The sequence below is a fragment of the Elgaria multicarinata genome, chromosome 3, assembly GCF_023053635.1.
Source record: "Elgaria multicarinata webbii isolate HBS135686 ecotype San Diego chromosome 3, rElgMul1.1.pri, whole genome shotgun sequence".
NCBI lineage: Eukaryota > Metazoa > Chordata > Lepidosauria > Squamata > Anguidae > Elgaria > Elgaria multicarinata.
In genome coordinates, this window is record NC_086173.1 from 103,138,789 (window position 1) to 103,282,224 (window position 143,436).

Genomic DNA, 143,436 nt, shown 5'->3' on the forward strand with positions numbered 1-143,436 from the left:
AAAGAAATGGCAAGGAACAAAATCATGTGTTAATGGTTGTGAAAACAAGGACTATTAAAAACAAAAAGCACCACAAGAGTCCTCCAACTTTTGTTATTCTGAAATAATTATGTTTGAAACAAAGAATTCATTAACTGAGTAGAATGCATAAGAGCTCACAGTAATTTACTTGGCATTGTCATTTGAATCTGCAGTCTGCCCAGAAATTGCATTCTTTGAGGGCTGTTTCACACAATGTATTCTTAATAATACAACTAAAGAATGTAATGTGTGAATACAGAAAACAGTGCTTGAAAACATGTGTTGCAGGCACATTTATCAAAGAACCAAAATTGGCTGTAGTTCCCTGTTGATGTACATTTGTTGCAAATTTTGATGTATTGCTGTGTAATGTGTGAAATGACCGTGAGATCTACTTTCTCTATGGGCGTATCTAAACTACAGACATAATCTGCCACTACTGAGGCTTCTGTTTCTGGATTCTTTGCAGGATTAAGATTGACCTTTACACATTTGTGTGTGGCAGGGGGGTGGGCAGTGTACTTTCCTTATGTTTCATTACTAGGGTGGTGATATGAAAAGGAGGACAGGGCTCCTGTATCTTTAACTGTTGAATTGAAAGAGGAATTTCAGCAGGTGTCATTTGTACGCATCAGCACCTGGTGAAATTCCCTCTTCATCACAACAGTTAAAGCTGCAGGAGCCCTGTCTTCTTGAGGGCAGGGCTCCTGCAGCTTAAACTGTTGTGATGAAGAGGGAATTTCACCAGGTGCTACATGCGTACAAATGACACCTGCTGAAATTCCCTTCTCCATACAACTGTTAAAGATACAGGAGCCCCATCCTCCTTTCCATATGGTCATCCTAAGAAACCGCTCTTGGGTTGTGGCAGTAGAGCAATCTCTTTATAGAAACTTCCAGTCATTCAACAGCTCCTTTTCAATAAAGAAAGCACAAGAGGCATTTTTACTCCAGTTGTTGTTCTTGGTGTCAACACCATCAAAATGATACATTACTGAGAAGAGAAATAGATGTGCAAATTTATTTGATCATGTCTAACCCATCCTAATTTCTTACTACTAAGCATAAAACATAGGCTGGTGTGGTGAATACATGCTGATGTAGTTCATGGCCTCCTATAAGATGTTTTATACAGAAGAAGTTGCTTGCTCCAGTGTGTGTGTGTGTGTGTGTGTGTGTGTGTGAGAGAGAGAGAGAGAGAGAGAGATTAATTTCTTTGAGAGCTGTACAGTAAATGGAAGTCACAAGTTCTGGCCTTCAGTGATCTGATTTTATAGATCTGTAGCTGAAGCTGGTGTAATGAGTGGGTTGTGGGGTTTTTTGCTGCTGATGGTGAAGCTTCAAAAGCATCCTGTGGGAGAGGTGTGGGGATTCATCCTTTCTGCACAGCTGCCTTTCAATTGAAATTCAGTTTAGAGCCACCTACTAACATATTTCACACGTGTAGGCTTGCACACTACAGTTGGCCTGGGGTGGGGAAAGACAGTTGAGGGTGTCGTGTGTGATCCATTCTGAGTTCTGCCCCCTCCTGTTTTCTGCACACCCTATCTCCACTTGCATTTCAGCCCCCATAAAATCCTGATATATGACCAGCAACACTAACACTTATTTGTGCGATCCAGCATCATACAATGTCAAATAAGGAAATTTCGGACTAGAGTTCACATGGAAACGGTCCTTGGTTCAGTCCCTGATATGTTCAGTTAAAAGGATCTCAACAGCAGGGCTGGAGATCCTAGAAAATGGCTACCTGTGCAGGTAGACACAGCAGCACTTGGCTGAAATGTGCCTTGCTGCCTGGCCCACATCTGCTTCTTTTCTCTCTAGGAGAGCCTAAGAGGTTGGGCCTTTTGTTCTCACCTGGCAAGCTGTCTGTACAGCCCTAAAATTGGTTATTAATTAGATGGAGGCTTCTGTAGCACTGCCAGGTTTGAGGGGCTCCTGGGCAAACTAACTTCAGGGTGGGGTAGGTGAGCCCACACTCTACTGGGCTGCTTTCTCTCTCCCCCCCCCCGCCCCACTACCTTACTTGCTTGGATGTTCTATAGCTCCCCCTACTTAACAGGTGGTGGAAACCAAAAGAATGGCTTTGGGGGGGGGGGAACAAGGAGAAAGAAATGAGGACTCATCCTTTCCCCTTCCTGCTGCCTGGTAAGTGGGGAGGGGGACAAATATCTGGAACTTTGCTCCACAGTGCACCAGGTCTGTAAAAGGTAACGGAGAAGGAAATTGTAATAATGGCTTTGTGGAAAGTGTGGCATTTGGGGGGGGGGGGCAGGGGGCAGCCGGCTCCCAGAGCCTTTGGACCACTGGGAGGCTTTAACCTTTCTTTGCCAGTCATCCTTGTTCGCCTGCTGCACACGTTCAGTTTTCAGCTCTGCTCCAAGCAGAAGCCACTGGGCCTGGATTTCATTTCATTTCATTTTACAAGTTGGAGTTATACTTTATTCATTGACTGCATCAGCTAAGCCATACTACATGATGCCTCAGTGTGAAATTGACTAGAAGAAGCAGTGAGAATGGAAGTTGTCCCTGCAGCTCTGGAGATGTTTCTGTTCTTAAACACACATCATAATAACAGAGATCAAGCCAGCCTTTTGCTCTACTAAGAGCAATGGCTTCTTAGCCCTGAAGATGGATTCACTTGGGTGAAGTATGGAAGGGGCCGTGTTGCAGTCTTCTAGAAGTACAGGAAAGCTTCCTTATACTGATTCAAAGTTTCAAACCATTAGTCATGTAGTTCAGTATTGTTGACACTGACTGGCAGCTGCTCTCCAGCCTTTCAGACAGGGGTCTTTTCTAACCTGACTTGGCGAAGCCAGGGACTGTACCTGAAACCTTCTGCATGCTAACCATGTGTTCTACCTCTGACTTATGGCTTTTCTCCCAAAAGCCCCATAGTCCTTTCCCCTTCCTGTGCATATACACTAGGCTGACCATATGAAAAGGAGGACAGGGCTTCTATACAGTTGTATAGAAAAAGAAATTTCAGCAGGTGTAATTTGTATATATGGGGAACCTGGTGAAACTCCCTCTTCATCACAACAGTTAAAGCTGCAGGTGCCCTGCCCTCTTTTAAATCTGGTAACTCTAGTATAGCTCCTGCAGCTTCAACTGTTGTGATAGAGAGGAAATTTCACCAGGTTCTCCATATATAAAAATGACACCTGCTGAAATTTCCTTTTCAATGCAACTGTTAAAGATACAGGAGCCCTGTCCTCCTTTCCATATGGTCACCCTAGAAGACACAGCTGCCCCACCATTCAAATATTTAATGTCTAGTAAACATGCAAAGAGAATGGGAACCTGATGAACCTTAGCACATGTGTGTATGCTAACGCATTTTAAAAAAAATATTTTCTCAATACTTCCCAAAACAGCAACTGTTAGCTTCTCCCTACCCGGTGCCTGTTTACACTTCCCTGTGCCTGTTTGCATTCTCCTTCCCTCTTTATTGTTTACTACAACTTATTAGATTGTAAGCCTATGCGGCAGGGTCTTGCTATTTACTGTGTTATCTGTACAGCACCATGTACATTGATGGTGCTATATAAATAAATAAATAAATAAATAAATAATAATAATAATAATAAATAATGTTCTTGTGTTTTCCAGCTGGTTCCTGGTAAAACGGAGCAGTTGGGAATGCACAAGAACACTAGTGATTAGTTTCACACAATCACTATGGCTTGCCGTGGCTTATCAAACAGCCCGTTTAGGACTCTTGCTAATTCTTCCTCTTATAGCTGTGGGGGGGAAAAATTGTTAGAACATTTGTATCCCGCCCTATTATCACTGGGATCTCAGGGCGGCGTACAGATAAAATCAGAGCAATATAAACATAATTTACACAGATAAAAATGTATTAAATCATTAACAAATTAAAATCAGTAGAAATTTTTTAAAAGCAATAAAATAATTAAAAACAATTAAAACTATGTGTAACCATGGGGAATTTAGCCTTCGTAGGCTTTGATAAAAAGCCATGTTTTAACTTGGTGCTGAAATGAAGCCAGTGTTGGTGCCTGTTGGGCCTCCAAGGGGAGGGCTTTCACAACAGAGAAAGCCTTCTCCCACGTCCCACCATAGCATATGTCTCACATTGGTGGGACACGGAGGAGGGCTCCTTTATCAGATCTCAAGTCTTGGTCAGTCATATATAGGGAGAGGCACTCCCTCAAGTATCGAGATCCCAAGCTGTTTAGGACATTGAATATCTTTGCCAACACCTTGAATTCTGACTGGAAGCATATAGGCAGCCAATGCAATTCTTTTAAGACCGGTGTTATATGATCTTTATAAAAATGTTCTGGTGAGCAGACTAGCCGCTGCATTTTTCACCAGCTACAACTTCTGAGTCATCTTCAAGGGCAGCCCCATGCAGAGTGCATCACAGTAGTCTAATTGGGAAGTTACCAGCGCATGGACTACTGTGGCTAGGTTGTTCCCATCCAGGAAAGGCCGTAGCTGGTGGATCAGCTGAAGCCGACCCCAAGTACTCCGGGCCACAGAGTCCACCTGGGTTTCCCAAGCTACGCACCTGCTCCTTCAGAAAGGAGTGCAACCCCATCCAGAACAGGTTGTTTACCCACCAATCCACAGAGCTTCTATCTTATCAGGATTCAGCTTCAGTTTTTAGCTCTCATCCAACCCATTATAACCTCTAGGCACTAGTCCAGCACCTTCACTACCCCGCTGACTCCAACAAGGAGAAATAGAGCTGAGTATCATCAGCATACTGATGGCACCCAAACCTCTAATGACCTCTCCCAGCGGCTTCATATAGATGTTGAACAGCATGGGGGAAAGAATAGAGCCCTGTGGCACCCCACAGCTTAATAGGCATGGGGTAGAACAGGAATTCCCCAATACCACTCTCTGGAATCGGTCCTGCAAGTAGGAGCGGAACCACTGTAACACAATGCGTCCTACTCCCATCTCGCAGAGCCAATCCAGTAAGATACCATGATCAATGGCGTTAAAAGCAGCTGAGAGATCCAGGAAAATCAACAGGGTAGCACTCCCCCGTCTTTCACCTGGGGTAGGTCATCAGTTGGAGCAATCAAGGCTGTTTCAGTGCCGTGCCCCGGCCTGAAACCAGACTGAAATGGGTCCAAATAATTAGTTTCCTCCAAGAATGTCTGAAGCTGCCCAACCACCACACGCTCAAGCACCTTGCCCAAAAGGGGGATATTAGCGATGGGGCAGTCGTCCTCACATACCTCTGGGTCCAGGGAGGTCCTCTTCAGGAGAGGCTGCACTACAGCCTCTTTTAAGGCAGCAGGCAGCACCCCCTGACAGAGTGAGGCATTTACCACCTCCTGGACCCACCCAATCAATCCACCTCTGCTAGATCATATTAGCCAAAATGGGCAAAAATGTACATGTACAGTAAACTATAAGGGGGCCAAAGACTCCACCAAGAAAAATTGTTTTTGGGTTGGCAAGAACTGCAGTGGTCTCACATACAGACGCCAAGTAATATGAGATACCTCAGGATACTGCCCAAACCTGGTTTTAACATGGCAGCGACCCATATTGTTACTCGTACTGTATGTATTGTGTACAGTGTGTTTTTAGAGACGTGAGTGTTTATTTTACCGCTGAAGAAGACAACATATCGAAACGCATTTGGTATTTGGAATGATCAAACAGCCCGCCACATGCCAGTGGCCATTTTGAATAATCAGGCTGAGACTGCTGCTTGTTGTGTCACCTGAACCTGGCAGGGGTGGGCTGTGGGAGGGTTAAACAACCTTCGCATAACATAACATAGGCCATGGGAAATGTGAGAGTTGTTTATGAGGAGGAGGAAGAAAAGGAAGAAGTTCCCTGCCTCTTGTCTGCCCTTTTTGTTGCCTTGTGGATGTTTTGTTCTTCCCTGCTCTGCATTATGAACCACGGATGACAGGGCTATCAGCACTTGTCACTTGGCCTCCTTCGCATCCCAAATGCATATCCAAGGCATCCTGGACAGATCAGCTCCCGCCCACCACCTGCCAGTTTGTGTTCCACAGCTTGGACTGATCTTGCCACTGCGGGAGCGAAACAAAAAGCATCTGTTGAAAGCATCTTTCCATGGAGCTTCTCAGCTTTCAGCCTACGTGAGGGACCAGGCAGTGGTTTAAAACGGACTACCCAGGAGACCATGCCAGTTCCAGCTTGAAACGGCAACTTTTCAATGAGCCTGCAAACGCAAAGTCGATGCTCTTTCATCTTCCTTTCATTTGTCTCCTTCCCTGCTTCTCTAAGCGTGTGTGCTGAGTTGGGTCTTGGCAATCAAACCTTTTTGTGTGTGCAAAACTTCAGAATGAGCTTGCTCTCTGGTAAAGTGTCGTAATGTCTGTGTTCTGGCAGCTTTCAAATGGAGCCAGAAAAACAATGCTACACAGCACACAACTGCACAAAAATCTGGATGATTATCAAGGCGTTCCTGTCAATGGTGCAGTTAGGTTATTTTAGCCTGAGAACGTAATAGTCATGAGGGGGGGGAGGGGGCTTTTTAGATGATCACATGCAGTACTTCAAAATACTGTGCTGTGTGCTTGGAGACTTCGTGCTCATTCTCCTCATCGGCACCACCAATTCCTTCCCTCATTTAGTTCTAGCTCTCATGGATTTAGGAGGAAAACGTATAGGTTGATGAGTGTTTAATGGACTGAATCATCCGCACCATATTCAGGGAGGTTGATGTGGTTGGAGGTGCCTCTGAGACAGCCAAGAGCTAAAAAGCATTTAGAACCTTTTAGGTCAAAGCCAAAACCTTAAACTGGGCTCAGAAACATCATGTAGTTGTTGTTGTTTCATTCATGGTTGATGAGGACACATAGGCACATAAGAACCTAAGAAGAGCCATGCTGGATCAGGCCAAGGTTTTATCTAGTCCAGCATTCTGTTCACACAGGGGCCAGCCAGTTGTCAACCAGGAACCCACAAGCCGGACATGAGTGCAACAGCACCCTCCAGCCAAGTTCCTCAGCAACTGGTGTACATAGGTATACTGCCTCTGATACTGGGGGTAGCATATAGCCATCGTAACTAGTAGTAGCCATTGATAGCCTTCTCCTTCAGAGGTATTCTGTATCTGGTCACTCTAGCTAAAGTGGGCAGGGCTCCTGCAACTTTAACTGTTGTGATAAAGAGGGAATTTCACCAGGTGCTGCATGTATACAAATGACACCAGCTGAATTTCCCTTTTCTATACAACTGTTAAAGATACAGGAGCCCTGTCCTCCTTTTCATATGGTCACCCTAGCAAGGCCATTGCCTGTTCCAGCTGGACTGCCCCCACCCAGGGCCAGCTATCACCATCTGCCCTGTGGGAAGGATCATGATCACTGCTTAATTTATATGTGACTGTGTGTTTATTGTGATTTTAATAATGATTAGGGATATTACCTGTAAGCTCCCTTGGAAGGTTTCCCCCCCCCCTGAACTGCAGATTATAAATAACTGTTATAACTAAATAATAAATAATATTTTAAATAAATATTAAATAAACAAACAAACCTATGAAGTGTCACTCCACATTTGGGGAACCCCTTCTCTTTGGTTGAGGGTATCAAAAACTGCTAAGAGAGGTCAAAGGGGGCCAGCAGGGTTGCACTTCCCTTGTCTCTCTTCCAAGAGAGGTCATCCATCAGGTTGACCAAGGCTGTTCTGGTGCCAAACTCGAGCCTGAACTTGGATTGAAATGGCTCCAGGTTATTCATTTCATCCCAAAGTACCTGGAGTTAGACTGCCACCACCAGCTTCATTACCTTGCCCAAGAAGGGGATGTTTGTGATTGGTAAGGTGACTATATGAAAAGTAGGACAGGGCTCCTATGTCTTTAGCAGGTGCATAGAAAAAGGAATTTTAGCAAATGTCATTTGAATATGTGCCGCACGAGGTGAAATCCCCTCTTCATCACAACAGTTAAAGCTGCAGGAGCTATACTAGAATGATCCGATACAAAAAAGGGCCTGGCTCCTGCAGCTTTAACCGTTGTGATGAAGAGGGAATTTCACCAATGACACCTGCTGAAATGGCCATTTCAATACAACTGTTAAAGATACAGGAGCCCTGTCCTCCTTTTCATATGGTCACCCAAGAGGAAATCTACACAGCGTATTGAAGGCGCACGGAAGTGCCTTCAGGGAGCCCCCCAAACGATTGTGTAGATCCTGCCTGAAGAGATGCAGGAAGAGGCGGCAGCGGCGGCGGCTGCCCACCTCCCGGCCGCCCACCTCCCCGCTGGCCTCCTGCTGGTAAGTAAGGTAAGCAGAGCGGCGGCGGAGAAGGGGCTGCTTGGCGCGGCCCAGCCCGGTGGAGCTGCTGCTGCTGCTGCTAGGTGAAGGGAGGGAGGGAGGCGGCCCAGCCCGGGTCTCCTTGCTGTGCTTCGGGGGGGCTTTGGCCGGGGGCAGCAGGAGGCCGGCGGGGAGGTGGGTGGCGGCGGCAGCAAGGACGCGGCCGGATTCCCCAGCCACCGCCTCCTCCTCCTCCTCTTCCTGCGTCTCTTCAGGCAGGATCTACGCAATGGTTTGGGAGGCGCACTGAACGCGCTTGCGTGCGCCTTCAGTACGCTGTGTAGATTCCCTTCTTGACTGGGCAATGATTGACACTATCTTCGAGATCCAAAAAGCATTTAAGGCACGGTTACACAGCCACCTACTTCCAGGTGGCTCATACCTCTCCCTATTGCAAGGAGCTGGTTCCCCCCACCCCATTATCATCATGGGGGAGACTCGTCAGCTTGACAATCTTTTAGCGTTCAAGAAAGCTATCAAGACTGATCTCGTCCAGCAGGCCTATCCAGCAGAATTTTAGGATGCTTTTAGGATGTTTTTTAACAGTGTTTACTATGTTTTTAATTAGTATTTTATGTATTTTATGCTTGCTGTTGTTCCCCACCTCGATCCAATCAGAGAGGCGGGTAAGAAATATATTATTATTATTGTTGTTGTTGTTGTTGTTGTTGTCATTATCATCGTCATCTGCCAAGACTCATGGAAACTATGTAAGGTTTTCTTTTGTGATACTACTATTGTGTCCAAGGTGAAGGTGGTACTGGAGGTTTTCATTCAAATTCCAAAATATTGTATGTAGTACCATGTAATGTAGTTATTTATACAATATACACACAATGTATGCACACAGATATATGTGACCCTCTCTGAGCTCTTGTGCAAAAGAATAAATAAATAAACAAAATTCATCCATGAAATAATGGAGTTTGGCATGTGTATTCCTCATGTTTGTACAGATTTAATTCAAAGTGGATCCAGGCCTACTAAGGACACTTCCAGATGGAGGGCTCCTAGCGCTACCAATTAAAACGCATTCTGCGGCTATGCTCTCTTTTCCTCCTTAACAGATTTTCTGTGAAAACAAAAGGCGACAGAAGAAGTGAGAGAATACAGGAGGGTTACAGCTGATGGTGTCTGGACTCCTTCCATTAAATTCCGTGACTGAGTCATGGGGCCCTATCAGACAAGCATTTTATAGCACGCTCACTACTGACCACTCATGTTTTTTTGCGGGTCCTTTTCTCAACACCGTCCACCTCCCATCTCCCCCTCCATCTGCTCATTTTTCCATCACAGAGACCCTGAAAATCCAATATTTTTTTTGGCTGCAATGGAACTTGCCACCATTTCCTGCTGTGTGCAGGAGAAGCAGCATGATAAAAATGCTCAGTGGGTGGGCCACGTGGTCGTTGCTTGCTCTTTCTTCCCTGTGTGAAGGAAGAGGAAGCTGCTCGTCCCTGGTCTGATGACGCTCATGGTGATTGCATAATAAAAGCTTCGTCTCGAAGCACCCAGAAAGTGTACACATGAGTTCATTCAGCATATGGATTTTGAGTTATTCTTATGCATGGGTTTGTGGGTGTATGGGGTCACACACCTATGCTTCCATAGGAAGGATTGTGTGTTCAGACAGCTGTGCCCTCGTTGGCAAGGCGGTGGCCATATTCTCCCGGCTTTGCCTGAACAAGGTGCATAGCTTGGCATACTTCTTCTTACTGCCTGTGAGATTGAAGTGTTTTGTCTCCTTGCTGCTAATAGAATCAGTAGAAGGAAATGATATAATAATTGTTTAATTCTATAATTAAATCCCCATTAAGAGGAAAGCACTTCTGTTTATAGCAGTGGAACGATTGCAGTAATGATCAGCATCAATTTGCCCGACCGTTTGGCAGGAGTAAGAACAAAGAAGCCGCCGGGCCTGTAGGGAGGAATGTAAAGCAGGCTAAAAGGGAAGAGGCACTTAAAGCGGTGACAACCTGGCTTGCTGCTGCAGTTGCTGATTCTCCTAGCTCTCCGTTTTAATCACTAGGACAAGTGAAATTCACAATTTGACGTGGAATACAGGCAAAACTGACATTTCTTTTCCTGTGAAAATAATGATGGACAAGCATTAGCCTGGCCTCAGGTCATCTGCTGAGAAAGGAATTTAGCCCTCCGGTCCATCTCAGCTGGGCGTTGGGATGTTCCTCCCCAGGCACATCCAGTCTTTCCTTTGGTGTAGGCATGCATCAGGCACGCACCAGGCAAGGAGATGGTTACTTACACATGGTAGGTTGGACTGTGTTATTTTTACACAGTGCAATTTTACTTTCCAGTAGCTGGAAACTGCAATTGTGGAAACATTAACACTGATTTGGTTCAAGCTGGGAATTGTTCTACGATGCTTGTAACATATAAATTGACATTTTTAATTGCAGGCTATCAGCTGGTGCTCTGAGAAACCAGTGACAGCAGTTATTTAAACTTCACAGCACACACCTGGCGTGCTGTACTTAAACAGGTGCTTTGGTGCCTTTCAGCTTAAGCCTGAGGGTAAATGTTTTATGTGTGCGCTTGTGTATAAAAATATATATACATTTTTTAAAAAAAACAAAACCAAGTATGCTCATTGCATTTCAAGTTTGGTAAAGGGATATATGAACACTGGGTTTGGATTTGTTTACTTTTTAACTGCTACATATCTGAAATAACTCTAAAGGTGCCTAAATTATGATATTTTTCTTATTTGGGGGTGGGGGGCAGGGAGAGAAACTATCCCATGATATCATTTGGGCTCTTAGCTTTTGCTGGCATACTCCAAAAGCAGATTGTAGCTCACTTGCCCACGACCTGGACTGTGCGCTGCCCTTCCTGCCGCCACCAGCTGCTGTGCGCGAGTCTCTTCTTCTCCCTTCCGGGGGTTTCACACAGCCACCGCCACAGCTGGGTGTCTGCGACGTCCCGCAGGGAGCCCATGTCTCAGCTTGCAAAGGCAAGCCAAGCTGGACGCTCTGGAGAAATCCATGAAGCCCCAAGAGGGATTTCCCTGCACCAGACATCCCTATTATTTATTTATTTATTTGTTTATTTATTTATATAGCACCAACAATGTACTTGGTGCTGTACAAAATATACAAATAAAACAGCGATACCCTGCCTAGAGGCTTACAATCTAAAATCACATTAAAACATATGAAGGGAGGGGAGGGGGTTCACAAAGCAGAAATAAGAGAATAATCATAGTAATAAGAACAGTAGATCAAGCTAAAATACCAAAAGCTATTGAAAACAAATGAGTTTTCAAACACGTTTTAAAATCTACAATGGAACTCGTGGTACATAGTTGCTCTGGAAGAGCATTCCAAGCAAATGGGGCAGCCAGAGAGAATGGGCGAAGCCGGGCAAGAGAGATAGAAACTCTTGGGCAGGAGAGCAACATAACATTGGAAGAACGGAGGGTACAAGGGGGATGGTAGAGTGAAATGAGAGAGGAAAGATAAGAAGGTGCAAGACCATGACACGCTTTGAATGTCAGCAAAAGAAGCTTATATTGAATTCTATATGGAATCGGAAGCCAATGAAGAGATTTCAATAAAGGAGAAACATGGTCAAAATGACGAGCCAAGAAAATAATCTTGGCTGCAGAATGGTGAAGAGAGACCAAAGGGGAGAGATGAGCATAAGGAAGACCAGTCAAAAGAAGATTACAAATGTCCAAATGGGAGATAACCAATGCATGGACAAGGGTCTTAGTAGAAGATTCAGATTAGTCATGGGCCTAATTTCCAGTATTATGGTTCAGCTCTGGAATATGGAAAGCAATCACCAAGAAGAGCATGTGCAAATCTAAGAATGTGCAGAGTGCATTTCCCTCCTCAAGCATGAATAAGCAGTGCCTGCCCTCACACATTAGATGTGAGACTATTATTTATTATTATATTTATACCTCGACTTCCCCCTCCCCTCTTGCAAGGAACCCAAGGCAGCTTACATGGCCCTCCTCCTCTCCATTTTATCCTCACAACAGCCCTGTGAGGTAGGTGAGGCTGAGTGTCAGCAACTGGCCCAAAGTCACCCAGTGTGCTTCATGACTGAGTAGGAACTAGAACCCGGCTCTCCCAAGTCCAACACTCTAACCACTACACCAGACTGGCTCTCATTACTAACAGGCATTCGCTCAGGTGGCTATAAAAAAGATCTCATGGAGGACTGATCCAGCAAAGGCTACTAGGTACAATAACCAAATGGAATCTCCACATACGGTGATGTTCTCATAGGCATGCGCAGCACATTTCATTAGGGTGTGCACCCAGGGATTTTTGTTTAAAGATGAGCATTTATTGACATAAAGGACAGTAATTTTTTATTCATTTATTTATTAAACACTGTAGATGCTGATGCCTTGCTCCACGCTTGGCTTGGCTGACTGTAGGAGGGCTGTTGCAGGTGAGGAGAGGAACAAGGAGACGCTCCTCAAGCCCCAGCATTAGTGGGGCTTTCTGGTGACACTGGCCTTTTCATTCCTGCTGCTGGGAGCAATGATGCTCTCTTGGAGGCAGCGGTTCTTTGGTGTGCTGGTGGAGCAGCCAGAGGGCCATTCCCACTGCATCTGGATCCCTATGCAGTGCCCCCCCCCTCAATTCGGCACTTGTTGCTTGAGACATTAGAGTATGCCTGGGCACACCCGGCACACCCCTATGGATGTTCCATCAGCCTTCTCCCACCAAGGTGCACTCCAGATGTGTTAGATGGCAACTCTCATAATTCTTAGCCAGCGTGGAGGACAACAGATTGGTAATGGCTTCACTACATCATATATTGGGGATAAATTCAAGGTGAAGGCAAGCTGTCATCCTCCTTCCTTCCTTCCTTGTGAACTTCCACAACATCTGGTTGGGAAGAGAATGGAGGAGCAATAGCAGCTGGTGGCAATGTTGGTAAGAAGGTAGACTCATGGAAGGAAGGGTCCCACTGAGGGCATCTTGCCCAAGGGCCCTCCAAAACATGGAGCTGACTCTGGCTTAAAGTATGCCACGCTAGCAAAAATGATTAAAGCTGTTTAGAGTTTGTTCAGTCCATTTCTTTGTGTTCACTCAGGAGAGCAAGAGAACAAGCTAGGTGCTTCCAGCAAAGGTGGAAAGTACAGGGGCTGACTGTACATGGGGAAAGCTGTGTCAGTTATACTGCGGATCTGTGCTGCGTCAGTTATACGATGCAGCTGCAGCTTCGCAGCCACCACAGGACTTTCCCACAAAGCTGCACATTGAAAAAGTTGGGGACTTACCCCGACTTTTTCAATGGGAGTGATGACAGTATGGTTCTTCCACCGTCTGACATTGCTCCAGGGCCAGGGCAGTCCTTGGTGGAAGGTGATCGGTAATTCGTCGCCTTCCGCCAGGAGAAGGACAGGGGGTGGTGGATCTGGTACCCAGATGGCCACAGCATTGTGGCCATCCCTCCTCAGCATTGTGATTATCCAATGCCACCCTGGGAGAGGGAAACCACGGGGTTTTGGAAGGAGGCAGCGCCAACATGGCACCATGAAGATAGCCCCAGTGGGGGAGACCCTATGGCTAGCAATGCCCCAACTTTACGGGCATTAACTAACTAATTGCAACGCTGCACCCTTCCTTGAAGACAAGGTTGCAGTATTCCTAACAGCCAGAACATGTGAAGTAATAATGAGGAAAGTGCCTCTGAACATAAACAAAGTGTATTTCAGTAACCACTAACTAACCAGAGTCTGCATCCCATATATCTGAGATCAGATTTCAGGCTGCGGCCCTTAGGCAAGTTCCTTGATCTCTGACATCTTATTTGTTGAGATTAATTACTGGGAAAACTCTGAGTACATTTGACACAAGAGATCTCCCAGTTTGATGGGGGTTCACTCAAGGCTTTATTTTGTTAAAATGTTTTTCTTATTTGAACTACTGTGACTGTTCTGCTACTATTATTAATAATAATACAAACATCAAAATCCACTGAACATGAGACTAATATATATATATAATCTCCACTGAGGCCCGTTTTACATGCACTATCATGAGTCTTTGATGGTTATAAACAGCAATAATGGTCATAGGCAATCTCAGATCAGTCTTCCTAAATAGGGTCATAATAGCTCTTTGGGGCTGTACAATCTATCACAATCCTTGTAAAGGGACTGTGGAGAGCATTTCAGGTAATTGTTAATCCAGTCAAGTTCAGGAGGCCTTGACCACAATTTAAAGATCATTTTGCTATGCAATGCCTATTTTTCGTGAAAGCTTTCTATCCACAAATTTTGAACATGTTATTATCTCTTTAAACATAATTGTTGGGGTGGTAGCACTGCAAAACTAATTGTAGCTGGTTGCGCTTTTGAACATCTGCGACTTTGATTGACTAATGATTAAAACTAGAATGAAAACATATAGAAACATTCCATGCCATTCACAATTCATGAAGCTGCACTCTGATAGTTGAAACATTTGGAATCCTTCTTCGGTCATAGAATGTCTTAGGTTTGAACTATATTGTTCAATTCTTCCACGCAGATGCCAGGGACAAGTTCTCATTCCCCTGTGAGCTTATGCTATAAATGTTTAATCAACTGCAATTATGATAAACACGTTTGTGCTGCAAGAGAAGAAGGGATAATAATTTTGAAGGCCAATTGTGCTATAAATGGCTAACAACACTGACTGTGATCTTGTGCTGACTGTCGTACACTTAACTAATCCCTGTTGAAGACTATGGGACTTTCCAAGCATGTAACTTTATGCTGGATGGCGGATAATAGCATGAGTTCATTACAGCTATTACATACGTTGCAACGATTAAAGGTGAAGCTTCTGTAAAATCTGCACATTTGGGTTGTCCACAGAGATGAAGCTTCAGGTTTCAGGAGGGGACAGGTTGGGACAAAGATATTTCAGTTTGCAGGGGGTTTCGTGGCAAGCTCCAAAAGTCTGCTCTTGGATATATTAAAGATTGAGGGTGCAATCTGAAGATACTGAAGATACGCTGGCTGGGCGGGGGGTGCTGTAGGAACCTTCTCCAACAAATGTTTTTGGCTGCAGCTTCCACCATCCCAAGCCAGCATGGCCTGTGAAGATCAAATTAAATTTGCTTGTGTTGTTTGTTTGTTGCCAGGCTTTGATACAGAAGAATCCCTTTCCCTTACCTGGGTATGCTCTGGGCTTCAGCAAGCCTCAGGGTGGAATTCTGCAGGGTGGGAACAGAGAGCTTGCTGCGTTCAGGGCTAATAAAAAAGAGAGGCCCTTCTCACCTGCCCACCAGTGAGAGAAATTAGGTGAGTCTCCACACAGGAGAGGGCCTTCTCAGCAGTGGCCTCACACCTGTGGAATGAACTCCCCGTGGCAGTCCATCATGCACCACCCTTAAAAACATCCTATTTTACTATGGCCTTCACATAAATGAATACTGGTTTGCTGCTACTGCCCCTTGTTGTTTTTATTGTTAAATTTTACCGTTAGCTTTTATTGTTTTTAACTGATATTTTACTGGTTTTGCTTTGATTGCTTTTAACATTTATACTGTTTTATGGTTGTAAGCTGCCTTGGGAGGGCTTCTGCCCTGAAAGGCAGCTAAGAAATGTTTTAAATGAATGAATGAATGAATGAATGAATGAATGAATGAATGAATGAATGAAATAAAGGCTCCTCCACTCTCTCTGTTCACTCAGGTCCTCTGTACCATAAGAGAACTGCTCTGTGGAGCTTGCAGATTGGGTTCAAGTCCTGGGAGCTCCTACTCTTTGGGTTCTGACACAACTTTTTTTTTTTTTTTTAAGCAAGCATGCAAAAGTTGAGTGGGGCCACATTTGCTCCTTTCCCCTTCTGGGTCTTGAACTCTCAACTCCTACTTCCCAACTCCAAGCAGGAGACGTACAAGGAAGAACACGGCATGTCAAATGACCCATGAAGATCTGGGAGTGGTTAGTTGCGAGCGTGCAATAAAATGCTTGTCTGAAGAAGCTCGACATCTGGACACTCCGTAAAATTCCGTGAATGAGGCAGGGTGATGGCGCAATAAAAGCCTCATCTGGAAGCAGTCCAAGACACTGTAGGAGAAAAAAAGGGGCGGATCTTGCTCCTTTATGTTGTGATGTTGTAGGGTGAGTTTTGTCCCATCAGAACTTGGAATGGCAGCTGGAATTGAGACTGTTTTCTGGGTACCTTATTGTTATAGCTTCAGTTCATTGCCTTATTACTTGTGTTTTGGAGTTTGTCCCTTTAAAGTTTCAGTAGTCTGATCGTCAAATCTAGATTTCCTACTACACTTGGGAAGAAAAGGAATGAGAAAAGCAAGGAGGAAGATAGAGGAAAGAGAAGGTTAAGGGCTGTAGGAAAGGAGCTAATAATCAAATAAGGGTTTGGGGATTTTCAAATCCTGGTTAGTGTGCCTTTCTTGCCAGTCTGCCTTCATCCATGGATGCTTGATCACAAAGACGGCCTGAAGACTGGGAGAGTAGGATGTGGTGTGGATTTAATTTTTTAAAAATAAAAATCCCCGTGTTTCTCCCAGAAGATGAATCATGCAAAGCAGTAGGCTGGCATATTGGCATTTGCAAACAAGAGAATTTCTGTCCAGAATGGCATGGAATCCAAAACCCAAGAGATATCATGAGGCACTTCAAGTTCAATCACCTTGGCAACTTGGATACAATTCGCAGCACAAGGAAAAGAGATGGACAAACTAAAGGGCAGGCAAACTTTCTCCAGTAAGGATTTTAGGCCTTGCATACATGCTCTCTCTCTCCCTCTCCCTCTCTGCTGGCCTTAAACATTTTGGCACTATAGGTGGAAAGTTAAAATGGCGGCCTCACAGCCCCTCTTCCTGCAGTCATTTCAAGCATCCGCTTATGAATAATATGGAATAGTTTAAAAGTGGTGGGGAAATCCTTTGTTACTCACTGTAGCTCCCCCACCCCGTCTGCCTGCAGATTTTGCAGAGGAAAACCCACCGAACAGTGTTGCCCTAGGAAGCCACCTCTAGTAACTTAATGGTAAAGTCCGGCACGCATGGATGCGGTCTCTCTGTTTGTCAGTGTATCTATCTCCTGGTTACCATGGTGACAAGAAATCCTGGAACATTTCAAGCCAGGAGTCCCTTTATTTTATATTGGCAGGAGTGGGGGTGGAGGGTGGGGAGTTCAATAGTCTTAAAATATGGAACAATATGATGTCGTGATTGCTGATCTATGGATTTAAGTTATTCCTAAATAAAGGTGATCCATTATATTCTGTGTTGTCTTAACGAAAGAGCAATTCTATAAAATAAGTGATGCTATTTATAATAAGGGGCTCGGATGTTAACCTGGGCAGTTTCATTTCTGCCTCCTTGCTAGCGTCTTCAATATCATCAGCAAAGGTAGCAAATGAGCAATTTTAGAGTTGCCTGCAAATGAGGGTTGGCTATATATCCTTTCTAGGAAAGATGCCAGGCTCAAGGGACAGTTAGCAGCAGGTCTATGTTGAGTCCTCTTTACAAAATAAAATGGCCTCCCTTAATAAAAGTGCATGCATTGTGCATTATACCAACTTAGTGCTATTTAATCCTTTAAAAAATGAATTCTTACAAGGTCTCATGAAAGACTAAAGAATACCATAGAAATTGGTAATGAAATTGGTAGCAATCAGAAAAACAGCTGTAAAATTGGAGACCAAAACCAAACTGTTCTGGTTGTTCTCAACATGATTCAATATGAGCCTTTATCAAGCCTTTTAAGATGCCTTTTTAATAATGTGCTGCTTTTAATAATGTATTAATTTTAAATGTTTTAATCAGTTATATGTATTTTATGGTGTTTGCATTTGTGTTGTACCCTGCCTCGATCCAGAGGAAGAGGCAGGTAGCTATTATTATTATTATTATTATTATTATTATTATTATTATTATTATTATTGGGGAAAACTCCTAAAAGCTTTTCAGGAGGGTTCCCTCTCCCTTTCTTCTTCCAAATGATGAACCCGGATGATTCATAGGCCCTTGGCCTGCAAATCTTGTTTTCCGGAGCACAATCTATTGCAAAGGTGGGCAACCTCAAGCTCGCTGGGCCAAATCTGGCCCTTCTAGGGTCTCAATCTGGCCCTCTGGGGTTCCACTTTCCTGGACCCCCCCTTTCCCCTGAACAGCAATCATTTGGTTTTCCAACTTTCTCGCTGTTCATTTCCATTCTAAAAGGCTGAAATGCCTCTCCTAAGGTTTAGTTACTGTCAGCAAGAGCATTAAACTGAACTATGCTGGTATTCTTAGTATTCTGCTCCACCCCATTTGCCTTTGGCCTCACTCCGCACTGGAATGCGGGGGCCCCCAGAGCTTCTCTGGAATTTAATTCAGCCCTCAGGCTGAAAGAGGTTCTTCATCTGTTCTCTATGGGGTGTAGAGTAAAAGTTTTCCTCAGAGGATGGAAAAAAAGCAGAATGCATTTTTTTTAAAGGTTATTCAGTCAGCAACAGAGAGAAAGACCAAGCAAAGATGAAAATACTTTGAAAGTATGGTTGTTATCTCACAATCTGAATAGCAGACATGTATTTTTGAATCGCTTGATGTAGCAACAAATGAGTCAAACGGTGGTTATGTAGCCACCATGGTTAGGAATGGTTCACACGACACGCTAAGCCGTAATGTTTAGCTCAAAATGCTTAACCACCGTGGCTTAGCGTGTCGTCTGAACAGGGTCACTTTCTAGTATTCCCAATTCCATCCTGATGTTATGTTCTGGAGCAAGGGCTCATATTAGAATAAGTGTTTTCTATAAGAAATTATATTAAAGTAAGAGTACACATAGTTTATACTAGTATACAGGTGGATGCTTTGGGGGAGTGTAATTGAGAACAGGCTTTGAAAATGCTACTGTAGATGGTGGTGGTGGGGTATTGGGGCTGATATTCTTGTAAAGTGTGTCTCCCCACCCCCCCTCATCTTGTGACGTTGTAAATAATGGCAAAAAAGAGAGAAAGAAAATAAGGCACATCTGCTGTCTATTTTCTGCATGTAGCCAGCCTGTGGGCACAACAAACAAGAGTTAAATATTATGCCCTAGTATTAGCTTTGCTCTTGCCTGAGCAATATGTTCCCTATGGCCATTCTATGCACTCTGGGAAAGCCAATAAAAGCTTACCTAAGCAAATACCATTTTCTTTGTGCAGATGAGTAAATGCTCCTATAGATTGAGTGGTTTAGGGATTCCCGGGCTGAAGTGATAATATCTGCAGTACCATGGCTCAACATAAAGTCACAGATCCAGGAAAGAAAGGATTTCTCCTCCAGGGTTTTCATACTGTACTGAATTATCTCTTCTCTTCTCTTCTCTTCTCTTCTCTTCTCTTCTCTCTCGCCTCCCTCCCACTCCTGCAGGTGTTTTCCATCTCCAAAGTCGCTGGTCAAAGTGCAGCTCCCACCAATGAGTGCATCCTTTGGGGCTCACCTGAGGTTGGAGCTTCTTCAAGGGGGCATTGAACCCTGCAGTTGAATCCAAGGCCATCTGCCCTGTTGGCGGTGGTTGGGACTGCCTGCCTCTGGCTCAGCTTCCCACAGCAAATGGTAGGCCACCGGAGATCTTTGCTCTGACTAGGGTGCCCTGGTGGCTGGGAGAGGCTTTTGCTGCCTTCTCAAGGTGCCATGGCATCCTTTGCTGCCCTACTATGGATCCTGCTGGCCTGCCCTGTCACATGCCATGCCAACAGCCAGAATCCCAGCTACAACGTGGCAACCAAGAAAGAGATCAGCTTGGAAGGCGACCTGGTTATTGGAGGCCTGTTCCCGGTTCATGAGAAAGGCAGCCCTGCAGAGGAGTGCGGCAAGATCAATGAACACCGTGGCATCCAGCGCCTCGAGGCAATGCTCTTTGCCCTGGATGAGATCAACAAGAACCAACGGATTCTGCCAGGCATCACGCTGGGGGCACACATCCTAGACACTTGTTCCAAGGACACCTATGCCTTGGAACAGTCCCTGGATTTCGTCCGGGCCTCCCTCACTAGAGTGGATGGCTCTGAGCACATCTGCCCCGATGGGTCCTATGCCATCCATGACGATGTACCTACAGCCATCACAGGAGTTATTGGGGGCTCCTACAGTGATGTCTCAATCCAGGTACCATGGACAAAAAGGAGAGAGAAAGAGAGTTGGGTGGGTGGGATGCAGAGTGTGGTACTTTGCAATCCCTTGCTTTGATTGCAAAGTAAAGAAGCCAGGGATCAGGTTTTGCCTATTGGTTAAAGGGCCCGGAAAATTGATAGTCAGTTGTGAAGTCTATGAAAAGGTAATATGGGAATACAACTGTGAAACCAGGAAAGAACACATTTAGTGATTTCTTTTCTATAGCATAGTGGCTCTGCACCACGATCAGGAAATCCATAGTTCGAATCTTGGCTTGGCACACCATGAGCTTAATAGGTGGTCTAAGCCAAGCAGTTATCTCCCTGCAGTGACAGCTCTAGGCCTGGTATCAGCCCCCAATGCTCTTGGGTAGTTGCTGGGGACCCAGCAATCTGGCAGGGCTCACCAATGTTCATGCCTCCCTGGACCTAACATGCCAAGTCTCAGGGTCTGCAAAGCCACCATTTTAATTTTCCCACAATGCCTTTGGGTAGGCCACTCCCTGGAGCCAGCCCAGGATAGCCCCTACCCCAGTCTTTATGATAGGGATAAAAATCCTCTCTTAGCTTACAGGGTTGTTGTAAGGATTACTGGGGGAAAGTATGTGTTTTGAGTTTTGTTGCTGTTTTTGATTTACATGTCTCTAGCTGTTTTTAATCCAGAAACAGTAGTCAGGAAATAAACATCAATACCATCCTAGCAACCTTCTGATTCTCCTGTTCATAGTATATCAAATGGAGTAGTTTTCAATAAGTGAATATGCCATTTACAAAAACACCATAAATGCCTTCCTTAGCTCTGAGTGAGTCAAGGAATTAAGATAATTAGAGAAAGATCACTCACCCTTGTAAAGATTGTACTCTCAACCCACTTTAAACCTTGATTGCCTGAATAGAACTAAGGTTTCCTCCTTATCCACTTTCTCCACACCATGAATAATTTTATACACCTCTATCATGTCCCCCTTTATGTGCTTGTTTTCTAAGCTAAAAGCCCTAAATGTTGTAACCTTTTCTCACAGGAGAGTTGCTCCAGTCCTTTGATCATTTTGGTTGCCCTTTTTCACTCCCTTTTCAGCTCTACGGTATTCTTTTTGAAGTGCGTGACCAGAACTGAGCACAATATTTCAGGTTTTGTTGCACCATAAATTTGTTTAAAAGCATTACAATACTTTTAGTTCCTTTCCTAATGATCTCCATCATGGAAGTTGCTTCTTTCACAGCAGCTCCACACTGGGGGCCTTGCTAGACCTACCAGATAATCCGTGTGGGAGGAGGGGCCAGGCTGTGCTAGAAGTAGCACAGCCTGTAGGCCCCGTCCACATGTAAGACCCCGGAAAAGGTAGGGTTTTTTAAAAAATAAAGGGTTCCCCGTTCCCCCTGCCCCTGATTTCCCCCCCACAATGCCTGATGCCCCCCTGCCCGCTCGCTCATCCTCCGCCCGCTTGCCATGCCCGTCCCCACTTGCCATGCCCGTCCCACCATGCCCGTCCCCCATCTCTGCTCGCCATGCCCATCCCCGTCCGCCATGCCCTGTGCCCGTCCGCCATGCCTGTCCCGGTTCTTCTCCCCCCCCCGTCCGCCATGCCCTGTCCCTGTCCGCCATGCCCTGTGCCCGTCCGCCATGCCTGTCCCCGTTCTTCTCCCCCCGCCCGCCATGCCCTGTCCCCGTTCTTCTGCCCCCCCGTCCGCCATGCCCTATCCCTGTTGTTCTTCCCTCCACTCTCCTGCCGGGTCCGTTCTTTCCCCCAGCCCCCATCTCCCCCCCGTGATTCCCCCCCCAGCCCGATGGGCACAGCGCTCCTATGGAATGCTGTGCCCAGTGCGTGGCTTCTTCCGGCTACTCACGAGTAAGCGAGCAGCCAGGAAAAGCCACGGACCCTGCTAGACCTTCCTCAGCCCTGGGCTGCGGAAAAGCCGGGCCATAAGCGGATCCGCTTATCCCGGGTCAAGGGAGGACTTAGCCCGGCCTGACCCCGGGATCCCCTGTGCGTTGTCTGGATGCACAGCAGGGAGACCGGGCCTCACACCGCGCTAACTCCTCGTCTAGCAATGGCCTGAGTCAACATTTTGATCAAGTGATCCACCACAACCTCGAGATCTCTTTTTTGGTCAGTCACCACCAGCCCAGATCCCATTAGCATATACATGAAGTTGGGACTTTTTGTTCCAATGTGCATCACTTCATGCTTGCGTACAATGAACTGCATTTGACCTTTTAATATTCATTCCCCTATTTTGGGGAGATGCTTTTGGAACTCTTTGCTCTCCATTTTCCCTTCAACCATTTTAAATAATGTGGTGTCATCAGCAAATTTGGCCACCTCACTGTTAATTTCAGATTGTCCATAAATGAATTAATAACCAGCAGTCCTAATACCCCACTGATTATGTCTTCCCATTGGTAAAACCATTTATTCCTACCCTCTACTTTCTGATTTTTAGCCAGTTACTGGTCCATAAGAGGAGCTTTTATCTTATGACTGCTAAGTTAGCTCTGGAGTCTTTGATGAAGGACTTTGTAAAAAAAAAAAGACTTCTAGAAGTACAAGTAAACTGTATCTACCAGATCACCCCTATCCATATCCTTGTTGACAATCTCAAAGAACTCTAAAAGATTAGTTGGACAGGACTTTGCAGAAGCCATGCTGATTCTTCTTCAGTGGGACTTCTCCTTCTACATACTTGATGATTTTATTGCATATTGTACACAGGGGGAACCTCCAGCCTGTGGGCTAAATATGACCTGAAAGGGTTCCTTATTCAGCTCACCAAGCTTCTTCCCCAGGCTCTTCCTTCTCTGCCAGGCCTGGCTCTTTCATCTGCCTCAGCACCCAGAGAGGGGAAAGGGTTCATTTCCAATCTGCAACAGATCCAAGATAATCCCACTACCCTCAGCCCTGGGCCAGGGAAGATGCTCCTCTAAGTACTGGAAGGGGTTTATCTCCAATTAGCCCAATATCTGAGGTAAATCCTTTCTCCTGCTCAGTGCTAAGAAAGGGAGCCTCTTTTAGTGCTGGCCAGGAAAAATTATCTCATCAGCTGATTTTGTGTGTGTGTTTGATTGATTGCATTTATATCCTGCCTTTTTTCCTACAAGGAGTTACATAATCCTCATCCTCCTCTCCATTTCTATCCCCCACAAAAACAATCCTGTGAGGTAGGCTGGGCTGAGAGTCTGTGACAGGCCCAGAGTCACCCAGTGAGCTTCCACGGCTGAATGGGGACTAGAACCCAGATCTCCTGACTCCCAGTTGAACACTCTAAGCACTATGTCACACTGGCTCTCTTATTATGGTGTGTGTGTGTGTGTGTGTGTGTGAGAGAGAGAGAGAGAGAGAGAGAGAGAGAGAGAGAGAGAGAGAGAGAGAGAGAGAGAGAGAGAGTTGGAAAGAGAGTGGGAGGGAGGGAGGTTGAGTGTATGTGTGTGAATGGGATGTGGAAAGTGTGGGTGTGAGTGGGGTATGTCTCTGTGTGTGAAAATGGTGTGTGGGGTACATGTTAGCAGTGGCTCCACTGATATTGGGTAGAGGTCCTTGATGTCTCTAGGGTCAATTTGGCCCTCAGGGTGAAAATGGTTCCCTGCCCCTGGCATATTGTAGAGGATTGCGCATAAATGTGCAATAGATGTTCCTCTGCTTTATAGAGAGATGGTGCGAGAGGAACTTGTTCCTACTCTTCCTGTTCTATGGGTAAACAAAGGACAGAACAGAAGCCTCTCATGATTACATATTGAGGCTATATTAAGTAAACTAATAGCCATGATGTTAAGACCTGTATCTTATGTTGAAAGATATCGCCCCAAAATGTCTTAGTTTCGAATGTTGATCTACAAATCTAAACTGCCCACGCAGGGGTCCACATCCCTCAGCTATGCATTCTAATTTCTTGCCATGGGAAATCGATCCCTATAAATTCCAAAGCCTCTCCATATGAGGAACCAGAAGATCATGGCAAGATAACAGAGAAGGGAGAATTGGTGTCAGGCTAAAGCTGGGATGGGTGGGTATATTTGAGGCAGGGTGTATTTGAGGCAGAACAGCAGGTGGCTATTGGGAGTGGTAGTACAGGGCGTTAGCTATGTTTGGAACAGAGATATTCTCATCTCAGTGTGGGCGAGCTTTTGCATGCCCAAGATTTGTGGGTGTTTCTGAATGTCCTGCCATTGTTCCCTGGATGTTTCTTGGGCTGTAGTGAAAAAGATAATCACAGGTTGCCTCACATACCTGCTCAAGAAGTAGAAAGACCTTTTTAAAGCCCACTCGGACCACCACTTCTGCCTTTGAGTTCATCCCTCTCAACAAAAGCTCTTCTGAGAGCGCAGGGACCATGTCCCAGAGCCTTCCTATGACAGAGTAATTAGCTGCTGCTACTGAGAAGCCCTAAGGATATATTAATGCTATCATTAATGCAAATTAATATATCATTATCACGTACAGAGCCCTTTGCAGAGAGAGAGAGAGAGAGAACTGAGTGTCGCTAACTATCTCATTTGCAAAGAGAGAAAGAGCCTGTTGCCAGGGCTTTGCTATTTAATCTCTGGCCCAGTTCTTCAAAAGCAAAGCATGATGGAAAGGAAGAATCATGGTTTCTTCGGAGTAGGCCTATAGCCCTCCATGGTGGACTCTACTATCCGGCAGGGTTGCTCTCTGAGGAAGGCCTGGCCAGCAACGCCAGTGCAAAACAATTCCGTCCCCTCCCCATTCCACCGCCCGCCTCCTGCAGCTCCTGCTGTTGAGCTCTCCTGCCTCACGCGGCGTTTGCCTCAGTCTCATATTCGACCCCAATTCCTGTGGGCAGGAAGACCACAGGATCCCTCCGATGACACCTGAGACCATGGCCATCTGTCACTTAATTTCAGGAGATTTCCTACAGACATGCCAGGGCAAACTCCTCCTCCCTCCTTCCCTAGTCTGACGCAGTGACAACGCGCAAGACACAGCCAGCCTTTGGTGATTGGAATGTAGCGAACAAGAAGCACTTGCAGGAAGTGGGGCTTTGTCTTCCGAGAAGACACATGAAGCAAGTCCTTGCGTGGGCGGAGGGGTGTGTGTCTTACCCTAGCTTCCCACCATATATAATAATCCCCTGTTGCCGCAGCAGGGGTTTCAGGGGACAGAACCATGCGTTGGACTTTGCAATGGCTGACCAAGGGGCTGTGCACCGCATCTGTACAGTCTCCTTCCCAAACCTGTTTTTAAGTACTTAGAATCATTGAGACATTAGGCGCCATGTGAGGGAGGGCATATGTGTGTGTGAGGAGATTTTGAGGGGTCACAGTGTGCAGAGAGAGGGGGGATAACCCTTCCCACCCAAACTGCAATCCCCCAGAATCCCCACCCCTGGCACTTTTTTCTAAGCTTAATTCCCATGCAGGGGCATTGTTAACCCTTCTCTTTTCAGCTGCAATTCCCCTTGACGTTTACCTCCTGCATGGCACTTAAGCTAGGGGGGACACCTTTCATTGGCACGAATGGACATTCAGGGCTCTGGAAATAGATTGGGGCACAGGAAAATTGGTTCCGGGTGTGTGTGTGAGGGGCCCTGGCCTAGCAATGCCCTGGCTTGGGATCACATGAATCCTCTCACTACCTGCTACATAGAAGTGCAAATGGGGGAGTTGTAGAAAAGCCTTCATTATTCCCTTCATGGAACTCCAGTCTCCACCCAGTATAGTTTTCCCTTCCACCTTTCCACCCTATTAAACCTCTGCATTCCACTCCGAAATGCAGGTTGCAGGAGAAGGTCTGGGTCATTTCACTCTTCCTTTTCCTTTCAAAAGTATATGCAATGTCCTTTGGAACGAGGCACTTGTCCTGTAGTGAAAATAATTGCCCCCTTTTAGGGGGTTTCAGGGCAGGGAGGAGAAGGTTTGTGGTGAGTGAAAAAAGGAAGTTACTTGGGTGGGAAACAAAAGGGTCTTCTTTTCACATGCGGCTTTGATTGTGCCATCACCATCCTACTTCATGGAATTCTATTGGGGTGTGCGTGGAGTGGGGGAGTTCAGATGACATCATCCCCCACTTGTGCCCCCCCCCGTGTTTTCTCACCACTTCTATCTTTTTACCAAAGAAAATCCAGTAAATAATAGCTGTTCAATCAATGCCTTTTGATCCATAATGCTAGGAGTTGCCTATCTGGAAGAAGGATGCGTGCAGAAAAGGTAACGTAGGGGTGAAAAGGTAGTGAAAGGTATGGGAGCATAATAATGATGATGATGATGATGATGTAACATGAAAAGATAGCAGGAAATGAAAGAGAAGATGGGAAGTAGAGGAGATGCAGAGAGAGAGAATGGAGCAGATGGTCACCAGTTAGATCTGTATAAAGAGGCAATGAAGGAAATAAAAGAGGGTCATCTTTCCACACACACTCTCTCACACACACACCTTTTCTTTTATAAGGTAGACAAAGAACGCAGCACTTAATATACAGATGAATAAAATAGCTAAGCAGTGCAGACAGTCATTGAGATAAAGGAGCTATTAGCTAAAATGACAGCCTGAAAGTTGAGTAAACACAAAGCAGGGCAAAGAGTTATACAAAGTGAGAGAGGAGGATAGATGGGCAAGATAATTAGGCAGCTTATTAAAAAGATAAGCAGATAAATTGGCTACCGTGGCGGTCCCTCTCCTTCGAGCTCTGCAGTGGTGATGAGAGCACAAAGGCATTTTATTAATATTTCTGGGCTCTTCTCACTCTCTGCTGTCCCTTGTGCTTTGTGTCCCCTCCAGGCTGAAGGAAACCAGAGTACTCGTTGCCTCTGATTCTCTCCTGCAAGTCCTCTGGGGTTGGCACAGAACGCTGCAGATTTGATCCAGCTGAGACACTGTGTCTAAAGCAGGCAATGGATTAACACCTTCCCTGCTTCCTTCACAGCTCCCCCAAGGATGGTTTGGTAAAGGCTGTTTGGAAAAGGAAAGCCTCTTCTGCAGCAGTGGCGGATGTACATGTAGATACATATATACCCACTTGTGGGAGCTCCTCTTCTTTGGCCTGCTTTGGATCATGATGGAGCTAATTGAACTCACAAATCGACCCGCAAATCCCCCTTCTAGCAGGCAGGAGTTCTCCCCTTCACATCATCTTCCCTTAGCTCACTATGACAAGTCACCACATTATAACAGAGCACAGGTCAGGGACCAGCACAGTGGGAGCTGGTGTCTCCAATTTTGGTGGGGCTGCGAATCCGTTCTGGGTTTCAATCAGAACCAGCCAGAACACTAAAGAAGCTATCCAAAGTGCTGAACCCTGCCTCTAAAAGGGGTTCAGGACCTTGGATAGCACCTTCAAAGTTATCTTCTAACAATTAGCTCCCATAAAGAGACATCCTCCAGCCATCCTGGACCATTACAGAACATTAACATTCTTTTGTTAAGTCCTAGCTGGGCTCAGTCTATTGTTTAAGGCAACACCCTAATGATAATTTACCCACAGTAACCAGGCAGTAATCTCACCAGAGTATTAAAAGCCATGTGTTTATTTCCATCCACTGATGTCTGGCTGTGTGAGCAGCCTTTTCTACCTACTCCATGGGGTCTTTTTACCCAATAACAATCTCAATGTTCAAGTCTACGCCATCATGAGTCAGGCTTTTGAGAGCATAGAGACTGGACTCTCTCCTGAAGCTGTAGAGCCGCCAGTTACTTTGAATGACCTGGGCTGCACGTTGATACTTCTTGTACCGGGTTTTCATAAGCCACATCCTCAACATCGACTGCAAGAGGACAGTGGTCTTCTCAGACCAAATGTATATCACCAGTGCTATTATCCTTCTCCTTTCCTGTGCCCGAGTGAAAGCATAGCGCCACCATTTCTGAATCACCAAGGCATATATGGTGGCTTGTTGCAGAGTGCGCCTGACCAGTGTGCCACGCCACCATTTTTGGATGATGATAGCACACTAAAAATGAGAAACAATGAACTGGGTGTCACAATCATATAAGCAGAAGTTCAACAACAAAAAGTTTCTCTGTTAGATTTTTAAAAAACGAACAAAGTGAGCAACTTGTAGATGAATAGTCGAACATTCCCTTTACATCAGCCAGACAAGACACAAGAATGAAAAAACACAATTTGGACAGTAAAATATACTAAGCTTTTGCTACCTGAGATAAAAATGCCAAACCACAACCTTATATCTCTCACTAAAAACCTGGTGACAGGAATGGTGAAGGAAAAGTGCTTCCAGAATGGCTCTTGCCTGGAGGGACTCATTCTTCCTGGATTCCTTACAGAACCACAACCCATTCCAGTGAACACAATCTCTGCCCCCAAATACCATCCTGGAATTTCACCTCTTTGGTGCCATTATGAAGAGATAAGGGGTGGAATATCTTGGATAAAAATATGATCAAAATGGAAAAAAGTAACACAATGTCCAGTAGTTTCCACTTCTGAAATTTGCAACCTGAATTAGTGTCTTCACTTTGGGGAAGTCAGTTTTCAGCCAAATGAGATGTTAAGTTAATGACAGGTGTGTTGTTGTTGTTTTTAAAAAACTGTGCTTAAAGCTGCTGCTTTCCTTTTGAAGGAAAAGCAGCCATGGGGTGCCAATTTGGTGCAGTGCACCCAATTTGGTTTCCCACTTCCTGAACTGGAGAGGTTTTGTCATTATTGCCTCAAGCAGTTTGTGGGGATGTTCCTAGAGGTGAAGGATGACTGGAAAGTGACCTACAACTTAAGGCAGACCCAGCTGTAGAACAAGTATGCCTTCTACAACAAAACTGCCTGCCGCAATCTACCATCCAGTTTGAGAGCAACTTGAAAAAGTTGCAAAGTAGAGAGATCGTAGCTTGTAACCACCTTGCTAATTGTAAAAACACCTTCAGGCAGACTTCATATCTTTATTGACCCAAAGCCACTGAAGAGATGGCACTACCTACAATAGCTGTCATGTTGCCAGAAGTTTTAAAACCTAGAATTTTATAGTTTGATGTAAAGAATGGGGTTTGGGACATAAGCCTGCATGAGGACTCCAGTATGCTTACTACTTATCCAACACCTTGTGGTCAATTCAGATGATTTTATATGCCAATGAGGATCAGCTCAGCTCCAGAAGTGTTTCAGACTGAGGAGATTATTCCAGGCAGGATGTTGTGTGGAAATGGGGAGCTCTGTAATGGCAAGATTTGCATCTGGTGTATTTCCAGACAAGAAATTACAGGCCTTTCTACAGCAATGCAGAGGTAAAAAGATTAAACAGAACACAGAAAAAAGTAGTATCAAAATAGAAAAAGTAACATATCCTGGGCAGGCACTAACAGCAGAGACTGAAAGCAGACCACTTCTGTGCCCCCAACAGCAAGCTAATGAATATGCCTTTATATTTTATGGTTTTAGCTCTGTTTTGTGAACCGCCCAAAGAGCTTCAGCTATTGGGCACTATTGATATGTAACATAAATCCAAGACATGGATCACTAGATGTAAAGGGAGTACATCATTTTATTGGAATAATTCATTCATCATTCATCCATTTCTCATATTTTTACCCCACTCCTCAGTCAAAAAAGACTCTCGGGGAGGCTTACAATCAATTAGCAAAGAAGACAGTCCCTGCCCTGAGGCGTACAATCTAAAAAAGACATGACACACAAGGGCAGGATCTACACTGTTGCTTTAAAATGGTTTATAACAGTAGTGACAACCATTGGGGCCCAGGACATACTCCATATACAGTTTTCAAACCGTTTTCAAAGTGTCATATCTTGCTTGGTGTAGATCTGGCCCAAGAAAAGGAGTTTGGGAGGGAAAGGGGGAAAGTGTGTGTGTGTGTGTGTGTGTGTGTGTGTGTGTGTGAGAGAGAGAGAGAGAGAGAGAGAGAGAGAGAGAGAGAGAGAGAGAGAGAGAGAGAGAGATTAAGTAGACCCGACCAGCAACAGGGCTGATGGGATTGTCCTGCTCATGAAAGAGGGCAGTCCAATTGGAGCAGGCCCTGATTTTCTAGTCATGTTTTACCCTCATTTGGCTTCAGTCGCTCATGCAGCCAATGCACCAACTTACCAGGCAGGATGTTAAAAATAAATAATAATAATAATAATAATAATAATAATAATAATAATAATAATACAACTCCCATTGGCTATGCTGACTAGGTCTGAAGCGGGTTGTAGGCCAAAACATCTGGAGGGCCACATGTTGCTCATCCTTGCCTTCAGTCTTTACATTCAGCCACAAGCCACAGGTCTTTACCCTTATTTGTTGTGTACATGGAGCATACTTCCCTAGATCAGGGGTGAACTATGGCCAGGCATCGGGGGTGGGGGACACCACTACCCTGCTGCAGCGGCGGCATTTGCCACCAAAATATGGTAGTGGCGGGGGGGGGAAGCTTCAAAATAGCCCACTTTTTTAAAAGGGAAAAAATTGCTGTGAAATTGAACACCAAAAGGGACTATTTTGCTTTAAAAATCCCCTTTCCCCAACACTGCAGTTTGTCCTCGCCTGAAGGAAACCTGCTGGTATGCCTAGGCATGGCCCCTGCCATGGTCCACCCTACTAGTCCCTGGAGGGAGGGGTCTGTCTACTCATAAGAACATAAGAAGAGCCCTGCTGGATCAGACCAAGGGTCCATCTAGCCCAGCACAGTGGCCAACCAGCTAACAGCCAGGGATGAACAAGCAGGACATGGTGCAACAGCACCCTCCCACCCATGTTCCCCAGCAACTGGTGCACACAGGCTTACTGCCTCGACTACTGGAGATAGCAAACAACCATCAGGGCTAGTAGCCATTGATAGCCTTCGCCTCCAGGAATTTATCCGACCCCCTTTTAAACCCATCCAAATGGGTGGCCATCACTACATCTTGTGGTAGTGAGTTCCATAATTTAAATATGAGCTGTGTAAAGAAGTATTTCCTTTCATTTGTCCTGGATCTAGTATTCTGAGAGAGGGAGAAAAATGTCTCCCTATCCACATTCTCCATACCATACGTAATTTTGTATGCATGGTATGGAGAATGTGGATAGGGAGACATTTTTCTTCCTCTTTAGATGGAGCTGCTTCACAGCAGAGGTGAGGGGGCAGGCCTACAACTCAGCCTACACATCTTCTCTGGCTTCAAACTGTGCTTGTTCTTTTTTTCATACCTTAACATGGGTTTTTGTTTTGTTTTTAATATTTGGGGCTTGAGTTTGTTTGTTTTTAAATTGTCTAAAAACCATGAAAAACATTAATGTTGCATGGTTAAAATCTGCTCGCTGTAGTGCTGAATCATGATGGGGAATTTGGTTGAAATTTATCAGCTGGTATTGAAGCAATATATCTTTAAACATCTTGATGTGCCGCCTTTTTGGTTCAAGATGGTAGTCAAAAATGTCAGTATGCCTAAAAACATCTCAGATAGACATGGAACAAATCATGGAATCATAGAATCATAGAATAGCAGAGTTGGAAGGGGCCTACAAGGCCATCGAGTCCAACCCCCTGCTCAATGCAGGAATCCACCCTAAAGCATCCCTGACATATGGTTGTCCAGCTGCCTCTTGAAGGCCTCTAGTGTGGGAGAGGCCACAACCTCACCAGGCAACTGATTCCATTGTCGCACTGCTCTAACAGTCAGGAAGTTTTTCCTGATGTCCAGCTGGAATCTGGCATCCTTTAACTTGAGCCCATTATTCCGTGTCCTGCACTCTAGGAGGATCAAGAAGAGATCCTGGCCCTCCTCTGTGTGACAACCTTTTAAGTATTTGAAGAGTGCTATCATGTCTCCCCTCAATCTTCTCTTCTCCAGGCTAAACATGCCCAGTTCTTTCAGTCTCTCTTCATAGGGCTTTGTTTCCAGACCCCTGATCATCCTAGTTGCCCTCCTCTGAACATGCTCCAGCTTGTCTGCGTCCTTCTTGAATTGTGGAGCCCAGAACTGGATGCAATATTCTAGATGAGGCCTAACCAGGGCCGAATAGAAAGGAACCAGTACCTCACGTGATTTGGAAGCTATACTTCTATTAATGCAGCCCAAAATAGCATTGGCCTTTCTTGCAGCCGTATCGCACTGTTGGCTCATATTCAGCTTGCGATCTACAAATCCTAAAAGTTTCATAGCAATGAGATGTATAGTTTTAGAGTCTACTGAGAACATAAAAACAAACATTTATTCATATAGATATTTTTTTTAAAGAAAAGGACAGTCAGACAGTAGAATAGAACTTACTTAGATCAGTTTAAAATTGGCTACATGGGAAGCCCAGTATGTACCTTAGTTCTTTGGGCAGGACTTGGAGACTTATCAGCTTCTTGTGGAGGACGTGGTGGTGGTGGTCTGAACTCATCCTGAAAAGAGATGGGGCTGGTTGTAAGTATCGGGCAAGTAGAGAAAATCTCAGAGTAGACAGAAGGACCCTAATGAGAAACGTGGAGCGGTACAGTCTAGCCTCAAGGTTGGGGGACGCTGCTGCCAATAGATAAAGAGCTTCCTACCTACATCTGGGCAGATCTACAGGCTATTTTATTCATTATTTTATTTATTTATTGCATTTTTATATCACCCATAGCTGAAGCTCTCTGGGCAGTTTACAAAAATTAAAACCACATAAACCATTCAAAATATAAAACAACGAGTATAAAACCATAACATAAAATACAATATAATATAAAATACATCTGATGCTACTGGCAGTGCCCAAAAACTCAATTGAGCCTTTCAGTACCTATGTATGAATGTCAGCTATTAACCTTTTTTGCATATATATCCAGAAATAGAATTATACATTTTTAAAGGAATAACTTGTTCCTGGAATGTTCCCAATATTCCCAAACGTTAGATGATTCAGAAATATTTAATGTGCTAATTGCACATGTTCAGAACCTACTAGCTCCGGGTTTCTTACAGTGCCTAATGCTGCACTTGGAAATTCTGAAGCAAACATATTGCCAGCTTCCTTGACAATATATGAAATTCACCAGGTAGTGATTTGCATTTCTCTCTAGCTCTGATGCAATATATTCAGACAGACTTCATTGGCAAGATGCACTGTACAATAATCATGATTAACATGAGAGATGTGCTGCTTACTTGCCTGAAAAAAACCATACAGAAAACTTGAGGTCAGGGGAAAGAGTTGTACACAACAGAGATAATGGCATTGCTATCTTTGGACGTCTTGTAGGTAACTCTATAAGGAATTTCCCCTTACAGAAGCATAGCTTCAAGGCCAAACCTGCCAGAAATTTAATTCAATCATAGACTTCTTCCCAAGCCACGCTTAGGCCATCTTTATTCCCATTCTGGCCAGAAACAGCTATATCTGGTCCATGTGTCATGGATCTAGGTTTCTCTGTCTGTCTCATCCACTATTCTTTGTTACGTGGTACCAACTGCTAGGACCAAACTACAATGTGTCGTTACTTGATGCTACATTATTTTTCTTGGGTCGGACCCAAACCCTTCATTCTGCCCATGGAAGGACACCACTTGTGGAACAGAACTTCTACATCCTGTCCTCCCCGCTGCAGCTCCCCTGTGTGCCCCCAAATCTGCTCTGGAGGGTTGGGGACCTACAAGGCAAGTTTAGAGGGTGTGTACATATGAGGGGTGGAGGAAAGCTGCAGAGGAGAGGAGAGAATTGAGAATTTTTTCTTCTTCAAGTGGCATCCTTGCATGGGTGAAACAAAGGATCTGGATCCAATTCCTAAAATGGAAACAGCTGGGGGTGGAACTGATCAGAATGGTGGTGTGAGAGGAGAGAGGGTTAACCCTTTCCTCCTGCACCGCAGTCCTGACAAAAATAGACTACTCCAGCTGCTGTTTGGCTTGGGAGGGAAGCCCCCGTTGAGTCCACTGATGATGTGGAGTCAAGCAAAGGAGTCCATTTCTAAACAATGAGCGTTATCACGCAGGGGGAAATCACGTTTCCTTACCGTCACTTTTCTACCCCCGCTCTTGTCCCTCATTACTTCCTCTTTCTTCCCGGAGAGGAAAGAGAAAATAAACAAAGACCACATGGCCCGTTCAGAGGCCATTTGTATCATACTGCTTTCCCTGCAAACAGCAGGAGATTGTGGCACATTCTGTTAAAAAAAAGTCGGATTAAAACGGGTCTATTTTGCAATGAAAAAATGAGCAGAAGGAGTGGGAGGCATGTGGGAGGCAGACATCGTTGTCTAAAGGACGCATGCATATCCGTAAGTGGGCAGTAGTGAGCGTGCAATAAAACACTCGTCCAATGAACTTCAATGGGTTGGATCCAGCATAAGCCACAATGTTCAGAAGGGCTCCTTCTGTCAGCTGGGGCATTTGATCCAGCAGAGCTTTTTCGCTGGTAGAAGAGAGGGGGTGGGGGAGAGAGGTCATCTTTGCTCATTCCCCAGCCTCTGATGTTCCCTGAAAATCTGCCAGGGGTGGGTGGGGAACCCTCAGCAACAGTGGGAGAGGTGGTGCTGGGTACTGCCAAGGGAGGGGGAAGTTGAAGATTACCTCCCCCAACCCCATGTTTTCACAACAAGTATTTTCAGTGGAGGTTTTGCCTGTTGATACTGATGTCAGCAGAACAAAACTCTCAGTCCACTACAGTGTTTCCACAATGTCTAGCTATAGCACAGAACACCACTCTACAGGTCCGATCAGTGTTGTTCTACGAAATGTGCAAATTCAACTTACACGGACTCTTTCCCACAATTTGAGCATTTCTTTCAGAAGAGGCCCTTTGAGGGAGATGGTTCTTTCTGCAGCCAAAGGTCTCTTAGGGTAGGAGCCCTGACTTGCCTTGTGAATTCTGACATCACAATGTCCATGCTGACACCTCTGCTCACTTTTAGTGATGCTGGATTAGTTAAGAAAGAGTCTGCCTTAACTATGATTTGTTATCTCTCACTGGCTGGGCTACGGAAGAGTCACTTCTGTGTGTGCCCATGCTATGGAAACAGGTGGAATTTCTCATTCTGGAGCCAGTTTCTAAGTTGGCCCCAAAACAGTGAAGGCAGAGCGTTGCAGGGCATTCATCTGAGCCATTGAATACACCTTCACTGCACATTAACCATCCACTTCTTTTACATGTCTAATTGTGACTATGGCCACACATGTCTCAAACAAGCATCATTTCCTCTTCCACACCCATAGAAAACTCCTTTTCTGACTCACATCATTCCCTCTTTGTCTAATGCTCAGGCATGAGAGTGGATGCTGCCCTTGTCCAAATGGCACCATAGGCAAGATGGTGGTGGTATCACAGAATCACAGAATAGTAGAGTTGGAAGGGGCCTATAAGGCCATCAAGTCCAATCCCCTGCTCAATGCACGAATCCACCTTAAAGCATCCCTGACAGGTGGATGTCCAGCTGGCTCTTGAAGGCTTCTAGGGTGGGAGATTCCATTACCTCCCTAGGTAACTGATTCCATTGTACTGCTCTAACAGCCAGGAAGTTTTTTCTGATGTCCAGACGGAACCTGGCTTCCTATAACTTGAGCTCATTATTCTGTGTCCTTCACTCTGGGATGATTGAAAAGAGATCCTGGCCCTCCTCTGTGTGACAACCTTTCAAGTACTTGAAGAGTGCTATCTGGTGGGCAGGGAGGAGAGGAACCTATTGAAGCCAGGATATGGATTATCTTGAGCTTCCATCAGCCCTCTTCCCTTCCCCTCCAAAGTGACTGAAAGATCGGAGGACAGGGAGGCAAATTTCACCCCAGTTTCAGTCTAGCAGGGCGTAAGAATCTTGGAAGCCTCTGAATCCTTGGGGTTCTGAGCAGGAGGACTCCATAGAATTGGACCCTTAGACACCTTTAATTTCTAGGAAGAAACCACTCGCTTATTTTGGGGTAATGTTTTCCAGAGGGTTATCCATTTTACTCTGTTGCACTAAAAACAACAGAATTTTGCAGCACTTCAAAGAAAACAAATTTTATATGGCATAGGTTTTCATAGACTCGAGTCCACTTTGTCAGATGCATGGAATACTATCCTAAAATAGGTGGAGAAAGAGAGAGAGGGAGGGAGAGATGTCAGCACTGAGATGTGAGGGCAATGAATAGATGAAAAACAGACTGTAATAATTGCATTCTTAAATGTAAAAATAATGATAGCTACCATTCACAAAGTAGTGTTGCTGATAACACAACATCTTGGCTAATTAACCCCTGTGGTGGGATAAAAACCTGTTGTCTTGATTCAGGCCAGAGCTGTTAGAATTGAACTTCTTGATAAGATGTAATTCAGCACTTTCATGCAGGAGGCTCCCTTTCTTTGTTCAAGAATGACAACATTAGGGTCATGGAATTGTCCTAGGTCATTGAAATGTTCTCCTACTGGTTTCTGAATGTTTGTCTCTCTGATGTCACATTTCTCTCTCTCTACACCCATGTTTACATATTCCTGCCAACATAGGATAATATTCTGTGCTTCTGATGAGGTGTGCTGTGGTCCACAAAACTGTATGCCATAATAAATTTATTTCCATTAAGGAACCACAAGACTTTTATTTTTGGGAAGCCTCATTTTGCATCCCAACCATTAGCATGAACGGTGATAGCCTAATGCAATATATGGAGGTGGAATTTGCCTCCGCCAAAGGAATCTACCTGATCTATGCTTTTCCCTGGATAAAAGCTGCTAATGACTAATTGATGGCAAGAGATAAATAGACCTTTCTAAACAAGTCTAACTGACAAATAGCATTACTTTAACTTTTCATTTTGCATTTGAACAAAAGCATTCATTTCATTCCCCCAGCTGTTACACAGACAATCTACCTCAATTACGATCAAGGCTGTTAAAGAAACAATGATCCATTAACATGAGAGAAATGCTGCATTATTGCAGTAGCATTAAGTGGCCTGGAGTTTTACATGGAGTTTTGCGAAGTTCCAGTTTGCAGGCATTATAAATTACGACATCACACTCATAATTCAGAAATCAGGCCTGACAGGTGTAAAAGACTGCTCCTATTTTCCACAGCATAGATGGTTTAACTTGAGGCTTAAGGTCATATGCCCTTGACACTGCCTGTGGGGAGGCATTGAAGGGCGATTTACAATCTCGAGAGCATTCTTGCTGTTATAGAATGCAATTCTCTGCTTAAAATTTATTTGTGCATGTTAATTATGCAGCAAGGTTTTGACACATCCAGAGCTGTGAAGTGTGTTCTGGCTCTCAACTCGGAAGAGCCTATCAGATGGAAAGGTTTTTCTCTAGCCTGCCTCTTTTGTAGTTTGTATTTTTAACAACCTCATTAGTGAGGATTTTCCCCCTTTGAAGATAATGAGCATTACTGCAGAGCATCTGGAACAAGTGGAGAGTTTGAGCTGTGGATTGCAGCAACACTGTCCACAGCTCTGGTGCACATTTTAACTGCTAGTAGATTATTTGACAGTCCTGCCATTTTTCCTGTTCTGGCAGACTCTTAGAGCCAGGTGGGAAGTCAACAAACTTCTCCCATCACTGCGTCTGCATATGGGGGCAAACTTCACCTGTAGAATTGTGGCCTGTAATGCAGCTGTTATTATAGGCACAGAGCCATCAGAAGAAGAAGGAAGGCAGCAACCTTATTAACAATGCCTCAGTTTGATTGCATCTATAATAATTGTACCACTTCTTCAATTGCAAAATGGAACAAATGGCTGCCATTTTTCTAATAATAAAGTAGCAGATTTTACCCTACCCATCCACCTCTCTTTTATGCACAACAACTTTATATGTCTTAGATTCCTTCTGTCTCAAACAGCACTATTTCTCCTTATTTTTCAACATGCTATGTTTTGATTTTGCCATTTCAGTTTCAAAAGCATCCCACAAATCCCCTACTAATCCTCTGAGTTTATTTCTATATACCTTTTATCTAATATGGATTATATCAAGTCTGGTCTCAATGAGCTGGTAACCTCCAGGTTAGATCACTATATTGTGTAAAATGTGGAGATGCCTCTGAAGGCAGTTCAGAAATGGCTGTTAGTTCAGAATATGGCTGCTAGCTGGCTAATACCCTCATGTCATGATGGGACCTGCCATCATGAAGGTATCAGGCCGTTGCTGAGGAGGGCGTTTTTCACTGTGGCACCTCAGCTGTAGAATGAGCTCCCCAAAGAGGTTTGCCTGGCACCTACATTTTACTCTATCTGATGCCAGGTGAAGACCCTTTTATTTTCCCAGTAATTTAACATTTTACCATCCTACCTTTTTAATTTGCCGTTTTTAATCCGTATTTTAAATCTCTGCATTGCTGCTCGGTTTTATTCTGGTTGGACTTTTCTATTGTGGTTTAAATTTTATACTTAAGTTGTATTTTCTGGATTAAATTTTTCTGAACTACCCAGAGAGCTTTGGCGATTGGACAGTATAGAATGTAGCAAATAAATGTTAGCAATGAACAAGTCCCCAGTTAGCAGCCACTGGTGCCCGGAACGGTGTGGTTTTAGGGGCCATGGGATAGAACAGACCCCACCGTCCCAATGAGGACAGAGAGAGAAGTTTGTCCTCAGAGGGGGAGATCTGAACTCGGATCACCCTCCCACCCCACATCTTACCTCTCCAGTGTTGGAGCCCCAACATTAGAGAGGAGGGAAAGAAGGCATGACAGGTTAGGGACGTCAGAAAAATCTGCAATGGATTCAAATTTCTATGAATCTGGCCTGCGAATTCCACAGCGGAACAGCTTTTTCCGAATCACATCGATTCCATGGACTTGCGGGCTGGTTTTTCACTTGGGGTTGGGGGTTGTGCTAATGTACACATGCAGTAATCTGCACTAGTTCATGTGCTAATGTGAATTAGCAAGTAAAACAAAATTGGAGGGTGGGGGAAGAATCTGATTCCATTGATGAGCGGATGGCGGAACAAAGACACCTGACAACCTGCAAAACACAGACTGAATGGATTTAACAGAATTCCAGTTGTGTGTCAGGGGTGGTCTGGGAGAGGTACTGGATCTGAAAGCTCTACTGCTATTCTGTCCCCAAGCCAGCCTTCACTAGCCCTGGAGCCAAATTAATTCCCTCCTATTGGTTTCAATGAGAAGAAATTGGTTAATTAAAACAAAAACAAAAACCAAGGCCTAGGATAGGAGTGGGGAAGGAGCAGAACCCTCACCCCACCCTCATTTCCGCCCTGCCAGCATGAGCCTGGCAGGACTTTAGATCTCTTGAAAAGTCTGACATTGGAGCTCTCCAAGATAAAGAACAGGATTGTTCTGTTATTTGGGAGTCAAATTGAATTCACTGAGATTTACTTCTGAATATACATGTACAGAATCAACTATTAAGTGGAATATTATAGGAAGGTGCTGTATACACAATCAGACACTTGGTCCATCTAGCTCAGGTTTTGTACACTGACTGGCTGTACACTGCGGGGTTTCAGGCATGAAATTAGGGTGACCATATGAAAAAGAGGACAGGGCTCCTGTATCTTTAACAGTTATATAGAAAAGGGAATTTCAGCAGGTGTCATTTGTAGGCATGCAGCACCTGGTGAAATTCCCTCTTCATCACAACAGTTAAAGCTATAGGAGCCCTGCCCTAGTGAACAGATACAAAAGAGGGCAGGGGTCCTGCAGCTTTGACTGTTGTGATGAAGAGGGAATTTCACCAGGTGCTGCATGCCTACAAATGACACCTGCTGAACTTCCCTTTTCTATGCAACTATTAAAGATACAGAAGCCCTGTCCTCCTTTCCATGTGGTCACCCTAGAATTGTTCCCAGTAGTACCTGGAAAAGCTGGGGATTGAACCTGGGAACTGTTGCATGCCAAATAGGAGCTCTGCCCCCTCCCCATCAAAATGCTTTAATATATTGTAGCTGGCTGTGTTCTATGAAGAATATATACAAGTTCACTTGCCCTTGGGGGAGTTTTTTCATCTAACATATGACCTCTTCAATCAACATTGCCTGCTTAGGTTGCATTATGTTCCCATTCATACTTTGACCCAATAAGAGCCTTCTGTAAACCGCACATGGCCAGATCTACACCAAGCAGGATATGACACTTTGAAAACGGTTTGAAAACTGTGTATGACGTGTGTCCTGGGCCCCAACAGTTGTCAATACCATTATAAACCGTTTTAAAGCAGTATTGTAGATCCTGCCCATGGTCAACTTTTCAGTTAGGATTATTGGAAAGATCTCAGACCTAACAAAGCAGGTACACAGAGGCTTGATCCTACAAATCCACTTGGCAAGAGACCCTTTGTCATCTTAAAAGCTTCTCCCTAATGCAGAGAGGTATTGCAGGATCTGGCTTCTAACTTTGCAACTCTGCTGAGCACAGTGCAGAGGCGGCTCTATATTTGGGCTGAATGGGGCGGAGACCCTCTGCCTCTCTCCCCCACCCACTTGAGGCAGAGAAATCGAGGTCCATTTGCTCCTATGCAAGGCACGCAGCTGCCGGATGCCACGCCTGATCGTCTTCTGCCCTCCTCCAACTATCTCAGTAGAGTACTGAGTATCTGCCCTGCACTCCCTCCTGCCAGCCCCAATGAGCCACCACTGGCACAGTGAATGCCTGTGCCAGGCGTTAAAGGAACCAGCAGCTGCTCCCCACTCACAGCATTGAATTGCAGCCGAAGGACTAGCACTGCACAGTCTTCCTGGGAGGCAGGACATAGTTTATTTTGGGATGGTTTCTGAAGAATCAAAGCACACCATTAATCTGTAAAATATAGCTTCATAACAACTTGCAAGGATGACTTCAGACCACCAGGGAAATAATGACAATGAAAATCATGACCGGGAGCAAACTATTTCAGCCGTTGGTCATTAGTGCTCTGGAGAGGCTCAGATCTCGGTCACAGCTTGTTTTTAGTAACCTTCACCGCTTTAGAGCCAACAGCTTCAAGTTTCTTTGCACCAAGTTGTTGGAGAAACATGATGGGGAAAACTTCCCAAGGCTTTGAGAGTTGGTGTTGCCTGTGTAAAGCTGCCATTGTGAGGTTCCCTCCTTCCTCCAGCAGGATTCCTATACTTTCAACAGTTGCATGATAGGAAGAAATTCAACAGGTGAAGATGGTCCACACCATTGCATCTCCATGCATCACTTCTTGGATTTCTTCCTTCCACAACTCTGAGAGACATGGGAGTCCTGTGAGAAAAGATGGCAATTGTGTGTCGCCCTGGGCGTTTAAAATTGAAAAGTCGGATAAAATATTTTAAACAAACAAAAAATGTGTTAAGCAATTTAGAGTTGATAAAATTTCTTGTTTTGGAATATAGAGATTATGTTTCATATGCATAATTCCCAGAATATTAGCATTTTTTAAGAAATAGACTGCATTTACAGGAGGATAATTCCTAGGGTAGCCAACTTTTTTACAGGCTTCTGCTCCTGTGCATTTAATAGCAACTTGATCTGCAGATATTCCTTTAGCTGCTGTGGGTCACAACCTATTTCCGATGGTCTTAGGAACCGAGCTACATAATTTTGCTACATAACAGTAGCAAAATTACAGTTATGAAGTAGCAACAAAAATAATTTTATGGTTGGGGGTCACCACAACATGAGGAACTGTATTAAAGGGTCGCGGCATTAAGAAGGTTGAGAACCACTAGCAGGTGATATTGTTTGTCTCCATGTCTTGAAAAACTTATCATTCGAATGTCTTCAGCTCAAAATGCTGTTACATGCAGAGGGGCAGATCAGATCAATTTTTTGGCAAGTCAATTGGCAATTCTAGACATTACTATCTCTAGTCACTCCTATCTGTTCAGTCTCCTTAGATATGTTCATGGCTTTGCATTTGAACAACACTTTGCAAGGGCTGCCTTAAAGGGGAAGTTTCCCTTTTTTTGTCCATATCCCCTGAGTACCCTAATTCTCAACACCTTTCTTCCTGAGCTCTATCTGTGCTGTAATGTAACTTTTTATAGCTACAGACTCATCTTATTTTAACCTCTGGAGTTCAACCATTTCTCCTAACGCAGATTACTAGGAAGGTACACTGCTCAAGTAGCTGCCAGTTGCCTGAATCCTTTATAGACTGGAACCAGGATACAGGGGCTATCTTGATGTCTGTACCATGGTACGGGGGCTATCCTCTCTTGGAAAAAGGGTTAGATCCAGATTGAGTCATTCTTAGAGTATACCTATTGCAATAAATGGGACTTCAGATCAAAATGCTGTTAAATGCAGAAGGCCAGATCATGACTAACTTACATCCCATTGAGTTCAATAGGACTACTCTATGTATGAGTAAACCTAGATCCAACTCACTGAGGACATTTCTACTTGAGGCTTTTATCCTGCACTTTTACCAAGGTTTCTGCTTCCAGATTCTTTGCAGGATTAAGATCAGCTCCTTTACATGTGCTTTTTTCTGGGGGCTTTGTTTCTCTGCTTTTCTCATTCTTCCATTCTGCCATTTCTAAATAATACCAGACTTTCATTAGGGGGAGAAAAAAACCACAACAATGATTGCAAAGCATGGGAGAGGCCCTGGAGGATAACATCATATAAGGACCCAAAACGCCATGGGTGAGCAACCATGAATACACAATAAATGCTTCATGTACCCAGTTTCATATCCCCTTCATCTATAAAACTCACCCACTGACCTTCAGCCAGTCACTCTACCTTGCAGGCTCAATGTGAAGGAGAAATACACACACACACACACACCATTAATATTGGCTTATGATTATATGTAATGCCTGTCATTTTGATTTTCTGTTTATTTTCTGATAGCCACTGGCTATGTTTTATTATATTGTATATTTATATTTTTATAGTATGGTTTTAATCCTGGACACTGCCTGGATACATGAATGTCCGGGATCTGGATTGTGGTTATGATGATGTACTCAGTACTGATAATGATTCTTAACTATTGTAGTCAATCAAAACACTCCTATCTTTTCCCATGTCTGACCAGTTCTATTGTACAGGCCTGCCTGTTAGACTGGTAGAAGCCTTCTGTCTGGAAACATCCCAGCCACAGTGGGTTGGGATGTGCAAAGAATTTTTGGTGGGAGGACAAGGTTCTTACAAAGGTCCCAAGGCCTCTTTGAAACATAGAAGCATGGAATAGTAGAGTTGGAAGGGGCTTATAAAACTATTGAGACCAACCCCCTGCTCAATGCAGGAATCCACCTTAAAGCATCCCTGACAGATGGCTGTCCAGCTGCATCTTGAAGGCCTCCATTGTGGAAGAGCCCACAACCTCCCTAGGTAATTGGTTCCATTGTCGTACTGCTCTAACAGTCAGGATGTTTTTCCTGATGTCCAAATTACAGGAAACCAGAATCTGGCTTCCTGTAATTTGAGCCCATTATTCCATGTCCTGCACTCTGGGATGATAGATGTTTTCAAGATTAAATGGCAAAGTAGTATATTTTGAGAGCATGTAGTGATTATTTCATAAACATCAGAGATATATTTACTCCTGAAGTATAATTGCATGTGGTCTGAAACATGAGGCAGATGGGCTGGCCCCTGCCGTCCCGAAATTATACCTTTGCTATTAGTTAAAAACCAGAATTAACTGTACATAAAGAGGCACATTTCTATAAATATTTATTTTGTTGCAAAGTCTTTCAGTAATTTCCTGCACATGTGATGGACGTTTGTACCAATTATGTGTGCAGATAGCCAGGGAGACAGCCAATGGGATGCTTTATGCATACATTTATTATGACTGCATTTGCAGTCATGGTTAGAAGTGTGCCTGTATGTGACAATCAGGGCTCTTTTATTTGCCTGGCAAAAGCTTTTTCTTTTCTTTTTTTATAATGACTAGAAGCTGACAATCTAGATAGGGATCATTATTTTGCTGTCTCCAATTATGAAGAGTCTGTAACTTGAAACTAATGAGTACCATGGCTCACGAGTACAACACGTAAGAGACCCTGGTTTATTTTTCCATTGCAGTAGCTTGGTGTGATTTAGCCTAGTTCCCAATAAAGGACTAGCTATGCAGCTGAAGAGTCAGATGTAGGTCAGAACATATGGTGGAACCATGTATCAGAAACCCCATGATTTTAGCTGCAGAGGAAAACTTCCAAAGTGCCATTCAAGTATATGAGTTCGCATCTGTCTCTACGAAAGAGCAAGGAGGTGCTAATAACAGTCTCCATTAAATTACCTGTTCATCTCAGTGAGGAGTTAATTCTGACCGTCTGGGAAGATCATTTAAGTCATTTCTACACCACGCGATAATCTGGTTGTATTTTGTATGGTTCAGAATTATGGTGTCCACAGAACATGGGTCTGTGTTACCTGACCTTTGTGTGTTCTTACATTAGCATAGTAACATCTGACCAACATTTTTATAGAACATTTCAGTGCATATGATACAATTCAAGTGCATGTTACAGAAATTCAATGTAGCACCGACATGCTGCAAACAATTACTTCAGACAAGACTAATTGTTGTCAGCATTGCTAACCTCTGTTAGCTTAATGCCTTATATAATAAAGTAAAATGAGCTAAACATCTAATTAAGGATATGTTTTCCATAGCAAAGAATGTAAAACATATGTTTCAAATATTGGATTGTCAGTATGTTTCTGTACTTGTGCAAATACAACATACAGGGAGGAAGCAGGCAAAGAACTTTGTTTCCTCGGAATTTGAGCTAATTTTTTAAAGAGCAATTTTCCTCATGGTCACACAGGGAAGTTTGAAAGTGCATATGCATAGATCTGGTTCAGTCAACATGACAGCCCACCATGGGTTTACTTAACTGCAGGGGCTGTCACATTGTGCCAGGCACCTATGGGCACCCACCTTGTGTGGCTTGTCGTGTCATGTGAACCCATGCAATAGGGGTTGTTTGAGAGTTACACAACCCTCAAATAACCCTAAAACATGCCATGGCTTGAGAGTGGTGTAACCCCTGCCATTTGGGTTCACAGAACATGACAAGCGACGGCAAGCTGGGCACCATGCAAAAATGGCACCCCAAGGCGCCTGGCTGGCATGTCATGCAAACCAAGTCAGTGTCTACTGAAGGCTCCTCCGATGCCAACTCAGGCACCACCGTCAGGATCCCTGCCCCTTGCAGAGCTTGCCTTCTATTAAACCAGGTCTACTTAAAGATTACGATCAAGAGGACTTTTGTTCAGCTATGATTTAAACATCAAGCCAAACCATGGATTGTGCTGACTATCATTTGAGAATGGCACAGTAAGGCTTACTGTAAAACATGGTTTACAGATCTTCTCTCCCTTGATGAATGATGGGCAGAGCTCCAGTATGTCAATTCAGACGTCATGGCTAACCAGAAAGAGCAGAAACCACTGTTTGCAAACCCACTTCAAACCACAGTTTCCAATTCTAGTTTGCTGCTTGATTGCAAACCATTGTGTTGACAATTCATGCATCACAACTAAACCATACCTCCATTTCATCAACCTGGGCTTGGGGTCTGAATTTAACCTTAAGAGCTGAATTGCTCAGATGAGAATCTAGAGAGGGCAAGGTTTCAGAACAGGACTGGACACCATCTTCTCCTCTTGCAAAGGCATTATATTTTGATTTGGATGTTTTCTTCTGTGGAGTAGGCCGACCAGTGTCCATCCCCAGTGCCCCTGTATGCCCCTTCTCCGATTGCCATTTTCCTGTGGCTCACCCTGTCCCCTTCCCCTCCTCTCTCTTTCCTCCCTTCAGGTGGCCAACCTCCTGCGACTGTTCCAAATCCCTCAAATCAGCTATGCCTCCACCAGTGCCAAACTCAGCGACAAGTCTCGCTACGATTACTTTGCTCGCACCGTCCCCCCAGACTTCTACCAGGCCAAGGCTATGTCTGAGATTCTGCGTTTCTTCAACTGGACCTACGTCTCCACAGTGGCTTCAGAAGGGGACTACGGAGAGACGGGCATCGAAGCGTTTGAGCAGCAAGCCCGGGCCCGCAACATTTGCATCGCCACCTCTGAGAAAGTGGGACGCTCCATGAACAAGAAGACGTTTGATGGGGTGATCAAGGCACTGCTGCAGAAGCCCAGCGCGAGGGTGGTCGTGCTGTTCACCCGAAGTGAGGATGCTCGGGAGTTGTTGGCAGCTGCTCAGAGGATCAACGTGTCCTTCACCTGGGTGGCCAGTGATGGCTGGGGTGCCCTTGAAAGCGTGGTGGCTGGGAGTGAGCCAGTGGCTGATGGAGCTATCACGATTGAATTGTCATCCTACCCGGTGCAGGAATTTGCTGTGTACTTCCGGAACCTTGACCCCTACAACAACAGCAGAAACCCATGGTTCCGAGAGTTCTGGGAACACAAGTTCCAGTGCAGCTTCCACAACCAGAACTGTAGCCGCTTCTCTCTGAAAACGGGCAAGTTTGAGCAGGAATCCAAGATCATGTTTGTAGTCAACGCGGTCTATGCGATGGCCCACGCCCTTCATAACATGTACCAGGCAGTGTGCCCCAATGCCACCAAGCTCTGCGATACTATGAAGCCAGTAAATGGCAAGAAGTTCTACAAGGAGTTCATGCTCAATGTGACCTTTGACGGTAAGCCACGCCAAACAGACCCATATGTAGGCAATACATGCACTACACATACACACAAAAATCCAGGCAAATGCACACACCCTGGCAAAATGTACACCATACCAACAAACGAACACTTAAAGCTCCTGCAGGAGCCCTGCCTAGCATGACCAGATACAATAGAGGGCAGGGCTCCTGCAGCGTTAACTACTGTGATGAGGAGGGAATTTCATCAGGTGCTACATGCATACAAATGACACCTGCTGAAATTCCCTTTTAATACAACTGAAGCCTTGTCGTCCTTTCCATATGGCCACCCTAACACAGGGCGTTCCCTTCCCCATTTCCACCATTCTGACTAACAAATGTTCACTGTGGTGAGAATATAGCGCAAGCTGTTATGTGCGTGTTGGTGGGGTGGGAAAATGTTCTCACTTCATTGCCATTTTGCTTAAGGGCCAAATTAGATGTAAGTTTGTTTAATCGGGTGGCTGGCACTATTGTGCTTTTTTTTTTTTTTTACTAAATAATAGCCACAAGGAACCATAAACTAGATTGCGAACTCTAGATAGATGAAGTTCAGCTTTAACCCTTTCCCCCCACTGTAGTCCCAATCTGGATCGAGAGCTGAATGTGTTCACATTTTCTTTTCCGTGTTTAGCAAACTCATTTGCTGAGGATATACGCAGCCACAAAACATGTACAGTTTATGTACAGTGGGGAAGACAGATACACGTCCTTGAACACCCATACGCAAATACCCAGAAGAATTCTGTATTGAAATTACAAAAGTGAAAACAAAAATAACAGGACAGAAAGTGTGCGCATGTATACTGAAATACCCAATCATGACGAATGAATGAATGAATGAATGAATGAATGAATGAATAAGTTTATTACGGTATGACAACCAGCACTCCAATCAAACACCATACAATTTAACACATTTAACTCATTACATTACATTACAGATGTGGGACGTGAATATTATTATTGTCTCGCCACCTTACGGCGTGAGATGGCTGCAGCACCCAATCATGACATTTGCAACTGAAATTATGTGGTCAAAAAAGACAAAATATCCTGCTTAGCTTTGGTTCATTTTTAAAATGTGGACCTAAATATGAGGTTTATTTAATTAATTAATCAAATATTTCTTTTACAAAATACATTTTTAGGAAATGGCATTTTCTGTCCACGTTTTCTTCTTAGTGAATTTGTTTGGGTCAATACCAGTAGACAAAAGCGAATGACTTTCAAAATGTGATAACTTCTTGTAGTGAATCTTCTGTAGACAATACCTTGGGAATGAGAATGGCAGGGATGTGGGATTCAATTAAAAGTGGACATCAGATGTTGTAAGCATTTAATTCCCCCCCTATACTTTGAATTAGATTTTCCTATTGCATTTCACAGCGCCATTTCGACCATCCTTAGACACCAAAAGTACCGTTCGATTTGACCGCTGCGGTGATGGAATTGGCCGTTACAATATCTTCAACTACCACAGAGCCAATGGGAGGTATCGCTATCAGAAAGTGGGCTACTGGGCAGAAGGGCTCATTCTAAACACAAGCCTCATTCCCTGGGTGAAGACGACCTCCATTCCTGTTTCACAGTGCAGTGACCCCTGCAAGAAGAACGAAATGAAGAGCATGCAACCAGGAGACATGTGCTGCTGGATATGCATCCCGTGTCAGCCTTACGAATATCTGCTGGATGAATTCAGTTGCAGGGATTGTGGACTTGGCTACTGGCCCAATGAGACGTTGAATGGATGCTATGAGCTACCCCAAGAGTACATCCGCTGGAAGGATGTCTGGGCTATCGGGCCAGTCACTATTTCTTGCCTCGGTTTTATCTCCACTCTGTTTGTTTTTGGGGTCTTTGTTAAGAATAACAACACCCCCATTGTGAAGGCCTCCGGTCGGGAACTGTGCTACATCCTGCTCACTGGGGTGTTGATGTGCTACAGCATGACATTCATCTTCATTGCCAAGCCCTCCACTGCGGTCTGCACTTTGCGGCGGCTGGGGCTGGGGACGTCCTTTGCTGTCTGCTACTCTGCCCTCTTGACCAAGACAAACCGCATTGCTCGGATCTTCAGTGGGGTCAAAGAGGGTGTGCAGCGCCCGCGATTCATAAGCCCCACCTCACAAGTGGTCATCTGCATGGCTCTAATCTCTTGCCAGCTGATTATTGTCATCATCTGGCTCGTGGTGGAGACGCCTGGAACACGAAAGGAGACGGAGTCTGACAAAAGGTACATTGTCACCCTCAAGTGCAACAACCGAGACTCGAGTATGCTGATTTCGCTCACCTACAATGTCCTCTTGATCGTCTTGTGTACAGTCTATGCCTTCAAGACCAGGAAATGTCCTGAAAACTTCAATGAGGCCAAATTCATTGGGTTTACCATGTATACTACATGCATCATCTGGCTGGCCTTCCTGCCCATCTTCTATGTCACCTCCAGCGATTTTCGGGTAAGTAATCTATTACTGTGAGTGAAATGGAAATGTAGCCAATGGCAGACTTTGAATAAACTATCCTGGTCTTTTTAGATGAGAAGAATCATGAAAATAAGGATGGGTCAAATTCACTAGAAGACCAGCATCTCTGTGCTTCATATTGCTATGTTCCTTATAGCAATCGCAGCACCAGCCTGATCAGCGTGGACGGGTGAAGTGTTCTTGAGGCTTTTCAGGGCTCTTGTGCCTTTAATTAAACATTTCTTGGTTGCAAGTTTAGCTTAGCCCTATTCAAGTGTTATGCCTGATTAACAGAAAGCAATAAAACAGGGAGAAGTTGGCAACATACACTGCCAAAACTATGCTGGAGAGACTTGAGTAAACATTATAGGAAGATCTTGGCCATATGGAGGGGCATTGCTATATGTCATAGCACTATGCTAAAGTGATTCCTTTTCTGCAGGCCAACTACTGGCATTAGGGTTACACAACAAGGCACAGGCATGAAGTTGTGTCACCCTACATCAGTGACATTACAAGTACTATCCAATAGGTGCCTCCAATAATTTGTGCCACTGCATCCTAGAAAACACACCAAATTACAATGATACTGCTGTTAGACAGGACTACTAATAAGTCAATGGTGTTGAGATTCAGGGAGTGAGGACACAGGTCATCAGCAAACCGAGCCACAGCGTGGCTCAGGCCAAAGAGCAACAGTAGCACAACAGCTTTTATAGCAGAGATGGGGAATGTGTAGCCTCGAGATGTCATTGGATTACAGTTCCCATCATCCAGCTGCATTGGCCTCATCACATGACCTGCCCTTGCTTCATGATGTCAAAATAGTTGCGTGAATCAGCTCTGGTTATCATGAATATTTCTACCCATTCTAAAAAGGGAATCCGCTTAAGGCTGCTATCCTATGCATAGCGCTTACCTGGAAGTAAGCCCCATTCAACCCAGTGGGGCTTACTTCTATGTAAACACGCAGACGTTCTGTTGCACTTCTGTGTAGATGTACATGTAGAAGAGTCACTCATTTTTGTAAGTACATTACCTTTGTAATGAAGATACAACAATTCAGCTATTTTGGGGGCCGTGGGACCCACACTATTTTTTTCCTGGCTGTGCAGCTGTTTAAGCCAAACCTCACAGATTTGGTCAAAAATAGCAAAGTCTCATCATTTTCAAGCATTGTGGGAGAATGTACTTTGCTGGCAATAACACAAATAATTATCTGCAACTGAGTAATTAGGAGCCAAGAAATAATTACTTTCTGGACCTTAAGGCAATCTCAAAATAAGCATTTTTACTAGACCTCACCTCCTACTGCCCCGGCCTCTCCGGGCCTTATCACTGCCATACCATGAAAGGAAGTTCCTCTTTCACTAGAGAAACAGCAGCCCCCGGTGGCCATCAGAGAGCTGTACAGACTGGACAGGTGTTTCTTTTCAATATCAAATAGTCCTGAAGCAGAAAACAGCTTTCATTGTTACTATTGCAAGAATGTTTAATAATGATAATGTGCTTCTAGTATTTATTTTCTGAAGGTGAAAGCAAAGGAACCTCAGTAAACGACTTTTGGGTGTGGGTGTGGGGAGATACTTCTGCATGAAATAGCAATCATGATGTTTGATCTACTTGTTGGGCAGGGAGTCAGTTCTGGGGTCCCAAAACTTTTGGGATCAATGGGCACATTTGGAATGTTGAGAGATGTTGTGAGCATTCTCGCAAATGGCTGCTATTGGGGTGGTGGTGGCTTGCCCATCCACAAAATGGCTGCCATGGTGGGCATCGATGCTCACAAGGACCCTGAGGTTAGGGTGACCATATTTTGTAAACCAAAAAGGAGGACAATATGGCTGCCCTCATGACGAGTGCCCACCCCAACATGTCTGGCCTCCAAAGGGCATGGCCTTGGTCAGCATCACCATTATCAGCATCGCCATCATTAGCAGCAGCAGCATTATCAATATCAGCAGCAGCAGCATCTATTACCATTATCAGCACCTTTATCATCATCACCATCATTACCACACCGCTGCCACTGTCCTCTTTTGCTACATGGCTGGGTGGTCTGGTCCGCCACCCCTGTCCCGGTACCTCCACACTGGTGTCTGCCAGCGGCGGGACAGGGAGCGAACTGACCCCCAACCCTTGGGTCTCATCACATGCGATGCGACCCAAGGGGTGGGGCTCTGTGTTCACTCCCGTTGCGGGTGGATGGGCCTGGCCCAGCCGGCTGAGGCAGGGAGTGAACTTCTGAGCTGACGTGATCGCGTCAGTGCAGCAGAAGGGCTAGATTGGCCCTGCGGGGAGGCACGGGCTGGAAGATGTCATCCTGGAAGTCCCGGGACGCATCCTCCAGCTTCTCCCCCCCGGGCTGATTTCAGCCTTCTGCTGCGCTGACGTGATCGCGTCAGCGCAGCAGAAGGGCTAGATCATTGCTGGGGCGTGGGGGCTGGGAGACACGTTCCCGGAAGTCCGAGAACCCATCTTTCAGCTCCTCCGCCACCCCCCTGGGCGATGCAAGCTTTCTCCTTTGTACTGGTGTGATTGCACCAGCACAAAGGAGAAGGCTAGATCATCACTGGGGGGCTGGGGCTGGGAGACATGTTCTCGGAAGTCCAAGAATGCGTCTTCCAGGCTTTTTCCCAGTGAATTGGGGCCCAGTCCCAGTTCCCCCAGTGATCTCCGTTTTTCTGGAGGTCTCCGGGGTTTCCCGGTGCATCTAGTCACCCTACCCTGAGGTGACACACTAAGCCATGGTGGTTAAGCAATTTGAGCTAAACATTATGGCTTAGTGTGTTGTGTGAACCATTCCTAGCCATGGTGGCTACATAACCATGGTTTAAAGGCCTAATCATTGCTTAATATGTTGTCTGAACAGGCCCAAAATATCCACCTCTCAAAAGGCAAACGGGTGGGTCTAGAAGAAAACTAACTGGTCCAAAAACTTATGTAAAAGGTGGACATGGAGTCTGACCTCCACAACACAAAACTGCTCTTTTGTTTCCATATTTTTCTGCTCCAACACTCATTTCATAGAAGACAAAGGGTTGAGACCCAGAGATGTGGGGCCCAGAGGCATTCTTGGAAATAAAGATCATGCTGGAGGCTGATAGTTCTCTTTGCAGCATGCTAACTCCCCAATTAATGCTTTTAATTTAAAAATAAAAATTGGGAGGAGCAGGGGACCTGGTGAACACCAAGAGAGTGGTCCACAGATACATTGGTTGACCCCAAAATTAGGTTGTACTTGTAATATTTTCTTCCAGCTCCCTGCCCCTAATCCCTCTTTTGTAGTAAAAACAAAAGAAGAGCCATGCTGGATCAAACCAAGGGTCCATCTAGTCCAGCACTCTGTTCACACAGTAGCCAACCAGCTGTCAACTAGGGAACCACAAGCAGGACATGGTATAACAGCACCCTCCTATGATGTTCCCCAGCAACTGGTGTATACAGGCTTACTGGAGATAGCACATAGCCATCAGGACTAGTAGCCATTGATAGCCTTCTCCTCTCTAGGAATCTTCTTCTTCGTGGTCTCTATGCATCACACATATGGGCTTTGCGCCTGCGCAGAGACCAGACCGGAACCTACTATAGCTGAGTGGAACGTTTTTGGCGGGAACCCCTCCCCCACGCTACCGCGCATGTCCATGGGGTTCCCGCCCTTACCTCAGTTCTTCGTCGTCCGCCATTGTGCATAGACCATAGAACCAACCTCTTAGCGTTTGTGTCTTAAAATATCTTCTTTACTCTAATTCTTTCTCTTCTTTCTCGTCTTTCTCGCTTCGGCGTTCTTTTCTCCTTTGTCTATCCTATATATATATAAAAAATAAATAAATAAATAGTTTTGTTAGTTTAGATTTTTCCTCAGCGACTTTGTCGCTTGGGGCCTGTATGGCACTAAAAGCACCGTTTAGAAAGTGCGTAAAGTGCGGGGCTAAGCTCCCTCCATCGGACGGACACTCCCTTTGCATATTGTGCTTAGGTGAAGGACACGTTGTCGAGACTTGCCACCATTGTATGGCCTTTACAAAACAGACGAGAAAACATCGAGCAGACCGACTCCGTTCGGTTCTTTGGGAAAAGGCTCTTAAGGCCGCTGAGGCCCCCGGCAATGGAGAAGACTGCGGCTCATAAGTCCGTAACTCACAAAACGGCACTTACTAAGACCGCACTGGTCAAATCATCAGACCAAAGCACTGAAGTGCAGACCAGAGCTCATAGGGCTGAGATACCCCTCACGCCTGGTCGGTCTTTCTTGAGTTCAAAGGCTAAAAAGGACTCTAAAAAAGCCAGAACTCCGATTCCTTCTTCTGAGACTGAGAAGAAGAAGAAAAAGAAGAGAAAGAGGGACGCGGAGAGAACCTCTTTAGCGTCGCCTCGCCCAGTAGAGCCGGTCAGGAGTAAATCCACTCCACCCGCTGCTCCCACTGCCTCGGTATCGAAACCGCCCTCGGTATCTGCCGCTTCGATGTCGAGACCACCCTCGGTATCGAGGCCACATTCGTTACCAGCGGTACCGACTCGTCCGCCTAGCCTTTCAGAGGGCGAACTGAGGGATTCGATGTCAGCAGCGTCTTCTCACCAGCCCCCTCGACTGCGAGAACTTCCATTGTTGCCATCGCCAAGGCTAACACCACGCCGTGATTGGGAGGCAGCCTCTCGCTACTCTGAACCTCAGGCGAGGGATGACGAATACCAATGGGAGGGATACCGCCCCCAAAGGTACTTTCAGGAACAGCAGTATCCGCGGGAGGATTACTATGCTCTTCCCCCGTCTACAACTAGGGTGTGCCGCTTCCCTTTGCCTCCATCGCCGGCGCCTCAAAGATCAACGGTATCGACGCCTCGTCGACAACCGTCGGCGTCGACCGTGGCGATTCCTGCGGTATCGACGGATGATTTACATTTAGTCACCGTATCGTCACCCGAGGAACATTATCCTTCGGACTCGGAATCGGGTGTGTCGGCCGCTCCTTCATTTCCGTCACCGGAGGATGAAGTCCAAGATAAAGACCCTTCCTCCCCCTCAGACGACATGGTTAGGTTCTCAGACCATATCCTGCGAATGTCCAGAGCATTGGGGATAGAGACCCAGGAAGCTAATGAGGCTGTAGTAGATCGTATCTACGATGTGTTCCAGACTACCACGAACCAGAGGATAGCGATCCCTCTCCCGCACGCGCTAAAGCAAGCAGCGCAGTTGACTTGGAAGACACCGACGTCGACGCAGGCAACATCAAAACGCCTAGAGACTCTGTATAAAGTGCAGGAAGAGGGTGCACAATTTTTAGTTCAGCACCCTAAGCCGAACTCAATAGTGGTTGAGTCAGCACAGGGCCAGTCTCAGAAAGCACATTCTGCTCCAGTGGACAGAGAGGGAAGAAAGCTAGACATTACTGGCAGAAGAGTCTACTCGTCATCCTCCTTGGGCATCAGGGCATCAGCCTATGAAGCAACTATGGCCCGTTATCAACTTTTTCTTTGGGAGAAGATTGGTAATCTGTGTGATCACCTCCCAGAGGATAAAAGAGAGGTGGCAAGAGTTCTTCAAAATGAAGCAACGGGTATAGCACGGCAGCAGTTGTCCACCGCTCGACACCAGGTGGACTGCCATTCAAAATCGATGATGGGGGCCATATCGTTAAGAAGGCATGCCTGGCTTAGATCCTCAAATCTAACCAACGAGACTAAGGCCAGGATAGAAAATATGCCGTTTGATGGAGAAGGTCTATTTAACAGCAAGACCGATGACACGCTGGACTCCATCTATAAAGCTCGGACGACTGCTAAAAAGATGGGGTTTACTTTTCCCTCGCAACCTCAATACCGTTCGAGGAAATGGAGACCTCCGATGCAACAGCAACAGCATCGGCCCCAATACCAGCCTCAACCTCGGCAGCAACAACAACAGCTGCAGAGGAAGAGGCCTTACCAAAGCCGATTCCAGCTGGACAAGAGGCAACCTGACTTCAGCAAGAAGCAGCATGTTTGACTCTTCGGCTCCAGATCCACTCCCTTTTGCGAACCGCCTGGCACCCCATTACCACCTATGGGAGTCAATAACAACAGACTCCTGGGTGCTCACTATCATCAACTCGGGCTATGCCATCGAGCTCGATGCCCTTCCTCCTTTTTCCGGCGTGAAAGTAACGGCTCCATCCCCTCCTCTGCTGCTCGAGGTACAGACCTTACTATCGAAGGGAGCCATCTCTCCCATACCAGCAGAGGAACTCAATCAGGGATTTTTCTCCCGTTACTTCACGGTCCCGAAGAAAGACGGAGGTCTTCGACCGATCATAGACTTAAGACAACTGAACAAGTTCATCACCCCGAGGAAGTTCCGTATGACAACGGTTACTTCTATTCTGCAGCTTCTACAAAAAGGAGTTTGGTTCGCAGTGGTGGATCTGAAGGATGCGTACTTCCATATCTCCATCAGGAAGTCGCATCAAGCTTACCTTCGGTTTTCGATCGGTGCATCTCAGTACCAATTCACCGTTCTTCCGTTTGGGTTGGCCACGGCGCCGAGGGTTTTCATGAAGGTCATGGCGGTGGTATGCGCCCACCTAAGGCAGAAAGGCATTTACATTTATCCATACCTGGACGATTGGCTCCTCGTAGCGGACAGCAGCGAGGCGCTCCAGTCAGACATACTAACCACCCTCAACCTGTTGGACTCATTGGGGCTGTGGGTCAACCACGAAAAGTCCATTTTGACTCCACAGCAGAAATTGGATTTCATAGGGGTAACCCTATCCTCTCGAGACGGGAGGGCATACTTACCATCAACCAGGGCGAATACCTTACAGCAGTTAGCCATCGATACCGAGAGCCGCCGAAAGGTTTCGGCATGGACAGTTCAGAGACTATTAGGTTTGATGGCAGCTACTACGGCAGTCATAAAATTTGCAAGACTCAGAATGAGGATATTGCAGGCCTGGTTTTTGAGGACTTTCGATCTCAGGCACAATGCTCGACGGTCTTACCTTTCGATACCGAAGCAAGTGAGGGCATCCCTGAGATGGTGGTTCTCGATGTCGACTCTTCTCGAAGGCGTTCCATTCCAACAAGACGCGCCTTCGGTAACGATCATGACGGATGCATCCTTAGAAGGATGGGGAGCCCATTGCAGCTCCTTAACCTCTCAGGGTCGTTGGCCTCGATCACAGAGGGAGCATCACATCAACCATCTCGAACTCCTGGCAGTAGAAAATGCAGTAAAAGCATTTGCACAGATGATCGAGGGCCGAAATGTCTTGATAGCAACGGACAATACTACCGTGGTGGCATACATCAACAGACAGGGTGGAACAAGATCACACCCCCTGAACCATTCTGCACTCAGAATATGGAACTGGTGCATAAAGAGAAGGACTTACCTGACTGCGATCCATGTAGCCGGCAAGGAAAACGTCGTTGCGGACTCTCTCAGCAGGTCCTTCCATGTCGACCACGAGTGGGAGCTCGATGTCAAAGTGCGGAAAAGCCTTTTTCGGTACTGGGGCCGTCCTGTTGTCGATGTCTTCGCTACCGAAGACAACGCAATTTGTGCCAAGTATTGCAGCAGGGCAGGAAGAGGAGAGCAATCTTTAGGAGACGCCTTCACCAGGACTTGGAGAGGAAACCTCCTGTACATGTTTCCTCCCTTCCCACTATTGACAAGGGTGGTAGCCAAGATCCAGTTAGACAACTCCAATTGCATCCTCATCACTCCGTGGTGGCCTCGACAGACGTGGTTCTCTCACGCCCTTCGGCTATCGAGAGGGGATTACATCAGGCTTCCGTCGACACCGAAGCTACTGTCTCGACACCAGGGCAGGGTTCAACACGCAGATCTGTCGACCCTCAAGATGACTGCATGGAGGATAACAACCGCTCCTCCTCTGGAACTAGAACTTTGACTGTGGACCACATTATATTGGCAGCACTAAAGCCTTCCACAAGGAAAACTTATGCAGCAAAGTGGCAAAGATTTCAGAACTTTGCATCAAAAGATGGTCAAATACCAGAATCTTGCCACTTAGCCTTTATCCTCAATTATTTATTGATGCTTTTTCAGCAGGGACTTAAGCTTACATCCATCAGAGTGCACCTAGCTGCAATTACATCTTTTCACCGAGGCATAGATGGGTTTACACCCTTTACCCACCCAACAACTAAGAAATTTTTGAGAGGGCTTAAGAACACAATACCAACTGTGAAAAGTATTGTACCTCCATGGAGCCTGTCAGTTGTGCTGCAAGCACTGACACGCAAACCCTTCGAGCCTATGGCTTCGACAGACCTTAGGCTACTTACTTTAAAGACTGTCTTTTTAGTAGCCATTACATCGGCAAGACGGGCAAGTGAGCTTAGAGCTCTTAGGATAGATGTTCCATACACTATCTTTCATAAGGATAAGGTTGTGCTACGCACAGATCCAGCCTTCCTACCTAAGGTAGTGTCTACTTTTCATCTGTCCCAACATATTACTTTACCTGCTTTCTTCCCTAATCCAACTACACCTCTTGAGTCTTCCTTGCACACTCTCGATGTAAGAAGGGCTCTCGCTTTTTACAAAGACAGAACAGAGACTTTAAGGAAAACAAAGCAATTGTTTATTTGTTATGGTGAGCCTTCTAAGGGACTCCCTGTCTCTTGCCAGCGGTTGTCACGCTGGATAGTGGAGACAATAGAATTGGCCTACTCTATTTCTAAATTAGAGTTAGTGAAACCTGTGACGGCTCATTCCACCAGAGCTGTTTCAACATCGGTGGCCTTCACCAGAGGTGTTCCCTTGGCAGAAGTCTGTAGAGCCGCAACGTGGTCCACTCCATCCACGTTTGTCAAGCACTACAGTGTGGACACCCGTGCAAGGCAGGACTGCTCATTTGGAAGGACAGTGCTTTCAGAGATCTTCAGATGATGCACCAACCCACCTCCAAAGGTATGTCAGCTTGCTACTCGCCCATATGTGTGATGCATAGAGACCACGAAGAAGAAATGCAGGTTGCTTACCTGTAACTGTAGTTCTTCGAGTGGTCATCTATGCATTCACACAACCCACCCACCATCCCCACTTGGTGGTGTGAGACTTATAAATGACACTGTTTTATTGTGGAATGTACTTTATTTTATTTACACTCATGTTTATGGGGGCACAATGTCGGACTCCTGTAAACTGAGGTAAGGGCGGGAACCCCATGGACATGCGCGGTAGCGTGGGGGAGGGGTTCCCGCCAAAAACGTTCCACTCAGCTATAGTAGGTTCCGGTCTGGTCTCTGCGCAGGCGCAAAGCCCATATGTGTGAATGCATAGATGACCATTCGAAGAACTACAGTTACAGGTAAGCAACCTGCATTTTCTGTCCCCTTTTAAAGCCATCCAAATTGGTGGCCATCACCACATCTTGTGGTAGTGAATTCCATAGTTTAACTATGCACTGTTTGAAGATGTACTTCCTTTTATCTGTCCTTTATCTCCCACCAATCAACTTCATGGGATGACCCCGGGTTCTAGAATTATGAGAGAGGGAGAAAAATGTTTCCCTATCTACATGCTCCACACCATGCATGATTTTATACACCTTGATCAGGTATCCCCTTACTCTCCTTTTTTCGAATCTAAACAATCCCAGCTGTTGTAAACATCCCTCATAGGGAAGATGCTCCAGTCCTTTGATCATTTAATTGGAAAGAATAAGGTCACTGAAAAAGAGGTACCATATAGCGCAGGGGATTGCTGTGTCAGTCACTCTGGTTTTGACTGTGCCACCGGTTTGTATCCTGGGCCCCATCTTGACAGTGAAATGTCAGTGCTGCCAGGCCTCAGGCTCCCACTTTGGCACTCCTTCCCTTCACCTGCACAATAAGGAGTACCAATGTGGAGTTGTCGCCGCCACTGCCAGGCTGAGCTCCATTGAGGGGGGAGGAATGGGGCAGACAGCTCTCCTCCCTCTGGCTTTCATCTGGCTGCCCCATTCCTTCCCTCCCTTTTTTTAAAAAAATCTGTAGATGTGAACCTATATCTACAGATGTGAACCTTCACATCTACAGATTAAAAAAACCCACTGGAGGCGGGGAGAGAAACAGGGCAGCCAGAGGGAGGTCAGAGGAAGGAGAGCAGGTTCAGGTGCTGTGTGTCCCTCTCTTCTTCCCCCTCTGGCTGCCCTGCTCCTTCCCCGACCCAGTTTTTTTTAATCTGTAGATGCGAAGGGTCACATCTACAGATTAAAATTTTTAAAAAAATCTGGAGTGGGGGGAAAGCAACAGGGCAGCTGGAGGGACAGGAAGAGAGGGACACGCAGTGCCCAAACCAGCCCTCCTCCAGCTGATGGCAACCAATCAAGGGTTGCCATTGGCTCTGGCACGCCTCCACTTAAAAAAAGCCCGGGTAAGTGCCTGTCCTTTTTTAAGCAACGCTTAGGGGGTTTGCCCCTGGACTGCTTTGGGATGGCGGCTGCGTCATATACTGTAGATGACCTGCTGCCACGCCGAATCCATTCTGGGGCAAACCCCTCATCAAGACAGGGTTCTGGTATTAGCTGCCCTGAATTAACATGCCCAGTATCCAAACAAACTTCCATCTGGAAGCTCCCAAGGCAAGGTGTTTGTAGTTTAACTCACCTTGTAGCATTAGCCCCAATTTTGGAGCACAACGTCTGCTGTAGACGGGCCCCTGGTATATGGAAAGTGACTTGGATCAGGAGTGGGTGGCAGCCGTGCCCCTTCAGGCCTTCTGCTGCAAAATGCACTGGGCCTTTGAGGGAGAACTGGAGAGCCTCTGGGGAGCTTGTTAAGAAGGTGCTATGAGAAACTCTGGAAAGATGGCTGTGAGAAACTTTGCACGGGGAGAGCTTTCATAATACTTTCTGGTTTTGTAAAGACGAAGGGAATGCTATTTAGGGTTCCTGAAAGGCAAAGCTCCTATTGAAGTCACCCGGAAGCAAGGGCTTTGCCTGCATGAGATGTGGGCGCTTGAGCCTGTAATTTAATTTGGCTAATGGGGAAATCCTGCTATGCAGTTACCTTCTAAAGTGCTGAGTGACAGGATCCTCTGTGCCCTCAGTTCCCAGGACTACTTTAGAAGCCGGTACAAAATAAACTACAAAGCTGCTAAAACATGGCTAAGTCTTCCTCTTCCTCTTCCTCTTCTCCTCCTCCCTCTCTCTCTCTCTCTTTCTTCCTGACTGCTTGTTAGAGCCAGTCCAGGACACAAGTGGTGCCTGCGCACCACAGGGCTGCCACAGGCTGTCCCACGTTGAACACCTCTGTCCGTACTGCTGCACAGTTGCGGGATGATGAGAGTATTTTGACCATCTCTGATGACATAGGCTAGGACTCTTATGATACGGTACATAGGTTGGCCACTTGCACACTGCATCACACAAGGGAGGACAAAAGAGAGCAATGAACGCCATAAAATGAGCACATGTTTGCACATAGATGAAGATTTAGAAATGATTACTATAATTTAAATAGAAATACAATACAAGCCACCATGACCATGCAATTGCTCAATGTGCCACTGTCCAGGTGCTGAGTGTTGATAGGCAATGTCCAGGACCTTGCTGCTGTCCTTTCTTATGGTTCTTTATCTTTAAACCAGGCTTGGGCTGGACAGTCCTTCAAACAGAGGACTGTCCTCTTTAAAATAGGACAGGTGGCCACCCTAAAACCAGATATGTTGTGCCAATACCCATCCAGAATGCTGAAATGAGAATAACACAAGGGGAAAGTTTTGATCCAAAGGTATTTGATTATAATAAGGTGGCAAAAGTCGTGGCCTCTAACAACAGGAAGGAGGAGGAAAGAAAGAGGGGTAACAGGATGGGAAATCACTGTATCGATGTGCCCTGAGACCTTCTCTCCCCGTCTCTGGAGGTTTGGGGGAACTACAGCCTTCTTCTCTGCTGCAGCACTTTTCTTGCTGGGTTAACTGAGGCAGTAACTGTGAATTGCTCACAAGACGTAAGTCACTTTGGCTGACCAGACTGGACCTTCCCTTGGCACTGCTACTAGGGGTCTGGCTCTGACTAGATGTTTCAGGGGTGTCGCCTTCCATTGAAAGTGTACAGGGGAAGGAGAAAAATCTTGATGTGAAGGGCCAGAATCAAGTGGGCAGCTATTTCCTGCTTGGCTTGAGAGCTGTTGCCATTTGTTCTGCCACCCCAGTTCCATCAGGCTCCATCCCAAATCACTAGGCACAAGCAGCCTCATCCTCGACCAGCCAGGTGCCATCCTCTGCCCCTTTGGGGCACTATCGGTCTCAGTCCCTATCCTACCACTTAGCTCTTAGGCTCCTTTACCCCTCTGACGACCCCAAACTCCAGCTGTTACTCTTGAATTCACCTCAAAATGGCTGGTTCCCCACATTAAAGCCTCTCTTTAGATCAGCCTTCCCAAATCCGGTGCCCTCCAGGTGTTTTGGACTACAACTGCCTTTATCCCCACCTAGCATGGCCAATGGTCAGGGATGATGGGAGTTGAAGTCCAAAACAACTGTAAGGCACCAGGCTGTGGACAGCTGCTCGAGACTCCAGAGGATCTCAGTTTACATCTCAGTCCTTAATATGGGAATGTTTTAGTCTCCTCTGCAGGAATTCAGATCTTGCGCTTTGCCTCTGTTTTACATTCCCTGGCTAGAATGTCCCCTCCCACCTTTGCTGATCATGATTCCTAATAATGGGTTGCCTAAATGATGACTAGTCACCATGTGGTGGCCATTTGAGAACTTTGCAATGTATATTCTTCACTGGCTTAGTGGATGACTGCTTGGTGAGGGAGCAAACTTATTGCCTTGATTGCAAATGGCTTTTTGGCACAGTTTCATCTTCAGCTGTGTTTGTGGGTGTTGCTGTTGTTTGTGTGGTTTCAGACTTATCCTATCATCCACGTAGAGTGGGCAAAAGGGTTTTGAGTTGTCAATTAAGCCAAATGTCTCTCTGTTGGCTAAGCTGCTAGATCATCCGAATGCATACAATCAATGGCATGGAGCTAAGAAGGTTTACCTGGCCTCTAACACCTATGTGCTGCATATAGTCAGTGGCCTAATTAATGGAGTCGTACTGATCTAAAACTGGCTGCAAGTCTTCTTTTCAGAAAGTAGACATGTAAAACCAGACTTTTCTATTCTCATAACAAGGCAAAGTCCCTCTAGAGTCCATTTACCTTTTCCTCTTCCTCCCAGTTTAATGCATTCCAGTCATTTGCAAACACATAAGGGAGTGCTGTCATTCAGCTTTTCACATGGGAGGAGATGAAACATAAGAGTTTTTAAAAAATCTACTGGTATAAGTGCTTGAGAATCTTCAGTGTGATAAGTGAAGGTTACGCAGATAAGAGGTGTAACAGAGCACGGGCTAATATCCTAGCCAACAGCACACCCTTTGATTCTTCTCATATTCATAGCGACAATAGACTTGTGAGGAATCATGATTCTAATTGAGCAATCGGGTTTTGCTCTTTCGTCTTGAACATTTGGAGAATTCCTGTTTTCTCCCTCTTCCTCTTTACTGTCACCAGAGCTTTGACATATTGGGCCAGTTCACATGACATGAGGGTGATTAATAAGCTACATTAGCTTGTGAACCACCATGCATGTGCTGGTCATGTACCAGCCCAATTTGCATAATTACCCTGGCCGGGTGTAGTTTCTTGTGTTGTCCGAAGCCAGCAAAGGTGGCTTGTTGGAGTGGTTAACAAACCACCCAGAACCCATGGCTTGTTGTAGGTTTGTGGGGTGGTTTGTTAACCATCCAAGAAGCTAACCTTGCCAGGTTCAGACAACACAAGAAGGTGCAATGGGGCTTGGATCGGCCACCTGGCACCCATGGGCGCAACACCCCACCATGTGTTAAATAATCATGGGATGCAGGTCATTGTTTGGTAGAAAATGCAGTGAGAAGACTATGCAACCTTTTGCTTTACACTAAAAGAAATGTATTCAATGTAGGTGCTTCAAACTCCCATCAACGAGCTGTTTTTCTGTATTACATGAATGTAGTTGTCGTTCCTTATTCCTGTGTAGCACATATTGATTCAGAGAAACTGAGTTCAGGAGAAATTGCGCCAGGCACATCCATTAGCAAAGTTTGAGCTGGAACTTCAGTCTTGAACTTTTGTAGCCCAGGAAACTTCTTGTAAAGTTTTGGCCTACTCTGCTGAGTCCAAGTGGCAAGAGGTTATAGTTCCTGCCATTTGCACTGCAGAGTCTCAACTTGCTGAGTTTGTCATGGGAAGAGTGGAATCCAAGCAATGTTCCTTCCTTCTATTCCTGCCCACCCCCCCACCTCTTTGATGTCAGACTAATGGACATGCAGGAAATTGGAACGAAAGTTTCCTTGTGCCTGCCTGCTACTTGGGGCCTTGCTAGATGTGAGGCCCGGTTTCCCTGCTGTGCGTCCAGATGACGCACAGGGGAATCCGGGGTCAAGCTGCGCTGAGACCTCCCTTAACGCGCCATAAGCTTATGGCGCACCTTTTCCTGAGGCCGGGGCTGCGGAACGTCTAGCAGGGTCCGTGGCTTTTTGCAGCTACTCGCTTACTCGCGAGTAGCCAGGAAAAGCCACGGACTGGGCACAGCGCTCATACGAGTGCTGTGCCCATCGGCCCGGGGGGGGGGATCCCGGGGGGGGGAAGAGAGGGGGAGGGGGAAGGCCGGACCCGCCAGGAGAGAGGGGGGAAAGCCGGACATCAGGGACGGCACAGGGTGGGGGGAAAGCCGGAGAGCCAGGGATAGCACGGGGTGCGGGGAAAGCCGGAGAGCTGGGGATGGCGCACGGGGGGTGAGGGATGGACAGCCAGGGACAGGATGGGGGCGAGGGAAGGACAGCCGGGGACGGGATGGGGGCGAGGGAAGGACAGCCGGGGACGGGATGGGGGCGAGGGAAGGACAGCCGGGGACAGGATGGGGGCAAGGGAAGGATAATTTTTTTTAAAAAACCACTTACCTTGTCCGGAGTCTTCAGGGCGCACGTGGCCCCTTTAACAAAAAACAAAAAACAAAAAAAATGGCCGACACTGCAGGGCTTCCGGAGTCCGTGTAGGAGGCAGGGCGGCGCGCGCTAAAGTTAGCGCGCCATTGCCCCGCTTCCCTGCCGGCTTATCTGGCATGGTCTAGCAAGGCCCTTGGTCTCAGAAGACTCTTAAGTCAGAAAGAGTTTTCATCAGTGTTTTGCTAGAGGGCCAAATCAATGACCTCTTTCCCAGAAGCCTTAAATTTTTAAGAGCAGTTTCATAGCACCTGTACAATTAAAACTATCCCTGGATACGTGGAGTGCCTACAGACAGCTTCTTACTTTACAGTTTGTGCTAAGTCACAGACAATCAAATACAAAAAATCGCCTTTCATCAATTGAGAACAACTGATATACATTTAAATTGTGATTTTTCTCAGAAAAAAACAAACAGAAGCAAGGACTTGATGGTCGCTGCTATTGTTTATTTTACTGGGAATATGGGCTTTTTATGCGTTTCATTCTCAACTGACACAAAGAACTTCTCCACACTAGGCCTTTTATCCCGCAACTTTACCAGGGCTTCTGCTTCCATATTTTTGAGGGATTCAGATTGCCCCTTTTTCACGTACATCTGCTTTTTCCTCCCCAGGGAGTTTCTTTATCTGCATGCTGTATATGTTATATGATGACTAGATGGTGCTGTGTTATACAGTAGCACCATTTCCTGTTTTCATGGAGAAAATCAACTTGCGATATTTAAATACCTCAATATCTGTGATCTTTAAAAAAAATAAGATAAAGGTCAGAAAGCACAGGAGAGGCCCTAGAGCTTGATGATGTCATGTAAAGAACCCTCAAACTTCCATGAGTAATCAATCTCAATTGCAGGATAAAAGCCTAATGTGGAGAAGCCCAAAGGGCATGTAAATAAACTGGAAAAGGTGTTCTGCTGCTGCAGTTTCCTTGCTGGATTAACAGAGTCAAAAATTGTGAATTCAGGCTGTGGAGGCATGACATTGGACTTGGTACTTTTACTGCAGGTAAAGGTTGCATCTTCCTAAGTTTCCCAGTCATCAAGTGGTGAAAACGGAGCAAGGGTGATTATATCTTTTGTTGCATCACCTAATGGTTGAAATACTATATGTGAGCATTTGAGTTACACAGAACAATTATTTGGAGGTATGTGTTAAAAAAAATAGTAAAATAAAGATGCCATACACTCATAAGCTAAATGTGAACTTAGCAGCTGTCTTCATCAGCGGATCTACAGGTGAAAACACAGACTCTATTGATTAGATTATTTACTTTGCTGGAGAAATCATATTGCTCAAGCCTAGTAGAAATAATGTAGCAAGGGGTTTTCAGAAAGGGATAAAAAAAAAATCTTTAGGTCCCTGATATTGGTAACTTATTTGTATGAGAACTCTATATTATGAATGCTCTACAACAGGGCTAGGTAACTTTTGGGGCTGTGGGCACATTTGGCAATTTGAATAACTGTTGTGGGCACCAACACAAAATGGCCACCAAGCAAGGTGCGGCAAGGGAGAAGTAACCTGTCCAAAAGACTGAGTATGAGACAGGGGTGGGGTCTGAGCCCCAACACAGTAAGGAACTCCCTTGAACCCACAGGGTTCAGCACCATCAGGAAGCTATTTCACAGTAAAATGTGTTAATCTTTCTTTTTAAAAAAAAAGTGGGAGGGGAAGGGCACCTTGGCAGATGCCAAGAAATGTAACTAGGGCGCATTGGTGCCTTTGGGCATCCCATTGCCTATTCCTAATCTACAACAATGCCAGGAATAGCAATGATATTGAAGAGTTGACATTGCTGGAATCTTTGGGGAGTAACAGTGGATGTCACTGTGTGATTGTAAAACCACGTGCTCATGTGATCCTGGGAAGTATCTTGGCGTGTCTCAGGAGAGGAGCCAACGGGTAGTTGACATTTGTTACTGTGTGCCCTAGGGTACACAATGTATGCAAGCTTGTATCTATACACATATGACTGACTGAGCTAAAAAATATTAGGATCTTTTGCTGTGGTGTGGTGTGCTCTAGGCAGATTATGTCCCGTATTTAGACAAAGTGGGGAAATTATCTCAGAGACATTGACAGTGGTTATGCTTGAAATATTCAGGTTTTACTGTACCACAGGTATTTATAGAAAAGAAAACACCGGCTATTATGCTACCCTCTGGCATTGGATTAGCAGGCTACTCCTAATAGCAGTGAAAGAGTGAAAAGACAAAGGTTTAGAGTTAGGTTTGCCAAACAAGGAGCAGGGAGGACAGTAGGGAAAAGGCAAGGCAATACTTGGAGACGCAAGTACAATGGGGCACTATGAGTTTCAGTGGTGCAAAAGGGCCGTGCCAGGGAAAGCAATATCAGGAGAACTATCTGGAGAAAGACAGACAGACAGAATTTAGCTATTTCAGAGGAAGGAGAACCAAAAGGGCTTCACCATGGTTGGTCACAGTCACTTGGAAACCCACAGCAAGCTATAGCTGTTCAGGTTTCTCAGGGTTTCTAAATACATGCTTAATGGCCAATTAAGATCTCCACCTGCATGAGAATGAAGGCCGCTGTGTTCATAGCAATATTCAGTCCCACAGAGACCAAAGATGTTATAGGCAATCATGGGGAACCAACGACTAGCTAAACCGTTATTAGGAACCTGTCAGCCCCACAAAGTGTGGAATGCAGTCATAAAAACAGAATCTGGAATGGAGAGCAATAACGCAATGCCTCTCCCTTGGTCCCCAACTAATCCAAGGAAAATAACAAACAAAGGCAAACGGGCAAGGAAGGGAAGCTAGCTAAAAGTTGGACTTGCTTGTGTTAAGATCCTGATTTAAAGCAAAAACAAAGACCTATCACAATGTCCATGTCTCTTGCCTTGGCTACGGGAAGGAATTTCCCTTAACAGTCCCACTGTTTACTTCCACTGTGAGGCACAGAGCCTTTCTACACTAGACTTTTATTGTGCAGTCATGGTTTTTCATTCATGGTTGTCTGGGTCCTTTACATGATATCCTCATCTTTCAGGGTTTTGCAACTATTAGTGTGTGTGTGTGTTGTAATGAGGACAATCTGATATTATTTAGAAATGGTGAAATAGAAGTCTTGTATAATTGTGCAATTCCGCTATACCATAATACCATCTAGTGGTTGTAAAATGAAATATATATAAAGGCAAAGAAAAAAAAACCATGGAAAAAAGCTCATATAAAGGAACCAATCTTAATTCCACAAAGAATCTGGAAGCAGAAGCCTCAGTAAAGGTGCAGGATAAAAGCCTCAAATAGAAATGCCCACAGACTCTCTGAATTCCAAGTGATACACACAAAGCCCACAGCCCTAATATTACAGCTACTCACCCAGTGTGGAATTCCCTTGGGCGTCCAAGAAGTTATTCTAGCTTCCAGTGCAGTTGGGCAATACCATTGAAATGGACACTGTCCAAATGCAGTGGTGGATGCTTCACAGGGGTGAAGCTCTAAGTATGTTAGGTAGCAAGGTAGTGCAAGTAAGGAGGCAAAGTGGTCCTGGAAATGTAAGATCATCCCCATAGCAAGAGGGAGGGTGCTGGGGTGGGTCATGGGGAAGAGGGAGCTTTCCAGAAGAACCACAACAGAGCATTTGAACATGTTGGGCTCCAAAGTAAACCGCAAAGAGGAACTAGGCAGTTATAGAGTTCCACAAAGGAGAGAATTGCTTTGGGTGTTCTCATGTAACAAAAGATTTAACTCTGGAGAATGAATGAAGCCTTCCTTAGACAGGGAGCGTCCTCAACCAGGGGGAAATCGCATTTGCTTACCATCGCTTCTCCGTCCACACGTTTGTCTCTCATTACTTCCTCTTTTGAAACGTGGCCCATTCAGTGTGGGCCATTTTGATCCCGCTGCTTCTCCTACACTCAGCAGGAGATAGCAGCGACTTCCATCTTTAAAAATAAGTCGGTCTTACTGGGGTGGGGTTTTGGTCGCGTGAACAAGGCTAGAAGCAGCAGGAGGCAGACAACGTGAGAGGGAGCCCCAAAAATCCATGAATGCCCAGTAACGAGCATGCAATAAAATGCTCATCTCATGGAGCTCAGAATTTGCATGAGACGAACAGGTAGTTTTCCTGAACTCTACACCATAAGGGGTATTAGGGCAGGTGGTACCATAACCTGCTGATCCATTTAGAGGTGAGAATACCTCAAGAATGGGCCATATTTACCACCAAGCATTAGATTTACCACCAAGCCAATTTCATAGGTTGCTTCATGAGCTGTTTGACTATGGAGGTGTCCTGGAAGTGAAGAAGGTATTTGCATTTATCCAGGATTCTCAGTGTATTTACTCAAGTGAAGGCAACTCCTGTGGATTAAGTTAGTAGAGGACCTATAGGTCATTAATCTTAATTTCAATAAAGGCAGATAGCTGCCATGCTATCATCAGGATTCTTCTGCTGCTGGCTGCCACGTCTCTTGCCCATGCAGTCTTTCCCAGAACAAAAGACATCTTAAACAAGGTGGTTGGGTGATGCCAACAAAATACATGCTTAAAAGGCATCATAGCTAAGCTTCTTAATAGCATATGATTCGCTTCTTGTCGTTGAGACGGGCATTCTCTTTCCACCCACATATCCTTTGTAAAGTTATTGTGAAAATATATTAATTCCTTGGTGTGTTGAAGGATTTTTTTTTTAATCTATGTATTCATGAAGTCAGTTGAATCTCTTGAGAGTCACAGAGTCTTAGTTATAATAATTTTCATTTCATATTTCTCACCTATTGCATTCAATCCATCCTCATGTTGTGGGAGTTGACTTCTGTCAGGATGGAGAATGCACTGACTGCAAACCATATTAATTTTCTAATGTTGTTTGTCTCCTTAGTAACTCAAGGGCAAGAAGAATCAGCACCTTAGATTCCTTCTCCACATTAAGGAAATCAATACGTTAGTCTCCCTTTCGCTCTAACCACCCACTTCCTTATATGCATCTTTATATATTTGTTTTGACTACACAACTGTTATCTTTAAAATTTGCACCAAGCAGCTAGGGTCCAATACTGTCCAGTTGCCAATACTGTTTTGTGTTGAACCTTGGCTATTGAATTCAGGCTCCACACAGATGTTGGTAACTTACAAAGAAATCCTATAGTGGTGGCAGTGGAGAGATTCCATGCTGGAACAATCACGACGTCCAAACTCCTGCCAGGTCACTGAAGCAGGGAGTGGGTGCGCGTGTGCTTTTTCTCCCCCTCCATGTTCTTCTCTCCCTCCCAAGTTGACTGCAAGGGGCGGGAATTAACTCCAGGGATACTGTAGTTTCAGGGCCAGTTGGGAGAATGAGATGACTTCCACTGTCATCATGCCCCATTTTTGGCCTTCACCACCAGCAGACCTCCAGCAATGGGGAACCTCTGGCAGCAAATGTGCCATACCACCAGCGGGCCACTCTCCTTGCCAGCAAACCTCTACCACATCCAATGGCTACTCCAAGGGTGTATAGTTTAACCCCTTAATCCAGTCTTGCAAAGATGCCCACGAAAGTGACACAGCTGCCATTTCTTTTTACTAGCCCGCCCCTGCAGATTCTCCAAATGCTCATTTGGATGATGCTCATCCTGCCTCATTTCCTGCATTTGGTTTTGCACTTTTCTTGTTTTGGTCAAATGGGGGGAAAGCACATATTCAGAAGAATGTACCTAAAATGCAACCCAATAGAGTAAAGCATAAAAATGCATGTTTTACTGAGTGCAAATGCAGGCAATTGCAAACATTTTCGGAAAACATGCTTTCCCATTCATGATCACCATTACACGTATGGTGTATTCACACAATTTGCAAACATCAACGGAATTCATTAACATCCCTAGTGTGGAGCCCTTTTGTGACATTTGTGTATGAATTGACCTAGAATGATCTCAGTATTTAGGGTTGGATTAGTAATGCATAACTCATGCCCACGGATCAAAGAAGCCTAGAAGTGGGTTCAAGGAATTCATCAGGGACGTACAAACCCATACAAAAAACAAACAGAAGGAAGCAGAAGAATTTTGAAGCAATTGTGGAAGGTACTAGGGACTCCTTAAATTCATGGGTCATGTTGTTTTTCATTCTGGTTGGCCTATACCATTTTGGTAAGTTTATTGGAAGCCTGACCTGCACTTGGATAGTCTGTTTGTGACTACACACATTAGACTCCCCAATCCCCACTCTTGCTTCTCAGATTGCTACACTGGTGTTCCTTCCCCCCCCCCCCCCCCTATACAGGTCCAGACCACCACGATGTGTATCTCAGTTAGCCTCAGTGGCACAGTGGTCCTTGGTTGCCTCTTTACACCCAAGCTGCATATCATCGTCTTCCAGCCCCAGAAGAATGTATCCAGCCATCGCGTTTCCACCAATCGTTTCAGTGTGACGGCTGCAAGCTCCAGCCATTCCCACGGTGAGTGGCAGGGAATCCTCCTAAGCAATACTGACTGCGCTATCTCATTCTCAGTGTGATTGACAGCACATTCCAGTCATCAAATGAGTCTCTTTACAATAGGAGCTTGATCTGGGCCATGCTTAGTTGAAGTTTCTTTAACTAGCTAGTTTCACCCAAAGTGTCTGCATTAAACATCGTGGAATTGCTGTGCAAGTACAAGTTGCCTATGTGGGTCAATGTGTACTGTTTTGAAGAAGAGCAAATGTTCCCAGTGAAGTACAACAATCAGAAATTATAGCCATCAGACACAATTTTCTTAGCCAATGACGGCACGGTTTAGCATTAGGGGGACAATCCACAGCTAGCCATAGGTTTGTGCGCTACCCCAGCCCCTGCCTCCTCTAATGGGGATGCAAGGAGTTTGGAAGCTTAGATTTCCATTTTAGACTAACTGCAGTTTGTTGTGACGTTCAAACCTGGATAAACTGTGGTTAATGGAAATAAGCCAACTTCAAACTATAGTTTACAAAGTTGGCTTGTTTTCAATTACCATGGTTTGGATTAACCAGTTTAGGGTTCAGATATGAGGCTAACTGTTGCAAATCTAAAATGGCAGTGGAAGCTTCTAGTTTCCTCCTCCTGGCTGGGCCAGAGGAGGAAAGGGGAGAAGGGCACAGGTCCAAGGCTCGCTGCGGCTGGTCCTCATAACACTAAACTATGGTTTCACATGAAACAGGAACTGGGCCATTGTGGTTGCCATATGTTAGCAAGGCTTACCTCTAATTGTGCTTTCCCTTGCTTTTTCCTCTTCTACCTATTTACATTTTCAAAGCTACAAAAAGTAGTCAAGGTCATTAACATCTACTTAACAAACTTGTCCATCAGGGCTAGAATTCTTTCCAACAGGGCCAACCAGATCCTGCCGAGAAACATGCAGGCAGTGCGTGATGTCACCATATAAAATTATTAAGGGTAAAGCCAAAGCTGTGTGTATATTATAACAACAACAACATTCTAGATCAGCTTTCCCCAACTTGGTGCCCTCTCGATATTTTGGACCACACCTTCCAGAATTCCTGAGCACTAGCCGTTCTGGCTGGGGTTGATGGGAATTGAAGTTCAATACATCTGGAGGGCACCAGGTTGGGCAAGGCTGCATTAGATCTTGAGGCAATTCTGAAAATACAAGATGGTTGGCAGCCCAGGTAATGAATAGGAAATCAGTCCACCAAATGGAATGGATGTTGGCAGTTTTCAGATAGTATCATTTGGGACATGGCAATGTGGGGTTCTTAATAGTTACAGTTCTTTGAAAGCTTCTCCAATTTTCTATCCCACAGGGTCATCTTCTCAATATGTCCCAACAGTGTGCAATGGCCGCGAAGTGGTGGACTCCACAACGTCATCCTTGTGAATGCCCCCGTGTTCTCTGTCAGTGAGTGTGTTTTGCCTCTGTGCTCACTCCCTATGAACACATGCCTTTTTCTTTCCCACAGGGCCTTTTGTTTGTTTCTTTTTAAAAACAACAACAATACACTGTTTCCCAGGCCCACTCGTTGGCTAAACTTTTCCCAAGGAAACGAAATAGGCACATAAGAATTGAGACCAAACTTCAACCCCCGAAGTCCAGAACCGGTTCAGAGACGCCGGAAAACTTCAGCAATTGAGAGTGTATCTGTAAAGTGGCCCATTATAGTATGAAAATAGGATTGAACAAAATGGATTCTCTATCTGATGGCCTGGGCCAAAAGACAGTATTCTCTAAAGAATCTATATATGTATTCACCTTCCTCGTTCTCTGCCAGACTTGAAAAGGAATGACAACGCTTTTTGTGCCATTTCATATCCCCTCAAACGTTTCCTCAACAAACAATACAATCCTTCTGTTATTAAAGGAAGGGGGAGGATCAATAGGCACAAACTCTGAAAGAATAACCAGGAACTCACGGTGCTATGGCCTGAAGAGACAGGATGGAATCTCCTCAGCTTTAAAAACCTGCTGGCACACAGAGATACTTGCAACAACTTGAAACTTATATAGCTGTATTCTTATGTCTGCCTGTTGTTTTGCAAGCTTAGTCCCTGAGAGAAACTTCCTGAAATGAACAAATGAACTACCAGTTTGGAACCAGTTGCCTGGTGAGGTTGTGGGCTCTCCCACACTAGAGGCCTTCAAGAGGCAGCTGGACAACCATCTGTCGGGGATGCTGTAGGGTGGATTCCTGCATTGAGCAGGGGGTTGGACTCGATGGCCTTGTAGGCCCCTTCCAACTCTGCTATTCTATGATTCTATACCCTATGGCAGTATCCTAGAAGGAAAGCAGAGCCACATCCGGTATTTAACCTCACCGAATGATGAGTTGCATGCTGCTCTGTTTAACAGAGCAGATGAGGCTATGGGTGGGGGTGGAAGCACCACCATAAAATTCCAACATTAGCCCTAATAACAACAGAAGAAGACGAACATTGAAAAAATTCCCATTTTTTGCTGTAGCAGGGGATTGTTGGCAATAACAGCAGAACATGCAAAGAGCCAACTGTTTGCCCAGAGAGGAGATGCCTCCATGCCTCCAGGGTGATGCAAGAATGGAACCAAATTCTCTGAAGGGTTTTGATGTCTCCAGACGGTTGTGAATATAGAAAGATGACGATCTCGGGTAACCAGAAGGTAATTTGGAGGGAGAGCTCATGACAGAACAGGCAACAAAATGTAGCGTAGTGACGTGATTTCTTTACACGATGAAACTAAATAGAGGGAGACAACATATGTTGACGACATACACTCACAAGGACAGGTTTCTCCATTTCCCAATAGTTTAGTGGGATTAATCTGTGGAAAAGATTACGGCCTTGCTCCAGAACCAGGAAAAGAAGCTTATCTATAGATACGTACTTCATGCTTGGGCTGTCTGAGTAGCCAAGCAGAGGACAGAGCGCCACACCACCACTTCACCTCAATTAAAGGAACGGGAGGCGAATACCATTCTATCAAAGAGGGTGTATCTGCTGCTTGGCTTTTACGCTGATGTTTCACAGCTGTTACTGACTACCATCATTCTCACCTCTGCATTTTACTACAGCTACCTGTCATTTCTAAACCTGCTTCTTTGCCTCCTGTCACAGAGGAGAAATTCTTGTGTGTACCAGCTCCCTAATAAAGGAGATGCATGGTAGACACCCAAAGGCTCCTGGTGTCCAAAGGAAGAGGCAGAAAGCTATGGAGTAATTAGTATCAGCCAGGAAAGGATCTAGCAGAGAGATGCACTCACATCCATAAGACAATTGAGCTCTTATCCATGTGTATAGTTCTGTTCCGGGATCTCCCCTATAGCTGCAGTTTATCCTTCCAAGCTTTCTGCATAGGCAGAAGGCTCAAGTGGTCAACCTCATGCTTCACTTCATAGAAAAACTTGCCCCTGCCTCTATTGGCTTTCCTGTACTTCCTGAACTCCACCCACCAGAGCTGTCATGTCAAACCTGCCATAGACACGTGAATGTCTAGAGGGGCTAAATTGACTACGCATCTAACTCCAAATGGAGTCCTGTTACAACCTCACTCCTACAAGTATCTACAAGGGCCTTCCTGTACCTCCATACAGGGCTTTAAAGGTTTAGTGATGACACACCGAAGTTAAAGAGCAGCACCACAAGCCCCTTCCTTACTGCAAGAGGGAAGGTTTGTTCCGGAAGATTCTATTTGTCAATACCAGTCACCGAGCAGTTAAAAGCGACTCATCAGCCAGACCCCTTGCTTGACAAATTGTGCTGGAGGACTTCACTGGAAATCCTTCAGGCCCAAGGATGTAGTGCTGAACATTTTGGTGTGAACCTGCTTAATCAGTTACAGCTACACGAACCATCCTGTTACTGTCAGATAGAAGCAGCTACAATTAAGTGTACAGACTACCAGCAGATTACATTGTATTGCCAATTTGAGGCACTAAACTGTAGACCATGGCTCTTGAAATCTTTCTAAACCTCATTGCTAACAACGGGGAGTGCTTTGGGATATTCCAAATTATGCAAGGCTGGGACAAAATCTATTTTCTGTCTCCAGCAGAAACGTGCATTGGCAACTGGGGCGTTTTGAGTTAAAAAAGAAAACGAAAGGCCTCCCTCAGATGGTTACTCATAAGAGGCAAATCCGAAGTGTGAAGAAAGTCTTGTGTATTCCTAGTGAAATTGCAGTGCAAACTATTCTTTCCTCTACGTCAGTGGCTCCCAAACTTTTTCAGGTCACCGCCCCCTTGGTTCCACAAACTCATGCCCAGCACCCCCCTACCCTAATCTATAAAAATCATTATTCAGAATAGTGGTTTTCAACGACCCACCAAGGAAGATAATAACAATAAAATTCAAAACAGTACCAATTAATTGAATACTTTATTCAAAATCCAATTGGTGTGCCCTGCCATGCTGGCTGCAAACAGAGGCATTCGCGCTCTTTTCCCTCCCCCTCTCGGCAAGCCTGGGGCAGGTGCTTCCCATTTAGAGGGGATTCTAGAAGGCCTTTTTTCTGACTAAACATGCATAAAATTGTGCCTTTAACTTATCATGTCACACTAGCATGAATACAGGAATCAAATAGGATTTCCTTCTTCAGTGGAACACACTTACTTAGGAATAAGCACCATTTTGTTATAGGAAAGGATAATGTATTTTAATTAAAATTTTAAAATAATTATCTGCCACCTGGTACAGAGTTTTCCTATGGAAAATCTGGCTGGGACTGAAGTAGAGGGGCACTAATTTTACTGTACTTATTGTCTTTAAATATGGTTAAATGTCCCACAGTTACCTTGCTATTCTATTTCTACAATTCATTTTCTCCTATCTTTTCTTCACCCTCTCTTTGTTTTCAGGCTGAATCTTATGCACATTACCTCAGAGTAAGTTCTATTGATCTCAGTGGGGCTTACTTCTGAGTAGACATACTTAGGATTGTGCTGCAGCTCTGTTTTTATGGTGACACAAGATACACACATACCATGTTTACCAAAAGAATGCTTGAAAAAAGGGGGTTGGACACCCTGAAATAAGCAAGGGCATATAGGAATTGTTTCAGCAAGTATTCTGGAAAAAGGTGCTGCTGAATGTTCTTTAGCCAGGAAGGACCTGGGGAATTGCAATTCTCTCTCCCTCCCCCTTTTCTTTTCTCTCCCAATCCTGTTGTAGTTCAGATTTTTTGGGGGGGTGGGAGCACACACACAGACACAGCATCGCTCGCTCGCTCTCCAACCCCCCTCCCTCCAAGCCTCACAATAGCTGCCGGGCTGATTACAACAGGAGGGCAGCAGCTCAGAGGGCAGATGGCCCCAATCTGCAACTCCCGGCCGGCTGACTGCCCTTCTTGGTAGGTGCTCTGCCACCCGCCGTCCTCCACATGCTCCTTCCTCTCCACCACATGGCTGCTGCTCCCGCCTTGTGCAGCAACTATTGCGAGAGGTCTGCCGGGGCAGCTTGTAGGAGGGAGCAGCTCTGGCCGAGGGAGCGAGCGAGTGGCAGTGGCTCCAGCAGGAAAGAAGCCCCGGGCCCTCCTAGGCAGGAGAAGAGTGGGCAGAGCAGCTGAATTCACCGCTGTTTCCTGCTCTGCTGCCTCCTGTGGGTGCTTCTCCCACCCCCTACTTCTGGTGGGGCCGCTGTGGGCTTGAGATCGGAGGAGGAAGCGGCTGCGTGAGTGAGAAGGTCCTTCCTGAGCAGGAGCAGGGTGGGGAGAGCAGTTGAATTTGCCGCTCTTTCCTGCTCGGTCCCTGGGTTTTAGGACCTTCTGGAGAGACCACCTCGAGCGCCCCCCTGCTACCCCTTTGCCTGTTAGCGCCCCCTGTCATCCCTTTGCCTCTTAACGCCCCCCTATGCAATCCCACCTCCCCACGTTATCAGTATGAAAAAATGCTACGTGTTTGATTTCAAGACGAGATGAAACGAAGAGGAATGATGCGGAGGGAGTTCACTTCAGGATCACCTTGACCTGGAAGGGCTCTCTAAGCCTGTCAGGTTGGAAAGTGGAGGTGTGGCTCATGACTTAAGAACTCCCATCACCATCGCAGGTAAGCCTAGCTAACTTTGCAAAAGGCTGGGCAAGAATGAAGACACCTCTTGGCAGCTCTGAGCTGGCTAGGGCTTATGTGGAATGAAGACTCCTGGAGAAGAAAGCTATCAATGGCTACTAGTCATGATGGCTATGTGCTACCTCCAGTATCAGAGGCAGTAAGCCTGTATACACCAGTTGTTGGGGAACATAGGTGGGAGGATGCTGTTGCACCCATGTCCTGCTTGTTGGTCCCTGGCTGATGGCTGGTTGGCTACAATGTGAACAGAGTGCTGGACTAGATGGACCCAGTCTTTAACGAGCAAGGCTCTTCTTGTGTTCTGAAGATGGAAACCAAGATAGCAGCACTGGCTCCAGGGAGGCCAGGGGAAAGGCAATTGCTTGCCCCTATCAGTCTGGGGCACTAGCTATGGTTCCAAACTTCTGCTCCTTTACAATAAAGATGGCCAATGTTGAATACCACAGTGCTTGCTCTGTTAAGTTAGAATAATCGAGACTTGATGCCCATCTTCTTTCATTGGGAAGGTGAGATAATACACCAGGGAGTATTAGAAAATAATGCAAAAGAAGATATTATTCCATCAAGCAGTTTTAAACTTTGTGCCGTTTTTGTTATACGCCTGTTTAACTCCGATGCTCGACAATCACTTGGGAGGAAGCTTCTGTGAATGGTTTGAACACCAGTTTGCTGGCAGCTGAAGAAAGTGAAATCTCCCATGTAATTCTCACTCAAAAAACGGGCGCAGCAGAATTGATGTTACAGTAGCACGCAGTCATCGAATTTGTTCAGGGAGAGGGAAAGCAGAGGGTGTGGATGGAATAAGGAAATACTTCAAGGCTTTAGTTATTCTTCATAAGGGAAGCTAAAAGAAAAATGTCATAAGCACAATCTTACTTCTCGAAAGCAATTCAGTACAAGGAATGAAAGTGAGAGGACAATCCCACTCCAGTATACAGGCAGTAGCCCTCACTCTTGTCTCTGGACAATTTCCCTTGCAGCTTTTTTTTGGGGGGGGGGGGAGAGAAGGTGGAGTTATCTCACAATCCCAAGAAAACCAACATTTCCAAAGCTTTTTTTTTAAAAAAAAAATAATTTTTTTTGAGTCCCAGTTCAAAATCCCTCAAAGGCTGAGCTATTACCTGTGCCATTTTCTTGCTGGGACCTGTTGGTAGAATGGCAACTGCAATATATTCGACTCATGACAATATTGAAAACAGGGAGCCAGATATCTAAATGATATTACAAACTGAAGTATTTCCTGTGAATTTATGTAAGTATTTAAACCAGACAATGTATTATGACGAGTTGCAGTAGAAGTCTGTTTGTTTTAGGCAAGACTTAATGAATACCGTTTAAAATGTTGTGTGAGTGCCACTTTTTAATTTTTAAAGCAGTAGAGCTGTGGCATGTGTGTATTAGAGTTCTTCCACAAGTTAGTGGACAATTCAAGGCACCTACAGTATAATATGCATCTGCCTTGCTTGTCATCTATGTTGACAACAAATGTGACCGATTGTAGGCGCCACATGTCACGGCTCTGTACGTTGTAGCGGGATGGAGACAGGCAAATCTCCCACCCAACCTGGCCAAAAAAAGAAAAAAAAAGGAATTTGCATGGCTTTCTCATTAATGCAACATCAGGGTTGCCACCCATGTGTTCCTCTTTCTAACTTGGTGAGAAAGAGTAGCAGGATATTCTTCCTTCACACACAAATTCAGCATTAGAGAGTTATGAAGGGCAGCAGAGCTCAACTCTGCAAATGCAGCCACAACACTCGGGGGAGATTAGGGAAGGCAAGAAAAACACACAACTGCAAAATTGTTAGGATTTTTTTTAAGAACAGTTAATGGAGGACGATGGAAGCCAGGGGGTACAACCTAGTACAGCTTTTCCTAACCTAGTGCCTTCCAGATATTTTGGACTTGCGCTCCCATCAGCACCAGCCAGCATGGCCAACAATCAGCAATTTGGGGAGCTGTAGTCCAAAAAAAATCTGGAAGTTACTAATTTGGGGAAAGCTGCCCCAGCTGCAACGCGCAATTTAGTTCCATTGCAGAAGCAAAGATCTTGACGCAGTTACATCAAACCAATTGCAGTAAAGTACCCATCAGAAGCTAGTTAACAGGCAGTGTAGATCTTTTCTGATGGTATCAGCTCTAGAATAAGAGTTTCTGCATCCATTTCCCAGTCAAAGATGGTACCTGGTATGAATGTCCTCCTCTTCTGCTAGCAGTTCCCTGCTTGCCAAGTCCAGATCTTTATTTTTTGCTTAAACAATCCCTCCCACCACCTCATTAACACCCACACTAGAACTACATCAAGGGGCATCAAAAGACAGAAGCTGAGGCCTCTACCACTATTTTAAAAATTACTGCCATTAGAGGAAGCAATTTGTTCAGTGACCATTTAAGCAGGGGAAGGAGGACGCCAGAAGTCCAACGGAGTCATTTAGCTTGAGAGTAACATTCAATGTAGCTGTTTAATGCCGTTTGAGCTGCCACGAAACGTAGGACTACCACCTTTCTCCTGGCCTTGCACCAGTGCCTTTAATTGTACAGAAGAAAGGCCTTGAAATGATCTAAACAAATTTAGCAGGTGAAGCATTTTCCATTCTATCTGTGCAAGAAAAAAATGCTTCCTAAATTTTTTTGACGTTGGACTCTTGCTAAAGTTACGTAGGAGGGGCCAGTAAAAAACCAAACACACCCCAAAATGTGAAAAGCTTAATGAAATGCTCTAAGCTCAGTGCTCAACATACTATCATGAAACATTTGCTTCCAGAACAGACAGTACAAATGTGCAACACCAAGTGGAAGAATTGTTCCTTAATGTAATTATAGGATCCATGATTACAGTAGCATAGAATGAGAGCCAATTTAGCCTGTGGCTTTAACAAATAGTACCTGGATATAGAATTGTTTTTAATTGTGTACAGAAAGTCTATGTTCAGTTTGAAGGCTCTAGAAAATATTCACAAGACTCTTCTTTCTACCTCGGGGTGGGCAACTTGTAGCCCTCCAAATGTTTTGGCCAACAACTTGCATGATCCCTCACCATTGGCTACGCTGGCTAGGGCTGTTGGGAGTTGTAGCCCTGCAGATGTTTTGGCTTACAAGTTGCCCTCCCTTGTTTTACCTTTTCCTTACTTCCAGTCCTCTGTGCCAATGATATTCCACTGGTGGATCTGAACAAGTTGAAGACCACTCGCTCTAAGCAACTCGGGAGAAAAGGAGAAGTGCCAAAATGGCTCCAGCCTATCTAGGATCAGATGGAAAACTGGGATGTCCAGAGCATCCTGGGATATAATCCTTATACATATTAATGCATAGGTAAGAATCCATTTTAAGCCAGCGATGCGTAGAATTAAAGAGCATTCATGTATTGTGAGAGTATCACAAACTACTCCGTAAGTCTGCTCTATACACAAACGCACACAGTCCTACAACTTATTACATTTTAATCCCACCCCTTGTTCAAGGAGCATCAGGTGGCACACAAGTTCCCCTCCCCTCCATTTTTATCTTCTCAATCATCCAGCAAAGTAGGTTAAGCTCAGAGAGAGAGTGACTGGCCCAAAGTCAATCAGTGATCAGCTGGACTGAGTGGTGATTTTAACCTGGGTCTCCGTGCTCCTCGTCCAAGATTGTACCAAAAGGAGGGGTAACATAATCCCAAACTCTTTTGGCAAACACAGCTGTGCTCAACTGAGCTCTTTACCCATGCATTGTTCTTCATAAAAGAACTACTGTTACTGCTCAGGATTTCTTTTCCCCCGTTGTGCACAATTTTGGCTACCTCAGGAGCCAAACATCAGATGAAAAGGAAGCATTTTGACTAAATGACAGAACCTTTTTGTATTTCTTTTGGTTTTAACTTTATGAAGTATTCGCAGAAAATGGGAAGGTGGAGGGAATGGGTGGGAGAAGAAGAGAGTGCTGCTACACAAAATAATGTCCGAAAAAGAGAATGTGAGTTTTACCTGAACTACAGACAAGTGTTATTGTGATACATATCGTTTAAAATACAACAAAAAAAGTTTAAAGTAGATTCTTTTGTGAACAAGTTTGTGATTTTTTGTAATTTATGTAAATAAAGTGCTTTTTTTATTACCGAAGTCTTCAGTGGCAAGAATCTTTATCTAGATTTTGGGTTCTTAAATAAGGGGCCCACATTTGGCTAAACCACTTGCTAGGCCGGGCAAGGCTCTGCTCACTCACTCTGCTAGATTTTGAATGCCTGGCCAGACAGGACTATCACAACTCTGCTCATTTATAATAAAAGAAAGCAAATTCACTCAGTCAGGCTCCCAGCTGAAGTGACAGGACAAGAACAGAGCGAACACCATTTGCAAAGGCAGCAAGTGTTACCTTTCGAGCAGTAGAACCTCCTTGTAGGAGGTTGTAGTCTATCCACTTTCAAGGAATTCATACCGCAGCTTTAGGGAAATTTGTAGAAGCATCTCTCCCAGAGAGAAGACCTGGTTAAGTGCTGTTATTCATAAAAGCTTAACTAATTAGCGCTTAAAAACTGTGAATGTGAAACTCACAATGTTATGCAAAGACAGTCCAGATTCTTCGATAGAATCACAACAGCCAATGAAAGCAGGATGAGCAATGTGAATGTACATGATTCGCAAATGTGAGTTCCTGGATTTAATCTCTGGTCAAAGCATTGTGCGTTGGCGGTCCTGCCACCTGAGATCATGTGGAGAGTTGTTTCCAGTATGAACAGACAGAATTGGATCACTATGGTCTGACCTATGCCTTTCTTTTTACAACTGGAATTGAATAAAGGTCAAAGTAGTACGTGCAAAGAGATAGTTGGCTTTGGGGATGCTCCAGAGATCTGAATGCCTAAACCAGACATCACCAGCCCATTAAGAGCTTTCACAAGAACAACCCCCTGGCATAGCTCTACATGATCTGGAAACGAAATGGAGGTGATTGCAGGCAAAGTGGGGCTATTACGTAGTGGGGCTATTACATCACTTACATAGGCTGTTTTTTCTTTAGTCACTGTCAGAAAAAGTTCATATTCCATTGCCATTTTCATGCTGGAACCTCCTTTCAGAAGGGGTAACCAGGTTAATGTGTGAGTAGGAAAAACGTGGTGTCCTGTGGCATATTTATTGCAGAATCAGGGCAAATGGATCAATTTCTATGCAACAGAACATTGACAGGCACAACTGTCACATTAAAAACTGCAATATTTAAATCTCCGGGGACACTTTGCTGACTGCTCACCACCTCGAAGTCTTCATACTGCAACAAAATAAGAAGAGCCCTGCTGGGTAGGGCTCTTATGTTCTTATGATGGACAATAAAACTGCAGGACAGAACTAACAGGTGTTGCCCCAATAATGATCTTAAGGTACCTGACATTTCTGAAGATTTGCATCTGGTTAGTCCCAGCTTGAAAATCCCATTTCCTTTCTAAACTCTTAAAGGGGTGTAGGCCTTTATGCCTTTAGAGAGAATTGATTAGCCTGGGAATGCCTGCCCCCTTATTTTAGGAATCCATAACCCTGCTGAGGCAATACTGAGAGGATAATTAAGAGATGGCTGCTACCATTTTACAAACATAAAAGCTAGTTTTAATGTACAGGTCAACTCAAAGAGTTTCCCCCAAAGTCACTTGCAGAAGAGAATATTAGGAGCCTTCACCAGGTATCTGTGCATTGCCTGCTGTGGCCTTCTTGAGCGGGATGATGCAGATGCTATTTCTGGCCTCTTTGATCCTCCACCACCGACCCAACCTGCAATTCAACCCAGGTAAATTATGTCATCTGCTGTCAAAACATTCCTCTTAAGTGCTACGAACGATCGAGTAAATCTGAAAGCTACACAAAGGTCTGAAGCAAACAGTTCAAACAAACAACTCCTACATGCTGAAAGATTCCATCAACATACAAAAATTAGTTAAAGAGATGTAAATACATTTGCAACATGTTTCACAGTGAGATACTGACAAGACTGAACTGGGGCTACTCGTCCGGGGTCAGGATGTCCTTTTCACAGACATGCCCAGCGTGTTTTTTTGTTTCTCAAGGACCAACAGCTGAACAGCAGCACTCTGCTTCATGCCTCCCAGTCTCATGTCTCAACTGGACTTTAAAAAGGTCAGCCCAGATTCAACTGCAGTTTGCTGATGCTGTTCTAGAGAAAGCTTTAAGGAGGCTTTCCCACAATGAGCCAAGACTAGAGTGCTAAGGAAGGATTTTTTTTCATTCAAGAGGAACTAAATCTATGATTACAGTTTATGGGCACATCAGTACTAACAACTTCTGACAGTTACATTTTTCAGGAATCCTCCCAGTTTTTGTAACGGTACTAAGAATTCAGTAGGACAGTCCTCATCTTGTCTACGACATTATATTCTCAAGAAAGCTTAGGGAGGAAAGCAGTCCTATATGTAGTGAACATGCTTTTTAAGGGTGATTGGAAAACATGCACCTATATTGGAATAAAACAGAATGGCAAGACTGGATACCTGTGTTCTTGTCCAATTCCAGCAACAAGAAAGTTTCCAGAATTTGAGAATTTCAAGCTATTGACAAAGCCAACCTGAGAAGCACAAAAATAAGATAAACACTGGGAATTAGGGAGCTGTTTAGCTACCGAAACACAAGCTAACACGAGGGTTTGCAACCCTCGCCACCTTGTGACATGCCTAGGTTGTAGACACCAGGCAGCTGGACAACCACCTGTCAGGGATGCTTTAAGGTGGATTCCTGCATTGAGCAGGGTGTTGGACTCAATGGCCTTATAGGCCCCTTCCAACTCTACTATTCTATGATTCTATGACAGCTACAGCATAAGATAGGATTAACAAGTCAGAGCTTCTAACTCAACTCAATTCAAAATGAGCAAATAAAGCAGCAGCGGGATTCTGGAATGTTTCAGATGCTCAGGAGCGTTCTGCATATTCCGGCATAGAGTCCTGTGGCACTTTCAAGACAAACACATGTATTGTGACACTTGGAAACCTATTACCAGAATAAATTTGTTCGTCTTTAAGCTGCCAAAAAACTCTTTGTCGTTTTTACTGCAACTGAAACACACATTCCAGGGGCCACTGCAGACATTTGATCCATCAAACCCAGTGTTACCACTACTGGCATTTCACTTTATTTCTCTCTTTCCAATCAGACTCCAGATCATCCCCACCCCAATTCCCCCTTTATGTAGTATAAACCAATCCACTAATTTTTATTACATCTTTAAAAATGTCATTGCTTCAAAGCATCCCTTACTACTGAAGATCCTGCACAAAGGTAGTATCAACAGAAAGGGATTATCATTTTGCAACCATAAGAGGTCATTTTACCCTATGAATTATAATTCTTACCTACTGGGCATTTTAGAAGGGGGCCAGTATGATGTAGAGCAAAATCAACACATATTCCATATCAGTGTAAGCTCCCGACTACTCGTCAGGGTGACCTGGGACTCTATATTGCAGCTTACTTCACACAAGGGGCAGTATCCAACGGGGCACAACCGCTAACATAAATTACCCTGGACAAGCATGAACTAGTCTAGCACAACGCCAATGGCAATAGCTGTTTCCCGGGGAACTCAGGTGTGCCAGCTAACACTACTGCTATTGGGCAGCGTAGTTTATGTAAGTGCAATGTAATTTACATTAGCAGTTGCGTCGCACTGTCTACGCCCAGGAGTTAATCTAGTTCTCATGAGTTGCTTTAAGAAAGGAAAATTCAGATGCACAAAAACAAGCATTTATAGAACACCTTGTCGCATTCAAAGCATTTCATAGACATGCAAAAAACCTGCAAAGAATGTTGGAATCAGTTTCCCCATCCTGCAAGTGGAAAGATTGGCCAAGGCCCCCAACAAAATGAATGGCCAAAGTAAAGAGTCAGTGCTAAGAGCTCCCCTGGTTCACCAGTATGGTTTTGTCCTGTTTGCTTCTTAGCTTTAGACTTGTTCCCTGCGGAAGTCTACCTAGGAAAAGAGCGCTTTAGACAGGGAACTAAGCTCCCACTAGCACTTTCCTCACCAGGGGAATCTCAAAGAGCGGCTCCAGCTTCCGGAATCCCTCTGCGCACTTCCACAGCTTCACACTGGCACTATGGGAACCTGCCAGGAACAAAACAGGAGAGGGACGGCTTTCACACAACTGAGGAACTACAGAGGGCTAAGAAACGATGTTTCCCCTAAGTTCAATCAGCTGGTACTACTTCTTTTCTTTTTTTTACATTTTTTTTTTTAAAATTTTTTTACACATACAATAATCACACTACATCAACTCAATATACCACAATAATGAAATTAAAAAAAAACTTATTAAAATATAGTAATATCAGCTGGTACTTCTGGGGCTCCACATTTGCCAACCAATTCACCCGAGCCAATGAGAAGCGTTTTCTTAAGCTTACTCTGGGACTACTGCCTCCTCTGGCTTGGGGCAGTTTGCTTCTTCCTGCTTGCAATGCATCTTATGTACACTAACGCAGGCTCTTTTTTCTTCAAAAATCTGGCTGCTAAGAAGTCCTTCCTTGGACCTCTCATGCATGTACAGTTGATCCAAGAACTAATGAACGAGAAGCTATATACCATGTACTATGCACACACTCTCCTATCTCAGCAATTAGGGACGTTTGACCCTTTCTAGCCAAAGATTCCTAACCTGCTCAACTAATCTGCACCATTGAGATGTTATACAGGACCCCTTGCTATAAACAGATATAATGTCTGCTAAATTAATCAGCAGGGTTTTTTTTTTTAATGTTCACTGTTTTTAACTTTTGTAAACCGCCCAGAGAGCTTCAGATATGGGGTGGTATATAAATTTAATAAATAAATAAATAAATATATAGCCTAAATTTATAAAACCAAAGGTGTCTACAAAAGCACTCTGCTATCTCCTTTGACATCACAGGCCAAAACATTAGAACACCTTGGGAAGGGCTTTGGCTCAGGGGGAAAGAGCTTCGCATGCAGAAAGTCAATCCCTGGCATCTCCAAGTAGGGCTGGAAAAAAACATCTGCCTGAAACCCTGAAGAGCTGCAGCCCATCAATCCACAATACTGGGCTTGATAGACCAAGGGCCTGACTCAGTATAAGGTATCTTCCTATGTTCCCTGGCTAATGGCATCCAAAGGGGGGAAATTTGATAAGCGGTTCAACTACAAGTGCACGGAGACCCACCTCGACATCAGACAGCCTAAAATATTTGATTGCCTTTAGCAGACCCACGTGATACTAGTACAGGGACTGCAAGTGCAGGTGCTCTGAATGTCATTTACTGCTTAACAACAGGAGTGGGACTCCCGTGGTCCTCCAGAAGGTGTTGGACTCCAACTCCCATTAGACCCAGGTAGCAGAGCCAATGATCAGGGATGATTACAGAGTTTATTTATTTATTTATTTATTTAAGTATTTTTATGCCGCCATTCAGCCAAAAAAGGCTCTCACGGCAGCTTACAAAAGTCTTTCTTGACAGTCCCTGCCCACAGGCTTACAATCTAAAAGACATGACACCAAAGGAAAGGGGATTGGGAGGGAGGAGGAGGAGGGGGGAAAGGAAAGCAAACTCAGGCACTACAATCTTAGTTGGAAAGTTCAGCAGTTACAGTTGGTAGCAGGAGGGAGGGGGCTCTCAGCTGGAGCTGGACCCAGGCACGGTGGAGAGGTGCCTGGCTGCTGCTTCCTCCCTCTCTGGTGACCTCTGCAGTGCAACTCTATAATCATCCCTGTAAACTACCCAGACAGCCTTAGCTATTGGGCAGCATAAATATGTAATAAATAAACAAATAAAATAAACAACATCTGGAGGGACACAAGCTCCTCAGCCCTGCCTAAACAAGGATTTTGAAATACATTGCAAAATGGTAACCAAACCAGCACCTGTTAGGTAAGCATTGACCCCATTGTCAGATGGAAACAAAAGATGGTTTCATACAAGCTCTTTAAACAGCCATGGTACCCACTGCGCAGAAAGCAACAGTGCAATCCTATGCTCAGATGCGTTACAGGATTTCAGCCTAAGGTACAAAGTCAGCTTCCGTTACAGCAGGCCTTAAGAGAAAGTCCAGCTCCCTCCTGCCTACCACCCCGAGGCAACAGGAAAAGCAAGGCAAGGGTCTCACAGCTCGAGGCACCTGTGGCTATGAGGTCACTGTTCAGCAAGGCAGCAACCGAAGAGATCCAATACGGCTGTTCCAGGCCCTGCGTGCCGTGGCGACTGTGGGCTTGCTTCACTGTGGCTAGTGGCTTCTTCTTTGAGAGACCCCAGAGGGCTATTGACCTTAAGGACAGTGAAACACAGCAATTATACCAACTGCAAGAGCCAACGGGCAAAAGAGCAAGATCCAAGACTTCAGCGCATTCTTACCCATCATCTGCACCAGACACCATGTGCTCCTCATTGATCAGCTGGATACAATCAATAGAGCCCCTAAACCAAAAGAAGAAACCATGATTGGTTTAAAACTTCACGCTCCAGTCTAATAAAGAAGCAACCTGAAGAGTCCAGACTATCAGCAGTCAACAGCAGGCGTTGTATTGCTTATATGTAGCATCTAGGGAAAGGAGCTTAAACCAGGCGATATAAATGCAGGACAGGAGCTGACAGCACACTTCAGAACCATCTCAGTCAAAAAGACTTCTTCACCCAGCCTACTTATAGGGAAGACACAAAAGGTCACAACGCAAGATGCTTCATGGATTATCTTGATGGGGAGAACTTCCCACCAGGAGATCCAAACACAATGGGCTGGTTCGGATGTAATGACTACCCATGGGTTGCAAACGATGTAAAGTTTTAACCCAACAACAAACCATGGGTTAAAACTCTTGACAACCCAGAGTGCTGGGTTCACAACTAACAACCCAGTAACAGGGTATTCCTAAATGGAAATGGTCAAGAAATTCAGAGGCAGCTCATTTCCACACAGTCACAACTACCCATAGGTTAAACAAACCATGGATAGTGGTTATATGTGAACCAAGTATTCATGCCATCCTTGATGTCACTTAGCCTAGAAAAATTATTATTCAGCACCAAAGTTGTTCCACCAGTTCCGCCTGCAGAAGGCGCAATTTTGATGCTAGGAAGGAGCACTTCTGAAGTGGCAACTTCATGTACATCAAGTCTCATAAATGATGTGTCTACTTAAACCTCAGCATCATAGATCTACTTTTATAATCTGGGCTTTATAGTGCTGGTAAGTCACCAGTCTTGCATTTAGGCACACAAACATTTGGAAGAATCCATCCCACACAACAGGGCTTCCACATCTCTGCCCACTTTCCCTTCCAGCTCCAACACCCTACTCCACACCCTACATTACTTGGGGGGGGGGGGGGGCGGGGGGGGGGCTGCAGCAGAACAGAGAAACTGGACACTCCCCCCTCCCCCCTACACACACAAACCTTTTGTGGTTGGAAGAGTTACAAGGGGCTGTCTGGATCCCACCCACAACAGGTTCAGAAAGAGGCTGCAGACAGAGGCAAGGGTCTAAAAATAAACTGAACAATGCAATGAGGGGGAGCCACAAATGAGTTGCAGAGGGCCAACAGCAGGTGTATTTAACTTCAGATGACAGCAGAGCTGAAGCAACAATGCTGGGGGGGTGGGCTTGTCTGACATACAACATGCTGCACACGGAGCACAGACCTCCCTTCCCACCACTTAACTTGTTGAAGGGAAGACCCTGAATAGGGGCTCGTTCCCATACGTACCGGTGCCCATAAAACACAAGCTGAGATTCCTCAGGGACTTTCCAGACTCGGACAGTGCCGTCCCTCCCTCCTGCCGTGACACAGCACTCCCGGCTCAGGCTGTCCAGTCCCGTGATCACATCTTGATGCCCAAACCTAAAAGAAGGGGAGCAGGAAGAAACGAAGCTGGTGAGATGGACCTGCCAACTGGGTGCATTGGAGAATCAGGCAGGCCTTCTGAAAACGTGCCACAGCACCTCACTGCTAAGAGCTCCACAAGTTTGGCTTTATATGGTGAACATATGAAGAGCCATGATGGATCAGACCAAGGGTCCATCTAGTCCAGCGCTCTGTTCACAGAGTGGCCAACCAGCTGTCAGCCAGGGACCCATAAGCAGGACATGGTGCGACAGCACCCTTCCATCCATGTTCCCCAGCAAATGTTGCATATAGGCTTACTGCTTCTGATACTGGAGATCACCTAGTTAGTGGTATTCAGAAAAGCTTGGTCCTACAAATGCTCACCCCCAATACAGGAAAAGGTCCCCTTTTCCTTTGGTAGCTTCATGAGAAGAAAAGGTTGGCAAGGGCCCCCTCCTTTTACCATGGTGAGGAAACTGGAGCTACGGAGATTCTTGTGCATTTTTACTGCCACGGTCTCAAGGATTGTGACCAGCATATAAGGAATAGGGCTGAAGTGAGGGGGCTCTATGAAAAGGATTCCTTCCTTGCTGCAGACAATTCAAAGCAAGAAAGATGAACAAGCCTTGCAGCTCTAATATGCTACAGCCAACCAGGCAGGTTCCCTCCCATGCAGCTTTCACATCTCAAACAGTGGAAGTCCCTACTGGGGAAACTGGGTGCAGGGACAGGGTTTTGATGAAAGACTTCCAAAAGAGCACAGGGTCGGCAACACACGGTCTGCATGTGCCCCCCTCCCTGGCAAGGCTTTCCCCCACTTCTTGCATTGACACTGCTGTGCTAATGAAATTTCATCCGCGGAATAGCAAACAGGCACATTTTCCCTTTAAAGCAAGGCCTGTGGGAAATGTGCACCTTTTGTTTTAATGCAAAACAAGCGCTCCCAGGTCTTCCAGAGGGGAGGGTTGCATGGAAACAAGGCATGCATTTGTTTCGAAAGGCAGCTATGCCTTTTGGGCCACCGCTGGGGTGGTGGTGGCAATTTTGGCAGCGGTGGGGTTGTGGTGCCCGGTGGATTCCTGGAGTGGAAATTGGCTCCCAGACCTTCCAAAGTTGCCCAGCCCCTGCAATATAGGTTTGCATAGCCCGAAGCAGTGGCAAACTTCCTTTGCCAGCTATGCAATAGGCACAGCAGCTGAGAAGAGGAACCACCCCGTTAACTGATTACAGAGGCCAACTTACAGCCTACCCTCTAGATCGGCTTTCTGTAACTTACAGAGAAGCCCATGACTGCTGCAGTTCAGATACACGCCACATACGTTGCTCAGGGACTTTCCCCTAGTCCCACAAGTGTACAGAACAAGCATGCTCCTTACAAGGTTTCCACGTAGGCATTCTCTGCCACGTTCCACACTTTAATGGAGCGATCGTGCGAGGCGCTGTACAGCTGGTGTGTGCCCTTCCGGAAAGACAGGCCCTGCGTGGGAGAAAGGGGACAGAGGTATGGGAGAGGCGGCAGACCGAAAGAGGATTTGGTTGCTGCTTTCAGTCATAGTCACTTGAATCTCTCCGTCAAACCTAGCCCACATTCTCCCCAGAGGAGAGAGTGGATTTCAATTCTTCTAAATGAGAGACAGGTAAAAGCTTATTTTACACCTTCAGCAATGGTCATGAAAACTTGATCATTAAGAAAAAAAAGATCCACAAGGACTGAAAGATATGCTATGCACATTAGCACTCTTACTTCTTTTTTAATTCTGCTTTTCCGTTTATTATTATTTTCGTGGGCGTGGGGGGGAGTGCCAAGAAAAGGCAGCATGAGAATATAGGCAGACAGGCCTTAAACATATAAGTGCCTCAGATGACATTCAGGGCTAACCCAAGACATTTTGTTTCCTGCATAGTAACCACTGAGGCAGAAAATCTCATGAAACAATAAATTAAATAACTCTTATTTGTTGCCCCTACATAATTACCCAAAATCAAATGCCTGAGGCAGCTACTTCACTCTGTTTAATAGTAGGGCTGGCTCTACACTCTTATTTTTTATCATCAGTACTACCATTTTGCACTTCCCAGTTCTAGTTAACATACCAAAGCACATCCACAAGCAAAAGGATCTTGGATTCCTTCTTATCCTGCCTTTCCTATGATGCAGCTTAAGGCAGCTCATAAAACAAAATTAAAAATCCATAGTAAAGTAGAAAATAAGTACAGCTAGCAGGAATGTTGATTATATTGGCCAAATAGCAATCAACTAAATCGTGACTACTGCTTTTGTGCGGGCTACTTCTACAAAGCCTACCCTCCAGGTGACTGTGAACGTCTTTATTCATATAATTGTTCCTTCATTTTAGGACACAACATTGAATGCATCAATAAAGTATCCACCCACCCATCCCAATCTATAAAGCCACTGCCTTGCAGGTTGTAGAACTCACTCACCGACACAACATCACGATGACCGGTGAACTTATACAGGTGCCTGCAGGTTGCAGCTTCCCAGATCATAATGAGTTTGCTCCTATCCCCTGTAGCCTTTGTGGAAAAAAACAGAGCAAGACACTCTTATCAAAGCCCACAACCCTTCAGGAACACTGCGCAATCTAGACCAGCCCACCAAGCTCCAACTACAACTCCCATAATTGCCCCCCAACCAATCTGGAGGGTCCCCTAAACATTCCTGGTAGCATTATTAAGATGACCATTATTAAGAAGATCTAGACTTTCTGAGCAGCAATATTAAGGTGACCACAAAGACCTACTAAGTCAACCACAGGCCGATTGATTGGCTCTATGTCTTTCACACTACTCAGCATTTTAGATCAAGTATTTAGAGCCCCTCCAGCTAGGATACAAGCAAGGACCAGTAGCAGCTCCACTTTGTTTACTATTAGCAGTTGACAACAGCAGCGGTGAGCCTTCACTATTACTGTGAAAGGGCAGACCTACAGCACAAAACTAGTTGAGCCACACACACCAACACACTCTTTATTGGCATGACCCAAAATACATAGGTTGATCAGCAGCCTATGTATGACATTCTCAACCTAACAAATGGCCCACCAATTGACGAGAACATAAGAAGTGCCCTGATGCTGGATCAGACCAAGGGTCCATCTAGTCCAGTACTCTATTCACACAGTGGCCAACCAGCCATCGGCCAGGGACCAACAAGGCAGGACATAGTGCAAGACCACCCTCCCCCGCGTGTTCCCCAGTTACTGGTGCACACAGGCTTACTGCCTCGAATACTGGAGATAGCACCCACCCACCAGGGCTAGTAGCCATTGATAGCCTTCGCCTCCAGGAATTTATCTAACCCCCTTTTAAAGCCATCCAAATTGGTGGCCATCACTACATCTTGTGGTAGTGAGTTCCATAATTTAACTATGCGCTGTGTGAAGAAGTACTTCCTTTTATTTGTCCTGGATCTCCCACCAATCAGCTTCATGGGATGACCCTGGGTTGTAGTATTTTGAGAGAGGGAGAAAAATGTCTTCCTATCCACATTCTCCATACCATGCATAATTCTGAACACCTCTATCATGTCTCCCCTTAGCCTCCTTTTTTCCAAGCTAAACAATCCCAGTTGATGTAACCTTCCCACGTAGGGGAGATGCTCCAGCCCCTTAATCAATTTAGTTGCCCTTTTCTGTACTTTTTCCAGCTCCATAATATCCTTTATTAGGTGTGGTGACCAGAACAGTACACAGTATTCGAAGTATGGTCTCACCACAGCTACAGTTGTCAGAGGTGATGTCCAGCCTTTGCAATGAAGAGGAAAAAACAAACTGCATAGATTCGGAACTCAAGTATTTCCCCGGCTCTGCTAGAGACCAGAGGAACAACTTCTCCAGAATGGGAGGAGGATAGATTCCCCTTACCAAGTATTTGCCATCTGATGAGATTGCCATAGAGAGGATGTGCGTTGTGTGGCCAACGAAACTGTTCTCCGTCCCCTTCTTTCCTCCATGGATCACATGCAGTTTTTTCCCACTCTCCACATCCCCTAAGAGACAACAATTGTCTAAGTCAGCTGGACAAGGACAAAACAAAAATCACCCCGTCATTTTCAAATTTGAGGATCATCCCCCTGCCCAACTTTAGTTGCATTTTTTTTAAAGTGGCCTCCATTATTTCATATCAGTTAATGCACATTCTCTTTATATAAAAAAAGAGCCTACCAGTTCAAACCCATTGTCTCTGTGTAAAAGAATCGGAGGGAGAACTAAGGAAAGCTGCAGCCAGTCAGAACACAGAGTACAGGGCAGCACGGCCTAATGGTTTCAATTCAGTTCAAAGCTGCTCCTTTAATTTGCTTATAAGGAGATGAGAGTACCGTCTGGCTTTTAATAGCCACCAGTCCAAGCAGACATGGAAGGAAAGTGACATGGGCTAGAAAACAATATACTTCAACAAGAGACTACTAGTGGCAATACATGCCAATTTAGTTGCCGAGCTGAACCGTTTGCAGGCCCAGTTTTGTAGATCTAGCACACAAGTAGAATTTCCAAAGTAGAGAGAGCTGCTGAGCTTCACTGTGAAGAACAAGCCAGGAAGTGCTCAAAATACACCAAGTGGGTAATGAGTGGGGAGAAAGGACCAGTACAAGTATATCACAGATATGGAGAAAGGCCAGCCACGATCGCAATGTTTTGTCAGTGATACTGAAACTTCACCTTCACCACCTGCATAAACAGGAGAGTGGCACGTCAACATTCGATCCAGGCAACACAGAATTGAACCACTGAGCCCGGCAATTCTACAGATGAAGTCTCTGATATTCATAATGCTTATTCTCTTTCTCTGCCCCCCTTTTCCCGACCTGGATGCTATATCCTTTTGTAGAGATTAAGACTCACATTTGATGATGGAGCAGTCTTTGGCTGCAGAAAAGATACATTGATCATCTGGCGAGATGACCAGACAGGTGATGGGCAGTTGGTGACCTCGGAGTATCCTGATGTCAGAACTGTCTGGAGGCTGCAACTGTCCAAAGAATAACAGTAAGATCGGCATTCAGGCCCAGGCATCATACTGAAAGTAATATCAGTTTACAAGCTTTCCCAAAGTAGAGTTAGGTAGGAATACTGAAGGTTAGGGCACAGAGACAGCTAGGCCATATTCCACCTCCCACCTCACACACACACACACTAATCTAGCTGAAAATGCAGGAGTGTTCTTTTGTCAGTGATTTGCTCCAGAAGTTGAGAGCGAGACCAAATGTTCGGACCACCAAGCTCCTGGTAACAATGGGAATTGCAGAAACTGCATCCAAACCAAAGCACTTGAATTTACTGAGCCAGATATAAAAATCAGTCTTGACTACTTACCCCATGGATCCATCACAAGTCATTTTGCATTGTGTGATAAGATTTCAACTCTGCTTAGCAGTGTGATGCAGCTCAAAAGAAACACTGCATTCTATTGCCTTCTCAAGCTTACACAGACAACGTCCCCCAACCCCATAGTAGATAAATAGGATAGCAGCACTAACTATTTTTACTCAAATAAAGGCCAGGCAAGAAATTTTAAACTGGACCATCTAGCCAGCAAAAAAAAGCAACTTCTTCAGAACATAACGTCAAGCAAACTGATGTTGGCTACTGCTGGCAGAAACACTAATGTTGGACATTAATGTCCAAGGAAAAGGGAGATCAATTTTTTTTAAAAGCTGATGAAATTACCCAACCACACCATCTTCAAGTGACCTCAAACAATAGAAGAAAGGGTTTCACGTGTCAATTTATCAGAAATAATATATCTCCTCTGCTCCAAGGAATAAACCAATGGCTGTTCTGAAATTCTGCAGGGAAATTGCTAAAGGGAAATTGTTTCTACTTACAATTTTCGCAATTTGTCGCTGCAATTTTCCTTTCTGTTCAAGCTATGGGAGAATAAAACAGAACGATCACAAGAATCCTCTCTTCCACCTTCACATGCAAAGAACAACGAAGCATAGGCAATGCCCACACACACGGCTGAATACTGCTTAGTTGACAGTAGCCTGATGTCCATCTTTCTTTCTTTTTTTAAAAAAAAGATAACCCTAAGTTCCTAGCTCTCGTGCCGCCTATCCAAGTCTCCATGTGGAGAGAAGACTTGGAAAACTGTGATTTACAATATGGTCTAAATGTTGACCGATATGGCTTTTACTTATTGCCTCCACTGTCTTAGATACTCACATTTCTTCACTTCAAAATAGAGCCATAGTTCTACAGGGCAGACATAGTTTTGAAATAGGGCTAAGAACTCAAATAGTTACTACCTCACTGAATGGAAGACAAGCAGGTAGTGGTATGATACTTAGTGACAGCCTAGAACCTGCAAAAATGCACTACATCCATTAGCCCAGGTCTAACGGCCTATCTAGGCCCATCTTCTAATACATGAATGGAGAAGTTAAGAAATAACCCCTTTAGCTCCTGCTGAGTTGAGTATCCAACAGAAAACAGATCGCCCAACCCTTTTACTAGTTATGTGAATACTTTTACTGAAGATCCAGTGCAAATTACTAGACCATGATTAGGCTCTCCTTGAGAGGCAATCGCTGTGGCATTTGACAAATAGACACTCATTGACCTGTGTGGTTCAACCTGGCTCAGCAGAAGAACATAGAGCAAGGGTGGGCAGTTTGGGGGGTCTGGACCTCTGGCAGGCAGCACTCCTGCTGTTGAGCCACAGAATTTGGTGTGTGTGTGTGTGTGTGCACACACACACACACACACACAAGCCTTCACAGACTCCACTTGGCTCTTTGGATATTCAGACTGACTAGGCAAAAGAAGACTGCTCATTTTTCTACTTACTGCTATTTTGGAGAGAGTCTGTCGCTTTTAAAAGCCTTGCCCACATGTCAATGAGAGTTGAACCAAGTCAGGCCCTACAGTATGTGAAGCCTTTCTTTTAAATTCTGTAGTGAGAAGATGCCACTTATTCCACATAGAGAGGGGGGACTTTTGCTTTCCTCTACCCAATCCAAGAGACAGAAACTGACAGCTTTCTTCAGTCCACTGCCACTCTAAGTATCCTACTCACCACATCTTCCTTCAGTCGGCCAGCAACCAGGTCCTTCTCAAAGGCCTCTTCTTCAGCCTTTTCCTCTTCTGTCAAAGGCAAGAAATCATAAGCACCACATAAGAATCAGGGGCTCAAAAAAGATTAGAAATAAGAATTCAAGAGATTTTTGTTTTTTGCTTTACTGCAGCCTCTTTAGTCAATTGGAGACTTTCCCCTGCAAGAACTAGATGAAGCATAGACATTCGCCAAGGCCCTAAGGGCCAATTTGTATACGCACTCAAACACAGGGCTGTCTCTTGAAATTGCTATGGCCTGGTTCACACGCAACAACAATTTACAATTTTTAAAAAATTCTGGGTTGTAATGAACAAAGCAGCATGCTGGTTAAGCACCCTATATTTTCTGCCATGACTTGCAAACCAGGAAACTTAGCTTGCCTCTTCCCTGGCAAGCCAGATAAAGAACCTATAGTTTGTTTCTGGGTTATTTCTTTGGCTTATCAGGGGTGAGCGACAAGCCAGAGTTCCTGGTTAACACATAATGCTAAATCAACCATGGAGACAAGGTCCATGGATTGTTAAGCTGTTTGCAGTGGGAGCTATCAGGCTGCATGCACCAGCAAGCAGCCCTGTTCACAACAACACACAATTTTTAAAATTGTGGGATGTCATTATGCATAAACTGGGCCTGCGTATAGCAATTATTTGCTCACAGCCAACTTATCACATGAACTGGCTGTGGTGCACACAACCACATTAGTTTGTTTGCATGATCACAAGAATCATTCCTAGGTCAAACACCAGATATGTACATTCTGTTCAAGAATTGTTCAGCATAAGAAACAACCAAAGCCAACCCAGCAATCCCATACACTTTCTTTTGAAAGTACAGTGCTAACTCCTAATAAGTGAAGCAATTTCCAAAAGTTAAATAGTTGAGATATCAATGTAAGACACACAGGTTAATTTTCTTATTTCACAAATTTGGTTAAATTAGTGCAATTGTTTCCCCTTCATATTAGACTGAAGGACTCTATTTTAAAAAATCCACAAACTTTTCATGAGGAATTCTCATCGCTATTCTGGATTTTCCCTTTTTTTTAAAAATCACCTATGTGAAAGTTTTGCAATATATAAGTTTGTTTAAGCATAATGAACAGTCTGGTTAAGTCATCAACTAAAAATTCTTAATACATGAGCAGTCCCATTATATCAAATCCTGCCTCTCTCTAGCACCTTGTTGTCGAAGCTGCTCCAGGTATAACTTTGCTAATCTCAGTTTCTTCTCTTGTGGTGTCTCCTCAATCTCCTCTTCGGCTTCGTTGTTCTTTTTCTTTGTTGGACTATGGGTGAGAAACAGACAAATCTATGTAGAAGCATCTAATTTCTCTCCAACAAACATGCATCAACAAGAAATAACTTCATGATCTCCTCAGAGAGAATGCTTCAGTCCTCTATGGCAGCCCATAAAGGCCAAAAAGAACGATATCAAGGAATCCCACAGTAGGCTTCACGCACATAAGGCCTTTCCCCAGATAGTGAAGGTATACGAGATTCACAACTTGCTATATGGTAAGAAGGATTTGTAAAACCATTATCTCGCCCAACTACTTTATGCAACATCTGCCTAGAGGGGAGTTCATTCAAAGTTTGCTTCTTACTGTATTTCCCCCAAGATTATCCAAAGTTATACTACTTTCCTTCTAAACTAGGAAAGGACACCAAAGTATCTGGAATATCCTTACATATCTGGTTCTGAATCACTGGAGATCTCCTCATTCAACTTGGAGCCAGCTTTCTGCCAGGCTTTTTCCTCTGTGACAGGAAGCTGTGAAATGAAGCACTTCTTTTAGAATAGAACAACTGCAGGTCTGCCAGGATGAAATATCACTATATCATAAGGCCTTTCTCCAGATATTGAAGAACAGGAATGAGAAGCAGAAAAATTAGCAAACAATGAATAACTATAAAACTGTATAATCCAATCCCATTTTACAACTAAGATGTGCTCTGCCAAAGAGAGAACCCGTAACAGTCCACCCAAGTGCAAGTGTGAACTACAAGGCTAGGAGTGGAGACCAATTGAAAGGCTTTGACCTCAGATCACAGAACATGACTGCTAGTGCTTATTTAAACACCTATTTATGTTTGTCTACAAGGCAAACCACAAGGGTGCTTCCAGACTAGGCTTTTACTGTGCAATCACACTGCCTCATTCAGTGCAGTAGACCCAGATGGCAACACCTTCTATTTGTAAGCATCCCATGTTTTTGCAATGCTCTGTCTTTATTCTTACGAGAAGAAAAAAAATCCATGGGAGAAGGAGAGACTGAATAGCTGCACAATGCCTTTTGAGCAGTAGCATAAATGCCCTCTGTCTGGAAGTACCCCAAGTCTGCTGAAGTTCAAGGCTTTAATCCAAATTACAACTTCCAGGGTGCAAACTCCACATACTGGCCCCAATGGGCTTCCTTCAGAGTAAGATTTAGGTTGGCGAAATGCAGAAGAGGGTACAGCTCCTACACCTTTAACATTTGTGTGGGAGAGAGAAGTTATTCCATGCTGAAATTAAAGGTGCAGAAGGAGTCCTGTCCTGTTTTGCATCTGGCCAACCCAGTAAGGGCTCAATCCTATGCATCTTTAGACTGAAAAATGTCCTACAACACCCAGCATTCCCCAGCCAACATGGCTGGCTGGGGAATGCTGGGAGTTGTATTACTTTTTTTCTAGGGGGGGAGGGGGGATGCTGGTAGTAGGTTGCAATGAGCACTAACTGCACGGTGCAATCCTATGCATGTTTAGAGAGGAGCATGCAGGGCTGTCCGGAGAATGCTGGGAGTTTTTGGATCTCTTTCTGTCTGAGGAAAGCTGGGAGTTGTATGACTTTTTTCCCTTGTCTAATCATACATAGGATTGCATCCTAAAGTTAGGCAAACAGCGTTCATTGCAGCCCATTCCTTGCCGTCTCAGAAATTCTCTCATAATACCAGCCACTTTTCTCTCTCATTGCAGAAGACGAAAACTTCTCTCTGTACCCATAAGAATGGTCTCGAAGGTGGGCAGGTGAGGGACCGAGAAGAGCATGCCGACAGTTAACGGGCTCCCTCCCGCCCGCCCTTTGCTGCGGACCATCCCATCCCCCGCGCTGACCTTCCGCCTCTTGCGCCCAGCCCCCGCGGCCGAAGCTGAAGCCCCGCGCTGCTGTTGCTGTTTCCTTTTCATGCCCGCGGCCGCCATGCTGCTGCCTCACCCGAGACCGCTTCCTCCACGTGGCTCTCTGAGTCAATCCCCAGCGCCTTCCCATAGGGCGGAAACGCCTCCGGCCTTTCCCTATTGGCTCAAATTCTGCCTGGCTCGTAAGATAGGGCAAAGAGGTGGGCAAGGTTACGCCTACTTCGCCGGGTTTACTCTCATTGGCCCGGGCCAACGGGGGGGAGGCGGGAGTACCACCTCTATTATCTTACTGGCTTGAAATGCCGCTCGTCTTCGCTTCGTAGTGGGGCTTTTCCGATGGGTTCGGCGCGTGCTTTCAGTTGGGCAGATGAGCCGGTGGTGCTGGGTGGGTCTAGCCGCTTGCGCAGTGTGCTGGATGTGCCATGGGGGGAGTCTTGAGCAGCGGAGAAGGAAGGATCCTCCGGGCAGGGCCGTACTGGGAATCTGCGGGTTGTCTCGCGGTGAAGGAAAGGAAGTGGGGATTCGTGGGCAATCGGTGCGGCAGGCTGCGGCGGCAAAATAGGAGGTTGCAGAGTGCGTAGGGATGAGGCGGCTGCTTAGCCCCTCTACCGGTGAAATACTACATAAGAGAATGAGTGATTCGCAGCCAAATAGAAAGCCGAGAGCAAAGAGACCGCGGACTTCCCAGCCTGTACGCCTTGACCTAAACCGGCGTCCCGTCCCCCCACCCTTCCTGGTGTCTCCATCTCAGGGACCCGCGCGGCGGCGGCGGCTCTGCCTTCCCAGAGAAAAGCGCTGCATTTCGTGGAAAATTGGTGCTCTTCCCACTGCCCACCTCTCTTCCACCAACTTGGAAGAAAAGGGGGTGACTGTAGTTGGGTCTCTCTCCCCCGCCTCGTTTAGTACCCTCTCGGCGTGCTTCCTATTTGGACGTCGTGAGTGGATCCAGGGATGCTGCTGGATCCCTCGTTTCCATGGTGCTTGCTGGTCGAGCTGCCCAACGCCCACCTGAGTGTCACAGCCGCGGTGCATGAAACGGAGCGGCTGGTTTCCGCTCATTCCCTGCCACTGCGTTGGGTTGGCTCCGTCCCCAGAGGGGCGGGCGGCTGCAGTAGCATCATAAAAAGGCTGAGGTCACCGGCAGGCAGCGGGGCGTGGGGTTGGGGGGAGAACGAGCGGCGGAGCCAAGAGGCCCAGAAAGCAGCGCTTGCTGTCCTGACTTGTCCGAACTTGCCCGGCTGCCTCTTGCCTCTCCGGCGGGGCGGCAAAGAACCTCGGTGAGTTTGCTACTCTAGGAAGGGAGAAGAAAGGCTTGGGAAACCGAAGCGGACTACTGCCCTTCCTTGTTTTCCCGAACGATGCGTAGTAAACCTGGAGCAGCATCTGGATTCGTCCTTCCGGGGCAGATTTCTTAACGAAGGGTGGTGTTGGGGATATTCCCAAGCAACGTCGAGGCTTGGTAGCTTAATAACAGCCGACCCGGATTCCTCTTACGGACCAAAACAGACATGACTTTAAATGCGTGACTAGCAACTATGTCTTCTCTCTCCTCCGTCCCATTTTTACTCTAGATGGGGCGCAGGGCTCCCATCTGGTCTTAAAAGCTCCCCACCCTAGGTTCCGGATGATGGGCCCCTGTGCCTACAAACAAAAAATGGTAGCTGCCAGGCACGGCTTTAAAGACGTGTCTGTTTTAACCACTAGTCCGTACCCAGTAATCCATGCTTTTCCAGTGTGGTGATGGCACCAAATATAAGCAAGTAAGCTCTCCGGGGGACCAGGTGTTTCCAACTTTGCTTTTCAGAAGGTGCCTGAACAGGGCTTAAGACTGCTGCTTCTCAAGCCCACTTGTGAAAGTGACAACGCAGCCTCCTTTGGGAAAGCAATCTTTGATCAGGCTTGTAAACAACTACTTAGCCTGGTTGCCTGTGGTGATCCCTCTGCCACCTGGCCCAAGATTTGCAAATTAGGAAAGTATTGCTTCTCTTCTTTTTCTCCCTCCACCAACCCTCCCTGAGGCTGTGTGCATGTATAAATATTTTATCATGTTTTTTATTGTTGCATTTATTGTTTCAGTTGTTTTATTGTCGTTTTTTAAATGAAATGTAAACTGCCCAAAGGACATTTGCCAATTTAATAAATTGAATAAATATGGGTTGGTAGGCTAGTAAAAACTCTTAAGAGTTAATAACTTTTGTTGGAGTTATTTGCAAGTCTATAACGACTAGCTATTGGATAGGTAACGAATGTCCACTGGAGTCTGTTTCTGTAGCCAAAGTTGACAATGGTAGGAGCCAATATTTTTGCTGCCCGTGCATAACATGATGCATGCATATCATTGGGTCTTTATTTCTGGTTTCCCAAGAAGCCATTGGTGCTCATCCCACCCCATTGGCTCTTATCCCTGGACTGTGTCAGGATTGGATGTGTTCCATATATTTGTATGAACTGCAGTATATAAAAACAATAAATAAATAAATCCTTGAAGTATGTATGCTTTACATTTTGCTTGCAGCAGGATCTCTAATAATTGTTTATGGGGTTCAGAAGAATTTTCCTTCCAGATTTTCTGGATTTTTAAAAACTTTTCTTTGCAGTGGTGTAGTGGAGCCAGCACTTCTTTTGTGAACCGCCCGGAGAGCTTCGGCTATTAGGCAGTATAAAGATGTAATAAATAAATTAGTAGGGATGCTGACATTGCCCCTCCCCTAGAATGCCCTGCTCCCTCTGAGCTTCGCTGCCAGCCTTACAGTAACTAGGGGACAATAAATTTCCTTGACAGCAATGTACTGTTCCTTGCTGTAATGTAAAGTATTTTGGGGGTAACTTGGGCTTGAAAGTGCAATTAAAATCCATTAGCTTTACGAAAGATCTGCCCTGGGCAGATGAAACCTCACAGAATTGGTTTGCTGATGTGGATCAATGCAGCTGCCTGCAATTTCGGGTTCTCCCGGAGGGACTGTTATGATGAGTACCAGTGCTTCAAGATTTATGACTACACCACAGGTGGCTTGTCTTGCTTGAGTAAACGTTCCTTCATAGAATAGCAGAGTTGGAAGGGGCCTACAAGGCCATCATGAGCCCCTTTCTGGAACAGATCTGCTGGCTTGGCATATACTGTTATCTGGGTTGTATAGATTAATTTATGGAGCCAAGAGATGGTGGTGGGGTAGACGACTCTGTCAGATTGTGTGTTTATGTGTGTGATTTGATCCCTTTAAATGCCATAACACTAAGTAGTAATGCTGAAGGACAGGATTTTCTACAAATTCTGAGGCGGACATGGGGGTGGGTGGGGGGCAGTTACTCTGAAAATAATTGTTTATTTCTGCCTGCACTGCTGGGAGCTTGGGCAACATCCTCTCTCCCTTCAGTTATCGGTGGCTACTAGTCACGATGGCCATGGACTACCTCCAGGATCAGAGGCAGTATAGTCTCAGAATACCAGTTGCTGGGGAACAACTGTGAGAGAGGGCTATTGCCATTATTATTAATAATAATATTAATTTATATAGTGCCATCAATGTTCATGGTGCTGTACAGAATAAAACAAAACAAGACAGCCTGCCATATGGTTTACATTCTAAAAACACAGTAATAGACAGGACAGGGAGGGGAAAAGCCACTTGCGTGTTTCTCAGAGGCATCTGATTGCCCACTGTGGGAACAGAATACTGGACCAGATGGGCCTTTTGACTGATCTATTATGCTTGAATGTTCTAATTGGTGGCAACCCTGCAGGTGATGCAAAATGCAACATGTTCCTTGAAGAAAATTACAATCAAAAGTTCCAGATTTCCTGAAGTGGATTTGGTTCTCTTTCCAAACTGGTAGAGAAGAAAGTTGGGAAGACATCCAAAAACTTTCTAAAGAATAAGAGAACAATCCTTTTGCCCCTTGACAGCATGTGGAGTGATTCGGATTCCTTGATCTGATGTTGGAGACAGCACTCCAACCTCAGACCCTGGAGTCCGAACACCCTGCCGCCTCCCCTTTGCACCAGCGGCCTTTCCAAGCTCACAAAAATGGCCTTTGAGAGGACAGAAAGGGGGTGTTTATGTTGTTGAGGAAGGGAGGGGACTGGGGAAAAGAAGATACGAGCTATCCCCAGGCCTCCAAAGCTTCCTTCCCTCCCCCTCTGCAGAGCCCTAGCTAGATGGGCAAAAATGGCTGGCTAGTAAAAATGCTGACCGGGAGAAATGTGGAGGTGTCGATCGCCTCCATTGCACAGGATTCCCATCATCCTCCGAGTTCAGAGGCTGACAGACATCTGTGTAGGATTGTTGTGAACAGAACAACTAGGAATAAGAGTTTGGGACCATGGCGGGTTCCAGAGGGTTCCTAGCTCTAGTCAAAAGGCATTCTACAACTATTCTCTCTTTAAAAAAAATTGTGCTGAGGGAAAAAAGATGGTTGAAGCCGTGGGAAAACATGTGAGCACTCCAAATTGAAGACTTTGGCCTCTGAACCCCTGCATAATTCCGTGAAGGAGGCAGGGCAATTGCACAATGAAAAGTCTCATCTGGAAGCACCCTATGTTTGCTTTGGAGACATAATTGTGAGTCTGCCATGAAACAGGCATTTGGCTCTTGGTGCTGGTACAGTGGTTGTGATAGGGCAGTTTGCCTAGGGTGTGGTTTGGGGTTTTTAGTCCTCTGGTCTAGAATAAAGACCGCATGTTTGAATAGCCAGTCATGCAGTAAAACTGGTTCCTTATGGAACCTGTCAAAGCTGTGTTAAAACAATGTATAAATGCACCTGTGGCTTGATTGAAGCCAAACCATCAAGAGAATGAGAGACAGATAAGGACAGGAACTCTGTTTTCAAATGCAGGACTATGGCCCCATTCAGAAGACACCTTCAACTCCTCGTCCTCAGAAGAAGAGGCTTCAGAGTTAATGAGAGAGGACTTGGCCAAGGACAGACATTACAAGGCTTCCATCTCCCCAGGACACAGTTCTCTAGAAAGACCCCAAGTGTCGGCTCCTCTGCTTTCAGAAGAGGTTTCAGTACAGTCCTCAGACTCGTGGGCAAAGTCACTAGCATGGCAAAGCCATTCTCACATCTTTGCATCCTGAGATTGCTAAACAGGCCAGGCCCCTTTAAATCTCTAAGCGTAAATCAATATGGAGGCAGGGTCAAGCAGCCTACATCTGGTTACCCTCTTATTTGGGTCTTGCTCTGCTTATTGGAGCAAGGTAAAAACAATTCTGTGTAGCGTCAGGCCCCAGTGCCACTCGGAGCTTTCCATGGTACTGCTCTATTCTTGTTTGTGAAACCTGACCTTGCTGAAAATAATGGATCTATAGGTGAATCCTGAAGCCCCCACACTAAGCCTGCATCATAGCAGAGGCAGAACAGAACATTGTCTTGTTTGACATTAACCCAATTCAGGCATTAGAAAACTCTGTACCCCAAACACACGAGAAGGGGCAGTGTACTAGCCCCACCACTATGCATCCCCATTGTCATCACTCTCTACGTGTGAAGGCTGTCCATGTGGGTTTGAATAGTTATTTTACAGTGTTTCAACTGTATGGAGAGCCTGTATGGGAATAAGAGCCACTAACCTTATTAGAAAGTTGCCCTCCATGTGTAGAGAGAAATGCAAATGACAGTGGGGTGGGATGGGATTCGTGCATTCTCCCCCCTTGCGTATTTAGTGTACACAGTTTCAACAAATAGTTCTAGCAGTCAGGCCCTCTTTTAGTGCCTTCTTAAACCAAGCGACTGAGGTCCCCCATATCATTTAGAGACATACCCATTCTCTTGAGCTTCAAGTCTGTACGTGCAAACAATTAAGTTGTCTATTTTTAAAATTCTTTTTTGGCAGTTGCCTGAAAGAAGTGGATTTCATCAGCTGTCCAACGCTTTTGGGAAACAGGTCGAAGCTCCCGAAGAACCATGCCCCCAAAGCGCAAGGCCCCTGCCCAAAGCCAGGCAGCAGTTAAGGGCAAGAAGATTAAACAGGAACCAGAGGTAACCCCTGAACCAGAGGAAGACAATTTCCGCTCCACCGTGGCAGCACTGAAGGCAGCTCCAAAGGAGAAGCTCAAGGCCAAAATCGATTCTGCCTGTCAGCTGAGCAATACCGACGGTGCCAAGGTGAGAGTGAAGCTCTGGCTGAAGCACTGATCTATGCCCTGTCTCTAACGGACGCTATAAAGTAGCCTACAACCAACCAACGTGGTGCCCTCCAGATATTTTGGGTTGCGACGCCGTCATCCCTGACCATTTGACATGTGGTGTGGGCTGATGGGGATTGTAGGCCAAAACATCTGGAGGGACCATGGTTGGAGAAAGCTGCCCTAGCCCAGTGATGAAAAACTGAAGGCCTGAGGTGCCAAATCCGGCCCATCAGGGTTCCCCAGATGGATCTGCCCTCTTTCCTCCCAAATAAGGGCTGGTAGTTTCCTGGCTTATGTGCATTTCCCCCCTCTATTCTAAAGGGTTGAAATACCCCTCCTATTAACATACAGTATGCAGGTATATTTTGTACTTTTGGCTGCACCCCCTTTGCCTTCAGCTCTGCCCACCACTGGAATGTGATTCCCTCAACAGATTCTCTGAAATCAGATTCGGCCTTCAAGCTGAAAGAGGTTTCCCCACCTGCTGTAGAGGAAAGCTGCCATTTCCCATTTCATCTGGCCCTGAGATAGGAAGGTGTTACACAAAGGGGGATTACTGAGTACTGGGAGATGGAATGACATTCAGAGGACTCACTAAGTCATTGGGTTTTCCTCTTCTCGAAGCTTTTTCTATTGAGTGTTTTTGCCTTTCCTTTGCAGGGCAGCTTGTCTAAATTGCATGTGATCCGTATAACTAATGCTACTACTCTGGAGGGCTATTGGAGATTCCAGACTGAATGGGAATTTCTCCTTTGGGGTTCTGTCTTGGACTCCATTAGTTGCCTCCTTGACCTACGTGCTGGGGATTCCTTTCTTAGGGCATATAATAACAATGTATTGTATTGTATTTTTCCTTTAATCTATTAGCCACTTTTTAAGGCCATGGCCTTCCCAAGGCAGCATACAATGTAAAACAGTTCAAACCTATTAATAACATCATACTAAATATAAACAGCTTTAAATAAAACCAGTTTCAGCTTCAAACCCTCTTTATAGCAGCCACAGATCGATCTCTTCAGAGGGAATTCCATTGGGTAGGGGCCAGCACTGAGAAGGCCATATCTCTGAGAAGGCTTGCCAACCGTGTACTGATCATGGTGGTGGGCCAGTGAGCAAAGCCTCTGAAGATTATCTTAAAACGTAAGAGCCATGCTGGATCAGGCCAATAGTCCGTCTAGTGCAGCACTCTGTTCACACAGTGGTGAACCAGCTGTGGACCAGGGCGACAAACAGTGGCAGCACTCAAACATGTGCAGATACTTATTATTTACCCACCTCTCCATTTTGGCTTTAGGGTAAGGAACTTCAAATAACCTGGACCCAAGCCATTAGGACTTTAAAAGTCAAAAACAGCACTTTGAACTCAGCCTGGCAATGCACTAGCATAGGATTTGTGTAATGTGATCTGATTGTCTAACTCCCATGAGGACTTGAGTGGCTGTGTTCTGCACCAGCTGAAGTTTCTGGATAATCTTCAAGACAGCCTTGTGTAGAGTGCCTGAGATTCCATTCTGGTACTCCAGGGTTCCCTAGATGGCATGTCCCCTTCCCCTAGCCCCCTCCTTCCCCTCAAACCGTCACATGGTTGAAATGCCAGGAAAACACCATGGTTTCTTTACAGGTAGTAAGAGCTTTAAGTTACAACTTGCTGGCATTCTGAGTATTTTGGGCCCATTCCTCTTCCCTTTTGCATTTGGCCCACCCATCACCAGAATATGACCCCCAAGAGTTTCTCCTAAATGGAATTTGTCTCTTGTGCTGAAAGAAGGTCAACACCCTTGCTCTATGTTATCCAATGGATGGATCCATGTCTGAATGGGTAAATGGCCTTGCATCAAAGTACCGAGATCTGTTCATTGGGCCAATGTAATATCCCCATCTGGCATAAATGCAGTTCCTCTGTTGTGATTTTAGATTCATGAAGACTACGACTGCATGCTGAACCAAACCAACATTGGCAACAACAACAACAAGTTTTACATCATCCAACTCATAGATTATAATGGGAACTTCAGCTGCTGGAACCGCTGGGGCCGTGTGGTGAGTATCATGCCTACACTGCAACCGCTGGGGTTGAAGAGTAGATGTTTCTCTTCTCAAAATCCATGGCATGGTCAGAATCCCTATAAAATGGCTGTCGGCAGACATAGTTAATGCCAGTGATCCCTCACCGTGAAAGAAGAATATACGGTTACTAAAATATTAGCCATCATAAAATAAAACTTTGGGTGGCTGTGTGTGTGTCTATACAGCCTATTTACACTGTCCTGGCTGCACAGTGGCGCTGCGTTGTTTATATGATGCAGCCACCAACTCGCAGCCACATCAGGCTTTTACCCCCCAAATTGCGCTTTTTTGCGCTGTAGTTTTACCACGTTTTTGTTGTTGTTGCTCACCACGTTGTTTCTCTGTCTGATGGTGGTGGCCTCAGTTTGGTTTAAGCCCAGTGGGTGTTGATAGGAGTGGAGCCAAGCCCAATTGTGATTTCCCCCATCCAGGGCAAGCGTGCGAACACAGGGCAGGTGGTGGCTTGATGAGCTGAATGGCCACTGGGAGTGCGGTTTTCTGGCCGAATAGCCGACATTCCCTTCTGCCGTATATATTTATGGGTTCTGTTTTGCAGCAGCAATGCTGCGGCATTTTGAAAGGACTTGGTTACAAAGCTGTATCGTATAGACACCCCCTTGATGTCCTTCAACACAGTTTACTCAAACTATAGTTTGCAGGGCCGTAACGGACATGGGACCTGAAGAACTGCCAGCTAGCAGTGTTTTCTAGCCATATTTATTGCTAAATATTCCTTATGGTGGTTGAGAGATGTGGGATGATGGGCCCAGCACCAAGAATGGCTGAGAAACCCTGGGTGAGTCTCCTGGGTGAGCACTGTGGGGGCAGGGGGGAACATTACTTTAATTCTGTATCAAGCAGCCATATCTTTTTGTCATTTTCACTCTAGAGTAGGTAAAGGGCCCCTAACCCAAATCTTAAAAGCCCTCCTCCCCCTTCCCCACTAGGGTTTCAATCTGGACCTGGAGCCTTGGTTCTACTCTAGAGTAAAAAAAAAATCAAGAAGAATTGCTGCTATACACGATTTAAACTAATGTATGTTTGGGGCCTTAAGAAGTGGAAGATTGAGAGAGACTGTGAGGCAGATTTGGAGATGGAGAATGTCCAACGAGCAAGAATTGGAGTTAAAGAGAAGAGTGGGTTCATATACATCAGGTGCACAACCTGCGGCCCTGAGGCTGCATGTGCCTCCCGAGCCCTTCACTGTCCCCCTCTGAGGGACTAGCCTTCTCTCCACTCCCTCCCCAATCCTGATTCAGATATCTTGCTGTTCCTAAAAGCAAGGAAAGAGCAATCTATGTCAGAATCATTGATGCACTGTATGCATCTATGTGTGTGGCCCCCTATCTTCAGGCAGCCTCCACATGTGGCCCTTGGAGTTGAAAAGGTTGTGCACTCCTGATATATATATATACGTATACACATAAGTCAGAACCCATCCTCTGGATTCCATTTAAGCAGCACAATAACCCCTGGTGTTCAGTGGATGTAGAGCCATCAGGTTCTTGCCCTTAAACAAACTGAGTAAGGCCGCTATTCTAAAACTGTTTGCAGGGTTGTAAACACATTTACCTTAGTCATGCTTGCTAATAGGTTTGTGGATTCTCACTTTGCTAAGCCTACAGCTATCTGTACGTCAGACCGCTGTGTCAGCTGAGACAGAGCCTTGCAGGTGCCTGGTTCCCCGTAATAATTGCCTCAGAACAATGTGTTCTTGCTTCACGGCAATAGATTTATAGCCACAGTGTGCAAATCTCCTGCTCTTTCACTTATTTTATTATGCTATTATGCTTTAATTTTTATATACTTTTGCTCCACTTAGAAAAGTTAGGTTATTGGATACTCTAAGAGTGTAAATAAATAATTGGTGCACTTGTTTTTCCTCCTAAACCTTCTCCTCATCTCTCATTCTCTCTTACTGTCAATTACTCCGGTCAAGGAAGCTCGTAGCCTTGGCTTTATCTTCGACTCCTCGCTCTCCTTTATTCCTCATATTGAGGCAGTAGCTAAATCTTGTCGATTTTTCCTGTATAATATTGCCAGGATTCGATCATTTTTGTCTGTCTCTTCTGCCAAGACGCTTGTTCATGCACTGGTTATTTCACGGTTGGACTACTGCAACCTTCTTCTCTCTGGCCTTCCTTCTTCTCACATCAGTCCGTTGGTTTCTGTTCACCACTCTGCCGCAAAGATCATCTTCTTAGCTCGCCGCTCCGACCATGTTACTCCACTTCTGAAATCTCTTCATTGGCTTCCAATTCACTTCAGAATCCAATATAAACTTCTCCTGTTAACCTTCAAAGCTTTTCACGGTCTAGCTCCTTCCTATCTCTCCTCTCTCATCTCACACTATTGCCCCGCTCGTGCTCTTCGCTCCTCTGATGCCATGTTTCTCGCCTGCCCAAGGGCCTCTACTTCCCTTGCTCGGCTTCGTCCATTTTCGTCTGCTGCCCCTTATGCCTGGCACACTCTTCCAGAACATTTGAGAACTACAAGTTCAACCACAGCTTTTAAAGCTCAACTAAAAACTTTTCTTTTTCCTAAAGCTTTTAAAACTTGATGTTGTGCAGACTTCTACTGTTACTTTCTACTGTTAGTTTTTCCCTACCCTGTGCCTGCTTACCCTACCCTGTACCTGTTTGCATTCTCTTCCCCTCCTTATTGTTTTACTATGATTTTATTAGATTGTAAGCCTATGCGGCAGGGTCTTGCTATTTACTGTTTTACTCTGTACAGCACCATGTACATTGATGGTGCTATATAAATAAATAATAATAATAATAATAATAATTGACAGAATTTTTTTTTGTATTTTTTTTTCTGACAGGGTTGTGCTCAGTTTAGGGCAGGCTCAGGACAGCCAGGTCAGAAAACACACAATATAAGCTTGGATATTAAATACAGCGTGCATCTATGGCAAAGGGACAACAACTGCCCTAGAATGGTTGTCTTAACTCCAACATTGAAGGGGTAGGAAAACAGATGCCTTCCTGTTTTTGAATTTAGATCAGGGCTGGGCAATTTGTCAGCCTCCAGACATTTTGGCTTATAGCTCACCGCCTTGAGAGGGTTCCACCCTTAAAGGTGGCCTAAAAATAATTCTACATTATTCCTCACCTTTGGTTACTCTTGATGGGAGTTGTAGGCCACAACATCTGGAGGGACACAAGTTCTCCACCTCTGCTTTAGTTAATAAAAGCAAACATACCTTGTCAATGTGGTACCACATTGTTCTTTGCAACCACAAGAAATATACGCTTGCAAACTCCAAAATGACTGAGATCTAGCTTCAGCTCTTGGTAGCCACGCACTTATCATGTGCATAGTAGTTTTGCCTCCTCTTCTGCCCCAGAAATCCAAATGTTTATATCTCCCTAAACTGGACCCAAGAAACAGGTACAGAATTGTACATCCTTCCAAATATGTGACCCGGACTTGGCCCTCTTCTTCTTTGCCCAATGCTGCTCTCCTGCCAGAGTTCCCTGCATAAGCTCTCTCTAAGCCCCATTGCCTTGTTATGTGCCACTTTTGTCTTGACACTTGAAGAAAACAAACGTTTTTACTCATGGCCACATTCTGGCTGCTTCTCTGCTGATGGCTGAATTAGTCTGGTAGGAAGCCCTTTTGTGTTTAATTCCTCTAATTCCAAGGAGAACACCTAAATGCAAGCTGTTCTCGTTTGGCTGGATTACTGGAAGTTACCCCACATGCCGTCTTGGGGAAGGGACTTTTAATTTAAAATGCTTTCTGTATCGAGCCTGATCCTTCCCTAGCCCACAGTGCAGCACTTTGGACTTGCAGCTTGTGTCTGCCAGTTGTCTTTGTCTCCTCCCCAGGCTCAAGTTTCATAAGGCTTTTATTTCCCAGAATACTTCGTCATGCCTTGGCAGGGACTCTGGGCCTGAAAAATTGGCATGTGAGCTGTTCTGAGTCATCAGTCGCAAGACGCCCTTTCCTTTCACTAATTGACATCGCATGTGGCTTCCCTCCTTCAGGCTTTGTTTGTACACCAGGCACACTCCTTGTTTTTATTTTTTAATTTTTCCCCCTTCTTTTTACAATACAATTAAAAGAAAAACAACATAATACATAAATGTTGAATAACATTGATGTCATATATTCTCGCTTAATCTATTTAACATAATCATACTTAACATAAAAGTGCACCCCCACACACACCTCGGGATCTATTCCTGTTTCCAAAATCTCATAGTTTCTTCTGCTGGTGGTTTCCCACTTCCCTTAGAAAACACAAATATTAGGAACTGTTTCCAAATTCCCTCAAAATCATTCGTTTTTGCTATACCTCTTCTCATTTTAATATTACATGTCAATTTATCATTAATAGCAATATTCCATACTTCTTTATACCACTCTTCACTACAATAATCACCTTGATTCTTCCAGTTCCTGGCTAGAATTAACCTTGCTGCAGTCAGCAAATTTGTTATCACCAGGCACACTCCTATGCTGATCAGCACATAGACACTCTTTCTCTCCTGATCCTTGGCCCCAGAGGGTGGTGGCACCACACACTCTTTCCCCAGGTCAGGGCAAGGGGGCTGAAATCACCTGGTGGCTTCTTCTTAAGCAAGCAAGGAGTGGCTGACAGTTCTGATGTATCAGTTGCAGCCAGGGCTGGCCTAAGTTCTTTTGCTGACTGAGGTGAAGGAGTAAATGTTCCTCTTTCTCCCACCATTCCATGTGCAAAAGGTAACTAGGCTGGCAACTGAGTCTGAGTTCAATGCTGGCTGCTTCTGCCACATCTGAGGACAGCAGCAGGGTAGCTTAGAGGGTGCAAGGAAGGCTGTGTGACACACGTACAGCTCCGCCCCCGCAGCATCCTCGCCCCACAGGATCTGCTGCCTGAGGCAGCCGCCTCACTTTCCCTAATAGCAGGACCAGCCCTGATTGCAACTCTGTGGAGAATGGAAATTCTTTTTCCCAGGTGTCCATGCATTTAATTGTGGAAGGGGTTGTAACATGAATCCAGAGGTTATTCTGCGGCGGAGGAATTCCTGCAGTCTTTGGCATAGAGCTGAACCAGTTCCATGAATATTACTTTGCATGATTTTTCCTGAAGGTAGCCATTACTTTTAGCTAAACAGCATATTCTAAAAATGTGCTTCTTCAGGTGTAAGTGCCCCAAGCAAAATCAGGGGATTTAAGTTGCTTTCAGATGGACAGTGAGAAAAAAAAATCCATATCCATTTCTTTAAGAGGAATAAAATGTATAACTGCTTTCATACAATATTAAAAACCTGGTACAAAAAGTTACTATGGATTTCATTTATTATATTTAATCACAATATAATCCTGGTGGGATAGTGCAAGTCAATGGTGGTTGTTGTTTTTACATTGGTATGCTATTGCTTATGTCGAAGAGAGCTCAGATTCCAATAGTTAGAAACCTTACAATAAATGCAGGCATGTGGAAATTCCAGAATTAGAGGCACACTATCAGCTATCTGACTGAAACTTTTATGGTAATCTTGAGGTGCTAAAAAAGTAGCAAAAATTGTAAATGTGGTAATAAAAGTTAATTTCAGCAAACCTACAGGTCATTTGTAGTGTGCCTTTAACAGTGCAATCCTGCACATGTCTACGCAGAGGTAAATACCACTAAATTCCATAGAGCTTACTCCTAGGTTGTTGTTGTTGTTATTTATATAGCACTATCAATGTACGTGGTGCTGTACATAGTAAAAGAATAAAATGGCAACACCCTGCCACATAGGCTTACATTCTAATAAAATCATAATAAAACAATAAGAGAGATAAGAGAATGCACCAAATAGGCAGAAGGGACAATAAAACGAACAGTGTAAAAGTAAGAACAAAGTCAAGTTCTAAAAGCCATAGAAAAAAGAAAAGTATAGCAAAGGTGGGCAAATCCCAAGGGTTCGTGGTCCACTTTTGATCCCCCCAGACTCTCTCACATCCTGCGGGCTGCATTCCTGACGCCACTATCATGGTGCTGAATTCAGCAGTGTGGCAACAACAACAAAAAACGCTGGTGGTTTGCTGCTGAAATTTGGCAGCAAACTGCTACAGAACCTCAGGGCAAATTTAGCTTGGAAACTACCATTCCCCCGCAGCCCAGGCACAGAAGGGGATAGAGGATGCATGAGGTCCACGAGCCATGTGTTGCCCATCCCTGGGGTATAAGACTACAGCCTCAAATGGTCCAACTGTTCTTGAGTGTTTTTTCTATAAAAGCCTCTCAGAGACATCCAAGTGATAAGTGTGTGTGCCTCCAGAGCCCAGCTGCTAAGGATCTAAATTAAGTTTCCTGTCTGGAGGTACTTCCCATTTGTTACAATTAATATGTGCCCAGACATCAAGAGAAACTCACTCCTGTATAATCTACTTTAACAAGCCCCGTCCTGATTTATTGAATTGAGTCTGCTTAATTTGCTTGGCTTCATGCTTTGAAATGAACGTCAGCTGGGTTGCTAAAGTATGTTGTCTTGTTCATAGGCTCAGGAGAGCCCATGAGGGAAGACTAGGGCGCTTGCACGCACATAAAAACTTTGGTGTTGGCAGTATAACCTTCAGCCAAACTGGCATGGAGAAATTCTCTATCCCTGAGGTCTCGTCATATGTTTCTACACCGACTTGAGTCAAATTTGCAGAAACGTTTTTGCTCTTTGTTCCAGCCTATGGACAATGTGATTCCATGGTGGAGATGTGCAGAGTATCAAAATTGCTCTCTGTCACCTAACACCAAGGAAGGAGCCAAAACCTTTGAATGTTGCCTGAATTCAGTAATGGTTTGGATGAGGGAGAGCAGGCTGAGGTTAAACCCAGACAAGATGGATGTATTGTTGGTCAGTAGAAAGTGTGACTCGGGGATTGGGAGTCAATTTCTTCTGGAAGCGGTTGTGCTCCCCCTGAAGGATCAGGTCTGTAGCTTGGGAGTGCTCCGGGATCCTATACTATCCCTGAATCTTAAGATGGCAGCGGTGTTAATTATGCTTGGTGCACCAGCTTGAACTCTTCCTGAGTTGGTCTGACTCGGCAACTGCTGTCCATGCCTCGGGTACATCACGTTTAGGCTACTGCAATGCGCTCTGCATGGGGCTACTCCTGCAGAGTGTCTGGAAGCTTCCGTTGATGTAAAATGTGGCAGCTAGGCTGCTAACTTGCACAGAGTTTCAGGACCATGTTATACCTGTTCTGAAAGATCCACACTGGTTGCTAATTGGTTTCTGGGTGCAAGTCAAGGTGTGCTGGGTTGTGTGTGTTTTTTAACTTTTAAGGTTAAATGTCCTAGGACTGACTATCTCAGGAACCACCTATCTTGCTATGGACTTGTCTGGGTATTAAGATCTGGAAAAGAGGGCCTTTTGCGGTGATGCCATTATCCATAGAGGCCAGCTTTTCAGAGACGTGTGAAAGCACTTTCTATGGTGCCAAAACTGTGGAATGTGCTCCCCCAAGAACTACAATTGGTCCCCACTCTCTCGGATTTTAGAAAGGGTGTAAAGATGCATCTTTAGAATTTAGCCTTTTAAAATGTTTAGTTTTAATGCTTTTACCATCTTTAATGTTCCTGTTTTTTATCATCTTATTTTTAGAGAGCAATCATATGCCCTCTAGTTCAGATTCCTGGATCTGCTGTCAGAGACAGCGGCCCAACCTTGGAGTGGAAGCTCCCCTCCCCTCCCCTTGCAGCCGGCATAGAGAGAACTGTGCCAAGACGAGGAGGTAAAGGGGCAGTTCTGTGGAAGGCGACTGAGGAGGCCAGCTTATGAGGAATCCTCTGGCCTCCCTGGCTTCCTTCCCTTCCTCTCCGCAGAGCCCCAGCTAGTTGGGCAAAAAAGCCCATCTAGCAGAAAAGTAGATTGGGAAGAGTGTGGAGGTGAAGATCCTGCTCTACGTAGGATTCCCGTTAGCCTCCCAAGTTCAGAGGCTGATAGGCATCCTAACAGATTGCATCCTTAATTGTTTTAGTTGTTGGACACCACTTTGATGGCTTTTTAGCAGATAAGGCAGTATATAATTGCTAATAATAAATAAATAAATAAAATCTGGTTTGGAAGCTGTGTTTGTTATATTCAAAAAATGTGGTTCCTGCAAGACCATCATATTGTCCTTCTCCAGTAGAGAATTGCATGCTAGGACTTGCAGCTGTCTGTAGGCCACGTTCCACAATATGGAAAGCATGAATGTAAGGCATGTCAACAGCATTGTCGGTGCTTCCCCCTTTTTTTTTCATTCTCAATGTCTAAGAGATGAGGTGCAGAGGGCACAGGAAGAAGATGCAAAGTTTTAGTCTTTTTACACTTATGTCTTTAATTTCCTGCTCTTGTTTCCAGGGGGAAGTAGGACAGTCAAAACTCAGCAGCTTTCCGTCCGTGGAAGCTGCCAAGAAAGATTTTGAGAAGAAATTTCGGGATAAAACGAAGAACAGCTGGTCTGACCGGGAGAACTTCGTAGCTCATGATGGCAAGTACACCCTGATCGAGGTGCAGCATGGGGATGAAGAGGAGCAAGAGGTGACAGTGAAGGTAAATGGGCAAGGAATACGCTGGGAGCAGAGCTCTCTAGGGACTGACATCAGAAGTCCAGTTAAAATTGTAAAGCACCCGCATGCCTAAATACAAACAATTTTGTCCGATATGTTCAAATGTCAGATACTAGCTACATTGAATCACATTAATAAAATGAAATTAACAGCACAATTCTATATATGACGACTCGGAAGCCAGGGCAGTTTACTCCAGTGGGGCTCATTCCCCTGTAAATGTGGATTGGTTTGCAGCCCAAGTGTTCATTTTAAAAAATGATAATGAATAGTGATTGGCCATCCCCCGTGGCTTTGCACTCCGTGGCCAGAACCATAGAAACTAGGAGCAGATTCACTCCTTAATTAAGCAACTGAGTAGGTTACTGCCTGTATGGTTTGATACATTATATTATATTTAAACATCTAAGTAAAAGTGCTAGAGCCTTTTTAAAAAATAAAAGCTGAATATTCAGGGAAGAGACCTGGAATATTTCTGAGAGAATCGGGTCCCTTGTTCAGAAACCCACATAAATGGAAGGAGTTCCGCAAATGGGAGGACTTCTTTAAAGGGCCAGTTGGCTGGTCTCTGGAGTTTACAGCAAGAGGCACATCCTATGGGCAGAATGGATTATGTTGTCAGTTGAGGCTTTTGTAGACTTCATCACCGGTCTGATCTTCAAGGAGTGCGTCAATTGTAGCTGTCCGTCACAATGCAGGTCTCCAAATCTACTCTGGCCCTTTTTTCTTATATGATCACTGCAACAGTCTTTTCTTGGGTCTCCTGCAAGTTTGCAAAGTTTGTGTGTGTGATAGACGGGGGTGGGGGGAGAGCAAGAGCTCATGCATGTGCGCACTTGCACAGATTAGCGCCTCTGGCAACCTGAGTCAAGGTTGGGGGAGTGAGTGGGACCCAGTATGTACATGTGCAGCCCGATCCTTTGCATGTTTACTCAGAAGTAATTCCTACTGTGTTCAAGGAAGCTTACTACCAGGTAAATGTGCATGATACTGTTCATCTAAGGCTGCATCCTGCCCCTTTAGAAGGAACTGAACTGTATGAGTCCAGACCCCAGCCGGTTGTTTTCTGTCCCCAAGGTGGACGCTGTAGATGGAGCGAAGCTGTTGAAGCAAAAGATACGGTCCTGCACCTTGGACAAGCCTACCCAGGAGCTGGTCTCACTCATCTTCAGCAACGACATGTTTAAGGAAGCCATGCAGACCATGAATATAGGTAAAGGGTGGAGACTGTTGGTATGTATGGTTGTAACAGTGTAAAGCTAAACCAGGTAGTAGGAGGGCGCTGAAGGGACCAGACCACCAGTAATGGTGAAATTCAGTTCTTCAGTTCTCCACAACAAGTGAGAAGGGCCGGCCAGGGAAAAGCAGATATGAATGAATGAATGAATGAATAAGTTTATTACGGTATGACAACCAGCACTCCAATCAAACACCATACAATTTAACACATTTAACACATTACATTACATTACAGATGTGGGACGTGAATATTATTATTGTCTCGCCACCTTACGGCGTGAGATGGCTGCAGCACAAAATCTTGCGACTTTTACAGTAACTTGAGTGTTCATGCCTGAGAAAAGATAATCTAAACACACTTTGTCTGTTCTACCTGGGAATTTTTTTATAAGTGGAGTTATTAAGGAGACCCTGAGGTCTTTATACAGGTGGCAGTAAAGTAAAACATGGGCTATTGTCTCAACATCCCCCGACCCACATGGACATTGCCGTTCACTGTAAGGGATTTTTTTGAATCTACCCTCCAGCAATGCTGAAGGTAGAACATTAAATCTGGCTAACGTAAAAGCTCTTCTGAGCCTCGGAATGGTCAAGTTTATCAGGTACATGGCAATTGTTGGAGAACTACTATTTTCCCTGAACCCCGGGTTCAGGCTAGCTCGACTCAATTGGTCTTGAAAGTCTATATCTTGAATTCTTTGGGCAATATCCATTTTCGCTTTCTCATATCCTAGGTTCAGGACTGCATCCATGGAGTAGCCCAGGGATTGCAACTTCCTATTCAAAGTATCCTTCCACCTTGAATTGAAAGTGTCTGTTAGAGTAAGCGGAGCTAAACCCACAGGGACAAACAGTAATTTTAACCAGAGATGGAACTTACGTATCCATATACGAGCCTCTAATGAGATCTGGCCTGCCTCCAGCCTTACAATTGCATTTTGAAGGCAGGACGGGACCGCAAGTATTGCCCTCAGAAACTTAGTTTGTACAGCCTCCAGAGGGGCCAGGTTTTCATAGACACAAATCTCTGAACCATACAGCATTTGAGCTAAAACCTTAGCAACAAAAACTTGGAGAACAGAGGGAATATGCTGCCCACCTTTGTTGTAGAAAAAGGAGAGGAGTGCCTTAATGCTCCTCTGCACATTAGCGATTGCATTTTTAGATTGAACCCTCCACGTTCCTGATGAAGGGAAAAGCAGATAGCACTCCAGCTGAAGAGTCAATGAGCGGAGGAGAGCCTTGGGCTGGAACAGCTGGTGGCCTTCTGATCCAGGTGGCTTCAGCCACTGTTGTGTCGAATCCTTGGAAGCCCAACACCATTAGTCTGATCCGTGCTGAGTTTTCTCATGCCTCACTTTATGTTCCTGCCAGATGTGAAGAAGATGCCTCTGGGGAAGCTGAGCAAGCAGCAGATTGCCAAAGGCTTTGAAGCTCTGGAGGCCATCGAGGCAGCCCTGCAGAAGCAGCCTCTTGACCAGAAGCAGCTGCAGGATCTTTCCTCTCGCTTTTACACCATCATCCCCCACAACTTTGGTCGTTCTCGGCCTCCGCCCATTGACACGCAGGAAGTGGTCCAGGCTAAGAAAGACATGCTGCTGGTAAGGAGCTCTCAGGACTTGGAACAATCCATACTGGGACAAGAAGAGAGATCCCAGTGCTAATAAAAGTTTGGACAGGGGTCTGTACAGCTAAGCCCTGATACTAAGGGCCTTCCCTGCACATCACAAGGGAAGTGCCCTCACTTCCAGGAGTGTTCTGCAGCCTTGTACTTATTTACCGCCTTGGTAGTTACAGGTTTTCTCTCAGGCTCCAAAGCATGGAGTGTCATGCACTCGGGGGTGGGCGTATGGCTGGCAAGTCCCTTGCTTAGTCCCATGCACCACTGGGTTTTTTTTCCTACTTCTGCTAAGTAGAAAAAGAATAATAATAGTAGAAATATTTCCAGGTGTTGAACTTGTGCTGTTTAGGGCTGTGGAAATGAGAGAAACTAATGTGTTTTATCATGAACCTGCTACAAACAGGCAGGCTATGCATTGGCTGGCATTTATAGTCTAAGAGCCACAAAACAAAGTCAATGACTAAAGTCCAGCTAGGGCATATTCCTATGGATTACACCTTCGCTGCTGGGAAGCCTCCAAACTTAGAGGGTGCTGAAGTTGGCAGGGTGGGAGGAGTGGCAGAGGCAATCTTTGCCTTTCTGTTCTCTGATCTGTGCTTTTTTTGCTAGACAAACTTTTCAACCTGTCTACCAAGGGTTCTCTGGAGGAGGAGGGAAGGAAACTCAGGATAAATCATATCCTGGCCTCTCCAGTCACCTCCCCTCCCCGCCCACTGGAACACCCCTTTTCTCACTCTCCGAGATCAGTTTTCAATCTTAGAGGGGGAAATCTAAGCTATCCTACATCCCTGGGATGCTTGGCCAGGGACCATAGGATTGTTCTCTTAAGGACTGTCTTGTCTATCTGCTGGAGTGGTGGAAGACACAAATACAAGTACATGCTCACATATAATTGAAACACACCCTTCTCACTCATGCTCACACCACCAGGAACAGATGTTGGTCTTGCAGCAACAGCATCAAGGTACTGAGGCCGTTGGCCAAGCCACCTCAATGCAGTCACCAAAAAAGAGGGGGGAAAACTTCTTGGAACAGACTGTATGGTTCCTATACCATAGAGCAGGAACCATTCCTAGAGCATCCCAGGAAGTAGGCAGGAACCTTCAACCACTATTTCCTGCTCTAGGAATGAGGTTCATGCTCTATGCAAGAACCATAGAACCTGTTCCAGGACATTTTTTCCTCCTCCCCCCCTGTTTTTCCAGTAGTGGCTGGGGGGATGCCAAATGGCTTGGGAGGGCTGCATTTTTCACTCCTGCTCTAAGGTGACAAGATTATAGCCCTGAGTCCCCCTCTAGGATGCCATCTTCTGTCTTGGAGTTCCAGATAATCTCTTACTACTTTACTAGCAATACTGAAAAGAAAGAAACAATCAGTTTACCCATTTTGCTTTCACACTGAAGGGCCCATAAAGTCACCCCAGCTACAATGGGTTACTGAGAGCACCATCCTAAACATGCTTACTCAGAAGTAAAGCCATCTGATTTCAGTGGGATTTCCCTCCATGTAAGTGCATGTAAGATTGCAGCCTGAGTGTCAAATGAGTGCCCCCACCCCTGCCCAGTGTTCATGTGGATTGGTGCCTTTTCGTGGTAGGTCCTGGCAGATATTGAACTGGCCCAGAGTTTACAGGCCCAGAAGAAGAAGGAAGAGGAAGAGGAGGAAGAAATGAAGGTGGAAGACGTTCCACATCCATTGGACAAGGACTATGGGCTCTTGAAGTGTGAGCTCACCCTGGTGGACCCTTCAGCAGAAGACTATAAGGTATAGCCCTACAAAAAGATTCTGCATCTGTGGGGCAGGGCACCAAACACCTAGGTTGGGAGTGCAAGGCAATGGGGAACAGGGGCAGCAGGTGGGTTGCCTGCCCCACAGTTGAAAAAACGCTGACTTATTCTTCCTCCCATTTGTCTCTTGGCCCTGGTGTCTTAATGATCACTTCCTCCTTCTGCTTCCCTTCCCATTCCCCCATTAGTTGATTGTAACCTATGTGGAGAAAACAGGTTGCAGTTACCGAAAGCTTCAAGTCCTGAATGTCTGGAAGGTGAACAGGGAGGGTGAGGTAAGGTCCAGTGGCAGTGCCCTTCCCTTCTTGTTCTGCTCAGTGATTGGGTAAGCACTCCTACCAGCTGTCTAAAATTTGTTGTGTGGGCCTTGGCAAGGGCCCGACCATGCTTCCCCTTGATTCCAGCCCAGTACAGCAAACCTGGAGTGTGCTAGGCTGCCATAAGAGCTTGGCAACAAGAACTTGCCTCTTTCCTGAAATGTAGTTCTTGGTTCAATCTGTTTTGGTTTTGGCAGATAGGCAGCCACTGGGGCTCTGTGCTCATAGGGCCAATAATGAACCTGATTGATGCACTGTGCAAAAGTTATGGCCCTGTGCTGGTATCCCAAATGGTGGTTAAGTATAATTATGCCATCTAGGTCAGAAAGGTATGGAGAAGTTCTTGTATTGTGGGTGGAACAGGCCAGCTTGACTCCACAGAGCCTAGGTTGACCCATCTCTACGGCTTGAAAGGATGGGATGGATGAAAGGCCCTCTAGTCTAGCTGCAACCCAAAATCAGGCCTCTCAGCTCCCTGCCGTCACAAGCACTACAGATCATCCTGTGCCATCAAAGTCACCATCTGCCACAGATGAAGGCCGGGGGTGTACTTGTACAGTCAATGGCTCTAGACAAACTCCTGCAAGAGAACTGACCCAGAAGTTAGACAGCACAGCCTTGTCTTTGGCCCTGGGATTGGAGTCGGTCACGATGATGAATCCCTCTTCAGACTGTGTAGTCACCCAAGATGCCCCTTTAGGTGAGTGAAAACAAGGCCAATGACTAAAGGGGAAAGCTTGTTTTTTTTCTTTTCCCCTAAAGGTGTAGGAGAAGGAGAAGATGTTACCACAGATGCCCCCAGCATGGGTGATTAGTTGCAGTTCAGCAGTGTAGTGTACACGGTCCATGCTCAGGCAGAAGATGTTTTGCTACCCACAAGCGTAAAATGGCACCATTTGTGTGGAGAGGGAAGTCTACTCACTCACTCTTCTGTATCCCCCACCCCTACCAGGGTAGTCGTTTCCATGTTCACAACCACTTGGAGAACAGGCGCCTGCTGTGGCACGGCACCAACGTGGCTGTCATTGCTGCCATCCTGAAGAGCGGCCTGCGCATCATGCCACACTCCGGCGGCCGTGTGGGCAAGGGCCTCTACTTTGCTTCTGAGAATAGTAAATCAGCAGGATACGGTGAGACAAGACTCTGCTCCCTTGTGCTGGCAAGAGCAGTCTTCCCTGTGGTCCATCCTCTGCCGTTTTCTCCCCTTTTGCTGACTTCTTCTGCCACCACTTCTACAGCCTAACAGTCGCAGGGGCATTGGGGTGTGTGTGTGTGTGTGTGTGTGTGTGTGTGTGTGTGTGTGTGTGTGTGTTACAAGAAGGCCTATCTTCTTCTTTCCTGTTATGGACACCTAATCAAGCTTGGTGCCCTCCAGGTGTTTTGGAGTGCAACTCCCATCATCCCAGACCACTGGCTAGGGGTGATGGGAGTTGTAGTCCAAAACATCTGGAAGGCACCATGTTGGGGAAAGGTGATCTTTAATGTACAGCTATTCCACATACTTGCAAATTCCTGCTACCAGTCCGAATTCTGTCCTTGCATGATATCCAGCACCCACAGATCCACACAGTCCAGACAACAGCTGTAACACTAGAAAGCTGGAAAATATAACATACCTTTCTCTCTGTGAATTCCAGATGTTGGAGATAAACAGGGGGATGTCCTTTGTGTAAACTTCCCAAGACATCCTCTTTATTACATTCCTCAAGGAGTTTAGGCCAGTGTACACAGTTCTCCGCCATGCTCCTTTTATTCACCTCAATCCTAGGAGGTGAGGTGGGTTAGTCTGCAAGGGAGCGTCTGACCCACAGTCACTTAGTGAGCTTCATTATTGATCAGGACCACAGATGTTGTAACACATTAAGCTTTATAGAGAAGGTAAACTAACATCACACACTATATCCTGTTCTAAATCTGTTCCTCTTCAATTGATCTTACTCTGCTCCACGTTAATATACTTTTCCCAATCTTCCCAACTTTTCTGTTAATTCACCTCTTTGTTTTCTCAGGGTCTTCCCAATTTCAGTCTCCTTTCCCTTGATCAGGATCCTTCCAAATACGTACTTATTCAGGTTGAGTCCCCTGCTTCTCTATAACTGTCCAAATCCTCCCCAACTTTCCCTCTGCTTCCCCTTCTCCTTACCCTGCCCACGTGAAGTGCTACGGAACCCAGTCCGGCGGCTCCTCCGCCTCTCTTCTTCTTTCCCCTGTCCCACTCCTCCTACCTTGCCTTCTCCCTCCATCTCTGCCTTCTCTGGGACTGTTCCTCTCTCCACTTGCCTGCCCTGCCCGCCAATCGAGGGCCTTTGAAGCCTCCTGCCTGGGCTGTGGAGGCCACATCCTCTCTGACCACCATGTACTGCGTCCCTTGCTGGTGTTTCCTTGCATCAGACTGGCTTGGAGGGGGGGAGCATGCAGGGATGGTGGAATCGGAATCTCGGCTAGAGCCCAGGCCCAGTGTAGGGACCTGGCTGCTCTCTTCCCAGCTCTGTCAACAACGGAGATCCCGTGTTCCTCTGTGCTCCTTTTCCTCCAGGCGGTTTTTTTAAAGTAACACAGATCCTGATCTGGGGACTCTCCTGCTTTCCCTGCTAAGCATCCCCCATCCCCATTTGACTTTCTCATCAAAGTCCAGTCCTGACGGCGCCACTGCCAAGAGGCTGTGCTTACATTTGAAATGATTACCTTTTGAAGGGATGATCAGTGACATACACAATGGCTGTGAAAATCTTCCCATCCTTCATAGGATCTGTCTAGCCTCTGCAGCAGAGATATTCTGGGAAGACTGAATATGATGTTCATGAATACGCTATTCTTCTGACTTTCCTGATCCCGCTGGATTAAGTGCCCGTGACAGCAGAGTACACTGAAAGATGTGGTACAGTGTGGGCATGAGGCCGAAACACAGGACTCTGAAACGAAAACCCAGGCACTCGGCTAGTTGGATGGCTACTGTTCTTGTAAGCACTGAATGCTGGGCAGCCTCTCCCCAACATGGTGGCTCCCAGATGTTTTGGACTGCAACTTTGGCCATGTTGGCTAGGCATGTTAGGAATGGAAATCCAAAACATCTGGAGGGCACCAGGCAGGGGAAGGTTGACATAAGGGTTCACCAGGTTTATACCAACCGTGTACTTGGGGCAGAAATCCAGACCACAGAAAGGAAACGGTACAACTCAATTTTATGGATTGTGAGTATGATGTATTTGCCTGCAAGACTACAAAACAATGCAATTGTCCACAAAGGTCCCAACCACACGGGGGATATATTTACTGAGCAACGATGGCTCTCTTCAGCCTTACTTTACCCTTCAGTGAGTCCTCAGATCTCAGTTGGAAACTGAACCTTTCTGCTCAGTTCAGGGCAAAAGCTTCAGTGATGGAACTGGTGTAGACCTGCCTTGGAATCTCTTGACCAGGCCATCCTTCATCAAAGCCTAGATACCTTAATTCAAACACAAGTAGCTCCAGTTGTGTTGATAGTTTTTACTTCTTTGCTTGCTTAATTTCCCCTTGGCCTATGCCTGCTTGTAACCAAAGGGGCCTCTCTCTTTTTCTCTCTCCCCAGTGGGCACCACCTCCAAGCGGGTGGGCATCATGTTCCTGAACGAGGTGGCCCTGGGCAAAGAGCATCGCATCATCCAAGATGCCCCTTCGCTATGCAAGCCCCCAGATGGTTTTGATAGTGTCATAGCCTGTGGCAGGACTGAGCCCAGTAAGTCTGAAGGTGGAGAGATAGCCGGGGATGGAGGAGAAAGAAGGGATTGCTTGCCGCCTGCTAAGGATGTGCTAACCTCTTGCTGCTTTTGCCCTACTTTGTTCTCCCCAGACCCTGCGAATGATAAAAAGCTAATGCTGGATGGGAAAACAGTGCTGGTATCCCAAGGAAAGCCTGTTCCCATGACGAAGTACCAGAATTCCAACTTCACCCAGAGCGAGTACCTGATCTACCAGGAGAGCCAATGCCGCATTCGCTACCTGATCCAGCTGCACTTCTGAGGCACGTCGCTCTCCCGCTGGGCCCCGCCTATTCACTGCAGAGGGCCTGGTCTTTCCTCCATGGATTGGCCATGTGTCAGGGCCTTGGCGTAGTCGGCTGTGTTCCCCAGCCCTCTGTGGATGGCTCGCTCAGGGATTCTAGGAACCCAACTTGCCTGCGAAGAGAGAAATATCAACCCAGCTTGCTCTGAGCACCCTGCTGGGCTCCCTAAGGCAAACTAAAGCTGCTTTATGACATCCGGCATGGCAAAGATGATGTAGTGGCCCAAGTGATACTCCAAAGAAAACATTGACTGGGGCACACTGCTTTCAGATGCACTTTGGACCCCTGTAAACTGTAAATAAAAGGATGTGTATTAAGTCCACACTGCATCTTCCCTTCCCTGTTGCTTTCTGCATGGGCACATCTCACTGCAGGTACTAAGAGATAGCCACTTAGTTGGCTCAAAGTATCCTCAACCTGCCTTCTGCCCTTTCCCCTAAGTTATCCAGAAGCCTTTGCACGATGTGCTACCTGGACATACTAGGCCTGTTCAGACAACACACTAAACCGTGGTTAGGCCACTAACCCCTTTGCAGCAAATAGTGAGTATGTTTAAACCATGGTTATGGAACCACCATGGCTGAGAATGGTTCACATGACACACTGAGTCATGATTCACATGACGCACTAAGCCATAATGCTTAGCTCAAAATGCTTAACCACTGTGGCTGAGCGTATCTTCTGAACAAGGTCACTATCACTTTGCATTCTCTTTGTGTGCCCTGAGATAAAAACGGCTTAATCCTCTATAGGAGGTTTATCTGGTGAAGGGAAGGGGAGGCCTGCAGTCTATTTTTGATGCTGTTCCTTCCTCTCACCTATACATTCAAGAAGCTGCTGTTGCATCTATATAAAGACAACAATGGGAGCAAGGCAGGTACCTGTATAGAGGAGAGAGGAAGGCAAGTGTGCACTGCAGCCTGTGACTTCAGGAAATCCATGGCCACTGTAGAATGGGGGCTGCCGAAGTTGTTAGTGGTTTCCCACCTATGTGTGAGTGGAGTGGTGGAGGATCTGTCTTTTTGCAGACTTGAACAAGGTGTGACTTGTTTTATTTTCAGTTATGCACCTTGGGGGTTGTGCACACACTTGCACAACTAGACTTGGCTAGCACATTAAATAGTTGTGCAAGGGTACACACAGCCAGCATGCCTCTTTAAAAAAGCAAAGCAAAAAACTTTAAACTTGGGAAGAAATGAGTGGGCCAAGGATCCCTAGCAAACCCTCCTGTTTTGGGAGAGCTATGCCTCCCCTTTCTTCTGCTCTGTGTCTTGTTTTTATTTCTCATTTACACAGCAAAGCAGTCCTCAGCTAAAATAATGCCGCAGGTGAAATATTTGTTTATAATTTAATTACAAAAACATGTATTACTTGCCTTTTGCCCCCCAAAAACAGCTCCCAACACAACATGCAAATTAAAACACATCAAACAATAGCTTAATAAATAACATGCTAAAATTAAGCCAGGAGTAGGGGGAAAAAACCTTTTAAAATGGAGTGCTGAATCGTGATTAAAATCATGAAAGCACCAGGTGGAGCAGAAAAGTTTTAATGGCCCACAATAAATTGAACAAGGAAGGAGCCAATCTAATCTCTCCAAATAAGGGAACATATTATTTATAATTAGTTTGTATAATCTGTTTTTAGAATGTGATTTTTTTTCCCTTTCAAAGTCCTGCTCATATTCCTATGTGTATTTCTCTCACAGGAAAAGCCTCTTGGTACAGAATGTCATTGTGAGATTTTTCAGTCTAGCGGCTGCCTCTCCGTGTGGCTTTTCTAAGGACAGCTACAGCGACCTGGTGTCACCTGTCTTAGATCACAACCCACAGCCCCTCTCCTCCACACACAATGTGTGCATGTGCAGCCCCCAGCCTCCCTGCCAATACCAGGTGGTGCACTCGTGTCATAGATGGACCTAGGGAAGTGAGTTTCCCTACCTACTTCCTGCCTTAGTTCTGTTAACAGGAAGTGTGGGCGAATAGCTGGCCAAGGGTCGCCTTGTGAACTGCCCAGAGAGCTCCGGCTATTGGGCGGTATAGAAATGTAATAAATAAATAAATAAATAATAAAGGGTCTGGCTCACTCTTCGCTTGAGCTAGTCAGTGGCTGCACTCTAGGCTTTTTTTAGTTATTTTTAAGGGTGAACGTTTTTTATTTTTGCAAGTGTGCTAGAGGCAGATAATCTCTTATCTAATCTATATATTTATAGCTCCCATCACCATAGTATCGTCGTGCCTTTCATGTATTTACAGAGGGAAATAACAATTAGAGGGTGTTTTTTTTGGTGTTTTTTTTACTCTCTGCATGCTAGCAGCGTGAGGGAGAAGTAGCTAGATTACTTTATTAGGGCTGCTTGTAATTGGTGAGAGTGGATCTCTTAAGAATTGCTGAGTGAAATCTCAGTCGAAGCTGGTCTGTAGTCCAAGCTTATTGGCGGGGGCAATTTACAAACATATGAAGCTGCCGCATCCATCCATCCATCCTTGTCTGGTTGCCAAGGTTTGGGGCAGAGGTTTTTTCCAAGCACCAGCTACCTGAACCCATTTAAAACAAAAACCTGGATCTGCTGAAGAATGAACCTGGAACCTTATGCATGTCAAACAGGGGTTCTGTTGCTGAGTAGGGTTCATCTAGGCCTGTTTCATCTTCTACAACAGCCTCCCCCAACCTGGTGCCCTCCAAAGGTGCTGGACTACAATGTCCATCATCCTCAGCCACGTGGCTGGGGGTAATTGTGACTGTAATCCCAACACTTGGAGAACACTAGGTTGGGGATTGGCTGTTTCACAATATGCGACAAAGTCTTAAATAGGCTTCCTACTTGAAAGAGAGACGTATCCATCATAGCTGAAGCTGTGCTACAGAAAGGAAGTAATTCTTTCATAATCCTTCATAGCACACAGATTAAGCAGGTAGGTTTCCAGTATTTTCACCAGCTCTAGCCATCATTAGTTCAGAAGGCACTGCTGTGTGATCAGGCGTAGCCAGGCTAAAATGAGAGCAATACTTCACTGGGTGCTCACACTAGTACCATGCCATAGAACAAGGATGTGCTCTGTTCTTTTGCAACAACAATAAGTGTCTGACAACAGCAAGTGGTCTATTGCCATCAGTTGTTTTGTTCCCTCAGGAACATGACATCACTTGTCAGTCAAAGCAACATTCTACTAAGCCAGGCACACCAGCAGCACTGTGTCAGGCCAATCACGTATCAGCATCTGCCTTCAGCTAGCCAATAAAATTAGACTGCCCTGTTCCCAGATACTTGTTCAGACTTCATTGTGTAAATTAGGGTTAGACAACCTAGTGCTTTCCAGGTGTGTTGGACTACAACCTCCTTAATCTTTGACTATTGGAAATGCTGGCTGGGGCTGATGGATGTTGTAGTCCAAAACCACTTGGAGGGGATACCAGGTTGCCTACCCCACTGTAAATAACAATGTAGCATTTCCAGTCAATGTAAACTGGTGTGTTTCCATTTTTGCCAAATTTTAAATATTTTTGCAAGAAGAGATGTAGTAAATTGGTAGGGGAGTTGTGGGGGTGTTAAAAAATACACACAACTTGCTGCAGCACGTGTATGAAGAGGATTGAGAAGGGGTTTGGACAAGTACTTGCAGCTAAACTGAGAGAGAACCAAAGATAATGGGAATTCAAGAAACACATCCAGATACTTGGGCGAGTTAGCATGAATACAATACCTAATCTAAACGTTTGCTGGAGCATCAAACTGCAAATAATTCTATTCTTCTGCAGTTATAGGTACAGGTATAAATGGAGTTATTGTCTGTTTTTTTAATCTTGGGTATGAACCACCACCACCCCAGAATTTAAATGGCAAAATAAAAATACACATCACCTATGGTAATGATATTTATAAGTTTAAGTGGCCAGGTTTCCTTGCAATTAACAATGAAGCAGGAGTCCAATTCTTTCCCAAACACCACTTCTGTGTTTGCTGTAGGAAAAGCCATTCATGCTGGTTACCTGCATGCATCTTGCCATATAATTTTGCAACTTTTTGTCCTAGTTTAAAACACACGCACACACACACACACCTGCAGAAAACAAACAGCCTTGGGAAATATTAATAGTGAGAAAGGAGTAGTGTTAGTAGCATTTTCTTCGCTTTTTTCCAAGAGAACAAAAGGCTAAGAGTGAAAGAAATGAAATACGTGCTTGGGGAGTGTGAGGGAGAATTGCATGCATGGCTGGAGATTTGCTGACTATATAATGCAGCAGTTCTCCCACTAAAGGGGGTGAGACATTTCTAAAAGCAAATGATGACATCTATCCCCTCTGTGCAGGCTGTTGGCTCTGATGTCACTAGGGCAGTGACTCCATTCCAGGTTTCAGTCAGAACCAATCAGAACTCTAATAGAGCTATTTAAGCACTTTGGATAGCTCCTTTAGAGTTCTGGCTGAAACCCAGAGCGGAGTCACCACCACAGTGACATTGGAGTCACCAGCCTCCACTGTCTCTCCTAGTCCTACGGTAGGAGCGAGCAAAATTATCATTGTTCACTTGGCCGTCTCCTGTGTGCACATGTTCTATATGTGTTAACTAGTTTGTTTTGTTTTTGTTGGGTAATAGCTACTGTAGACTGCCAAGAGACAGCGATGGCTGTGGAATAACAGTAGCAATTAAAGTGTTTAAGGTTGTGTAAATGCTTCCTGCACATCCTGGGAGACAGGTGATGGTTTGTTCCCCTTAATTGTTAGAGCAGTCCTTTGTTAAAGAAATTCTAGTGTTTTATATAACCAATTATGAAAGCCGCTGTTGTTTTTAGCCAAACCAATTATATAAAATTAGTAGGGATCCCATATAGAAGCCAGTCTTTCAAAACCTGCTGCCCTCCAGATGTGTTACTGACAATTGGCCATTCTGGCTGGGGCTAATGGGAGTTGAAGTCCAAAGTATCTAAAGGGCACCAGGTTGGGGAACACTGGCATACAGTATTACTGTCCTGCTGCGATTTCTCCAAAATCCAGTGGTGTGTGTTTGTGTGTGATGTTGTCTCCCTTGTGGTGCTGAAGTGTGGAGTTGTAGTTGTGAGAGTGAGGAATCCCTGGCACCTGAACTGGAACCCTTGTCTGGGTATTATTTATTAATTAATGACATTTACATCCTGCCTTTTTTCCTCCTCCTTTCTGTTTTTATTCTCACAACAACAACGATGTGAGGTAGGTTGGGCTGAGAGCCTGTGACTGGCCCAGAGTCACCCAGTGAGCTTCCGTGGCCGAGTGGGGACTAGAACTCAGATCTGCTGACTCGTAGACCAACACTCTACCCACTATGCCACACTACAGCAGGGATCATTAACCTTTTGCGAGAAGAACCTTGGGAAGAGCTTATGCATGGAGGGTCTATGATCCTTGTACCTCAAGCCAACCTGGATTTTTTTGGGAGAAATTCCTTTGAGAAAGCAAAGCAGTAACATTTGCATTTGTAGCTGGGGTCTTTAGCACAGAATTGTTAGAAAGGTGACCAAATACAAAAGAGGGCAGGGCGGCTGCAGCTTTAACTGTTGTGATGAAGAGGGAATTTCACCAGATGCTGCATGCAAACAAATGACACCTGCTGAAATTCCCTTTTCTGTGCAACTGTTAGATACAGGAGCCCTGTCCTCCTTTTCATATGGAAACCTAATAAAGCAATATGACTAAAAAGAGAGTGAGGGAGAGAGAGATAGCATTCTCAATATACAGAATTGTGTATCTAGTACCAATTTCTCTATTTGCATACTCACGGAATTGCAAGGTTGCAGAATTTGGGGCACAGTGAGTGCACTTGAGCTATGCAATCATTATAGAATGGCTAGATATACATATCCCCAGAATCTTTTTTCAAGCCAAGCTCAACCCTAGAACACGGGAGGAATAAAGGAGAAAGTCTTCAATTAAAACATGAATTTTAAAGAATGGGAGACCCTTTGCCAGTTTCCATCCCCTGATGACATGATTACAGTACTATAGAAAAGATGAGCTATGCATCTTCTCTGGGCAATTCTAGGAATCTCAGGGAGCTGTCAGCCTTCTCCAATGTTGTGCCCTCCAGCTGCTTTGGACCTCAACTCCCATCAGTCCCAGACAGCATGGCTGATGGTCAGGAATGTTGGGAGCTATAGACCAAAACATCTGGAGGAGCCCAGCTTGGGGAAGGCTGTCACAGGCCAATCATGAGAATCAAGTCAAACAAAACAAAGAGCCATTGCTCGTCTATTTCCTTAATTTGTGGGACTATGTACACATTAAAAATTGCCTATCACCCAGCTCTCAGGCAGTGCTAAAATACACACACACTTATCAATGTGACTAGCAAGGCACAGTATAAAAATGGCCAGATCTCTTTTTACACTGGCTGGGTAGAAACTGTGCTTGGAAACACAGGCCCCCGCTCTGCTTTCAGGGCTTCGATTGCATCCTGCTTCTCTTTGCGTCTCCAGGTGATGCTTGTTTCATTGGGATGGAGCCAGGCCCAATTATCTCCCTGGCCGGAATTCCTGAGGTGCCGCCTTGGAACCCCGTGCCGCCTTGGAACCCCGTGCCTTATTGCAAGCGTGACCCAGGGTCATCCGAGCCCTTGCTATGCATCTCCCTGGGAGGTGCTTAGGACCCAGTAGAATGCTCTCTGTGAATGACAGACAGTGCTTTAAAAGGCCAGGCAGAGCCCAGATGTGACAGCCAGTGCCATCCCCAGTGAGGGAACCAGCAGCAGCAGCAGCTACTGCAGCGCCAGCAGCAGTCCATTCCAGGTGTAGAGACTCTCACTGCCACCTAAGGAGCAGCAGGCAACGCCTGCCCAGGGATTTTGTGCATCCCAACGTCTTGCCGAGGAGGAACTACCTGCAGGGTGCCATTGCCACCTTGCCCAGATTCTCCTCTCCCTACAGCAGGAAAGGACTTTGATTCCACAAACAAAGCTGCTCATTGTAAACAGGACACTTGTCATTGCTCCCTGCAAATGGAGCCGCTACAAACCGGGAAAGCATCACCAGCTTGCTGTCTAGGAAAAAGGACACAGCGGAGCACAGAAAATTGATAAGGCCGTCTTGACTAACGCTCGGGGGAGGCAGTCCTGAAGTGGCCGTTGCCTTGGCTGGGAAGTTATGAAGTGCTCACCAAGCAGGAGGAGACCAAAGTCGGGCTTGCTGTGGGCCACCGAAGAACCTCCTGGTGCAGTTGAGTTGGGTGAGTTACTTCTTTGTGGAGCTCTGGGGGTGGGGTGGGAAGGAGGTCTAAGACTGTGTTGTGGAGCGGGGAGGGGTGATGCTTCGTTCAATAAGAGCAAGCGGGATGCTGGCCCTTTCCACCAAACGGCCCCCTGGACTTCTTTCCTGTTTTCCCATTTCAATTCTAGGATGTCTGAGGTGATGCATTCCAGAAGAGGTAAGGAAATACCGAAATGCGCTTTTCTGTAAGTGAGACTGCTGGGTCAAAATGTACTCACCTGTACTCGAGGAGGGAGAGCTCAAACTGAAACGAGTGCAAAGAAGTGTGAAAATTAAGGTGGTAGGGACAGAGAATGTGCCTCATCGTGGGGAAATCCCAGGCCGGGGGCAGGGGCGGGCTCTCTTCACCGAGAGCCAGTGTGGTATAGTGGCTAAAGTGTCAGACTGGGAGTCAGGAGATCTGGGTTCTCATCCCCACTTGGCCATGGAAGCTCACTGGGTGACTTTGGGCCAGTCACGGACTCTTAGCCCAACCCACCTCACAGGGTTGTTGTTGTGAGGATAAAATGGAGAGGAGGAAGAGGATTATGTACATCGCCTTGGGTTCCTTGAAGGGAAAAAGGTGGGATATAAATGCAATAATAAATAAATAAATCTGTTTAGCCAAGTTTTTTAAAAAACACCATTCTGTCTAAAAAATACGTTTCAGTAGTTAATGCGGGGAAATACTTTGTAGAAAGCAGCCCTCTCCAACCTGATGCCCTCCAGATGTGTTGTGCTACAACAACCATCATCCCCAGCCAGAAAGCCCATTATCCATGCTGGCTGGGGATAATGGGGGTTGTCACCCAACACATCTGAAGGGCACCAGATTGGGAAAGGCTGATGTAAAGAATGCAATGATACCAAGCCTATTGCCTATAAACTGCCTGGTGGCAATGAAAGTGAGGTTTCTAATAGAAGTGGTGGTGAAAGCAGAGCAGGGGTGCTTCTGTTAGAAAGGGAGGTTTCTCATAGAAGTGTAATATTCTGAACACAGCCTCCCTGGACAGCTGTGAGAAAAGAGAGGATCCATACTGTTTTCAAAACAGTAGGGAAAAATATTAATGAAGGTGATCTCCCCCACCCTGTTTTAATTTGTTGCCTTGCTTCAGATCTACTGGTGTGTGTGTGTGTGTGTGTGTGTGTGTGTGTGTGTGTGTGTGTGTGTTCGTGTGTGCATGCATGTGTGCATGCAGTGAAGGCTGGTGGCTCCGATTTCAATGGAGCAGTGAATCCACTCTGGGTTTCAGGTCAGAGCCAGCCAGAACTTGAATGGAGCTATCCAAAGTGCTGAACCCTACCCAACCACCACTATTAGGTTAGGCACCTTAGATAGCTCTTTTAGAGTTCTGGCTGGTTCTGACTGAAACCCAGAATGGGTTCACAGCCCCACCGAAAGCAGAGCCATCAGCCTTCACTGTGTGAGTGTGCTTGTATGTGTTCTTCCTGTCCTACATTCTTTCTGGAGAGCTGTTCCATTCTCCTTCCTCACTGTGTGTTTTCAACTTTCTTTTGTTATGAATCACTATTGGAGTTTGCTTGTTCTTTATAGAGTGCCCCATCATTGTCTTCTCTTACGCAGCGCCATGCGAGAGGATGCTCAAAGGGCTTCCAAATTGAAACTCAGATCTCATAATTGCCTTCCATAGCTGTACTTCAGCAAAGGTACACACAGGCAAGATGCTTTTCAGGTTAAATTTTAAAATTGAAATGGAAAATGAATTGCCTCTTCAGCATATGGTGGAGATCAGTGGAGGCTGATGGCTCCTGTGTCAGTGGAGCGGTACATCCCCACTGACATAGGAGCCGTAACTCTAAAGGAGCTATCCAAGGTGCTGAACCCATGTTGGGGGTAGGGTTGAATGCCTTGGATAGCTCCTTTGGAGTTCTGGCTGAAACCCAGAGTGCATTTACCACTCTCTGACATAGAAGCCACCAGCCTTTACTGGTGGGAATGCCAAAGGAAGCTCTGGATTGTCAGCATTTTCCGCCTTGTTGCTGCCACTTGCATGGGAATTACCTGAAAGTGCGCCAAGGCCCCCTTGGCATATGCAGCCAGCAGCCTAGGACCCATTTCCCCATGGTGTGGTCCCATGTCTTACAGAAACATGTGTGGATAACACAACTGTGTTATTGTGTGGTCTCTCAATGTGGTTGCATTATTCCTGTCTCTGCTCCCCACCCCCTGCAGTGTGGGCTCACATCATTCAGAAGTGCATTCCCACACAGCTGGCTGCACATGCAAAGAGAGTCTAAACCTAAGCAGGGGTTCCCAACTGTGAGTCTCCCGATCTTGGACTACAACTCCCATCATCCCTGACCATTGGTCATGCTTGGGTTGGATGATAGGAGTTGTAGCCCAATAATTCTGAGGGACGCAAGGTTGGGAACCATTATTATTATTATTATTATTATTTATTTATATAGCACCATCAGTGTACATGGTGCTGTACAGAGTAAAACAGTAAATAGCAAGACCCTGCCGCATAGGCTTACAATCTAATAACCACTGGCCTGAAGCATATTGGATAAGTATGCATGGAATGGGATATTGGGAAGAATGGACCCTTGAACACAAGCTTCAAAATATCATTTTGTTTTGCTAAGAGCCACTCACTGGATGGGTGCTTTTTGTGAAGGGAAGGAGATGGAACAATTCCTCCTGTGATCCAGATGTCTCAGAGTGGCCTGGTTCAAACAACACGCTTAACCACAAAATGGTTAACAGAATGCATTGACCATAACCATTTTGTGGTTAAGCAGCATGGTTTAGCATGTTGTCTGAACCAGGCCACTGTCTTATCACTGGAAACTTTACAATAAGGATGTAAGAGGACGGAGAGAATATTGTCTTCGAGAAATTCCTTCCCAAGGCAGCATTTTGTGAGATACACTGTGGAAACCAGGGCTGGCCGTATCATGGAGTGGAGTGACAGGTGGCAGATTCCAAAGAGGGTTCCATTATCCTGTCTTTAAGCTCCATCTCCCTCAATTGTTAAAAAGAGCTCCATCCCAAGCAGGGGAGGGGATATCGTCTTGATATTTTTGCAGTCGATGCAAAGAGTCTAAGGCTCTGGCTCTGGAATAGGTGGTTCATAAGTGGGCGTAGGAAAATATGGCCCATTAACACCTGAACCCAGATCGATGATATGCTTGGTAGCACCCATACCTATATATGAAGTAGAAAGGAAAGTAGCAATCATCTCCATGGTTTGTTGAATTAAGTAGGAAAGACTTGCAGTGAGCAGGTGATTAACAGCCAGCTGAATGGTGGGCGCAAAGGCCTTTTCATAGATTACATTGCATAAACGGGAGGAGTGTTCTCCCTCTCTCAAAATACTAGAACCCGGGGTCATCCCATGAAGCTGATTGGTGGGAGATCCAGGACAAATAAAAGGAAGTACTTCTTCACACAGCACACAGTTAAATTGTGGGACTCACTACCACAAGATGGGGACCAATTTGGAAGGCTTTAAAAGGGGGTTGGATAAATTCCTGGAGGCAAAGGCTATCAATGGCTACTAGCCCTGATGGTTGTGTGCTATCTCCAGTATTCGAGGCAGTAAGCCTGTGTGCACCAGTTGCTGGGAAACATGGGCGGGAGGGTGCTGTTGCACCATGTCCTGCCTGTTCCTCCCTGGCTGATGGCTGGTTGGCCACTGTGGGAACAGAGTGCTGGACTAGATGGACCCTTGGTCTGATCCAGCATCAGGGCACTTCTTATGTTCGTATGAGTGGGCTTCTATGTATGCTGTTCCTGCTCCAGCCCTTTACATGCTCAGCTGACAGCTCTGCAAACAACCCATCTGAGCACAGCTTTCACTCCTGATACTGGAAAAGCAAGGCGTTCTCCCAATCGTGAGGAGAAAACCCTGTGTCTGTAGGCTTGTCTGTGAAGGTGCTGTGCAGACAGTCCCATCAGCCCCCACCAATATTACCAATGGTCAGGAATGCTGGGAGTTGTAGTCCAAAAGATCTGGAAGGCACCTGGCTGGTGGCTGGGGAAAGGCTGCCCTAAGTGATGCTGGGCCTTCCAACCCACCCTAGCGTAGTGAGGAAGGAAACAGTGCCCGGGACATCTGAGATGGCCTTGGGCCAATCCTGCCTCGGGGATCACGCTTCCCCATGAGCTCTCTCCCTGGCACTGGATGCCCTTGTCCTGGCTCTGGAACAGCAGAGGCTTTCGGGGACTGTTTGTTTGTTCCGCTTCCCTCTTGATGTTGAGCTCGGTCTTGCATCCCTCTGCCTTAGAGCTGCCATTGCCTAGGTGTGTCCGAACCCTCCGTAGTTCTCTAACACCTTCCAGGTACACAAGAGCCACCCTGCTGCTCTGACACTGCCTAGGGAAATAATATTGGCTGTGTTCTTTTACTTCTCCTCCCACGGGCGGAAGCTACACTCTGGCAAGCGCTGCTATGCACCCGCATTCTAGCCATCAGGAATGCATGGGCTTGGAGCCAGATTTTGCCAGATTTTGCCCCTTTCTTCTTCTTCTTCTTCTTATTATTATTTATTTATATAGCACCATCAATGTACATGGTGCTGTACAGATAACACAGTACATAGCAAGACCCTGCCGCATAGGCTTACAATCTAATAAGTTGTAGTAAACAATAAAGAGGGAAGGAGAATGCAAACAGGCACAGGGAAGTGTAAACAGGCACCGGGTAGGGAGAAGCTAATAGTATAGAGTCAGAACAAACTCAATATTTGAAGGCTATAGGGAAAAGAAAAGTTTTTAGCTGAGTTTTAAAAGCAGTGATTGAGTTTGTAGTTCTCAAGTGTTCTGGAAGAGCGTTCCAGGCGTAAGGGGCAGCAGAAGAAAAAGGACGAAGCCGAGTAAGGGAAGTGGAGGTCCTAGGGCAGGCGAGAAGCATGGCATCAGAGGAGCGGAGAGCCCGAGCGGGGCGATAGTGTGAGATGAGAGAGGAGAGATAGGCAGGAGCTAGACCGTGAAGAGCATTGAAGGTCAGCAGGAGAAGTTTATATTGGATTCTGGAGTGAATTGGAAGCCAATGAAGAGATTTCAGAAGTGGAGTGACATGGTCAGAGCGGCGGGCCAGGAAGATGATCTTAGCGGCAGAGTGGTGGACAGAGACCAGCGGACTGATGTGAGACGAAGGAAGGCCAGAGAGAAGAAGGTTGCAGTAGTCCAACCGAGAGATAACCAGTGCGTGAACGAGAGTCTTGGCAGAAGAGACAGACAAAAATGGTCGAATCCTGGCAATATTATATAGGAAGAAACGACAGGATTTAGCTACAGCCTCGATGTGAGGAGTAAAGGAGAGCGAGGAGGGAGCCAGGTGACCCTACTGAAGGGATGTGCAGTGGAGAGCGGGGTGGGATCCCCCAAAATGGGCAGAGTTACCTTTCTCTCGTTTAAGGCAGCTCCCACCATTCTTGTAAAACGCAGCCGTTGGCCTCAGTCCTTCAACTTCTGTCTAGCTTTTGCAGCTGCATCAAATCGTAATATTGCCTCCTCCCTCCTCCAACTTTTTGGTTTTAGCTGAGCTTCTATTTCTGTCTGATGATGATGTAGCTACCAAAGTACAAGCAGAAGCTGGTGGCCCGCCTTGCAGTGGACCTCTTGGGATAGTCTCTTGTGGCTGATCTGGAGCCCCCTCCAACCAGTGTTGAGTTGCCCCGGCAACTCAGTCTAAGGAGGGATCTGTTGCTGTTACTGGGTGGTTGGGAAAGGCGAGAAGCTATAGAGGAGGCCTCCACATGTGCTTTTAGGAAGAATGGTAGTGCTGGGCTAGGCCGTCCACCATTTCATGCTACTCTTCCCTGCAGGAAAAGAGAAAGGGAGGTGTCTGCTGTCTTGGGTGTGTGTGTGTGTGTAATGTGGCTGTGCATTTATGTGAAAATGCTTCTGTAAAAAGAAATGCACTTGTTCGTGGGTATTGGGATATTTGTGTGTGCGTGCATGTGTGTGATGTGGGAGGAAAAAATACATATAACCTACATAATCATGCATGCTTCAGTGTGAATGTTAAAGATCATACTATAGCAAAATGTGTGTGTGTGTGTGTGTGTGAGAGAGAGAGAGAGAGAGAGAGACCCCATTGATCAATATAAAATTAGCAATAATATTCCTTCTCTGCTGGTTCTTTGGTGATCCAAGATCAGCTCTTCCAGCATTTATATTTATTGTTCAAAAGGAAAGGGGAGTGAGGGGTTTAACTCTTTCACCTCACATGATCTTTCCCATCTGAAGCCCTCCTCCTCCCTACAGCTGTGATTTCCCCCTACAAGGGGGAAAGCATGTGCTCTCTGGCCATTAATTCCTTAGTCTTAATACAAAGCTGCAGGTGAAGCCTAAATAAGGAACTGAATTTTGAACAGCACTGCACCCCCTGCCCCACCCCAAGCTTTGGGCCGCCCTAAATCATGCTTTCTTGCCTCATGAGGTTCCCCAGCCCAAAGTTCTGTCTCAGTGTGGAAATTTGGGGGAACTGTGTGGCACCTGAAAGGCTATAAAAATCTGTGGTGGTACAAGCTTTCATTAGAAATGAGAAGGTTCAGAAAAGGAAAAGAGTAAGAAAAAAAGAAAATGTGGGAGAAAACCAGAGAATTTTTTTTACAAAAAACAAAACATTATTTCTAGGAATTTTTGGGAAATGCGGCGTGGGAAGGTTTTTTCCAGTTTTTCCCTGCTTCTCCCCTCCCCTCCCCCTCTCTCGGCCCCATTATTTCCACTTTCTTTTCCTGGACCTTACTATATCTCTTGATTTCATTGTTGTTTTTGCTCTTTGCTACACAGCATGCGATTTATAGGTTACCAGAGCAGTGGTGGGGAAAAGGCACTGTCCACTGGGTTGGATCCCCTGCTGCTCTGGTAATGTGGGTCAGGGGAATAATGTATTTCCTTCCCACTCCAGCATTGTCCTCTCCTTGCAGAGCTGGTGAGTAATCTGCCCAAATCTGTTGCTAGAGTGGCATGGAATTCACCAGGTGGAACGCCACCCCCACCCACCCATCACCCACCCCAGTGCTCCTTAGGAGATGCAGGCATTGGCTCTAACTCTGGTGGTTTTCAGGAAGTGCCCATAGCAGCTCTCTTTCAAGCATGGTGCCTCACTGCAGGAGGGAAAGTGAATGAGAGTTTGTCTGTAAAAGAGGGACCTGGATGCACACATCATGGGATGGCACCAACTGGGAGAGGGCACACATAGCGGGGAGATGCAACTGACCTACAGAAGCCTTGCCTGGCACTAGCCAGGAGCAGCCCCTTTCGGAAGAAGTGGAAGGAGACGTGAGATGGGAGAGGGCAGGCTGTGTGCTCTACATTCTGGCTGTTCTTATTAGACTATACTTCATGGCTTAAAGGAGGGCTGAGGAACATGGGGCCCTCCAGGTGTTAATGGGCTGCAACTCCCATCAGCCCTAGCCATTCACATGACGAATGATGGGAATTGCAGTCCAACAAGATCTGGAGGGCCACATGGTTAAAGCAACATATGGACACAGGCAGTAGGTTGCCCAGTGGAAGCTTCCACTTGAAATTGACAAGGGAACTTCAGGGTCTGATCTAAAGTTTGTTCCCCAAAACTACTAACATGAGGAATTTGGAGATGGGGGTGTCATGTGGATGTATAATTTCTGTAGGTAGTTTAAAGTTCAGTTCGTCCACATAACTACCCTGCAAGTAAGTCACTGTTAGTTTACAGCTGTGGGGAGTATGATGCTGTATTAAACCCATTTCCCACATTTCTCTCTCTGTCTCATGTGATGAGCAGTAAAAGATAGTTTGCAAAATGCTTTCATTCAGAGCTCCATCAAACCCAAGCTCTGGCCGTGTTGATTTAAAACAAATATAGATTGAAAGAAGTTGTCTACAGACTTCTTCAAACTAGAGGCACATGTTGTAGGCTCTCACAAACTGCCGAATACAGCTTGGGAGATAAAAAAACACACAGCAACCAATGAGGAACCCATTCCACTTACCAAGATATCACTGTGCAGAAAAGACGCCATTGCCTGTTTCTAGTGATGACCCTGATAAGGAATAATGACCCTCTTGGTGATGGGGGGGGGGAATGAAGTCACCCCAGGATGACTCACTTAAATGCCTCCCAGATCAATTTCTGCCCTTGTGTAAGCGGTGAGTTTGGTGGGGGGGCAACCATATGCCACCATCACGCAATCATTGTCATTCTGTATTTTCCATGTGGCTCTTCTCATGGAAATCTTTTTACTTGCTTCTGGGATTCACCAGGCATTTCCTGCACACTGACATACTTCTTTTTGTAGTCACATAGGCTAGGAGCCAAATATGCAATGACTGGTTTAATGCAGCAAACCTATTTGCCTGGGAGTAAGCTACACTGAGTGCAGGATTTCCCTCCTCTTCCCCTACCCAAAGCCTTTAGTGGCCTCCAGGGGACTTGGGGAGGGAAACAATGATCACAGAATCATAGAATAGTAAAGTTGGAAGGGGCCTACAAGGCCATCGAGTCCAACCCCCCACTCAATGCAGGAATGATGTCATGAACAGGTGTAAGGAGCTCAGATGCCTGGGCACCCTAACTGGAGAAAATCCATTCAGTCCCATCATTCTTCCCTTCACCCACAACTAAAGAAACTGTCCACCCCTGCATTAATGGATGCCAAAGGTTCTCCAGAACAGTCCATGATGTAGAAGGGGAACCAAATTGCCAGTCTTTTCGAATAATAATAATAATAATAATAATAATAATAATAATAATAATAATAAGTAGTCACTGTGCTTATGATGAGTATATCCATTAGTCTTCCCAAGCCTTTGGTAGATTTCTTGGGGTGGAGCTTGAGTAGAGCCCTCAGAGGGAAACAAAGCCTCTGTGGGCCATATGGGGGAAGTCTGCAAGCCAGATTAGGCTCATAGGCCATAGGTTCCTCTCCCTCACTCTTGGTAATTATGCCTAGGATGGCACTGAAAGTGCCTGAAAGGAGCAATTATCATTGAACAGGATGGAGAAAGTCACAAACATCCCAATGCTCCAATAATGGGGTATGGTGGCAGGGGAAGCTAAGGGTCCTTAATTAAATCCATAAACCCACCCACCCCAGCCTGACTACCTCTATTTTTAATCAAGTCCCCCCCCAATAGCCTTTTAAAAACAGATGCTTTTCTCCCCACCCAGTAATTTGAGTTTTCCATATGTCATAAGGACATGTGTCCCATCGCTATTTCCCATTCTATCCCTACGTGTTCACAGAGTGGCAGTTTCCAGAATGCTGGCAACCTGGAGTTGCCGTTGTTAAGGTTAAATCACCAAATCTCATTGTCTCCCATTGGATTCTAGCACTCTACCCCAGTCCTCTGCAACTTGCCGCTCTCCAGATGTGTTGGACTGCAATTCCCATAATTCCCAGCCAGCATGGCAAATACAGAAGGCTATTCTGTTCCATTCGCTACTAAGTTTTGCTTTTCTCCCACAGGGATCAAGCGCTACCAGAAAAGAAGATGGTGGCAGTGACATATGCTCCAAGCATCCATTGGCAGTCTTTACTGCTGAGGCACAGGCCACTTTAAAACAGACCTCAGGGGACAATGGTCAACAAAACTAGGATTAATTCTACCCAGGGACTGGATGCACTTGGGGTATCCCAGTTTCAGGAGGCCATTGGCATTTTCTTTATGGTCATGCTGAGTGTCATTGCCTTGGTGGCCAACACAGCAGTCATGGTCGTCATTCTCAAGACACCTCTTCTGAGGAAGTTCATCTTTGTCTGCCATCTCTGCCTAGTTGATTTGTTGTCAGCCATTTTTGTCATGCCCTTGGGGATCATCTCCAGCTCCACCTGCTTCAACAGAGTATTATACAGCATTGCTGAATGCCAGACCCTGATCTTTCTGAACGTTTGCTTCATCAGCGCCTCCATCCTCACCATCTCTGTTATCAGCATCGAACGGTACTACTATATTGTCCATCCCATGAGGTATGAAGTCAAGATGACGACTCGGCTGGCAGCCACTGTTGTGCTGTTCATCTGGATTAAGTCCATCCTCATGGCTGGTTTGGCATTGGTGGGCTGGCCCCAAGACAATGGTGCTAGCAGTGCCAGCAAATGTACTGTCTTCTGGAGCCCTGGAGCCCACAAGAAGATCTTCGTGATCATCTTCAGCACTCTCTGCTTCATACTGCCCACCTTGATCATCTTTGGTGTCTACGGCAGCATCTACAAAGTGGCCCGGATTGCATCCTTGCAGCACGTTCCTGCTCCATCCTGGACAGCCACTCCTAGGCAGAGGTCGGACTCCATCCACAGCCAAGTCACTATCATCACAACCAGGAATGTGCCACCCAGGCTGACCCCTGAACGTTTGTTTGGTGGGAATAAAGCGGCCCTGACATTGGTCCTGATTGTAGGCCAATTCCTGTGCTGCTGGCTCCCGTTCTTCTCCTTCCACCTACACTGCTCCATCACATCTGCCTCTTCTATCCCTGGTTATGGCGAGATTGTTGTGACCTGGCTTGCATATTCCTCTTTTGCTATCAACCCTTTTTTCTATGGGCTACTGAACCGTCAAATCAGGGAAGAGCTGGCCAAGTTGGGTCGACACTGCCTCAGTAAGCCCCTAACTCAAGAGCTGTGCATCTCCAGCCCAGAGGGTTCCATCCATGAGAACTTCCTCCAGTTCCTTCAGAGGACCAGTTGCACAACAGAGACCCGTTCCAGCTATGTTAATTCCAGTCCCAGGAACACTTTGGACCAGACTGCCATGGGATTCAGAATTCCAGGACAAATCCCGGAAGAAACCAACTGATGAAAGGACAGAGCATGTTCACATCAGTGTCAAATCGCTTTCCCCCCCACCCCCCACCCCCAGGGCCTTTGGTTAAGATGAAGAAAAGGTTCAAGGCACTGAAAGAACTGACTGAGTCTTCTTTATGGGAGGAGTCCGCAGTTGAATAATTGCTTTTCTCTTAAGTAGGAGACTAAATGTGACTGTCCATCCCCTTCTCCCTGTGGCTGATAAGGTTGTAACTGGTGGGATCAGTTGTACGACTAGACAGATGTAGCCTAGGTTAGCCTTCCTCAGCATGGTGCCCTCTAGATGGGTTGGGGCTACAACTCCCAGCATTCCTCAGCCAGCATGGCTGCCTGGGATATGTTGAGAGTTGTAAGTCAGCACATCCGGAGGGCACTAGGTTGGGAAAGGCTGACCTAGGGTGATCCCGTGCCAGGACACCACTCTTAACAACATTTGTAGGAGTTTGTATTGTGTGTAAGGGCTTTCCAGCCAAGCCAACCCACTCCAAGTGCTTGTTGTAAGCACTAAAGTACTGTTAAACTTCAGCCAGCGCCAAAGGTGCTATTCCTCCCCAACCATGGAGTGGAATGGGGCAAATTTACTTTTGTAGTGGATAGGTAGCCAGGTTCTAGTTTGTTTTGTTTCTTTGTTTGCTTTCTAAAAAGATATTTAAAATGTGAGCTTCAGTGTTGGAGAGTGGGATAGCAGAACTTCCAAAGGTAACAGGAAATGGCACAGATGTGGGAGTTGTGGCTTTCAACACGTACCTGTGTAGTAGAGCAACCATGATCCACACGACAGTCATTACTACAATAGTTGGAGTAGGAAGGCAAAATAGCATTTTCCCAGCAACTCAACTCTGTGCTGTGGGTACAGAGGAGATTTTGGTTTCCCCTGGAATTCAGATGTTGGATGAGGAATGTTCTCTGAATCGTGCTCAATAAATCAATAACTAGTGTCTATTCCCTCTGTGAGAATATCTTTGTCTGGTAAGATCCTAATACAGAGGCATATGATATGAAGACAGAATGCATTGCATTTACCAGTGGATACTTGAAAGGTCTGCATGGGAAGGGTCGCTG

At 45.5% G+C, this 143,436-nt stretch overlaps 5 protein-coding genes across 5 annotated transcripts; 3 read left to right on the forward strand and 2 right to left on the reverse strand.

Annotated features, from left to right (window-relative positions):
• Positions 1-19,897: 19,897 nt before the first annotated feature.
• Positions 19,898-72,006, forward strand: GRM2 (glutamate metabotropic receptor 2). The gene is made up of 5 exons (XM_063123373.1): positions 19,898-20,393; positions 45,926-46,763; positions 48,159-49,228; positions 70,436-70,610; positions 71,933-72,006. Exons 1-5 carry the CDS (start codon positions 19,920-19,922, stop codon positions 72,004-72,006), a joined length of 2,631 nt encoding a protein of 876 aa, XP_062979443.1. The 5' UTR covers positions 19,898-19,919.
• On the reverse strand, positions 27,894-29,295 carry IQCF6 (IQ motif containing F6). The gene is made up of 2 exons (XM_063123565.1): positions 29,284-29,295; positions 27,894-28,301 (listed from the first exon to the last, which is right to left on the reverse strand). The coding sequence occupies exons 1-2, from the start codon at positions 29,293-29,295 to the stop codon at positions 27,942-27,944; spliced, it is 372 nt and encodes a 123-aa protein (XP_062979635.1). The 3' UTR covers positions 27,894-27,941.
• A 10,207-nt stretch (positions 72,007-82,213) lies between the features above and the next one.
• On the reverse strand, positions 82,214-98,841 carry RRP9 (ribosomal RNA processing 9, U3 small nucleolar RNA binding protein). Its single transcript, XM_063123375.1, has 15 exons — positions 98,642-98,841; positions 97,237-97,319; positions 96,728-96,834; positions 95,511-95,578; positions 94,318-94,359; positions 93,335-93,461; positions 92,357-92,481; positions 90,915-91,007; positions 89,846-89,946; positions 88,350-88,484; positions 87,001-87,063; positions 86,768-86,913; positions 84,663-84,742; positions 83,133-83,206; positions 82,214-82,398 (listed from the first exon to the last, which is right to left on the reverse strand). The coding sequence occupies exons 1-15, from the start codon at positions 98,726-98,728 to the stop codon at positions 82,293-82,295; spliced, it is 1,437 nt and encodes a 478-aa protein (XP_062979445.1). The 5' UTR covers positions 98,729-98,841; the 3' UTR covers positions 82,214-82,292.
• Positions 98,842-99,841: 1,000 nt separating this feature from the next.
• Positions 99,842-124,718, forward strand: PARP3 (poly(ADP-ribose) polymerase family member 3). Its single transcript, XM_063121125.1, has 11 exons — positions 99,842-99,942; positions 104,499-104,770; positions 106,708-106,833; positions 115,182-115,373; positions 116,468-116,603; positions 118,004-118,230; positions 119,847-120,014; positions 120,226-120,312; positions 121,307-121,484; positions 123,923-124,069; positions 124,184-124,718. The coding sequence occupies exons 2-11, from the start codon at positions 104,570-104,572 to the stop codon at positions 124,351-124,353; spliced, it is 1,632 nt and encodes a 543-aa protein (XP_062977195.1). The 5' UTR covers positions 99,842-99,942; positions 104,499-104,569; the 3' UTR covers positions 124,354-124,718.
• Positions 124,719-131,096: 6,378 nt separating this feature from the next.
• GPR62 (G protein-coupled receptor 62) lies at positions 131,097-142,400 on the forward strand. Its single transcript, XM_063123376.1, has 2 exons — positions 131,097-131,590; positions 141,037-142,400. Exon 2 carries the CDS (start codon positions 141,149-141,151, stop codon positions 142,364-142,366), a length of 1,218 nt encoding a protein of 405 aa, XP_062979446.1. The 5' UTR covers positions 131,097-131,590; positions 141,037-141,148; the 3' UTR covers positions 142,367-142,400.
• The last annotated feature ends 1,036 nt before the right edge of the window (positions 142,401-143,436 follow it).

Coding starts and splice junctions, on each gene's coding strand:
- GRM2 (XM_063123373.1), top strand. CDS start 19,920: ATGGCATCCTTTGCTGCCCTACTATGGATCCTGCTGGCCTGCCCTGTC. Junction 46,764..48,158: donor GCTCAATGTGACCTTTGACG/GTAAGCCACGCC, acceptor TGCATTTCACAG/CGCCATTTCGACCATCCTTA. Junction 49,229..70,435: donor TCACCTCCAGCGATTTTCGG/GTAAGTAATCTA, acceptor CCCCCTATACAG/GTCCAGACCACCACGATGTG.
- RRP9 (XM_063123375.1), bottom strand. CDS start 98,728: ATGGCGGCCGCGGGCATGAAAAGGAAACAGCAACAGCAGCGCGGGGCT. Junction 95,579..96,727: donor GGAGCAGCTTCGACAACAAG/GTGCTAGAGAGA, acceptor TGCCTTTGACAG/AAGAGGAAAAGGCTGAAGAA. Junction 94,360..95,510: donor GCCGACTGAAGGAAGATGTG/GTGAGTAGGATA, acceptor ATTCTCCCATAG/CTTGAACAGAAAGGAAAATT.
- PARP3 (XM_063121125.1), top strand. CDS start 104,570: ATGCCCCCAAAGCGCAAGGCCCCTGCCCAAAGCCAGGCAGCAGTTAAG. Junction 115,374..116,467: donor AGCAAGAGGTGACAGTGAAG/GTAAATGGGCAA, acceptor TCTGTCCCCAAG/GTGGACGCTGTAGATGGAGC. Junction 118,231..119,846: donor CTAAGAAAGACATGCTGCTG/GTAAGGAGCTCT, acceptor TTTTCGTGGTAG/GTCCTGGCAGATATTGAACT.
- GPR62 (XM_063123376.1), top strand. CDS start 141,149: ATGGTCAACAAAACTAGGATTAATTCTACCCAGGGACTGGATGCACTT.